The following is a 121,896-nucleotide window of genomic DNA, read 5'->3' on the forward strand; positions in this document are numbered from 1 at the left end:
GGAGGATGAGATGGCTGGATGGCATCACTGACTCGATGGACGTGAGTCTGGGTGAACTCCGGGAGTTGGTGATGGACAGGGAGGCCTGGCGTGCTGCGATTCATGGGGTCGCAGAGAGTCGGACACGACTGAGCGACTGAATTGAACTGAACTGACTTGAATGCAACATGTTGAAATATTAACATTCTTTTTGTTAATTTCACTACACTTTTTTTTTAAAACATAGACATTCAGGTTTTTAAACATATAAAACATTTTTCCTGTCTACCAAGCACACCAGGCTTCCCCGATAGCTCATTTGGTAAAAAACTTGCCTGCATTGCAGAAGACCTCAGTTTGATTCCTGGGTCGGGAAGATCTGCGGGAGAAGGGATAGGCTACCTACTCCAGTATTCTTGGGCTTCCCTTATAGCTCAGCTGGTAAACAATCCCCCCTGCAATGCGGGTAACCGAGTTTGATCCCTGGGTTGGGAGGATCCGCTAGAGAAGGGAAAGGCTACACACCTCAGTATTCTGGCCTGGAGAATTCCACGGACTGTATAGTCCATGGGGTCGCAAAGAGTCGGACACGACCGAGCGACTTTCACTTTCAAGCACATTGATCAATAAACCTCTAGAAATCGAACAAACTACTCCTTCCAGGACCGCATCATCGACAGGGCCAATGCCCTCAGTCAAGATGCCCGTAATTGCCTTTCCCCTTTCTTCCCTGCCCTAAGTAAAGATGGTTCTGGTGACTTCCTTTCAAACCTCGCTTTTCCCATAACAAACGTGGCGCAACCGCTTCCGGTTCCAGACTGCAGCTACTGCCCGGTGGTGAGTGCAACTGGGACCTGGCGACTTTTCTGGGCTAGTTTTCTCTGCGGACTCTTGAAGGCTTTCGATTGAGAGGAGGTAGGGAGGGAGGGGGCTCTCCGCGAGGCATCGCGGGGATTCTCTAGGCAATTAGGACACCGTTCTTTAATAATTGGGAAGTTATGGCCGCTTTCCCTGGCAAGTTCCCAAACCCCTCCTACCCCCACCTTGCACGGCCTCTGCAGCCAACCCTTTGCGGAAGCCCCAGAATTTGCGTGCAGTGTGTCTAGATGAGCTTCGGTTCTTTTTTAAAAATAACTTTTCCAAACTATAATTCACGTATTATAAAATTTATTTATTTAAACTGTAAAATCTCGTGGTTTTTCGTATACCCCCAGGATTGTGCATCCATCATCACAGTCTAATTTTAGAATATTTTCATCACCTCTAAGAAAAACCCTGTTATCAATTAGCAGTCACTTTCTATTCAGAAGGGCCTCCTTCTGAGGCCCTAGAGTCCTAGGCAATTACTAGTCTACTTTTTGTCTCTATAGGTTTGTTTGCATATTTGATATAAATGCCATCATACAACGTGTGGTCTTTCTTGAGTAGCTTCTTTCACCAAGTATAATGTTTTAAAAGTTTGTTCTTGTGCTAGCATGTATTGGAACTTAATTCCTTTACTGCAGAAAAATATTCCTTATATTCATATGTGTGTGTTCTTGCTAAATTGCTTCAGTGCCACCCTATGTCCCATAACCCTCTAGGCTTCTCTATCAATGGGATTCTGTAGGCAAGTATAGTGGAGTGGTTTGCCATGCCCTTCTCCAGGGGATCTTCCCCACCCAGGGATTGAGTCAGCATCTCTTACATCTCCTGCGTTGGTAGGCGGGTTCTTTACCACTAGTTGTTGTCCTTCAGTCGCTCAGTCGTGTCTGACTGTTTGCAGCCCCGTGAACCACAGGATGCGAGGCTTGCCTGTCCTTCACCATCTCCCAGAGTTTGCTCAAACTCAAATCCATTGAGTCAGTGGTACCTTCCAAACATCTCCTCCTCTGTCCTCCCCTTCTCCTGCCTTCAGTCTCTCCCAGCATCAGGGTCTTTTCTAATGAGTTAGCTGTTTGCATCAGGTGGCCAAAGTATTGGAGCTTCAGCTTCAGCGTCAATCCTTCCAATGAATATTCAGGGTTGATTTCCTTTAGGATTGACTGGTTTGATCTCTTTGCAGTCCAAAGAACTCTCAAGAGTCTTCTCCAACACCACAGTTCAAAAGCATCAATGCTTTGGTGCTCAGCCTTCTTTATGGTCCAACTCTCACATCCATACATGACTACCGGAAAAACCATAGCTTTGACTAGATGGACCTTTGCTGACAAAGTAATGTCTCTACTTTTTAATATGCTGTCTAGGTTTGTCATAGCTTTTCTTCCAAGGAAGAATGAAATTTTAATTTCATGGCTGCAGTCATCTTTCACAGTGATTTTGGAGCCCAAGAAAATAAAGTCTGTCACTGTTTCCATTGTTTCCCCATCTGTTTGTCATGAAGTGATGGGACCAGATGCCATGACCTTTTTTTGAATGTTGAGTTTTAAGCCAGCTTTTTCCCTCTCCTCTTTCACCTTCATCAAGAGGCTCTTTAATTCCTCTTTTTTTTTTTTTCCTGCCATAAGGTATTTTACCACTAGTGCCCCCCACATTTTATTCATCCGTTCATCAGTTGATGGATATTTGGATTATTTCCCTTTTTTAGCTCTTATAAATAAAGCTGCTATGAACATCTGTGGGGGCTTCTGAGGTGGCTCATTGGTAAAGAAATTGCCTGTCAATGCAGGCTACTTAAGAGACTCAGGTTTGTTCCCTGGGTAGGGAAGATCCCTGGAGGAGGAAGTAACAACTCATTCCAGTATTCTTGCTCGGAAAGTCCCATGAGTAGAGGAGCCTGGCGGACTATAGTCCGTGGGGTCTCAAGAGTCAAATATGACTAAGCAACTGAGCATGCATGCACACATGAACATCTGTGTACAGTTTGTGCAGACACATGTTTTTATTTCTCTTGAACATATATATTGATACCTAGGAATGGAATTGCCTGATCCAAGTGTAACTCTAACAACTGAGGAACTGCTAAACTGTTTTCCAAAGTACTTGAGCTATTTTACCTTTTTTTTGTATATGGGGATCCAGTTGTCTCAGTGTTGAAAAGACTGTTTTTGTCCTGTGGAATTGTCTTGGATGCTGGAGAAAATGAGTTGATCATAAATATAAAATTTTACATCAAAACTCTCAATTTTATTACATTGACCTTTATGACTGTCCTTATTTCAATACTACAGCCTTGATTACTGAAGCTTGTAATTGGTGGTTTCTTTGTTTGTAGTTGGTTTTGAAATCGAAAAGTATGGATACTATAACTTTGTGTTCTTTGTTTTTAAGATTGTTCGGCTTTATGGACCCCTTGCATTTCCATATGAAGTTTTAAAATAGTTTTGTCAGCATCTGCAAATTTAAAAAAAAGCCAACAGATTTTGTAAGAATTGTATTCATCCATACATCAATTTGGGCAATATTGTCATTTTAAAATAGTAAGTGTTCTATTCTGTGAACATAGAATGTCTTTCCATTCACTTAGATTTTTAGTTTCTTTCAATATTTTAAAATAGTTTTCAGTGTACATGCCTTACATATTTTTCATTAAATGTATGGTGGTTTAGTTGCTAAGTTGTGTCCAACTCTTGAGACCTCATGGACTCATGGAGCCCACCAGGCTCCTCTGTCCATGGGATTCTCCAGGCAAGAGTCCTGGAGTGGGTTGCCATTTCCTTCTCCAGGAGTTCTTCCCAACCCAGGAAGAGAACTCAGGTCTCCTGCATTGCAGGCAGAGTCTTTACTGACTGAGCTACAGTATTTTATTCTTTTTATGCTTTTATAAATGAAATTATATTATTATTTTATTTTTATCTTTTTTACAATTTATTTTTGTTTATTTTATTTATCTTTGGCTGCACTGGGTCTTTGTTGCTTTGCGTGGGCTTTCTCTAGTTGCGACGGGTTGGGGCTAGTCTCCAGTTGCAGTGCATGGGCTTCTCGTTGTGGTGACTTCTTTTGTTGTAGAACATGGGCTCTAGAGCACAGGCTAAGTAGTTGTGATGCAAAGGCTTAGTTGCCCCGAGGCATGTGGGATCTTCTTGGACCAGGGGTCAAAGCTGTATCGCTGCATTGGCAGACAAATTCTTAACCACTGGACCACCAGGGAAGTCCTAATTTCATTTTTAGATTGTTTACTGCTAGTGTATATACATACAAATGATTTTTCTGTATTGATCTTTGTATCCTGCAACCTTGATTAACTTGTTTAGTTATTCCACTAGTTTTTTTTTTTTTTCCACTAGTTTTTTTAAAGTGGATTCATTGGGACTTTCTATACAAACGATCATGCTGCTACTGCTAAGTCACTTCAGTCGTGTCCGACTCTGTGTGACGCCATAGACGGCAGCCCACCAGGCTCCGCCGTCCCTGGGATTCTCCAGGCAAGAACACTGGAGTGGGTTGCCATTTCCTTCTCCAATGCATGAAAGTGAAAAGTGAAAGGGAAGTCGCTCAGTCGTGTCCAACTCTTCGTGACCCCATGGACTGCAGCCTACCAGGCTTCTCTGTCCATGGGATTCTCCAGGCAAGAGTACTGGAGTGGGTTGCCGTTGTCTTCTCTGATACATAAGATCATGTCTTCTGCTAATAGAAATAGTTTTACTTTTCTTTGTCCAAGCTGGAAAATTTTTATTTCATTTTCTTGCCTAATTGTGCAGCTCAAACCTTCAGTAGAATGTTGTATAGAAATGACGAAAGCAGTTAATATTGTTGCCAATCTTAACACAAAAGCATTCAGTCTTTCACCATTAAGTTCCATGCTAGCTATAGGTTTTTCAAAAATTCCCGTTAGAAAAAAAAAAAAATGCCCTTTAGGACTTCCCTGGTGGTCCAGTGGCTAGGGGACATGGGTTTGGTCCTTGGTTAGGGGAAGTTGTGCATGCTGCAATGAGTGGCCAGAAAAAAAAATTACTCTTTATCAGATTGAGGACGTTCCCTTCTATTCCTAGCTTATTGAGTGTTTTGATAGCAAGTGGGTATTTGACTTTGTCAAATTATTGTGTGTGTGTGTGTGTGTCTGTTGTGGTTTTTGTCCCTTATTCTATTATAGTGTATTACATTGATTTGCAGATGTTAAAGTAACTTTGCATTTCTGGGGTAAGTTCTGCTTGATCACAGAGTATAATCCTTTTTATATGTTGCTAGTTTTGTCTGTATTCATAATATTTGTCTATAGTTTTCTTGTGATGTCTTTGTCTAGTTTTGGTGTTAGGATAATACTGGGCTCATAGAGTAAACTTGGAAGTATTCCCTCCTCTTCCATTTTTTAGAATAGTTATCTACAAGAAGGAAGGATAGGTTCAGTGGGAAGAAACAGGGCTTGTTGGAAAACCTGACAGAAAGAAAGGAGGTTGGGGAACTAGACTAGACATTTCTGAGTGGTAATTAATGTTTCAGAGGAGTAAAGAAGAGGAGAAAGCCTTGGACTGATCCTTGAAGAAGTCCAGTTGGAGATGGAAGATGAACCACAGAGCAGGCAGAGATGGGATGTCAGTCCGATGAGTGGCTTCCTGAAAAGTAAAGAAAGAATGTCAGAAGAAGGAGTTTCTAGAAGTTATGGTGGAGAGACTGAGTTGGTGGAGATGAGGAAATGAGCCAATTCTAGACTCCTGAGAAGTCTGTGGAAGTGAGAGGAGATTGGCTGTAAGGAAGGCAGTTGTCAAAGGTTTTCTTTTTCCTTTACTTTCTTGACAACTTTTCATATTGATATAATTATACCCTTTCAGAAAATTGCAAGACTAGTACAAGGAACTCTCAAATAACATTTTCCAGATTCACCAATTGTCTACACTTGCCCCATTTACTTTATCATTCTCTCTCTTATACATGTACATATATCTGGAAGTTCTCAGTTCATATATTGTTGAAGCCTAGCTTGAAGGATTTTAAGCATTACCTTGCTAGCATGCAAAATGAATGTAATTGTGGGTAGTTTGAACATTCTTTGGCATTGTTCTTCTTTGGGATTGGAATGAAAGCTGACTTTTCCAGTCCTGTGGCCACTGCTGAGTTTTCCAAATTTGCTGGCATATTGGGTACAACACTTTAACAACATAATCTTTTAGGATTTTAAACAGCTCAGCTTGAATTTCAACACTTCCACTAACTTTGTTCATATTAATGCTTCTTAAAGCCCACTTGCCTTCACACTCCAGGATATCTGACTCTAGGTGAGTGACCACACCATTGTGGTTATCCAGGCCATTAAGATCTTTTTTGTATAGTTCTGTGTATTCTTGCCACCTCTTCTAAATACCTCCTGCTTCTGTTAGGTCCTTGCCATTTCTGTCCTTTATTTTGCCCATCTTTGCATGAAATGTTCCCTTGGTATCTCTTATTTTCTTGAAGAGATCACTAGTGTTTTCCATTCTGTTGCTTTCCTCTGTTTCTTTGCATTGTTCACTTAAGAAGGCTTTCTTATCTCTCCTTGCTATTCTTTGGAACTCTGCATTCAGATGGGTATATCTTTTCTTTTATCCTTTGCCTTTTTACTTTCTCTTCTCTTCTTAGCTATTTGTAAGGCTGTTGAGAGTCCCTTGGATAGGGGAGATCAAGCAGTCAATCCTAAAGGAAAAGGAGATCAAGCAAGGAGATCAAGCAAAGAGATCAAGCAAAGAGATCAAGCTAGTCAATCCTAAAGGAAAAGGAACCCTGAATATTCATTGGAAGGACTGATGCTGAAGCTGAAGCTCCAATACTTTGGCCTCCTGATGCGAAGAGCTGATTCATTGGAAAAGACTCTGATTCTGGGAAAGATTGAGGGCAGAAGGAGAAGAGGGCAACAGAGGATGAGATGCTTGGATGGCATTACGGATTCAACGGACATGAGTTTGCAAACTTATGGAGCAAACTCCAGGAGTTGGTGATGGACAGGGAAGCCTGGCATGCTGCAGTCCATGGGGTCACAAAGAGTCAGACATGTCTGACTGACTGAACAACAACAAAAATATATATGAATATGTTGCAGACATCATGTTTCTCTAAAACTAAAATATTTGGGTACCATTCCAAAGAATAAGGACATTCTTTTATATACCAGTTTTTATTGAAAATGAGAGCGATTTAAAAAGTGTAAGTGAAGATCCAGTGAAACAGAAGCCAGAGAAGGGATTATCATCACTTAAGGCTTCTGGAAAGGTCCAGAGAGTTGAATCTAAAACCCAGGTATAGTTGTTGGCCTTTGCCACATAAGGGATAGCTTGGCTCAAATGGTAAAGAATCTGTCTGCAATTTAGGAGACCCAGGTTCCATCCCTAGGTCAGGAAGATTCCCTGGAGAAGGGAATGGCAACCTGCTCTAGTATTCTTGCCTGGAAAAATTCCATGGACAGAAGAGCCTTGCAAGTCCATGGGGTTGCAAAGAGTTGGACATGACTGAATGCAGATACGGGAGCCTTTATTATGTTTTGATGGAAATGAAGTTCCTCTGCTGGATTCTATTTCCTTGTCAGTTGGGTAGTAAGATGATCTATTGAAATGAAGAGGAAGTTGTTTGAGTGATGGGGACGGTCATTGAAGAAGAGTAGAGAAAACATAAGGACTTCCCTGGTGGCTCAGATGGTAAAGCATCTGTCTAAAATGAGGGAGATCCATGTTCGATCCCTGGGTCGGGAAGATACCCTGGAGGAGGATATGGCAACCCACTCCAGTACTATTGCCTGGAAAATCCCGTGGATGGAGGAGCCTGATAGACTACAGGCCATGGGGTCGCAAAGAGTCGGACATGACTGAGCGACTTCACTCACTCACTCAGAGAAAACCTGAAAGTGTTGAGGGACTTTCCTTTGGTCCAGTGGCTAAGGTTCTGTGCTAACAATGCACAGGGCCTGGGTTTGATCGCTGGTCAGGAAACTAGATTCCACATGCAGCAACTAAAACCTGGGGCATCCAAATAAGTAAATATTTTTAAAAAGCAGGGGACTGAGAGGAAGTTATGAGATAAACATCTCGGGATTTATTTGGCCAGACAGCCCATTATATGTGGGTACTCAGATAGTTAGAGTGAGTCAGTCTGCTCTCACCTGTTTGATGACTCTCATGTCCAGTAGGTAGATAGTTGAGGAAAAGACAGGATGGGCAGAGTGGGGAAGATCAGGGTATTAATAAGATTGTGGACCATAAAATATACTGGTAAAGAAGCAAGATGGCTGCAGAATGGGAAATAGAGGGGCAAATGGGCTGGTGATAGTCTGGGAAGAGAGGAGCTTATGATTTGTTTTTTAATTATTACTATTTTTACTTCTTGGAGCTAGCCATTATTGAGTGCAGAGACTATACTAAGTATTTTATGTGCATACATTTTGTATAATTCTTATGACAACCATTTTTATAGATGAGGAAACTGAGGTTAAGTGACTTGCCCAGGATGACAGCTAAAATATGAGGTCTGTCTCTCCAACTCCAGAGCTCCTGCATATCTTCGGGCATTTCTGAAATCTTCCTAGCTGTGTTCCCTGCTTCATGTTTACTCTCCTCTGACAGAGCGAGCCTTTGAAAATGCAAACTGATTATATCTTAAGCATCCCCTCAGAAGCTTTCATTATTATCAATTTTTAAATGGAAATATGTATAAAAATAAGGTGAATTGACAGAGTAATAGAGGGTTGGATAGCTGTATCTGAAAAAGAGAATCATAGTAAAATGTTAATTGTGAAATCTAGGCGAAGACCATGTGTGACAAGCCCACAGCTAAGATCAGGAACAAGACAATGATGGCTACACTTGCCACTTCTATTCAACATAGGATTGGAAGTTATAGCCAGAGCAATTAGGCAAGAAAAGAAGTGAAAGGCATCTCAATTGGAAAAGAAGTAAAACTGTCACTGTTTGCAAATGACATGATATTATGAATGGAAAACCTAAAACCTCTGTCAACAAACTATTGGAACTAATACATTCAGCAAAGTTGTGAGATATAAAATCAACACAAAAAAATCTGTTACATAGTGAACTATTGAAAAGAGAAATTAAGACTACAATCCCATTTACAGTTGCATCAAAAAGAATAAAATACCTTGGAATAAATTTTCTTCTTAAAATTTTTTTGTTTTTACCTAGGAATAAATTTAACCAAGAAAATGAAAGATCTGTATAGTGAAAACTACAAGATATTAATGAAAGAAATTAAAGAAGACACAAATACATGGAAAGATTCTGTGCTCATGGATTGAAAGAATTAATATTAAAATGTCCATGCTACCCCAAACCATATGCATATTCAGTGCAATATCTATCAAAATCCCAATGACATTTTTCTCAGTAATAAAACAACGACAACAAAATACTAAAATTTGTGGAACTGTGAAAGATGCTGAATAGCCATAGCAATGTTGAGAATGAAGCTTCAGGTATCATGCTCCCTGATTTATATTACAAAGCTATAATAATTAAAACAGTATGGTATTGGCATACACACATAAATCAGTAGAACAGAATAGAGAGTTCAGAAATAAGCCTATACATAGATGATCAGTTAGTTTATGATAAAGGAGACAAGCATATTCAATGGGGAAAGGATAGTCTTTTCAATATATAGTGCTGGGAGAATTGGCAGCCACATGCAAAAGAATGAAACTGGACCACTATACGCAAAAATTAACTCAAATGGATTAAAGACTTGAATTTAAGACCTAAAAAAGTAAAATTCCTACACCATATAGGTCTTGGCAGTGATTTTTTTAATCCAAAACCAAAACCAACTGAGCTATCAGGGAAGCCACATGGGAATACATTATATAATACATATAAAGCTTTTTTGGATTCTACATATAAGAGAGATCATAAAGTATTTGTCTTTCTCTGACTCATTTCATTTATTATGCCCTCTAGGTCCATTCACATTGCTGCAAATGGCAAGATTTACTCTTTTATATGGCAGAATATTACATTGTATATATGTGGCTTCCCTGATAGCTCAGTTGGTTAAGAATCTGCCTGCAATGCAGGAGACCCTTGGCTGATTCCAAGGCACCTTTGTAGGCAGGCAGGATACTTGGTTGTCATTCATTGACCTGCTTGTTCCCTTCCAGAAGCCTCTAGAGCAGTGTTTGGTAAGATGAGAGCAGAAGGAGGAGCCACAGATGCCTGCAGCAGATATGTTTGCTGAAATTTCAGGCTTAGTAGGCTAATTCAGCACCTATGCAAAGACAGGATGTTCTTACTTCTTTGGGAACCTTGATCACTCCTTTCAGAAACAATCGGCTGATGTCTTGGCTCACTATCTGCCTAAAGGAATGTCCACAATGGCATGTGACTGGGTGCCCTCAGACAAGAATGATCTCGCCATGTCTCTCTGTTTATTTGTTTTTATACCTCCCTATTTTTGCCTGATCAGGTGGTAGCTTGGGCTGCAGTCAGGAGGCTCTGAGGCACAGAAGGCTGGCAGGTCTTAGAGCTGGGTTCATCCTAGGTTGATGCTTTCTACACAGGTTTCCTTGGGTGAGTTACTCTGCTTCTGCTGTGTTTGGGAACTGACTATCTGACTGTAAATAAGGGTGATATGTAATAAAATTACCTGCCTCATAGGACTGTTGTGGAGGAAGCTCTTAGCACAGTGCCTGGCATCCAATAAGCACTCAATAAATGTTAACTTCTCATATTAGTATACTGTTCATGTTATTCTGAAATTGCTTCTGTCATTCAGACATACATCTTTCAAGTTCTGACTGTCATTTTAACAGCTGGATAGTATTCCATAGTTTGGAGTACTGCTCCTCCCAAGCCTGTGTTTCTCCTGTCTGCTCTAAGTCAATTGATAATATAGCCCCATCACTGAAGCTGTCACTCCTTGTTGACTCCTGGTTCCTCTTTAGCCCCTTTATCCATTTAGTTATTAAGTTTGACTCTCATCTCTGTTCCTAAATATGTTCTTAACCTGCCCTCTGCTCCTGGCTGCTAGTGTCCTGCCCTCATTCACATGCTCTTCTTCCCTGGGACCACAGCAGGTGACTGAATTCCTGTTGCTTCTGAAATTGCCTGCCACTGGGCTTACTTAGGCCCTGCAAGTCTGTTGCTGTTCAGCTGCCAAATCTGCAGATCTGACCACGTGTCTTCATGGTGCTTGATGGCCCATGGCAGTCACAAGGCATAATGTTGACCTTAGTAAGGTTTACTGATGACAGCTGATGAGGCAGAGAGTAGCAGAGGGTCCATGATCTTCCCAGGCCCATAATTACTTTACAGAGAGGTGGGCAGGGCTGACAAAGAGCCTTCCAGCCCTCAGGTAGACATCAACCAGGTGGGGTAAGGGACACCTAGTTTTTAACAAGAAATGTCCAAGTGGTGAACCAAAGTAAGCCGCCTTTGAGGTTTTCAGAGCTCAGCTAGAGGATGTGTGTATCTAAGTTGTTGACAAGTCCAGGCCTTGCTGTCCTTCCTAGAGGTGGTAAGGAAGAGCAGAGGTCTCATGGCCATCTATCTGCAACCACAGGTTTTTCCCTCCCCGGTTAACCAATATGTGACTGTCCTTGACTCTCACTTCACACTCCCGACACCCCTTGCTACTTGGAGTGGGCCAAGCTGGTTCTTCTGGGAGCCAGACATGGCCTGTCCCATGCCTGGGGACAGTCTCCTCCAGAAGGCCCACTGCCCCTCTCTGGGTGTCTCTCCACCTTATCATGGTGTTAGCATTGTCTGTCTCTGTGTTTGGATCATCCAAACGTAAGCAACTCAAAGGAAGTATCTATCATACTCACCTTTGTATCCTCGAGGCCTGGCATGTTAACAGTTGTCTGAAGGTTACAGAAGAAGATGCAAGTCATCTGTAATCTCACTACCCAGGAATTCAGTTCAGTTCAGTTCAGTCGCTCAGTCGTGTCCGACTCTTTGAGACCCCATGAATCGCAGCATACCAGGCCTCCCTGTCCATCACCAACTCCCAGAGTTCACCCAAGCTCACGTGCGTTGAGTTGATGATACCATCCAGCCATCTCATCCTCTGTCGTCCCCTTCTCCTCCTGCCCTCAATCCCTCCCAGCATCAGGGTCTTTCCCAATGAGTCAACTCTTCACATGAGGTGGCCAAAGTATTGGAGTTTCAGCCTCAGCATCAGTCCTTCCAAAGAACACCCAGGACTGATCTCCCTTAGAATGGACTGGTTGGATCTCCTTGCAGTCCAAGGGACTCTCAAGAGTCTTCTCCAACACCACAGTTCAAAAGCATCAATTCTTCGGTGCTCAGCCTTCTTCACAGTCCAAATCTCACATCCATACATGACCACAGGAAAAACCATAGCCTTGACTAGACAGACCTTTGTTGGCAAAGTAATGTCTCTGCTTTTGGATATGCTATCTAGGTTGGTCATAACTTTCCTTCCAAGGAGCAAGCGTCTTTTAATTTCATGGCTGCAGTCACCATCTGCAGTGATTTTGGAGCCCCCAAAAGTAAAGTCTGACACTGTTTCCTCTGTTCCCCATCTACTTCCCATGAAGTGATGGGACCAGATGCCATGCTCTTCGTTTTCTGAATGTTGAGCTTTAAGCCAACTTTTTCACTCTCCACTTTCACTTTCATCCAGGAATTAAACCACTGAAGTAATTATCACTGGAATTAAGATGGAGTATACTGGTGAATTCCATGGACTGAGGAACCTGGCAGGCAGTCCATGGGGTCACAAAGAGTTGGACATGACTGAGCTACTAACACTTTCACTTTTACTTTTCATACCCTTCCAGACTTGTTTTTTCTACCTATGTAGGTGTGTACATACATGCTAAGTTGCTTCAGTCGTGTCCCCTTCTTTCCAATTCTATCGACTGTAGCCCTGCAGGCTCTTCTGTTCATGAGATTCTCCAGGCAAGAATACTGGAGTGGGTTGCCATGCCCTCCTCCAGGGGATCTTCCCATCCCAGGGGTTGAACTAGAGTCTCTTACGTCTCCTGCTTTGAAAGCTGGGTTCTTTACCACTAGTGCCACCTGGGAAGCCCTTTCTAGCTATAGGTCTGTATATTTCATACACACGCATCTCACACATGATATTTTATAAAATCTGTAGTTTTTAAATCTTTTTCCATTTACTATATCATGGACAGTTTCCCGTATTGTTAAATATTTATTCAGACCTTGGATTGTACTGCTGCACAGTATTTCATCCTTATCAGACATGCAGTTCATTTTCCAGTTGATATTATTCATGGTTTCTTTCTGTACTGAGAATTATTTATTTCTCATAATGGAGAGACATAGTGAACAAATCGGAGAAGGCAATGGCACCCCACTCCAGTACTCTTGCCTGGAAAATCCCATGGATGGAGGAGCCTGGAAGGCTTCAGTCCATGGGGTCGCTAAGAGTCGGATATGATTGATCGACTTCACTTTCACTTTTCACTTTCATGCATTGGAGAAGGAAATGGCAACCCACTCCAGTGTTCTTGCCTGGAGAATCCCAGGGACGGGGGAGCCTGGTGGGCTGCCGTCTATGGGGTCACACAGAGTTGGACACGACTGAAGTGACTTAGCAGTAGCAGTAGCAGCAGTGAAAAAATACTGGGTCTAAAATGAAGACAAAACCATTAATAACAGGAAAGTAAATTATTCTGATTCTACTGTTGTTTGGCCTTTAAGGTGCTTTAAGCCATGGCTGTAATGGAGGCTTCTCTCATGCAATGCCTTCTATATTGAATTGTCTCATTTTTTTCATGCAGGACTATGGCAACCCAGGAGACCACTCCAGGTAGCCAGACAGAGGAGAGCAATGCTTTGGACCTGCCATCAGCTTATGACATAAGAGATTATGTGTTGCAGAGACCCAGCCAGCAGACCAACAGTGAGGCTTTTAGTTCTGAGGAAGCTTGTTCTATTCCTTGCTCTTCTGATGTGGATCCAGGTAAGAAGCAAAGTTTAAAGCAAACTAATATTAAACAAACAAAAACCTCCTGACATACCCGTATGTGACAGTTTGTTTCTCTGCCTTCCAGTGGTGGATCTCTGAGGAATCATTCCTTGTCTTGGAGAGAAAAACATCTAAGTGAAACTGTTGGGAGAGACTTCAAAGGACAGCCTCCCTGGTGAAACCAGGGCTAGGAGTGGTTTCCTGGAGGCCCTTTTGTCTGAGTCTCTTTCTGATCTCCATCCAAATACATTTAGAGGCAGGGAACACTTGGTTCAATAGGGAGAGTGGAATTGTTTTTTTTGTTTTGTTTTGTTCTTTTAAAATTTCAGAAAGAGGGCAGTGGGAGGGTGGTTCAAGATGGGGAACACGTGTACACCCATGGCTGATTCATGTCAATGTATGGCAAAAACAACGACAATATTGTAAAGTAATTGGCCTCCAATTAAAAGAAAAAAAAAACTTCAGAAAATAGCCATGTGGGCCTGTTGTGTGTCATGGAGACTTTGGTGTTTCTCTTACGAAGTATACTCTGAATTTAGGTAACAACCCTTTTGTAAGTTTCCCGGACTGAATTGCTTAAAAGTGTATTATTTAAGTTTAGTGACAGTTCTTTGACCTAGTTAGTGACTATTTCTGGTTGTAAGCCTGTCTCCTCCCTGTTTATTGCCTAATCCAGGCCCAGATGTTCGCAGATTCAGAGTTCTGCCACTTACTGGTTATGTGACTTGGGTCATATTTCTTAACCCCTCTGAGCTCTAGGATTGTCTACAGAATGGGAATCAGAATGCTTGCCTCGTGGAGTAGGTTTAACTCAGGGAACAGTATCAGGGACCCATCATAGTGTTTGCCATACATAGTCAGTTGCTGTTATTCTGGTGCTATTGTTACTGTTGTTGTTAATATTAAGAAACCCAAATAGTATTTTTTTCTAATGTGGAAAATTGTATTTATTTCAAAATATGTATTTTTAAAGAGCACTCAGGCACTGAGAAAATGTTGGCCGTAAAGATGATGAGTTCATCATCTGGCAACATCGTCCGAGTTGCCAGCAAGTAAGGTGTGTGCCTATCATTGTCTTTAAGAATTCTGTGGGAAAAAAATACTTTTAAACTCCTTTATGTTTCTGTTCTGATTTTTTTTAATTAATTAATTTTTTATTGAAGGATAATTACTTTACAGAATTTTGCAGTTTTCTGTCAAACCTCAACATGAATCAGCCATAGGTATACATATATCCCCTCCCTTTAGAAGCTCCCTCCCTGTCCCACCCATCTAGGTTGATACAGAGCCCCTGTTTGAATTTCCTGAGCCATACAGCAAATTCCCGTTGGCTATCTATTTTACATATGGTAATGTAACTTTCCATGTTACTCTTTCTATTCATCTCACCCTCTCCTCCCCTTTCCCCATGTCCATTTGTCTATTTTCTATGTCTGTTTCTCCATTGTCGCCCTGTAAATAAATTCTTCAGTACCATTTTTCTAGATTCCATATATATGTGTTAGAATATGGTATTTATCTTTATCTTTCTGACTCACTTCACTCTGTATAATAGGTTCTAGGTTTATCCACCTCATTAGAATTGACTCAAATGCATTCCTTTTTATGGCTGAGTAATATTCCATTGTGTATATGTACCACAACTTCTTTATCCATTCATTTGTTGATGGACATCTAGGTTGCTTCCATGTTCTAGCTATTGTAAATAGTGCTGCAATGAACAATGGGATATATGTGTCTCTTTCAATTTTGGTTTCCTCAGGGTATATGCCCAGGAGTGGGATTGCTGGGTCCTATGACTCCAGTACTTTGGCCACCTCATGCGAAGAGTTGACTCATTGGAAAAGACTGTGATGCTGGGAGGGATTGGGGGCAGGAGGAGAAGGGGACAACAGAGAATGAGATGGCTGGATGAGTCTGAGTGAACTCCGGGAGTTGGTGATGGACAGGGAGGCCTGGCGTGCTGCGATTCATGGGGTCGCAAAGAGTCGGACACGACTGAGTGACTGATCTGATCTGATCTGATCTAATGGTGGTTTTATTCCTAGTTTTTTAAGGAATCTCCATACGTCTTCCATAGCAGCTATATAAATTTACATTCCCATCAATAGTGCAAGAGCGTTCCCTTTTCTCCACACCCTCTCCTCCACATCCTCTCCAGCATTTGTTGTTTGTAGACTTTTTGATGAGGGCCGTTCTGACCAGTGTGAGGTGATATCTCTTTGTAATTTTGATTTACATTTCTCTAATAATGAGTGATGTTGACCATCTTTTCATGTGTTTGTTAGCCATCTGTATGTCTTCTTTGGAGAAATGTCTGTTTATCTATTTAGGTCTTTTCCCCACTTTTTGATTGGGTTGTTTGTTTTTCTGGTATTGAGTTGCATGAGCTGCTTGTATATTTTGGAATTAATCCTTTGTCAGTTGTTTCATTTGCTATTATTTTCTCCCACTCTGAGCCTTGTCTTTTCACCTTGTTTATAGTTTCTTTGGCTGTGCAAAAGTTTTTAAGTTTAATCAGGTCCCACTTGTTTACTTTTGTTTTTATTTCTGTTACTCTAGGATGCGGGTCATAGAGGATCTTACTTTGATTTATGTCATTGAGTGGTCTGCCTATGTTTTCCTCTAAGAGTTTTATAGTTTCTGCTCTTACATTTAGGTCTTTAATCCATTTTGAGTTTATCTTTGTGTATGGTGTTAGGAAGTGTTCTAATTTCATTCTTTTACATGTAACTGTCCAGTTTTCCCAACACCATTTATTGAATATCTATTCTGATTTTTAGGACATAGTAATCGGGATCAGTCAGCCTCCTTTAGTTCTAAGCAAGAACTAACTTATTTCTTATCCTTTTTCCTCTAGGCTCAGGATTGTAGTTTATTTAACCTTTGCTCTTTCCTTCCCAAGCTGGTGGCTCTGCATTACTTCTCATCCCAAAGAGAACAACTGTTAACTACTTTGAATTGAGGTGACCGTTGAAAGGTTTATATTGGATTTAAAATCTAGCCATTTCATGGAAAAAAGATTATTTTGGAAGCCGTTATAAAGGTCTGAAAGTGGAAAGGAGTACTCCAATCTGAGACAGCTGTTTTGCATAGCATGGGTGGTAGTGGTGCTGCATAGACTGCCTGGTTTGAGTTCTGGTTCTGCTTTTTTCTGTGGTTTGGGTACATCGTTTGGCCTCTCTGTGTAGGTTCCCTCATTTGTAAGATGGAGATAGTAATGCCTACCTTGTCATGGGGCAGCTGTAATAAGAGTCAAAGTGTATGAGGCATGATGCCTGGCACATGGTGGGCTTTGGAAACCCAGCTCTTCATGCGTTTAGCTCCTGGGCCTCTTAACACACCACCACGGTGACGAGACTCCTTTTTTTTTTTATAATTTGAAGTATAGTTGACATTCAATATTATATAAGTTACAAGTACACAACATAGTGATTCAAAATTTTTAAAGGTTATACTCCATTTACAGCTGTTATAAGATATTGGTGATATTCCCAATTATATGGTATATCCTTATAGTGTATTTATTTTGTGCATAATAACTTATACCACTTAATCCTCTTTGCATCTTACCCCTCCTGTTCTTCTTCTCCCCACTAGTAACCACTAGTTTGTTCTCTATATCTGTGTGTCTGTTTCTTTTTTGTTATACTTACTAGTTTGTTTTATTTTTTAAATGCTATGTATATAAGTGGTCTGACATTTAACTTAGGCTGATACTCCCCAAGTCCATTCATGTTGTTGCAAATGGCAAAATTTTGTCTTTGTTTATGGCTGAGTAGTATTCCACGATATATACATACTCCATCTTCTTTTTTCATTCACCTGTTGATGGACACTTAAGTTGCTTCCATATCTTAGCAATTATAAGTAGTGCTGCTGTGAATATTGGAGTACATATATCTTCTCGAATTACTGATTTTGTTTTTTTCAGATGTATACCCAGGAGTGGAATTTTTGGGTCATATGACAGTGCTTTAGGTTTTTGAGAAAACTCCATACTGTTTTAGTGTGGAGTGGCTAAACTCCACACATTAGTGGCTGCACCAATTTCCATTCTCATCAACAACATATAAGGGTTCCCTTTTCTCTACATCTTCATGACAAGTTCCATTTAAATTCATAACCTCCCACCTCAAGTGGAGCCTCCTTGTTGCCCATCCATCACACAAATTTTCCCCAACATGTTCACCCTCCTGGGTCACTGTGTAGTATCTTCTCCTCTCTTTGCAAATCCCCATTACTTCCTTCAACCTTTCTCTCAGCTGCTCTTGGTTTCCTATTTCATCAAGAAAACAGAAGCTCTCAGAAGAGCACACACTCACACCCCACACCCATCAGCTTCCTTCCCTCTTCCCTCTTGTTTCTGTGGGAGACCCATCCCTGCCTATTCCTCTCTTCCTGTCTACTTTCATCTGCTCAACGTCGGCACTTCTGGTAATCTCCTGCATCATGGGTTTCTTCTCTACTGGTCATTCTTATGATTGTACAGACATGTTTTAATAGCTCCCATCTTCACTAAATAACCACCCTAGACCCCAAATTCCCCTCTAGTTATAGTCTCATTCCTCTGTTCTCTGCTACAGAAAAACCCTCAAAAAAGTCATCTACACTTGCTGTTTCCAGTTTCTCTTTTCCTTGTTTCGCCTAAAACCCTCCAACCTGGCTTCTAGCTCCATCACTCCAAGGAAATAGCTCTTGTCAAGGTCACTGTTAGATCAAAAGCCTTCTTCTTCTTCTTCTTTTTAAATATTTATTTATTTGGTTGCGCCAGGTCTTAGTTGCTGACACGTGGGACCCTTAGTTGCAGCATGTGGGATCCAGTTCCCTGACCAGGGATCAAACCCATACCGCTTGCATTGGGAGTATGGATTCTTAGTCACTGGATCACCAGGGAAGTTCCTAAGCCTTCTCCTCCTTCATCTGTCAGCAGCATTGACTTTTTTCCTTCTTGAATTCTTTCTTCATTGGGCTTTCAGGGAAGCAGCATCTTCTTACTTGTCTATTTATTTTTGGTCTCTTTTGCCTGATTCCTTGTTCTCCAGCCCTTTAGTGTTGGAGAGCCTGGGGCTGAGTTGCCAGCTCTTTATTCTGTCATCACGTACTTCCTGAGTGATTTTATCCAGTGTCAGGGCCTTAAATGCCCTCAGTGCCCTGCTGAGTCCCAGATTTCTCTCTCCAGCTTGGATCTCTGGCTTGACATTTAGACTAACTATGTACTTGACCTCATCACTTAGATTTCTATTAGAGTTTCCAAATTTGACATGAAGTGAAGTGAAAGTTGCTCAGTCATGTCTAACTCTTTGCGACCCCTTGGACTATACAGTCCATGGAATTCTCCAGGCTTTCCCTTCTCCATGGGATCTTTCCAACCCTGGGATCAAACCCAGGTCTCCTGCATTGCAGGCGGATTCTTTACCTGCTGACCACAGTACATACCCTAAACCAAATTCCTGATTCCTCTACCCCTTCATGTATACATATATGTACCTGTTCTTTGAGATTCTCTCACCTCAAAAAAGTGCTTCCATCCTTCTGCTCACTTAGGCAGGATCCTAGGAGTCGTCCTCAACTTCTTTCTTTCTCTTTAATCTCATATCCAGTCCATCAGCAAATCCTGTCAATTCGCCTTCAGAGTAAATCTAGACTAAACATTTTTTGTCATTTCCAGGCTACACCTTGGTCCCTGCTTCTATCCTCTGTCTTCTGGGTTATTGTTAAATCTCCTAACTAGCTTTTCCCACATCTAATCTATCCTCCTACAGTTTCTTCTTAACACACCAGAGGATCCTTTTAAAATGTAAATCATATTATGTTAGTCCTTGGTAGCTTCTTATTTGACTCAGAACTTAATCCAAACTTAACAGGACTTGGGCTTCCCAGGTGACTAAGTGGTAGGCAATCCCTGTGAAATGCAGGAGACATGGGTTCTGTCCCTGGGTCAGGAAGATCCCCTGGAGAAGGAAACAGCAACCCACTCCAGTTTTCTTGCCTGGGAAATATCATGGACAGAGGAGCCTAAGTAAGTAAGTGTTAGTCGCTCAGTCGTGCCCGACTCTTTGCGACCCCATGGACTGCAGCCCACCAGGCTCCTCTGTCCATGAGATTTTCCAGGCAAGGATACTGGAGTGGGTTGCTATTTCCTTCTCCAGGGGATCTTCCTAACTCAGGGATTGAACCCAGGTCTTCTGCACTGCAGGCAGATTCTTTACTGACTGAGCTACAAGGGAAGCCCGCAAAAGTGGGTTGCCATTCCCTTCTCCAGGAGATCTTCCTGACCCAGGGATTTAACCCAGTCTCCTGCACTGTAGGCAGACACTTTACTGTCTGAGCCACCAGGGAGCCTGGTGGGCTACAATTAATGGGACAGTCCATGGGGTTGCAAAAGAGTTGGACACAACCTCCTTCCCTGGTAGGTCAGAGGGTAAAGCATCTGCCTGCAGTGCAGGAGTACCTGGGTTTGATCCCTGGGTCGGGAAGATCCCCTGGAGAAGGGAATGGCAACCCACTCCAGTATTCTTTCCATGGATGGGATTCTCCCATGGAGAGGAGTCTGGTAGGCTATAGTCCTGGTAGGGTCTAGTGACTAAAACCACTACAACAACAACAGCCAAGACTTACCTGGAGCCATGCCCCTGGGTCCCGGGCCTGGCCTCTCTGACCTTACCTTGTACCATCTCACTCATCCCCACACTGGCCTGGGCTGCCGCCCTCCAAGCTCACCCTTCAGAGAGGCCCATCCTTGCCTCTCTCCTGCCAGTGCTCCCTCATTACATCCTTCCCTTTATTCTTTATTCTTCCCTTTATGGCTTTATTCTTTCCCATAGCCCATAGTGCATTGGGCACCCTATGTATTTTATTGTTTATTTGTCTCCCCCAACTAGAACATAAATTTCGGGATGGCAGGTTTTGAAAATAAAAACCCTCAAAAAAACAAAACAAAACAAAACAGCACACACTAACAAGAAAACCCTCAAAAACAAAATTAAAAACAAAAGAATAAGTAAATGCTAACTGTTATTATTATGATTTCATTATGAGACAGGCCCTGTGGATTTGGTACTGAAGTTGATCATAACATAAAATGTCTCCACTCCCCTCCTCCCTCCCCCTACACACATTGCCTAAGGCTGGTTATGGATGACTTTGGAAGATTGACTGTGGATGACAGTGTGAGTGTTGGGAGTCATAGGCAACACTGAATTAGGTGAAGCTGATGCCAGTAGCTTAGCCTGTCTGTACACAAGTGCCGAATCAAACTTTAGAGACTGTTTTGGGTTAAGTAGAAAAGCGAAGTGTTATTGCTTTGCTAGGCAAAGAGGGACACAGCAGGCTCCTGCCTCAAAAACTATGTGTCCCAACCTGAGAGGATTTGATAAGGAGTTTTATAACAAAGCTTGGTGGCTCAGATGGTAAAGCGTTTGCCTACAATGTGGGAGACCCGGGTTCGATCCCTGAGTTGGGAAGATCCCCTGGAGAAGGAGATGGCAACCTACTCCAGTACCCTTGCCTGGAAGAGGAGCCTGGAGGGCTACGGTGCGTGGGGTCACAGAGAGTCGGACAGACTGAACTTCACTTTTTATAACAATATTTCAGTGTTTGGTTGCTGACAAGATTAGGGTGTGTGCAGTGTCTCAGGTCTCCTCATCTTGATGAGCTTCCCCGGTCCCTTTAATCTTGCCTCAGGTGGTTTCTTGGCTGCTCCTCCTTTGAGAAAGTTCACATCTGCTCTCTGGAAGTCAAGGAAAGTTATGGGAGCTGGAATCTTGCCTACAAGAAACGGGGGACAGTACGCTGGGGTCCAACAGGAGGCATCCATCTGTTTGTTTAACAGCCTGCATCTAATAGTTCATGCTAAAGGGAAATAATTGGGCTCAGGTTTATCCACCACAGAAGGACTTCATTCTAACATCACTGAGGGATGCTTACATGGAAAGCTGGTTATTTTGTTGTAAACATTCCAGAGCTGCCTATTGTGAGAAGATTTTCTACAAAGTAAACTTAGGTTGTCACTGGTAGTCTGGCTGTTACCAGGCCATGAACATGAGGTGGACAGCCCCAACCTCTGGGGGAGCCACTGCTTCAAGTGCCCAGCCCGGTGGGCTCTTCTCTGACCTGAGCTGTGCATTTGCTACTGACAAATTGAGTCCCTTTCCTCCCTTTGCTGCATGTTCTTGCTGGTTGTGGTTCCACAGCCCTCTGCAGACTCTGGTCCCTGTCTTGGCCCAGTACCTCTGGGCCCACAGTTTGTCAGAATCTTGGCCCGTCTGCATGCCAGTATCTGTGAGTGTCCTTATGGTGTTCATCCTATCACAACTCCTCACCACATCCTCTTCCCAAGCTGACTTCATTCTTGGTTTGCATTTTGTTTCTGTGTGTTGTTAGGAAACTGTTCTTCCAGGGACTGGTGAACGGGCAAAGGTTTCCAGTTACAGTCACCAGGGTCACCTGCGTTGGGCACCCTGAGACTCGCTCACTGGCCTTGTGAGCTGTGCTTGTGTGGCTCCGGCTTGGCTCCTTCTGTAGGGACCCTGTGTCCCTGTGCAGCTGCCTTTGCTGGGGGCCTGTCACTGACCCGGCCTTTGGAGGAGGCCCTGCTCTCCCTCCTCCCACCTCACCTCACACAAGACTCTTCCTCATTCCTGGGCGGTGACTTGTACCCCCACTGCTCCTGCTCACGTGCTGAAGCGAATCAGAAGGGATAGTCCTCTGCCCTTATCTTTTTTCGCCCAGCTGCCATCTCACTGCCTGTGCCCTGGGGCAGGAGGCTGGTGGCAAAGGACTGAGATTTCCAAGAAGTATTAGTCAGAAAAATTAGTATTAGAGTATTAGAAAAATCTCAAAGCCTTAGTTGTTTCCATCTGGGCATCTAAGGCAGGTGAGGCCAGGCTCTGTCTAAATAAACAGAGATTGTCTATCATGAAGTGACCAGTGAGCCACTTCCCATGAAGTGCTGGGGGCAAACAACAACTTGTCACCTCCACCAAAACGCCCTCCCTCTGCACTTCCTGGGGAGATCAGGCAGAAGACCCACATGTCAAGAAGGTCCTCCTGAAATACTGTTTCCTTCATGCCCTCTATTTAAGTCCCCTTGAGATGTCCTGGTCCACTTCCTGCCAGCTCCTCTCAAGGCTTCTGTACCTCCTTTTCAGAACTGTGTAATCTGATGTCTGTGATATTTGTTCAAAGTATTTAACAACCAATTCAGCACTATTACAGTATTTTAACAACTGGCAAGGCTGTGCGGGAACAAACCAGCTGACTACAGGCCCCTGCTAGTGCCTAACTACTCATTAACACAAGTCTGCCATTCCTGTCAGGCCTGTTTCTGTGCTAAGTCAGGCCTTAGTGCCTCGGCTACACTCTCCTCGCGTGTACTCTTGTGTCCCTAGTCAGCACCAGTCCACTCCAGAGATTAAAGAATTGAACCTGTCAGTTAGCTGATGGACTTGAGCTCCCTGCCTCATAGATACGTGTTGCCTTTGTCTTTTGTTACTGGGCTCAAAGAAGGCATACCGTAAACAGGATGGAAGCCCAAATCTAATGGCAAATGGTCTTGGAGAAACCTCAAACTCAAGGTCAACAAGGACTTCCTGGAGACAGTCTTGTGTGTATCACTCTAGCTTGATAAACTCTGGGTAGCTCATGTGGCCTGTTTCCTGGAGAGCATCCACAATGCGTTCTAATGCAAGGCGCTCTGCATTTGTTGCTTTGACGTTGCAGTGTGGATGTGGGAAACTTCAGTCCTTTCCTCAGCTTGAACTTCCAAGAGCAGTTGCTGGGGAAATTGTTTGAGTGTATACAGCAAGTTGAATATTAAACATAGTGTCTTTGAAGATTAAAGGCCCTGCTAACAAGTGACTATAAATTTAAAGTAAATAGTGGTTTGATGCTTCTTATTCTTCTTTTGGAATCTGTCAACATCCCAGTCTTCAAAGGCCACTTTATATCCTGTGTAGTTAGGCATTTCATCCAAGGAATTTATTAAGAGTAGATAAGTATATCTTTTTCCTGTGTACAAAATCCATTTATAATTCTTGCAAATTTTATTTCCGTAAGAAGTTATAAACTCTTAAATTTAAAATCTCAAAATAGAATTTACATAGTAATTATAGAATTCTGGATGTGGTATTATCATTTTAAACAGGAGTCGGTATATTTCAGTCATGAATATAATGTTAAAGACATTTTCTTTATAGCTGCATTAAATAGGACCCAACCTAGTGGCTAATGGCTCAGCATCCTCTAAATTGGATCTAAAATACAGTCAGGAAGGGAAGGAAGGAGACTGATGAACCAGTTCTCTGAGAAATCCTAGAGCAAAAACTGAAACTTCCTATCACATGTCAAGTTGATGGGTTTTATTTGGAAGGTTTGAGTATTCTTCATGGCAATGCATCTCTGCATTTGTTACCACTTCCTGGATTTAGTTATGCAAATTCAGCCATCTATGCTTAATTTTCAAGTTCTAAATGGGTTTTGAACTTCTTACCCCTTTTGGAAAGCAGCAGTGTGTCCTAATTGTGTGGCCCAGAGAGTGAAGAATAAACCATAAGTGTACATGATTAAGCCCTACAGAGTTAGAGAATGGTACAGCTTATGAGCCAGAGTACCCAAAATGTGCTCCAGGCAGCCCTTTGGGAGCTACAGGTCAGGACTGGAGACCGTAGTGAGCTTATAGGGGCCCTGGATTCTCCTCTCCTGCTCATCCATATCAGCTTCCACATAATCATTCATTGGAAGAAAGGATGTCAGGACCAACAAAAGGTTTGAAAATCACAAAGCTTGGGACTTCCCGGTGGTCCAGTGGCTAAGACTCCGAGCTCCCAATGTCGGGGGCCCAGTTTTGATCAGGGGATTAGATCCCACAGGCTGCATCTAAGAGTTTACATGCTACATCTAAAGACACTGCATGCCGCAGTGAAGACCGAAGGTCATCTAAAGACACTGCATGCCGCAGTGAAGTCCGAAGGTCATCTAAAGACACTGCATGCCGCAGTGAAGTCCGAAGGTCATCTAAAGACACTGCATGCCGCAGTGAAGTCCGAAGGTCATCTAAAGACACTGCATGCCGCAGTGAAGACCGAAGGTCATCTAAAGACGCTGCATGCCTCAGTGAAGACCGAAGGTCATCTAAAGACGCTGCATGCCGCAGTGAAGTCCGAAGGTCATCTAAAGACGCTGCATGCCGCAGTGAAGACCGAAGGTCATCTAAAGACGCTGCATGCCGCAGTGAAGACCGAAGGTCATCTAAAGACGCTGCATGCCACAGTGAAGACTGAAGGTCATCTAAAGACACTGCATGCCTCAGTGAAGACCGAAGGTCATCTAAAGACACTGCATGCCGCAGTGAAGACTGAAGGTCATCTGAAGACACTGCATGCCGCAGTGAAGACTGAAGGTCCTGCATGCCACTACGAAGACCCAGTGCAGCCAAAGAAATAAATAAAAAAACAAACAAACAGAAAAAAAACCCATCAAGCTCTCCTAGTTGTCTTGTTTTCTGTAAGGGGAACTTGAACCCCAGGATAATGAAGAAAGTCACCCAAAGTCACACAGTGACCGGGCAACTCCTATTTCCTTGGTGACCCTCATAGAAGCTACTTCTGACTTTTCTGTCCCTTTTTTTAAAAAATAAAAAGATATAGTTTTGTATTTTAACTTGCTAAATTGTAGATGCTAAACAGTCAGTAGAAATGATAATTGTTTGAGTATTAATAGAATTATTTTTAAGGCTCAAGAATGCTGTTTATGATCTGCGCCATCTCTCATCATCCTTACTTTTGAGTGTCAAGGACATTTGCAGAGGGAGAAGAGATTTGTTTACTTCTGTGCACTCTGCCTGCAGTTACAGTTTTAAAAAACAGGCCTTGATCCTGTTGAGACATGCATTTATATCTTCAGTTCAGCCATACATAAGTGGGCCTATGGTCTGACGCATAGCTCTTCAGGGGCTTTTCCGAGTGAATGTTCATTCATGACTTGTCACTCAGCTGTGTCTTCTTACAGTTTGAGGAAACAACTCAGTGGAAACGAACATACACTATTGCTAATTGCCTTCATCATCATGTATTTGTAGGACAGAGAAGACTGTATACAATTAAAAGGGGGCAGGAAGATCAGTAGTTTATCATTTATTTACACTTGCATTCTGGGCACTGTGCTATGCATTTTACATGCTTGGTCCCTTCTGATTCTCAGAGCTACCCCAAGAAATAGAAACTGTTATGATCTCTATGTTCCCCATTAGAAAACAGAGCCATAGAAAGGTCAGTATGTAACATATTAATATGTTACCCCCCAAAATATGGAAAGTTCAGTTCAGTTCAGTTCAGTTCAGTCGTTCAATTGTATCCAACTCTTTGCAACCCCATGGACTGCAGCACACCAGGCTTCCCTGTCCATCACCAACTCCCAGAGTTTACTCAAACTCATGTCCATTTCATCGGTGATGCCATTCAACCATCTTATCCTCTGTCATCCCCTTCTTCTCCTGCCTTCAGTCTTTCCCAGCATCAGGGTCTTTTCAAATGAGTCAGCTCTTTGCATCAGGTGGCCAAAGTATTTGAGTTTCAGCTTCAGCATCAATCTTTTCAGTGAACACTCAGAACTGATCTCCTTTAGGATGGACTGGTTGGATCTCCTTGCAGTCCAAGGGACTCTCAAGAGTCTTCTCTAACACAGTTCAAAAGCATCAATTCTTTGGCGCTCAGCTTTCTTTATAGTCCAACTCTCACATCCATACATGACTACTGGAAAAACCATAGCCTTGACTAGGCGGACCTTTGTTGGCAAAGTAGTGTCTCTGCTTTTTAATATGCTGTGTAGGCTGGTCATAACTTTCCTACCAAGGAGTAAGTGTCTTTTAATTTCATGGCTGCAATCACCATCTCCAGTGATTTTGGAGCCCCCCAAAAATAAAGTCAGCCACTCTTTCTACTGTTTCCTCATCTGTTTGCCATGAAGTGATGGGACCGGATGCTATGATCTTAGTGTTCTGAATGTTGAGCTTTAAACCAACTTTTTCACTCTCCTCTTTCTCTTTCATCAAGAGGTTCTTTAGTTCTTCCTCACTTTCTGCCGTAAGGGTGGTGTCATCTGCATATCTGAGGTTATTGATATTTCTCCTGGCAATCTTGATTCCAGCTTATGCTTCATCCAGCCCAGCATTTCTCATGATGTACTCTGCATATAAGTTAAATAAGCAGGGTGACAATATACAGCCTTGATGTACTCCTTTTCCTATTTGGAACCAGTCTGTTGTTCCATGTGCAGTTCTAACTGTTGCTTCCTGACCTGCATACAGATTTCTCAAGAGGCAGGTCAGGTGGTCTGGTATTCCCATCTCTTTCAGAATTTTCCACAGTTTATTGTGATCCACACAGTCAAAGGCTTTGGCATAGTCAATAAAGCAGAAGTAGATGTTTTTCTGGAACTCTCTTACTTTTTCGATGATCCAGCAGATGTTGGCAATTTGATCTCTGGTTCCTCTGCCTTTAAACTGAGACTCAAATTTGGGTCATGTTGACTTTAAGGCAGAACTTTAAAGAAATTCCAACATTAAGGTGTGAATAACTACTAAGTAACTTTGTCTTAAATATTTGCAGTTACGTCTTTTGCAGAGTCCGTGTGAGCCTCTTTCTGCTAACTTTAAGTATCTTCACAGCAGTCTCAGCACTCTCTCAGGCCACTGGGACTCTGGTTTTTTGACCAGCATTGTGTCCACTGCCCGCTGAGTTCCCCTGTCAGCCTCTCATCTCTCCATTGTTGAAGAAGCTCTAACTATCTGCAACTGGAAAGAAAGCATTGCCTTTTTGAATAAATTTCTTACACAAGGATAGATCCACATCCTTATGTTAAAACTGAAGGAAAACAAAGCCGGGATTTTTAACTTTGCTGGGATGGATGGAACTCTTGATAGCTCTGTCTGAATAGAAAAATTTTCTTATCTGGCCACGAAACACTTCGTATTCTTGGCTCTTTGCCCTTTGAAGCTGTAAATCATATATATATATATATATATTTGTTTTTTTTTTTGTTTTTTTTTGTTCTTGGCCGAGTGACTGCCCTTTCTTTCCTGACCCGTAAGCTCCTTGGAGATTTTGATAGAGCTTGGTTTTGCTAATATGCTTGAAGTTATAAGAACACAGCTTGTTGGAACATAACTCTTAAGGATAAGTGTGCTTTAATTCATTCCTGGGGCTCTGATGCTTGCCTCTCTGGGTTCCTGGTTTAGCTCTCTGCTTGGTCTAAAAGCACAGTGACTGGCACATAGTAAGTGGAGCCTCTTCAGTGGAGGCTGGCTGGATAAATGAACAACACATTAAGTGAAATTTGACAAGATTTTAAAATAGATATTAAGTATCACAGTACCTCGACCACCAGTTTATAACTTTACCGTCAAATTTAAGCTGCGACTGAGCTTATGGGTACTGTAGCACAATAAATAGTCTATGTTAAATAGCTTATATTCTCATGTAAGTCCTGCAGATTTGCCTAACTCTGATTTGAAAAGTGTTCAAGGAATTCCCTGGTGTCCGAGTGGTTAGGATTCTGGGCTTTCACTGCTGAGGGCTCGGGTTCAATCCCTAGTCAGAGAACTAAGACCCTGCAAGCCCCATGGGCATGGCAAAAAAAAAAGAAAGAAAGTGTTCAGATTAGCCCAAACTGGTCTCTTTCTAAAGCCCCTAGTTTTTTTTTCTTTTTTCCTTTTATTTTTTTTTTCTTCTTTCTTACTTTTTTTGGTAAGAAAACCACATGGAAATGAACATCTGTGAGGAGATATAATGCTATGAGAGTAGAGAATTATCACCACATTTTCCCATCATGAAGTATGTTTCAAGTAGAGTTGTTTCCTTCATATTTTTTCAGCAAAGAACTAGTTGTAGTACATGAGATTACAGTTTTAAGGATATTCCTAACGACTGCCTTTTAAAGCTCTTTTCTTAAGAAAACTGCATTCTTTTTTTTTTTTTTAAGAAAGTGTATATTATAGTATTGTGAGTTTTTTCCTACTTACAAAATAATACAACTAAGTGGAAAATTTAAATTCTAAAAACAAAAAAAGGAAATAAGTTTAGCTGTGTTTCTCTACAATATATTCAGTAAGTGTTATGTCTAGTTACAAAGAACTTTTTGGGAAACTTTAGGGCATGTTATGCACAATATAGATACAAAGATGAGGAAGTCCAGTTCAGTTCAGTTCAGTCGCTCAGTCATGTCCAACTCTTGCGATCTCTTTCGATCGCATGAATCGCAGCACGCCAGGCCTCCCTGTCCATCACCAACTCCCGGAGTTTACTCAAACTCACGTCCATCGAGTCGGTGATGCCATCCAGCCATCTCTTCCTCTGTCGTCCCCTTCTCCTCCTGCCCCCAATCCCTCCAGCATCAGAGTCTTTTCCAATGAGTCAACTCTTCGCATGAGGTGGCCAAAGTACTGGAGTTTCAGCTTTAGCATCATTCCTTCCAAAGAAATCCCAGGGCTGATCTCCTTCAGAATGGACTGGTTGGATCTCCTTGCAGTCCAAGGGACTCTCAAGAGTCTTCTCCAACACCACAGTTCAAAAGCATCAATTCTTCAGCGCTCAGCCTTCTTCACAGTCCAACTCTCACATCCATACATGACCACAGGAAAAACCATAGCCTTGACTAGACGGACCTTTGTTGACAAAGTAATATCTCTGCTTTTGAATATGTTATCTAGGTCGGTGCAATGCCATTTTAGTAGTAGAGTTTGGGGAAGAATGGGTTAAAATAGTATCCCATGGTTTTAGCCAGTAAGGTTTAAGCAGCTGCTCTAGTTCTGGAGCTTGGCAGTTTGCCCAGCAAGCTCTTGCTGTGGGGCAGAGTTTGGGTCTTCTGCCCTCTACTGGCTAATTTTTTTTTTTTTTTTTATGTTTCTGACCCTTGCAGAGAAAAAGAATTTAAATACACCATATATAAATAACCTACCTGTCAATGCAAGTAGACATAAAGTGACCAGGGTTTGATCCCTGGGTCGGGAAGATCCCCTGGAGGAGGGCATCCCACCCACTCCAGTATTCTTGCGTCAGAGAAGCCTGGCGGGCTACAGTCTGTGGCCTCACAAAGAGTTGGACACAACTGGAGCAACTTAGCATGCACGCACAGTACCGATATGTTAAGCCTTTGTAAACGTTTGTGATTCATTCTTTGCAGTTTTTTGCACCTTGAAACTTAAAGTTGATAGAGATTATTTTACTCATTTGAAGTCTGAGAAGAAGCTGACTTGTTAATTAGGCCTGGTTAGTGCATCTTTTCACATGTCTTGATTATTCACAGGGTAGAATACAAATACAAAGAATGCTATCTGATTTTTTGTTTTGTTTTGAACATTGGCCAAGTTAAAGTTGTGTCTTTTTCTGAAATGATAAAATCAAAGGATTTAAGTATGCCTTGTTGATGAGATTATAGGAGCAAAAAAAGGTTAGAAATTTAAAAAATTTGTACTCTGACAAAATGGTGTAGATCCATTTCTTCCTGCTTTTCTCTGCTAAGTAGAATTATAAACCCTGGAAATACAAGTGACAACCAAAGGAGAGCATTTGGAGTGGTAAGAAGAGGATGAATTGGTCTAGGGGGGTCCTAGGACTGAGGGAGCAGCATAGAGAAGGTGCCAGGACGGGTACACCCTGACCTACATCTAGCAACAGGAAGGGGTCACATAGGATCTTCTCTCCCCACAATTGACTCATTGTCCATCCAAAAGTATCAGGAAAACCCAGCTCCCAGCAAGGGGCCATCTATAGGGGACCCATACCAGTAAATAACCAAGATAAGCACTCTCCTCCACTGAGCACAAGATGTCCCTCCCCTACTAAGCCAGACCTAGGCATCCAGGAGGCATCAACAGGGGTTCTGCTAGCACTGTCAGTGACCCAGCCTGGGAAGTCTCCTTATCTTCATGGGCTTGAGACTCCCGTCCTTCACCCACATTCACTGGAGCAGCTGGGGAGCAGTAAAGAAGGCGGCACTGGAAAGGGGAACCCTACCTCCACAAGCAGCCTGCCTGGGAAGCCTGCCACAGGGCCTGAGGTCTCCCCCTGCCAAGGAACACCCGTAGGCCAGGCCAGGCCCTCAGACAATACTGGCAGGGACCTGTAGTGTCCTTAGCAGCACCAGACAAACCAAAATGAAATGCAGAATCTGGAAATAAGACCACAGCCCACAGAAAGCAGGCCAGAACCTGCATGCTGAACCTAAAGAAAAGGGTTTTCTGCTAAAATGAAGGATTTTGAAATAGGACCAAGATTCCCTAGGGCTTCCCTGGTGGCTCAGACAGTAAAGAATCTGCCTGCAATGCAGGAGACCAAGGTTCAATCCCTTGGTCAGGAAGATCCCCTGTAGAAGGAAATGGAGGCTTCTCTAAAAAATATTCTTTAAACATAACAGACAAAGTGTTCAGGATACAACCGCAAATCACCTGTCATACCAAGAGCTGAAAAGTCACAATGACACACCAACAGTGAGATGAATCACAGATTTGGTATTAAATGACAAGGGCTTTAAAGCAACCAACATAAAAATCCTTGACAATCAATTACAAGTTCTCTGGAAATAAATGAAAATTAGAAAATCTTAGCAAACAATTAGAAAAAGAAGCAAATGTAAATGGTAGAATGAAAATACAATAGCCAAAAAAATTGAACCTCATTGAAGTTAAAAGCTTTTGCTCTGTGAAAGCCCATATGAAGAGGATGAAAAGATAAGAAACACACAGGGAGAAAGTATTTGCAAGTCTGATACCTGTCAAAGGAGTATTATCTCTAGAGTACGTTAAAAAAACTCTCAAAACTCAACAGAAAAAACTAAACAATCCAATTAGAAAATGGACAAAAGAGACATTTCTCTGATGTGAAAAATATGTTCAACATCATTTGCCACAGGGAAATATAAATTAAAACCATAATGATACCTATCTGAATGCTAAGATAGAAAATAATGACAGTACCAAATGCTGGTGAGGAGGCAGAGAAACTGGGTCATTTGTGCAGTGCTGGTGGGGATGTAAAATGGTTCAGCCACTCTGGAAAATGTTTTAGCAGTTACCACATGTGCATTCTTGGACGTTTAAAAAATTCTGAAAGAAATGAAAACTTAGATTTGTGCAAAAACCCATCCCATACAGGAATGTTCATAGCAGGTTTATTCATAATAGCTAAAAACTTGAACCACTCAGATATCCTTCAACAGGAGAATTGTTAAAAGTGTGGTGCATTCACACCATGGAACACTGCTCTGCAGTAAAGAGGAATGAACTAGCCATACGCACAACAGCTTGGGTAAATCGCCAGGGAATTAGGCTGTGTGAGAAAAACGGCTAATTCCCATACTATATTCCATTTATATAATATTTTTTGAAATATTAGTTTTAGAAATTGGAGAACAGTTTAGTGGATGACATGGAGGTTGGGGTAGACAGAGGGATGTGGGCCTGGTTATAGAGGGCAACATAAGGGATCCTTGTGGTGAGGGAAGTATTCTATATCTTGACTGTGAATGGATATGTGAACTTATGCATGTGATAAAATTGTGTAGATACACATAAATGATTTTAAGGAAAACTGGGAACTATGAATAAGGTGGTTAGATTTATCCATGTCAATATACTTCATTTGAAATACGGTAGGTGAAGGAGGGTGCTACTGCTACTGCTAAGTCACTTCAGTCGTGTCCGACTCTGTGTGACCCCATAGACGGCAGCCCACCAGGCTCCCCGTCCCTGGGATTCTCCAGGCAAGAACACTGGAGTGGATTGCCATTTCCTTCTCCAATGCATGCAAGTGAAAAGTGAAAGTGAAGTCGCTTAGTCGTGTCCGACTCTAGCAACCCCATGGACTGCAGCCTACCAGGCTCCTCCGTCCATGGGATTTTCTAGGCAAAAGTACTGGAGTGGGTGCCATCGCCTTCTCCGTGAACGAGGGTAAATGTCCACAAAATCTGTCTATATATTTCTTAGCACTGCATTTGAATCTTTAATTATCTCAGTAAAACTTACAAAGGAAAAAACCTGTTGGACATCTCAAGAAACACTGATCCTTTTTCTTTTAAAATGCTTGTCAGATCACCTTTTCCTTGTGCCTTATGTTTCTCTGAAACAGAGTTTTTAAAAACATTATGCAAATAAACAGTTCCCTATCCTTGATTATTTTCACTGTTTCTAATGTTTTGCTATGATGAAGAGCTGTGTTCAATATCCTCCTGATTAAACCCTTGCATATTAAATTATTTAATTTAATTTTTAAATTTAATTATTAAACCCTTATATATTAAATTAAGTTACCCTTAAATTATTCTTCAAGCTACATTCCTATAAGAAGAATTGCTGTATCACAGTAAATTATATATATATATATATATGTATGTATTGCTTGTTTGTCCTCCAGAACAAAAGGGATAAAAATCTCTTAAAAAAAAAAGAAGAAGATGCAATTCACAGAAGAAAAAAACCCAAATGACCAGCAAACATATAAATCAGCCCCACTAGTAATCAAGAAATTGCAAAATAAAAGAATAACTAGATACCATTTTACATTCATTCGCTAAGCTGAAGTTAATGTCTGCTAATAGAGCTGGAGATGCAGAGGAATAAAATTCTTAGAGCTGTTGGTAGGGTCAATTTCTATGAACCCTTGGAGAGCAAAGTGAAGATGCTCATAGTCTTTGCCCCACCTGTTCAGTTTACTCTTCTCAGTAAACACTCAAGAGAGAAATCTCAGCACCTGCACTCCAAAATACATTTACAGCAACATTGCTTAAAACAGAAGAAAAAAAAAATGGACACAAAGTAGTATCTACCAGAAGAGAATGGATAAACAAATTAAGGTGAATGTATAACTGCATATGATATAGCAGTTAAGATGAATGAACAAGAGCTACCTGTGTAATTATTACACACACAATGTCAACTTACATAAATCATTGAAAGTGAAAGTGTTAATTGCTCTGTCGTGTAGCTCTCCAGGCTTGTGTGTTCATGGGGATTCTCCAAGCAAGAATACTGGAGTTGGGTAACCGTTCCCTTCTCCAGGGGGACTTCCCGACCCAGGGATCAAACCCAGGTCTCCTGCATCGAAGGCAGATTCTTAACTGTCTGGACTGCCAGAGAAGTCCAGGTCATTAATGGTGAGCAAAAAAAAAACAAATTGCAGAAGGATACAAACAGTTTGATACCACATATCTACAGTGCTTTTGGTGCCAAAAATATCATTTTTTCCCCCAGACTTATATCAACATTAATATTACAGTTTTAAAATACTTTGATAATTTTGTCACAGGCAAAAAATGATTTCTTGTTTTCCCATCCAAGTACTAATCATGCACAACCCTACTTAGCTTCCGAGATCAGATGAGATTGGCATGTTCAGGGTGGTATGGCCATAGAGGATTTCTTGTTTTAATTTGCATTTCTCTGCATTTTCTTGGACATGTTTTTTCTTCTATGAATTGTTTTCTATTAGAATTTTCATCTTTTCTTACTAATTTATGAAAGTTCTTTATACATCAGGATGGCAGTTATTTTTTCCAGTTTTGCCTTTTAATTTTAATGTTGTTGTTCAATAGCTAAGTCGTGTCTGACTCTTTGTGACCCCATGGACACCAGGTTCCTGTACCTCCACCATCTCCTGGAGTTTGCTCAAATTCATGTCCATTGAGTCAGTGATGCTATCAACCATCTCATCCTTTGTTGCCGTCTTCTCTTTTTGCTTTCAAACTTTCCCAGCATCAGGGTCTTTTTCAATGAGTTGGCTCTTCACAGCAGGTGGCCAAAGTATTGGAGTTTCGGCTTCAGCATCAGTCCTTCCAATGAATATTCAGGGTTGATTTCCTTTAGGATTGATTGGTTTGATCTCCTTGCAGTCCAAGAGACTCTCAAGAGTCTTCTCCAGCACCACAATTTGAAAGCACCACTTCTTCAGTGCTCAGTCTTCTATATTGGCAAACTCTGTACATGACTACTGGAAAAACCATAGCTTTGACTGGACAGATCTTTGTCTGCAAGGTGATGTCTCTGCTTTTTCTTTTAATTTATTTATTTTTAATTGAAGCATAAGTGCTTTGTCTCTGCTTTTTTAATATGCTGTCTAGATTTGTCTTAACTTTCCATCCAAGGAGCAAGTATCTTTTAATTTCATGACTGCAGTCACCATCTGCAGTGAGTTTGGAGCCCAGGAAAATAAAATCTGTCACTTCTTCCACTTTTTCCTTATCTATTTGCCATGAAGTGATGGGACTGAATGCCATGATCTTAGTTTTTTGAATGTTGAGTTTCAAGCCAGCTTTTCACTCTCCTCTTTCACCCTCATCAAGAGGCTCTTTAGTTCCTCTTTGCTTTCTGTCATTTGAGTGTTATCATCTGCATATCTTTGTTGATTATTAAATGTATGTATTGATTAAAGTTTGTTTTCTCTAAAGTGGCCAAAATTATATATATATATATTAAGTAAAATACTGCAGGCCAAAAGGAAGTAGAAATGGGACATTCTATAGTCTCACCTTGCGCTTTCTGTGTCCTAGTGGTAACTGGTAGTGTTGTGTGTATTCAGTTTTTGGTAGTGTACCCATAAACGTGTCTCAGTGTGGGTAAATCTATGCGTGTGAATGTATGTATTTTAGTGCAGTTGTTTATGTACAGTTTTTACCCAAAATATCTCTGACAAAAACATTGTTCTGCAACTTGTCTTTTAAAATACCACCTTCTATCACAGCCATTATTAAATGTTAATATCTCAGTCCTTTTAAGGTCTGCATCGTGTTTTGGATGCAAATATCCTATAATATATTAACTATCTCCCAGTTTTTAAAATTACTTATTTATTTATTTCTGGCTCTGCTGGGTGTTTGTTGCTGCACAAGGGCTTTGTCTAGTCGTGGCAAGTAGGGGCTGCATCATCGTGGTGCACAGGCTTCTCATTGCGGTGGCTTCTCTTGTCTGCATGGGCCCCAAGCGAGTGGGCTTCAATAGTTCTGGCATGCGGGCTTAGTTGCCCCACAGTTTGTGGAATATTCCCAGACCAGGGATTGAACTCACGTCCCCTGCATTGACAGGGGGATTCTAACCTCTGTACTGCCAGGGAAGTTCATTAACTATCTCCCTATTAATGGCCGTTTGTTCCTACAAATTCTGATAATTACAGATAAATACATTGTGTGTGTGTGTGGGTGTGGGTGTGTAGAGATTTTAGGTTATTATATAGTCAGGTTTATCAATCAATGCTTCTACTTTGGTAAAATATTTAGAAAATCATTCTCACTCCCAAGATTATATAATTATATACTTCTGGTATTATTATTATATTTATTGACTCTGCCGCATGGCATGCAGGGTCTTAGTTCCCCTATCAGGGATGGAACCCATGCCACCTGTAGTGAAATCCTGGAGTCTTTCTTAACCACTGGACTGCCAGGGAAGTCCCTCCTGGCATTTTTAAGGAATAGTTTGTTTGTTTACTTTGAAATCTTGACTTTGGTGAAAGGTATGGGGCGATTCTAAATGGGAGCCAGTTGTCTTATTGCTATTTATTTACTTTTATCCTTTCCCTCTGCTTTCAAATGTTGCCCTGACTTTTTAGAAGACTGTATTCTTCATTCTTTTATTTTGGGAGTTGAAGTAGTTTGTCTTTGACTTGCAGTTTATACCTACTTTCTGACCTTGGACAAGTTGCTCTGCTTTCGTCAATTTCCTCACTGGTAGAATGAGAATGGTTGCCTATTTTCTATTGTCCTGAGAATTGAGTGAGGCACCTGGAGCTTATCACACTGAATAAGGCTTGCTGCCATTACTGCTGCTGCTGTTAGAACCAGTACCGCCTCTTGGGGTGTTTCTGGACTCCCATATCTTTTTTACCGAATTCCTTTCAGGAGTAGACCAAGCCTTGTCCTTCATGTTGCTCAGTACTGAGCAAAAAGGTGATTTGTACTGGGACAGAGCCCTTACAGAGAAGTTATTAACCCTGACCCAAAGTATCTGTTTAATTACTTCCTAGCATTTGCTATTAATATATATGTTTTCTACTAACTTTGAACATATTGTTAGGCAAATCATCTAATCCTGTTCTCGTATAAACTCTTCATTTCTAATGTGATTGTCAGTGGATGCCTTCTCATTTGCAGAGTGCTTTGATTAGTATTACAGATGCTCCTAAGTAGCCTTGACAAATAATCATGATGAAGGTTCTCACTTAATTTGGGGTGGCTTTTAGCAGAGCTGAGTCTGTGAGAATATATTTTATGGCATGGTTTTTATAGGTCTAACCAGTCAAATGAAGCAGTTTTTCATATTGTATCTGTATCAAATTCTATGCTCTTAGATTGAGAGTGATATAAAATACCCAGAATAGATGAGTCCTATACACAAAGGGTTGATGGTCCAGTTGGGAAAATAAAATATGCAAAGTTCTAAATAAAACTTAAAATAAGAGGGAACAAAACCAGGCAGTATAACTTTCATGGTTGCATGGAACATGTAGAAATGAACAAATTCATTCAAGAAAAGAACAGATGTCCTCTTACTGTCCCTTGTCAGAATCTTCTATGAAAAGATTAGCTGTAGAATCGATTACATTCTGGAGATACTAAAAAATATTACTGAAAGATTAGAACTTAGCATGTTATTTTACATTTAAAAGAACAATAAATTAAACCAAATTAATCAGATCTTGGAGGAAAATTTTTTTATGACTTTACTAGTAGACCTGTTTTCTCAATGTGAGTACGCTTACCTGTGGAGTTTTAAATTATTTTTTAATTGCTCTGTTGGTAATAGTTATTTATAATAAGCAATTGGTAATTTCTCAGTTATGATTTAAAGTGATTCCAGCTGAGTTTTTCCTTTCATGGTACATCTCAGAAGCACCCTATAGTTTCCCACTGCTTTACCTCTGCCTATAAACTCTCAGCTGATTTCCTAAATTTGAATTTGAGTTATTTTGTAAATATGAGAAGATCATTAATCTTTGTGGCCAAGTCCATGGCTAATCGTGATTTCAACCTTCAAAGAATGAGTGATCGAAATGTGCCATTTATCAAACTTGGAACTGATAGATGTGGATTATGTGATAACTCCCTGCAATCATCCCAAGATAGTAGCAGCCTGAGCAAAAGTAGAAATTAGCAGGGTTCCAAAATTGGGGAAAAACAAATTTGGAATTGGCTATATAATGCTATAGATGAGAATTTTTAAAATATACTTAATTTTGTAGAGTCGGTATGACCTGTAATAATAGCAGCTGATCATACTTATTCTACACAGTGAACACAGTTGTCTTACATCATTTCCACACACTCATATTACTGTCTGTTTAATGGTTTTTATTCATCCAGGAAGCACTGAAGAAGTGCATGCTCTGACTGAATAATGTGTCTTGTGTTGAATATCCAGGAGCTTTATAGAATGGTCTTCCCTGGTGGCTCAGATGGCAAAGAATCTGCCTGAAATGTAGGAGATGTAGATTCGATCCCAGGGTTGGGAAGATCCCCTGGAGAAGAGAATGGTTACCCACTCCAGTATTCTTGCCTGGAGAATTCCATGGACAGAGGAGCCTGGGGGCTACAGTGCATGGGGTCACAAAGACTCAGACACAACTGAGTGACTATCACTTACAGAATGGTAGAAAGTAAATGTCTTTCCTTCTGCTAAATTGTAGCCACCACACTTGCCACTACCTGAGGCTGTTTAAATCCATCAGATAGAATCTTCCTGCTTATGATCTGTTTCCAGATTTAATCTAGTGAGGAGGCAACATGGTGTGTACCCACATCGTAGATACGCATTAAACATTTGCATGGTGAATTAGAACAGGGAGGTGAGTTGAAAGATACTTGGTCTCTCCCAGTATTAGACCACAAACTTACATATGACTGTTAAAATATTAACTCAACCTTCAACAGGCATGAGAAGTTGAAGTTGTTTACAACTAGCCAGGAAAAGGATTATTGAGTGTCTTTCAGCATATTAAGACCTACGAAGAAAAACAAAAACAGATTTCTGGATTGGGTTCTGGGTTTTTGCTGAAAGTAGTAGCAGGAAACTTTTTCATCTGACAATGTATGATGCGATTTAAAAATTTTTTAAACTACCCTCTTGATAAAAGAAGGAAACAGGAAGGAAGGTAGAGAGTGGAGGAAGAGAAAAGCATACTTATCTTCCAAGACTGTTTCAAGAATTAAGAATAATGTACATAAAGTACACAGTACAGTGTTCACATGTGCTAGACACACTATTGAGAGTATCTGCCATGATGACGATCATGTAAAATTGCACGTTCCAGGGAATAGTATCTGCAGACCTATCTACATTTGGTTAGCAAGTCACCTACTTTACGACTCATGTACATTCGATTACTTGATTTCACTGACATCTCTGAGATAGTTGGGAAATTTCATACTCCTAGCCTTGCAATCCTAGACTCTGCCATTGTCACAGGCTTTTCCACTCACTGTTTCCTGGGCCACTCCTTGGACTTTATGCCCTTCTCACATGTATATGTGACACTTCTGGTCTCTGTCACTAACAGTAGTTGGATCTGAGGTCATGTTTTGGTTATGTTGCTGCCCAGCTCCTCCCAAACTTAGTGGTTTGAAACCACCTTTTTATTATCTCTCATAGTTTTGTGGGTTGACTTGATTCAGATGGGTGGTTCTTATACTCCAAATAATGCTGGCTAGGATTGCAGTTACATGAGAGCTTGGATGGTCTGGTATATTCAAGATTGCTTACCCATATGACTGACAGCTGATGATGGCCATCCACCGGGAGCTCAGGTGGGCTGTCGGCTGGAGCACCTGCACGTGGCCTCTCCATGCCCAGGTTCCTCGGGCTTCTCACAGCATGGCAGCTGAGTTCCTACAGGGAGAATCCCAGCAATGAGTGTTTCAAGACAAAAAAATCAGAAACTTCCAGTCCTCTCAAAAACTTGACTCACCTGTGTTGTGTTATTGGTCAAAGCAGTCACAGGCCAGCTCGTACTCAAGGGGGTGAAGGAGTCAGCTCCACTCTCAATTTGGGAATGGTATACAGGGCAGGGAAGAAGCTGATGAGTGACCATGTTACAACAGGGTAAACATTACATTCCTTTAAATTTGCCTTCAGTGAGCCTGTCCTTTAAAAGGACCCTCACAGGCTCAAGGTTCATGTCCCGGAAGTAATTGTGGAAAAGGTGGTGAGACATCATTGGCCTAAACATCAGAACCTGTTCTGATTTGTTTTGGGTCCAGTTGTGTCAATATATAAACTTGATACTATGTAATCTCTTCTGAAAGAAAATTGTTATCCAGTCTGTTTGTTCAGTTGCTCAGTCGTGTCCACTCTTTTCGACCCCTTGGACTGTAGCACACCAGGCTTCCCTGTACTTTACCATCTCCCAGAGTTTGCTCAAACTCATGTCCATTCAGTCAGTGATGCCATCCAACTGTCTCATCCCCTATCATCCCCTTCTCCTCCTGCCTTTAATCTTTCCCAGCATCAGGGCTTTTCCACTGAGTTGGCTCTTCGCATCAGGTGGCCAAAGGACTGGAGCTTCAGCTTCAGCATCAGTCCTTCCAATGAATATTCAGGGTTGATTTCCTTTAGGATTGACTGGTTTGATCTCCTTACTGTCCAAGGGATCCAGTCTGTAGGGGAAGCTTTAGGCCTGTTTGTAACTATAACTACCACAGAAGTTCTCAACTGAAGGTGACATTGTCCCTCAGGGGATGTTTGGCAACACTTAGAGTCATCTTTCGTTGTAAGAATGGTTTGGGGCAGTGCTCCTATAACCTAGTGAGTAGAGGCCAGAGGTGATACTAAAGATCCTGCAATGCACTGGATAGCCCTTCCTCCACAGTAAAGAATTTTCCAGCCCCAAATGTCAGTAGTTCAGAGGTTGAGAAACCCTAAAGTAGAGCAAAGATTTTCTCCATGCTGTCTTGTAAGTTCATACAGAGCACATTGCTTTTTAAAAAAAAATTTTTTTTTGTTGTGTTGGGTCTTCCTGTGGTATGCAGGCTTTCTGTAGTTATGGCTCGAGGCTGGTATCTTGGGCTTTCCTGGTGGATTAAAAGTAAAGAATCTGCCTGCAACATAGGAGACCCAGGTTTGATCCCTGAGTTGGGAAGATCCCCTGGAGAAGGAAATGGCAACCCACTCCAGTATTCTTGCCTAGGAAATCCTGTGGTTGGAGGAGCCTAGTGGGCTCCAAGTCCACAGAGTCGCAGAGTTGAACACAACTGAGCAACTAACACACGTGTTATCTTGCATTGAAAGGTGGATTTTTAACCAGGAAAATCCCCAGAGTGCATTGCTTTTTGTTCTCCAAATCATCTATTGTGCCTTTCAATTTATAGATTAATAAAACCTTTTACCTGAATATTTACAGATTCAAATTGTAAGATTTCTTTAAGGGCTCTTAAAGCTGCAACTTCTATTTACTTTTGTATTTAAATAATTTATATACAGAGATTGGATCAAGGTGGCCAGTAGGGTTTCCACTCTCTTCCTTTTCTTTCCACCCTCTTTGCTTTTTCTTTTGAACTCTCTTCCTTCCACTTTGGAATCTAAGAAATAATAAGAAAAAATTATATCTGTGTATTTATCTATACATGACTGTATATCTCTGTCTCTTTCCTGGAGAAGACGAAGGAGTGATCACTATGGACCGGAAACTGAGCCTCACTGAAAGGCTGTTCACTCAGTCAGTTATGCTGTGATAGCAAACAACCCCTAAATCTAAGTTATTTTAAACTCTATAATTTGTTTCTCACTCATGTTGCATCTTCATTTTGAGCAGTCAGGCTGGTTTGTCACACTGGGAGACACCATCTCACATGCTGCTGTTGCTATGTAGAGGGAAAAAAGAACTCCAGAGAGCCTCTCATTGGCAGTTAAATGATCCTGTCTGGAAGTGACAAGCATCAAGAATTATACTCACAGTCCATGTTCCCAAACTAATGATGTGTCCCCATTTCCACAAAGGAGCCAGGAAGGGCAGTCCTGTCACTGGCCTGGAGAGAGGAGAACCGGATGTATTTGGCATATAGCCTTACTGATCCCTAAAAGGCCAAGGTAGAGCAGATCTGATGGAAAGAAGAAACCACAGCTCAGAGTGGGCACAGGGAGGAACTGTGGAGGTAGAATGGCTCCTAAAGACATGGAGGAGGAGGGGATCTTACCACAAATAGAGCAGTTTGTTAGAGTCTTGTAATAGGGATAGCCTGGGAGATTGTTAGCCACCTATGCCCTAGAGCTGGAAGAAGTAGGGGTGTTCTATTTTAAAATTTAGGGGAAAAAATTTTTTTTGGCAGTATTGTGTAGCATGTGGGATCTGAGTTCCCAGATGGGGGATTGAACTGGTGTCCTCTGTGTTGGAAGGGCAGAGTCTTAATCAGTGGACCGCCTGGGGACACAGTTCATGTGCTATGGAAATGACAAAAAGTCTCCTCTATAAAGTCCTGTGTTCAAAGTCACTGCACCTGATACAGTGCCTGATAGATAGTATGTGCTCAATAAATAATTGATTAAATGATGGCTCTAAGTTTACCACAGGAAAAAAGCAATCATTGCTGTTATTATTTATTGTCATCATCATCCTGTTATCCTATCTCAGAGATAAATTTGGTTTTAGAAACAAATCAGTGTCTTGACCCCTTGTGAAATCACTTAAAGGAATTTCTCCCACTCAGCAACTGGCAGGATCCAAATGAAGGGCATTGAAGCCTAGAGCTTTAGATTCTCAATTCAGTTCAGTTGCTCAGTCATGTCTGACTCTTTGTGACCCCATGAACTGCAGCACTCCAGGCTTCCCTGTCCATCACCAACTCCCAGAGCTTCTTCAAACTCATGTCCACCAAGTTGGTGATGCCATCCAACCATCTCATCCTCTGTCGTCCCCTTCTCCTCCTGCTTTCAGTCTTTCCCAGTATCAGGATCTTTTCCAATGAGTCAGTTCTTTGCATCATGTGGCCAAAGTATTGGAGCTTCAGCATCAGTCCTTCCAATGAATATTCAGGATTGATTTACTTTAGGATTGACTGGTTTGATCTCCTTATAGTTCAAGGTGTCATGGTCTGGGCATGAGTTGGAAAAGAATTTCCAGATGTGAGACAGAATGAGAGGGAAATAAAGTTTATTAGAGTGGGAGACGCTGTTAGAACAGCAGGCCAGCTCAAGAGAGAACTGACATTGAACAGGGGTCCTTAGTCAACTTTTATACCCAGGGTACAAGGAGTGGGATAGGGGTCTTGCGGATCATTTGCTGATGTGGCAAATACCTTCTCCTTATGGGATAGGAGGGGAGACAGGTTATACTGTTGCATTAATAGTTACAACATGGGAGAGGGAAGGACGATAAAGGTCTGGTTTTTCCATTCCTGCATTCCAAAACCCTCCTTGGTTTTATCTGCTCTTTTGTCCTTGGGTCACCACACAAGGGACTCTCAAGAGCCTTTTCCAACACCACAGTTCAAAAGCATCAATTCTTTGGCGCTCAGCTTTCTTTATGGTCCAACTCTCACATCCATACATGACTACTAGAAAAACTATAGCTTTGACTAGACAGACCTTTGTCGGCAAAGTAGTCTCTGCTTTTTAATATGCTGTCTAGGTTGGTCATAGCTTTTCTTCCAAGGAGCAAGCATCTTTTAATTTCATGGCTGCAGTCACCATCTGCAGTGATTTTGGAGCCCAAGAAAATAAAGTCTGTCACTGGTTTCATTGTTTACCTGTGTTTCAGAATTTTAAAAGAAACTTCCTTTTAAATTTGTATAGAAAAGGGAAAAAAATCTGACACTTGTAGTTTGTTTCCTCCTGCTCCTTAAGAGAGAAATTAAAAATGTCTGACACTTGCAGCCTATTTCCTCCATTTGGAGACCTCTAGCCTTCCTGCCTGTTACTCTCTCAGGACCAGATGCCATGATCTTAGTTTTTTGAATGTTGAATTTTAAGCAAGCTTTTTCACTCTCCTCTTTTACTTCCATCAAGAGCCTCTTTAGTTCCTCTTCACTTTTTGCCATAAGGGTGATGTCATCTGCATATCTGAGGTTATTGATGTTTCTCCCGGCAATCTTGATTCCAGTTTGTGCTTCCTCCAGCCTGGCATTTTGCATGATGTACTCTGCATTAATTTAAATAAGGGTGACAATATACAGCCTTGATGTACTCTTTTCCCATGTTTCCCATGTTCCATGTCTGGTTCTAACTGTTGCTTCTTGACCTGCATACAGATTTTTCAGGAGGCAAGTAAGGTGATCCAGTATTCCCATATCTTTAAGAATTTTCCACAGTTTTTTGTGATCCCCACAGTCAAAGGCTTTGGCATAGTTAATGAAGCAGAAGTAGATGTTTTGCTGGAACTCTCCTGCTTTTTCTGTGACCCAGTGGATGCTGGCCATTTGATCTCTGGTTCTCTGTTCATGTACTGTTGAAGCCTCGCTTGGCGAATTTTGAGCATTACTTTGCTACCATGTGAAATGAGTACAATTGTGCGGTATTTGAACATTGTTTGGCATTGTCTTTCTTTGGGATTGGAATGAAATGGACCTTTTCCAGTCCTGTGGCCACGGCTGAGTTTTCCAAATTTGCTGACATATTGAGTACAGCCTTTCAGAGCATCATCTTTTAGGATTTGAAATAGCTCAGTTGGAATTCCATCACCTCCACTAGCTTTGTTCATAGTTATGCTTCCTAAGGCCCACTTGACTTCACACTTCAGGATGTCTGGCTCTAGATGAGTGATCACAGCATCATGGTTATCTGTGTCATTGAGATCATTTTGTATAGTTTTTCTGTGTATTCTCGCCACCTCTTCTTAATATCTTCTGCTTCTGTTAGGTCCATACGTTTTTATCCTTTATTGTGCCCATCTTTCCATGAAATGTTCCCTTGGTATTGTTGCAGGAAGGGGACCCCTTCCAGGGCCTAAAAGTGGGCTCTTGTCTAACACTCGGAAATGAATTGTTCAAGGAGACACATGTGCTGACAAAGCAAGAGATTTTATTGGGAAAGGGTGCCCGGGCAGAGAACAGTAGGTTAAGGGAACCCAGGGGAACTGCTCTGCCGCGTGGCTCATAGTCTCAGGTTTTATGGTGATGGGATTAGTTTCCAGGTTGTCTTTAGCCAATCATTCTGACTCAGAGTCCTTCCTGGAGGTGCATGCCTTGTTCAACCAAGATGAATGCCAGCAAGAAGGCTTCAGGGAGGTGGTCAGACATGTGGTGTCTCCTTTTGACTTTTCCCGAACTCTTCTGGTTGGTGGTGGCTTATTAGTTCCGTGTCCCTTACCAGGACCTCCTGTCGTAAAACAACTCATGCAGATGGCTACTATGGTGCCTGGCCAGGGTGGGCAGTTTCAGTCAGTATGCTTCTCCTAACAGTATTTCTAATTTTCTTAAAGAGATCTCTAGTCTTTCCCATTCTGTTGTTTTCCTTTATTTCTTTGCTGAGGCAGGCTTTATTATCTCTCCTTGCTACTCTTTGGAACTCTTCATTCAGATGGGTATATCTTTCCTTTTCTCCTTTGCTTTTAGCTTCTCTTCTTTTCTCAGCTATTTAGATCCCAAGTTCCCCTTTTTACTAGCTGAGTCCTCATTTTCTATTAACTTTCTTGACCCACCCACTATGCCTACTCTTCTTGCCCTCTCAGCTTTGAGAAGGGATGTCCCTGTTCTCCAGGCCAAGCCTTCCTGTTGGTGGCCTCTGTCTGCATTGGGTCTGTGGAGGCAAAGGAGGTTGGGAGTGGGCCCTGGTCAGATTGTCTGTGTTTAAATCCGCCATGAACTCACTCACTCTGTGATGTTGGGCAAATTACTTCATCTTTCTGGCCCTCATTTTCCTCATTTACAAGATCTGATTAATACTAGTACATATGTTATAAGTCACTGTGAGTATTAAATGAGATGATGGTTAGAAAGGTCTTAGAATGGTGCCCAGCACTTTGTTATTACCGACTATCATCATGGCTGTCTACACTACCTCCCTTCCAAGCTCCATCCACATCTAACTCCCAGGACTCTCCCCAGAGTTTCACACACCTGGATGGTGGTCTCTGACATTAGTTTGTTTTGTTTTGAATTAATTTCCCAGTACTCCAGAGTCCGAGGTTATCATTTTTAGGACTGCTTTAGTGGCAGATATTTCTCGCTTTTAACCCCAAAAGTTTCAAATGTCTGGTTTCCTTTTCTGAGAAGCTGGAACAGTACCTTTTTCTTCCCAACTCCCAGGGATTATGGTCTTCTTTCTTCTTTGTTTTCTTTCTTGGCTCTGTCTTTATTTTATTCTATCTTGTGATTTTGTGAGTCCTTAAAGCCACCTTCAGAACTTGATGGGGAAAAGTAGGGGTATAAATAAGTAAAGAATCACATAAATTAAATAAAGAGTACTTATGAAAGCACTGAAAGAAGTTCAAAGCATCATACATATGAGACATTTTTAGCCAGTAAGTGTTATCAGTGGCAGAGGTTAGAAAATCACTTTGTCATTTTGTCTGTTGAACTTAGAAATATTCAAATCATCGTACACTTCATGTGATATCTACAGAAAATAAAATATTAGAAAAACATGGAAGAGATAAACTTGCTTTGGTTCTTTGAAGATAGAACTTCTGAAATAGTTAAGTAACAGAGTTAAGAATGTACTTTTGAGACATGTAGCTAGAAGTTCTTAAAGAATTAACATAGCCATTATAGTACATCTCTCACCCTCAGGAAGTGCTCACTGGAAAGGTCACACCAAAAAAAAAAAAAAAAAAAGATTACAAAGGGAGTATAAAGTCACCTACAAGTAGTCATCACAATAGCTGACATTTATTGTTTTCTTGGCCCTGTCTCAGGTAATCCTTCAGTAAGCAAGGGGAGAGATACTGTTTTCATCCCCATTTTAGAGATTTGTCTTTTTTGGCCAGCTGGCATGTGGGATCTTAGTTCCCCAAACAGGGATTGAACCTGTGCCCCTGCAGTAGAACCACAGAGTCCTAACCTCTGGACTGCCAGGGAAAACCTCATCTCCATTTTAAAGCTGAGAAAACTGAGGCCCAGCTAAGTTATTTAACCAACACTCCAGACCACCTTTGTGTGTGGTCGTCAATGACCACATACACAATACTGCCCAAGTGACTCCCTCAAGCAGCAGCGCTTCTCAGGGTTTCCTCCAGTGCTTACACCATCACGTTCTCTGTCACACTCCACAGCCAGGGCCAGGATAAGGGGAAATGGGTGACATTTTGCTTTGAATCCCATCTGGCTTGATCACCAGCCCTGGCCTTCTCTTCTCACTTTACTGGGCTTATTCTCATTCTCAGCATACACTCAAAAAGCCCATAAGTATCCTCAGCATGTGCTCAATAAGCCCACAACACTTGTTACTCAAGAGGGGCTGAATTTCAACACAACATTCTTTTTTAATTTTATTTTATTTTTAAACTTTACAATATTGTATTGGTTTTGCCAAATATTGAAATGAATCCGCCACAGGTATACATGTGTTCCCCATCATGAACCCTCCTCCCTTCTCCCTCCCCATACCCATCCCTCTGGGTCGTCCCAGTGCACCAGCCCCAAGCATCCAGTATCGAGCATCGAACCTGGACTGGCGACTCGTTCCATATATATTATATGTATTTCAATGCCATTCTCCCAAATCATCCCACCCTCTCCCTCTCCCACAGAGTCCAAAAGACTGTTCTATACATCAGTGTCTCTTTTGCTGTCTCGTATACAGGGTTATTGTTACCATCTTTCTAAATTCCATATATATGCGTTAGTATACTGTATTGGTGTTTTTCTTTCTGGCTTACTTCACTCTGTATAATAGGCTCCAGTTTCATCCACCTCATTAGAATTGATGCAAATGTATTCTTTTTAATGGCTGAGTAATACTCCATTGTGTATATGTACCACAGCTTTCTTATCCATTCATCTGCTGATGGGCATCTAGGTTGCTTCCATGTCCTGGCTATTATAAACAGTGCTGCGATGAACATTGGGGTACACGTGTCTCTTTCAATTCTGGTTTCCTCAGTGTGTATGCCCAGCAGTGGGATTGCTGGATCATAAGGCAGTTCTATTTCCAGTTTTTCAAGGAATCTCCACACTGTTCTCCATAGTGGCTGTACTAGTTTGCATTTCCACCAACAGTGTAAGAGGGTTCCCTTTTCTCCACACCCTCTCCAGCATTTATTGCTTGTAGACTTTTGGATCGCAGCCATTCTGACTGGCATGAAATGGTATCTCATAGTGGTTTTGATTTGCATTTCTCTGATAATGAGTGATGTTGAGCATCTTTTCATGTCAACACAACATTCTTAAAGACCAGAGAGGCTTGAAGACACTTATTCTTCACCTTGTTTGATTGAAGATGCCTTCAAGAATCTGAAAGATTTACAAAGATGTGGTGTGTGTACACACACACACACACACACACACACACACACACACAGGAATATTACTCAGCCATTAAAAAGAATGAAATAATGCCATTTGCAAATAGGTGGATGGACCTCGAGCTTATCTAGAGTTAAGTAAGTCAGATAAAGATAAATATTATATGATATCACTTAAATGTAGAATCTAAAAAATGATAACAAATGAACTCATTTACAAAGAAAGTAGACTCACAGACATGGAAAACAAACTTACGGTTACCAAAGGGAATAGCAAAGGTGAGGGGGGAGATAAATTAGGAATCTGGGGTTAACATATACAAACTGCTATGTATAAAATTGATAAACAACAAGAAGCTACTGTACAGCACAGGGAACTATATCAAATGTCTTGTAATAACCTACTATGGAAAAGAATCTGAAAAAGAATATATAGATGTACACACACACACACACACACACACACACACAGTAAGTGTACATATATATATACACATATAAAAACTTTCCTCCCAGTGGAGGAAGAGGGGGACCTCAAGTGTAATATGTGGTTCTGGGGGAATCCCCACTAGGAACCTAGGCCTTGAATGTAACATTTAAAGGAATAAAACAATGATGACAAGAAGAGGTGGTAGTGGGCTTGCTGTTTGAGGCGGATATGGGAGCCTATCTCCTGCCTCCTCAATCAAAAGCAAAAGCTACCTGTCCCTATGATTTGATCATTAAAATTGATGCAAAACATTAATATAGTTCCCAGAAAGAATAATCTATCTTCCACTCAGTTTCTCGTGTTTTTTTTTAACATGACTTTAAGGTCCCTGCTGGCTAGCTTTGTATGTTTAGGATCTGCCACGTCCTGTATAATCTTCTGCTATCTTGGAGCTGGTCTGGCAGAGACGGTACAGGACATTTTCATGATGGCCTTACAGGAGTTCCACCGCAGACATTGGCCTGGGTGAAGGTGCCTGTCCCCTAACCCTGTAGACCGGTGCACTTGACATTTTGCTACTGGCATGGATACATGAATACATGTGCTGGTGCATCTAACAGGAATTTATGTTTAGAAGCAGGATCTTGTTCAATTTTGTATGAGATGTTTCCTGTTGACTTGGGAAACTTGAAGTGTTTGAAGGCAGTTGGGGTAAAAGCACCAGACACCTGAAGAGATGCCATATATTGACTCTTTGGGAGTTTATTTACTAAAAAGAGTTATGTGTTGGTGGTGAATAAGGTCTTTGCTCAGCCCAGGAATTCTTGTGAAGTCCAGGCAGCAGGAACCTGGGCAGTGTTCCACAGTGATCAGCTGAGGGAAAAACAAAAATCTTATAACACTAACTCCAAATGCCCCCTTTCCCTTGCAGAAGATAGTATTGTTTTGCCAGACTTAGGAAAGCTATACCTTGTCCCCAGCTCTTGGCCTAACAGTCACAAAGCTGCAGTAACATGGGTGTGTTTCCCTCGCTCACTGTCCCTCAATCAATGCCCCATCCCCCTTTTAGTTTCTTGAAATAAAGAAATTTGACCCTTCTGCAAGTGGAACATTTTTCAATTTCTTAAGATAGTGAAAAAGGTAGTTTGGGGCAGACAACAAAGTAGGAATATAAATGCTTGAGCTCTCTGCTAAATTTGTGATCAGACAGAGATGAGCCTCCTATGGTAGGAGTGACAGCTGGGCCTGGCAACCTCCTTTTCTCTGTTGAATGGGAAGAAAGGACAGCTGTTGGGGTTTAAAGGGCTTTATCACTTTTTACTGGGTGTCCTTAGGCATGTTAAGAACTTCTGAGCCTCAGTTTTTCATCTGTTCTATGCAGATAATAATACCTAACCAGTGGGGTTGAGACTCAATAAGTGTCACAAATGGCAGCCCCACCCCACACTTAACTCTTGTTTAAGCATCAGGCTCAATGTATAGAGTTATGGATTACACATTCTTCCTCCATATTGAAATGATATTTGCTTGTCTTTTTTTCTTAACCATATATCCCATATCTTGTGATGGTTAAGAGCATTGATGATTTTCCTATATTACTGTAAGAAAATAGATTATCTGCCATAAATTCTGGTGTCCATTTCCACTCTTACCAGTCAGGACTGAGTTTTGATAAACTATTTCCCAAGTTCTGAAGGCATTGGGTTTAGGGCTAAAAGAAATCAAACGGTAATTTTGATGGAAATGGAACAGAGGCTTATGGTATTGTCCCTGGAGCTGTTGAGGTCACTGGTGTCTGCCTCTGGCCATGGATGGAGAGACTGAGCATCACCGTGTCTCTTCAGTGTGATGGTAGAATTGACTTTCCTAGCTAGCCATCCCAGAGAAGGCAATGGCAACCCACTCCAGTACTTTTGCCTGGAGAATCCCATGGATGGAGGAGCCTGGTAGGCTGCAGTCCATGGGGTCGCGAAGAGTCGGACACGACTGAGCGACTTCACTTTCACTTTTCACTTTCATACATTGGAGAAGGAAATGGCAACCCACTCCAGTGTTCTTGCCTGGAGAATCCCAGGGACGGGGGAGCCTGGTGGGCTGCCATCTATGGGGTCGCACAGAGTCGGACACGACTGAAGTGGCTTAGCAGCAGCAGCAGCTAGCCATCCTGTCTGCCTGTGCTGTGCTCATCAGTTAAGCCACCAGCATTCCTTATTGGTGTCCCTGTTTTTGTTTCTGTGCATCCAGGGAATCCAAACTGAGTAACCTGAGGGTGGGAGAGGGTGCAGAGTGGCAGTGATGGTTGCCAGCCCTCTGTCCTCTCCACTGGAATGCCACACATTGCATCCTTCACTGCAAGACTTGTTTTTAGTACCTGAGAGCAAGTGGGGGTTCTGTAACCATCACCTGTAATTTTCCACCTTGACTCCTCATTGTGTGCATGAGCACACTGGCTTAGAAATCAGCTGGCTAGCAGCCACGTGCCAGGCCAGCATGCCCTGCTCTCAGCTAGAGCGCCACAGGGCTGTGTTCTTTTTGGTCAGCCTTTGCTTTGTATTCCTTTCCTACTCTGGGTCAAGGGCAGGTCTTGGCCACATTTGATTGTGCTTGAATTGTGATTTAGAGTTGGAACAATGATATCACTTTGGTTTAGAAAAATTAAAATCCAGAAGTATAGTGTAACTTCCAACTTCTGAAAGTATTTCTGAAAATAATATATAGGATACTTCATTATTCAAAGCAGTTTCATAATTTAGAGTCCTACTTCTGTGGAATGTTCCCAATTTGGCAAGCCAGATATCCTAAAATTATTTGAACACTGTTGAAAAAGTGGTGCCCGGGAGACTTCCTTTTTTAGACATATGGCCTTCCTTTGTCAGGCTTCAGGATTTGTGCTCCCTCGAAGCCATTAGGGATTTCAGACAATGAGCTATAGAGAAAATCCAAAGTGTGTCTTTCTTGTAGACTTACTCCTTCATCTTTGGAGGAAGGTTCCCACTTTGGAATATGTATGATAGTTATGATACTAGTGATGGAGGTTTAGTCATCCTTTTTACAAAGTTATTAAAATAAATAGCACAGAAGGGTATGAAAGGAAAAGTCTTGTGTCTCTTCCATATTCCTCCCTAGAGATGATTGTAAATAACTTTTATGTCTCTTTTAGACATTTTCTCTGCAATTATAAACTTAAACATACATATAGTTATACATATGTATTCACAATACACATACACCACATGTATTACACATACACAAACAGCTCATAGATCTATTTTTTTAGAAATGCAAATAGAATTTTACTATATATACCAATTTGTATCTTAGTCTTTTCACTTAATGCTATATTAAAGCACTTCCCATGTTAATACATATAGATCTCATATATTTGGTGGCTGCATAGTGTTCCATTGTGGGGTTGGACCATAATTTACATAATGTGATGTCTGTTGTTGGGTGTTTAGGTTGTCTCCACTTTTTAACTCTCACAGTTTTGTTATGGGTTTCCTCATACATATCTTACCCAATGTATTTGATGGGTGAATAGTCCTATTAGTTGGATCATATCTTGAAAACTATAGCAGTTTATTTAATTAATTAATTTATTTAGATTTTTTTGATATGGACCATTTTTTAAAGTCTTTATTAAATTTTTTACAACACTGCTTGTAAAAAAATTGTTTGTTTTTTGGTCATGAGGTATGCTTAGCTCTCTAACCCAGGATCAAACTGCACCTTCTGCATTGGAAGGTAAAGTCCTAACCACTGGGCCATCAGGGAGGTCTCATGCTTTATTTTAGTATTTTTAAAAATTATTTATCTATTTTACTTTTTGGTTGCACTAGGTCTTCATTCGGAGAAGGCAATGGCACCCCACTCCAGTACTCTTGCCTGGAAAATCCCATGGATGGAGGAGCCTGGTGGGCTGCAGTCCATGGGGTCGCTAAGAGTCAGACACGACTGAGCGGCTTCACTTTCACTTTTCACTTTCCTGCATTGGAGAAGGAAATGGCAACCCACTCCAGTGTTCTTGCCTGGAGAATCCCAGGGACGGGGGAGCCTGGTGGGTTGCCGTGTATGGGGTCGCACAGAGTCGAACACGACTGAAGTGACTTAGTAGTAGTAGTAGTAGGTCTTCATTGCTGCAGGAGGGCTTTCTCTTCATTGAGGTCCACAGGCTTCTCACTGAGGTTGTTTCTCTTGAGGAGCACAGGCTCTAGGGCATGCAGGCTTCAGTAGTTACAGCACGTAGGCTCAGGATTTGCAGCTTGCAGGCTCTAGAGTGCAGACTCCGTGGTTGTGGTACATGGGTTCCATTGCTACTTGGCATGTGTAATCTTCTCAGATCACAGATCGAACCTGTGTCCCCTGCATTGGCCGGAGGGTTTCTGTCCACTGTACCAACAGGGAAGACTCCACTCTTTATTTTAAATATTAGTGATTTAGTAGATATTAGTGGAGAATATTTATAATGAAGCCAGGTTCCATCCTGGGTTGGGAAAGATCCCTCGAAAAGGAAATGGGAACCCACTCCAGTATTCTTGCCTGGAGAATTGCATGGATGGAGGATCCTGTCGGGCTACAGTCCATGGGGTCACAAAACGAGTCAGACATGACTGAGAGTCTAACACACATACAATGACCAAAAAATGATCCCTTTAAGAAAGTATAAGAAACACATTTACAGATGGTGGAAGGGCTAGAGAAGCCAGTTTAGTTAGATTGATCTTACTATTTTATGGGAGTTATTTCATGGTAAAATATTTGTTTTAAAACATCAAATTAATATGCCATGAAGGAATTTAAGGGAGTAACATTTTTTAGTGAGTTTCCATAGTGGCAGATACAGAGCTGTGGCACATACATCATTAGAATGTTCTTCCAGAGGTGGAACTATGAAAGAATTTCTCGTAAAAGGAAGTGAGAAATGTTGGGGTGGATTTTTCTTTCTAAGACTGTGTTCATAAGTGATTAAAGTGACAGCTTTTTAAAAACTCAGTAAAGAACTAGATGTATGAGTAAATAGGAGAAAGGAGCTGAATGAACATGTTTGTACAAAAATGGGCAACCCATTTTAATTCCATGAAATGAATACTAACTACTGTTTAAAGTAAATCTTGATATCATTAACAGATATGCTGTCCTTAAACAGATTCCTTAGAATTAGATTCATGCAGATAAACTCAGAACAATCTGAGTTCACACTTAAATCCCTTTTTCCTTTTGTGGGCAAAGCCCCACTGTCTGTCTGATTAGCAGTGCCCATGTTCAAAAAGCTGTGTACCTCGCATGAGGTGGGTCCCCAGTGCCACAGTCCAGCTTGCTCCTGAATGGACTGCCACTCGGCCACCAAGAGTGACCCTTGGCAGCTCCAGCTCCAGGCCAGGACAGATTTTCTTCTACTATGATTCTGTGTCTCATAACAATGCGCCCATCTTCTCTCTTTTGTTTAGATAACTCAAGTTTTCACTCCACACCAGTGATTCTCAACCAGAGGTGATTTTTGCCCCCAGTGGACATTTGGCAGTGTTTGGGTAGTTTGCTTTCTCTTCCTCTCTCCTCCTCCTCCTCCTTTTTTCTCCTTTTTTGAAGCCCAACAGAGATTGGGCCATCCCTTTATTTTGCCAAGGAAAGATCTTAAAAACAGCATATATCAGTCACGCCACAAACTTCCCATCATTTTGTGAAAAAAAGGATATTTTAATATCCCAAGTGAGAGAATAATCCCAAAATAAAGATCCATCTTCTCCAGTCACTATTTTTCTCACTTAGCCATGAACTGGTGAGAATTTCATCACGGCTCAGCATGAGTTTATAGGCAACTGCTCAGGACTGTTTGATGTATACAGTGCGTAAAGCACTGCCTACTGTCCCCTTATACATGATAGGCAACTGGAAAATGGTGATAAATACTATTACTAACTATATCTTAGAGGTTACAATGCATAAAATTTGAGTCCTTCCTACCATTTTAAAAAATTATAACATCTTTGAACAAGTGAATGGGTAGCTGGCTATTCTTTTCTGTCAATTAAATTTTCTCTGGTGGAGACATTTCTGTAAAGTTTGTGAATCATATTTGTAGTAGATTATACCAAGATTCAAGTTCAGTTAAACTGTTTGTCTCTCTGCTTTATAGAGCAAATCATTAGGTTAGTGAGAAGTAACTTTTCTAATGTGTATCTTTCTTACTAGGTGTTAATACCTCACCAACCTGCTGCATTCTTTTCTGTTTTCTCCATATTGTATTGGGTTGTTTACTCGCACCCCTGATGACCGGATTCTTTAAAATGCAGTAGGTGGTGTTCATTCATCCAGTCAAGGAATGTTTATTGAGTGTCTGCTATGTGTCAGGCCCCGCGCTTGGCACTGGGCATGCACAGGGAGCAAAATAAAAACCCAGCCTTCCAGGAGCTTTTATTCTGGCACTAGGGTCCTGGTTGGAGGGGGTACAGAAGGGATAGATACACAATAAAACAAAGAAATAAGTACTCTATCAATTGATGCTATGAAGAAAAGGCTTGCTGCGTTGGGGTGCATTTTAAACACCACAGCTAGAAAAGGCCTCTGATATGTGACGTGTGTAGTGGCTGGAAGAATTTTAGTATTAGTGAAGTAAGTTAATGCTTTATTTTTTTTTGCTTATAAAGTTAATTCTGTGATAAAGAGTCTATTTTATACTTTTCTTTGAAAGAGGAGAAAATGCAAATATCAGATAATAGCAATTAGAGAAATAGTCATATATTTATAGCACTATCTCCTCAAAGTACAAAGCAAAAAGAAGCAAATAAAAAGGACTGATGGTTGTTTTGGACTTTATACCAAGAATTGAACCAGCTTTTTTTAGAATACCTATTACTGCTTCTCATCCATGGCAGCTTGGGTATCAATCCAGGAAGCATCTTTAAAGGTGTTATTTATTAATATTGGGAAAAGTAAGTCTCATCTGTGGGACCCAAGAAGCTCAAAGAAAAGTACTGAGCACTCAAAGGTGGTTTATTTAGGAATACCTGTTTATTTCCTGGTAAATGTTCCTGAATTTTAAATGCTTCTGAACACAGCCCTATAGAATGAATTCCTTAACATAATTCCAAAGTCATGAAAGATTATTGAATTTTCTGCTTTTAGCTAAATGTTCAGCTTTTGAGGCTGCAATTGGTAACATCCTTTTAAATAAGTTCTGCGCTTCCAAGATTATTCTTTCCAATTACACACCACCAGAGGATTGGAGGAGACATCGAGTTTGATCTAAGGTTGTTTGTTACCATTCATGCCCCTTGGGAATTTCTGTAGTTCTGAAATACATTCATCTCTGACAGGGAGCAGGCCTAGTGGGGTATTGGGCTGCTTTGTCTGCTAGCAGATGAGCTTGGTGGTTGATTTGATTGTACTAAGTGAGCCTCTTCAGCCTTGATTCTCAGCATTGGCTGAGAATGATTAGTATCACCTGGGAAGGAGCTTTAATGATATTACTGATGCTCGGGACCCACTGCCAGAAGCTTTGATTTAATTGGTACAGAGGGCAGCCTGGGCAATCAGGAGTTTTTAAAACCTCCTCAGGTAATTCCAATATGCAGCTAAACTTAAAAACCACTGCCTTTAGCGCAGTTCTTCTCTAAATGTAATGTCCATATCAGTCATCAGTCTGTTTTAAAATGTAGATTCTAATTCAGTAAAGTCTGAGGTAGAGACCAATGATGTCTAAATAAGACTGTAGAGCCAGGGTTAGCAGACTATGGCCTATAGGCCAAATCTGACCCAAGGCCTCTTTTTGTACAGCCTTATGGCTTTTTACAGGAAAAATTTGCTAATCTCTGCTCTAGAAGACAGACCCTTGATAAACCTCCTTACAACCATTGAAAATTCCTTCTCAGCATTATCTTATTTTATGGCACGCCATAAGTGGCATTGCTCACTTTATGGCACTTCTTTCTCTGTACTTGGTAATTTGTTTTTATATAAAAGTAATGGCATAACAAATTCTTTAAGAAGATGGGAATATCAGACCATCTTACCTGTCTCCTGAGAAACTTGCATACAGATCAGGGAGCAACAGTTAGAATCCTGTATGGAACAACGGATTGAGAAAGGAGTACAACAGAGGTGTTTATTGTCACTCTGTTTATTTAACTTACATGCAGAACACATCATTCGAAATGCTGGGTTGGATGAGTTACAAGCTAGAATCAAGATTGCCGGGAGAGATACCAACAACTTCAGATATACAGATACTATTCTAATGGCACAAAGTGAAGAGGAAGTAAAGAACCCTTTGATGAGGGTGAAGGGGGAGAGTGAAAAAGCCCACTTAAAACTCAGTATTAAAACTAAGATCATGGCATCCAGTCCCATCACTTCATGGCAAACAGAAGGGGAAAAGGTGGAAGCAGTGACAGATTTCCTCTTCTTGGGCTCTGAAATCACTGTGGATGGTGACTGCAGCCATGAAATTAGAATACGATTGCTTCTTGGCAGGAAAACTATGACAAACCTAGACAGTGTGTTGAAAAGCAAAGACATCACTGCCAGCCAAGGTCCATATAGTCAAGACTATGAGCTAGCCGATAGTCATGTACGGATGTGAGAGGTGGATCATAAAGAAGGCTGAGTGCTGAAGAATTAATGCTTTAAAACTGTGGTGCTGGAGAAAACTCTTGAGAGTCCCTTGGAAAGCTAATAGATCAAAGCAGTTAATCTTAAGGGAAATCAACCCTGAATACTCTTTGGAAGGACTGATGCTGAAGCTGAAGCTCCAATACTTTGGCCACCTGATGCAAACAGCTGGCACATTAGAAAAGACCCTGATGCTGGGAAAGACTGAAGGCAGAAGGAGAACAGGGCAAGAGAGGATAAGATGGTTGGATGGCATCACCCATTCAATGGACATGAACTTGGGCAAACTCCAGGAGATGGTGAGGGACAGGGAAGCCTGGTGTGCTGCAGTCCATGTGGTCTTAAAGAGTCGGACATGACTTGGCAGCTGAACAACAACAACAAAATGGCACAACTAGTAGAATTTGAAGCTCATGGGTTTTGGGTCATGGAAAGAAAGAAAGAAAGTGAAGTCACTCTGTCGTGTCCGACTCTTTGCAACCCCATGGACTGTATAGCCTACTACGCTCCTCCATCCAAGGGATTTTCCAGGCAAGAGTACTGGAGTGGTTTGCCATTTCCTTCTCCAGAGGATCTTCCGGACCCAGTGATCAAACCTGGGTCTCTGGCATTGTAGGCAGACGCTTTACTGTCTGAACATGGAATTGGCTACAGATAGAAGTATTAGTATTTTAAAAGAAATTTCTGCCCTCTAATTACATTTAAAAAAAAATTCTTAAGTGACTTTATTATAGCACCAAAAAGATACATTTTCCTTGAATCACAATTTTTGGTTTTAAATAAGGATTTTCTGGGCAGAACCACTGAGGATTCCTCTTTAGAAACAGAAAAGTTCTCTGCCTAGATTTGTCACACACAACCTGACTGATAATGGTTGATATATATATTTTTGACTCATTGGAAAAATTCCTGATGCTGGGAAAGATTGAGAGCAGAAGGAGAAGATGGTGTCAGAGGATAAGATGGCTGGATAGCATCACCAGTTCAATGGACATGAACTTGGGCAAACTTCAGGAGATGGTGAGGGGCAGGGAGGCCTGGCGTATTGCAGTCCATGGGGTTGCAGAGTCAGACTGAACTGGGCTCTTGGACAACAACAACGCATATATTTTGGCTGAGCTATGCAGCTTATGGAGTCTCAGCCAGGGACTGAAGCTGCACCCTTGGCAGTGAAAGTATGGAGTCCTAACCACTGGTCTGCCTTGGAATTCCCTAAGTATTGGTTTCAAGCGAAGTGCTGGATGAATGAATTTTTGTGCTTCAGGGATCCATTCCCTATGGGTAAACAGGAGGCAGTGCGACTTTAAAATCAGAAAAATTGAGCAACTGATATTACTTAGGTCCACATCTTCAGTTCACAGATGAGGATCTCAGACTCCAGAAAATGCAAGTCAGGGCCTGAGTGCCATAGCAAGATAATGGTAGAAGTGGATCTGGAACTTATTCTTCTGATTTGGTTCCTGGTTCATACTTTTTCTATGATATCATATTCAAAATCCAATATTGTGACTGAAATGCTTGACAGTATATAAAACTATCACGGGGATTCCTTTGTGGCTCTGTGGTAAGGAATTCGCCTGCCAGTGCAGGAGACAGGTTCAATCCCTGATCTGGGAAGGATCTCACATGCTGCGGAGCAACTGAGTCTGTGTGCCACAACTACTGAGCCTGCACTTAGAACCTGGGAACCAAAACTACTGAAGCCCGCATGCCTTAGAGTCCATGCTCCACCAGAGAAGCTGCCACAGTGAGAAGCCCTCACCCCACAAGTAGAGAATAGTCGCCACTCATGCCAACTAAAGAAAAGCCCGTGCAGCAGTGAAGACCCAGTACAGCCAAAAATAAATAAAATTATATATATGAAGAAGCAAAACTATCACAGATCTTCCTATTTCTTTACTCACAGTGTTCATGTTTTCCTTTAAAACCTTGAGGATATTTATAATAGCTATTTCAAGTTCTTGTCTGCTCATTCCATCATCTCTGTCCTTTCAAGATCTAGTTCTACTGATTGATTTTTCTTCTGGATATAGGTTACATTTTTCTACTTCTCAAGTCTAGTTAAGTTCTACTAGCTGCTTGGACTTCATGATATTATGTAGTTGACATCATTTTTTTTTTTTTTTGCAGTCTTTAAAAAGTATTGAAGTTCATTTTGGCAGACAGTTAAGTTACTTGCTCATCAGCTTGCTGTTTTTCAGGCTTGTTTTTAGGTTCGTTAGGGAGATTCTGGTGTAGCCTTTACTCAGTCCTTAGTTTAGCTTATTACCAAGATGTGGCCTTACTGGATCACTACTGAAAGGTCAGCAAGTTTTCTTCCTTATGGCTGCCAGAACATGGCAGTCTTCCAGCCCTGTGCAAGGTTTTGGACTTGTTCAGCTCAACTTCCCTGGCTTTGCCTGGCTCTATGGAGTTTCACCATAAATGTGCACAACTTAGTGCTCAGTTATTGTTGTTCAGCTGCTCAGTCTTGTCTGACTCTTTGTGATGCCATGGACAGCAGCACACCAGGCTCCCGTGTTCTTCACTGTCTCCCGGAGTTTGCTCAAACTCCTGTCCATTGAGTTGGTGATGCCATCCAACAATCTCATCCTCTGATGCCCCTTCCCCTCCTGCCCTCAATCTTTCCCAGAATCAGGGTCTTTCCCAATGAGTCGGCTCTTCATATCAGGTGGGCAAACTATTGGAGCTTCAGCTTCAGTATCAATCTTTCCAATGAATATTCAGGGTTGATTTCCTTTAGGATTGACTGGATTGATCTTTTGCTGTCCAAAGGACTCTTGAGAGTCTTCTTGAGCACCACAATTCAAAAGTATCAATTCTTCGGTGCTCAGCTTTCATTATGGTCCAACTCTCACCTCTATACATGACTACTGAAAAAACTGTATCTTTGACTATATAGACCTTTGTCGGCAAAGTGTTGTCTCTGCTTTTTAATACAGTGTTTAGGATTATCATAAGGGCTTCCCTGGTGACTCAGACAGTAAAGCGTCTGCCTGCAATGCAGCAGACCCAGGTTCAATCCTTGGGTTGGGAAGATCCTCTGGAAAAGGAAATGTCAGCCCACTCCAGTATTCTTGCCTGAAAAATGCCATGGATGGAGGAGCCTGGTAGGCTACAATCCATGGCGTTGCAAAGAGTCAGATACAACTGAGCAACTTCATTTTCACTTTCATTTAGGATTGTCATACCTTTTCTCCCAAAGAGCAAATGTCTTTTAATTTCATGGCTGTAGTTACTGTCCACAGTAATTTTGAAGCCCAAGAAAATAAAATATGCCCTTGTTTCCACTTTTTCCCTATATATTTGTCATGAACAGATGGGACTGGATGCCGTGATCTTAGTTTTTTGAATGTTGAGTTTTAAGCCAACTTTTTCACTCTCCTCTTTCACCTTCATCAAGAGACTCTTTAGTTTCTCTTAACTTTCTGCCATTAGAGTGATATCATCTGAATATCTGAGACTGTTGATATTTCTCCCAGCAATCTTGATTCTAGCTAAAGATTCACCCCAGCCCAGAATTTCTCATGATGTACTCTGCATATAAGTTAAATAAACAGGGTGCAAAATACAGCCTTGACATACTCCTTTCCCAATTTTGAACCAGTCCAGTGTTCCATGTCCAGTTCTAACTGTTGCTTCTTGACCTGCATACAGATTTCTCAGGAGGCAGATAAGGTGATCTGGTATTCCCATCTCTAAGAATTTTCCACAGTTTGTTGTGATCCACACAGTCAAAGGCTTTAATGTAGTCATAAAGCAGAAGTAGATGTTTTTCTGGAATTCCCTTGCTTTTTCTATGAGCCAATGGATGTTGGCAATTTGATCTCTGGTTCCTCTGCCTTTTCTAAATCCAGCTTGTACATCTGGAAGGTCTTGGTTCACATACTTTTGAAGCCTAGCTTGAAGGATTTTGAGCGTTACTTTGCTAGCATGTGAAATGAATGCAATTGTATGGTAGTTTGAACATTCTTTGGCATTGCCCTTCTTTAGGATTGGAATGAAAACTGCCCTTTTCCAGTTCTGTGGCCACTGCTGAGTTTTCCAAATTTGCTGACATATTGAGTACAGCACTTACACAGCATCCTCTTTTAGGATTTGAAATAGCTCAACTGGAATTCCATCACCTCCTGATGTTTCCTAAGGCCCACTTGACTTCACACTCCAGGATGTCTGGCTCTAGGTGAGTGATCACACCATTCTGGTTATCCAGGTCATTAAGATCTTTTTTGCATAGTTCTTCTGTGCATTTTTGTCACCTCTTCTTAATATCTTCTGCTTCTGTTAGGTCCATACCATTTCTGTCCTTCATCATGCCCATCTTTGCATGAAATGTTCCCTTGGTATCTCTGATTTTCTTGAAGAGATCTCTAGTCTTTTCCATTCTATTGTTTTCCTCTATTTCTTTGCATTGTTCATTTAAAGAGGCCTTCTTATCTCTCCTTGCTATTCTCTGGAACTCTGCATTCAGTTGGGTATACCTTTCCCTTTCTCCTCCGCCTTTTGCTTCTCTTCTTTTCTCAGCTATTTTTAAGGCCTCCTCAGACAACCACTTGGCCTTTTTGCATTTCTTTTTCTTGGGATGGTTTTGGTCACTGCCTCCTGTACAGTGTTATAAACCTCTGTCCATCGTTCTTCAAGCACTCTTGTCTGCCAGATCTAATCCCTTGAATCTATTCATCAACTCCAATATATAAATATAAGGGATTCGAATTAGGTCTTACCTGAATAGCCTAGTGATTTTCCCTCCTTTTTTAACATAAGCCTGAATTTTTCAATAAGGAGTTCATGATCTGAGCCACAGTCAGCTCCCAGTCTTGTTTTTCTGACTGTATAGAACTTCTCCATCTTTGGGTACAAAGAATATAATCAATCGAATTTCAGTATTGACCCTGTGATGTCCATGTGTAGCATCGTCTCTTGTGTTGTTGGAAGTGGGTTTTTGCTATGACCAGTGTATTCTCTTGACAAAACTCTGTTATCCTTTGCCCTGCCTCATTTTGTACTCCAAGGCCAAACTTGCCTGTTACTCCAGGTATCTCTTGACTTCCTACTTTTGCATTCCAGTCCCCTATGATGAAAAGAACATCTTTTGTTTGTTTGTTAGTTCTACAAGGTCTTATAGGTCTTCATAGAACTATTTGACTCTTCAGCTTCTTCAGCATTAGTGGTTGGGACAAAAATTGTGAATTACTGTGATGTCAAATGGTTTGCCTTCAAAATGAATCAAGATCATGTGTTCAGTAAAAGATGCAAAAAGAATACCTGTTCCAGTCTCTGGAGCTCTTTCCCTGTGTAGCTCCCTCCTCTCTAGGACTTAGCTTCACAAATTCCAAGTACTTTATACTCGTATCTGTCTCCTTAGTGGGCTCTGCTTAGATCCCACTCCTGCACTGTGATCCAGAAAATGCCTCCAGGTAGGAAACTGAGGCAGTCCTAGCACATCTTGTTTTGTTTTCCTTTTCTCAGGGATCCTATACCACTTGTGTCCAGTATTTGAAAAGAGTTGTTCCATACATTTTGTCCTATTTTCTGGTTATTTACAGCAGAAGGGCAAGTCTGGTACCAGATAGTGTATCATTGCCAGAGGTTTTTTTGTTCAGTTGCTCAGTCTTGTCTGACTCTTTGCAACCCCATCCTTCACTATCTCCTAGAGTTGACTCAAACTCATGTCCATTGAGTCAATGATGCCATCCAACCATTGCATCCTCTGTTGTCCCCTTCTCCTCCTGCCCTCAATCATTCCCAGAATCAGGGTCTTTTCCAGTGAGTTGGCTCTTTGCATAAGGTGGCCAAAGTATTGAAGCTTCAGCTTCAGCATCTGTCCTTCCAGTGAATATTCAGGGATGATTTTCTTTTGGATTGACTGGTTTGATATCCTTGCAGTCCAAGGGACTCGCAGGAGTCTTCTCCAGCACCAATTTGAGAGCATCAGTTCTTTGGCGCTCAGCCGTTTTTATATCCAACTCTCACATCTGTACATGACTACTGGAAAAACCATAGCTTTGACTATACGGACCTTTGTCAGCAAAGTGATGTCTCTGCATTTTAGTATGCTGTCTAGGTTTGTCTAGCTTTTCTTCGAAGGAGCAAGAGTCTTTTAGTTTCATGGCTTCAGTTACTGCCTGCCGTGATTTCAGAGCCTAAGAAAATAAAGTCTGTCACTGTTTCCACTTTTTCCCCATCTATTTGCCATGAAGTTTTGTGAGAGGTTATTTAGATTTTTTTCTCTACTATTTTTCCATATTAAGTAAAGGCAGAGATCTTGTCCCCACTTTATAGGTTAGATGATACAGAGTTGCCAAGAGTGATTAAGAAGCTTGAGATCACATACTGAATTGGTAGGATGGCAGGGACCCTGGATCATATGACCTTGCCCTGACTTACTAGACTAGATCCCGCCTGTGGACCTAAGCATACCAGTGAGTGTTGGTAGTGGCACACCAGTGAGTATTACTGGTTCCAGTTGGCAGAGACAAAAGCAGTGGAGAGAAGAGAAAACAGAATAAAAAAAGAAAGTGGTAGAAGAATGGGGTAGGAAGAGCTCTATATCTGTGTATCAGAAGAGAAAGTTGGGGCTGCTATAGTAACCCCAAGAGTTGTGTAAGATGTCACTCACTGTCACCCGTAACAATATAGAAATAATAGCTGCTGACCTGAGATGCTTCAACATATTATCTCATTTAATCTTCATTCTCTACCTAAAGAAGACACTATTACTCCTATATTATAGATGAGGAAACTGAGGCTCAAAGGCAAAATTACCTGCCCATAACAATATTGCAGCAATGCTGAGATTTGAACAGGGCACAGCAGACTCTGAAGTTCGTGCTAGTCATCATTATGGTTCACCAGCAGAGGGTACCTTTCCCTGACTCATTTTTGTTGACTTTCCTAGTATTTTTTCCCCTTTCACCTGATTCTGCCCCTGCAGGAATACCATTTATTTTCTTCTTATTTTTAAAACCAACACATGCTAATTGTAGGAGACTTTGAAAATACAGAACATTAGAAGGACAAAAATCATCTGTATACTTACCGTTATCCATTATTTTCAATCTCAAACTTCGGTTTTTCACTGTAATGCTCACCTTTGTAACTGCTTTGTCTTCACCTTGCATCCCTTGGACTGCAAGGATATTTATTGATGAATGTTTATTGATTTTAGGCACCATCAGAACTCTATAGAATATTTAAAACAGCAGTTAATTTGCTAAGAAAGTCACACATTTGTTTTTATGCCTAAAGAGCTACTGGATTCCAGTGGACACACATGGGGGCCTGATAGTCTTTTTCAGTTTCAGGTCTAGGCCTTGTTAACTTTCGTGGCCCTCACGGCTAAGGAGCAATGCAAGGGCACCATGCTGTCCATAGGCACTCAGCTGATACCTTTTGACTATAGACCTTCAGAGATGGAAAGTAAATTCAGTATATTTATTCACCAACTATTCATTGAACAAGCTCTGTGCTAGCTCCTAGGGAGGAATTGTGAGCTAGAAACAGTCTTTCCTGTCTTGGAATTTACCCTTTAGTGATAGAAAACCCATGGAATCCATTTCTGAAACGTCCAGATTAGAAGACATTTTCCCACCATCATATTTTTACCAGTAAACTCAGAATTGTTTGTCACAGGTAGGTTTAAAAAGGAACAGTTGTGGAAGTGCAAGTAAAGTTCATAAAATAAAGATGGGAACATGTTACTTTAGGCTGATGTTAAATGATCTCTTAGCCTTCTGCTATGCTGTCTCACAGGGAAGGTTTTATGTATGTCTCCTTTGGTCTTGTCTTCTTTTCATCTCCGAGTTTGATGTATAAGCTTTAGCCAGGGCCTTTGATTTACAGTGTTCTGAAGAAAGAGACTGGGGATGACAAAGCCAGCCAGGCCATCCCTAAGAGCCTGATATATTGTCCCAAATCAAGCTGTCTGAGAGCCACACAGAAGATTTCTGCAGCCTGCTCAGGGAGAGCCTGCTGGGAGGCAGCACCCTGAAAGCCTCATAAAATAGTGTTTCCCCATCCTACTTTGAAAGGCACAGTTTGCTTGGGTATGGCAGCAATTTGTAATCCTTTGGATCATCTTTTACCATCAGAGTGTAGTCAACCGAGAAAATAAGAAATTATGGGTCCATCAGTTATAGATAAGTTAAATAAAGGGCTTTAAAATTATGTGGAAGTCTGTGACCAATATATTTTTTAAAATTTTAATTGCTTTACAATGTCATGTTAGTTTCTACTGTACAGCAACATGAATCAGCTATAAGTATGCATATATCCTTGCCCTCTTGTGGCTTGCTTTCATTTTTCCCGCATCCCATCCCTCTAGGCCATCACACAGCACTGACCTGAGCTCCCTGTGTAATATAGAAGATTCCCACTGGTTATCTACTTTACGTATGGTAGTGTATATGTCAGCGCTACTCTCTCAATTTATACCCCCAACTCTGTCCCCACCGTTCTGTCCCCAAGTCGTTTCTCTGTGTCTGCATGTGACCAACATTTTTTTAAACTCTAAAACATAGCTTGGTAAAAACTTCATTGTAGCATACTGAGTATTGAGGGAGAGTGAGTTCAGTTACCTCAGTTACCTGAGTTATCACTCAGTTTGGGAGTGATAAAAAATTACCCCCAATATTCCACAGCTTAAAACAACAAACATTCATTATCTCACAGTTTCTGGGGGTCAAAAATCTGGGAGTGGCTTAGCTAGGGGTTTCTGGCTTAAGGGGTCTCATGAGGTTGCAGTCAAGCCTTGACTGGCGCTAGAGGATCTGCTTCCAAGAAGATTCACTCATGTGACTCCTGGCTGGAGTTTTCTGTTCTCCAGGCCCTTCCACAGGGCTGCTGAGTGTCCTCAAGACATGGCAGGTGGCTTCTCCCCAAGTGAGTTGAGAGAGAGAGAGAGGTGGAGTGTGCTCAAAACAGAAGCCATAGTACCTTTCATAATCTAATCTTGTAAGCAACAGACTGTCACTTCTACCATATTCTATGTGTTGCACAAGCCTACCCTGCAACAGCGTGGCAGGAGGCTATTCCAGAATTTCATGAACTCCAGGAGATGGAGACCTTTAGGGGTCATCTTGGAGGCTTGGCTACCATGTCGGCTGTTGATCAGGCAAAATTTCATTTAAAAGTCCATCATGTTGGGCCAGGTGAGTTGATATATACTGCTTCTGTTGCTCATCTTCTTGAGAGACACAGAGTGAAAATCCAGATCTGAGAGGTTGTGAATGTGCATGTGTGTGTCCCTAAATCCCAGCCTTGAGGCCAATTCTGTAGTTTCCTATCATCCATCAGGCGAAAGAGCTGACACTTGAGAGGCACGGATTGATCACTCACAGACTTGGGATTGGATGAACAATCTCAACCTGGGCAAGACCAGGGACCCAGTACAAGGGAAAAACCCCCTCTTGTCTGTCCACTGAAGGGGACACTGATCAGGCTCCAGGTCTGGGGAATCTGAGGAGGGAACCTGTAGTCAGTGGAACATCCTGGGAACACATCAAAGCCATGGTGCCTTTTAGCCCTCATTTTCCACAAAGGGAAAGAAGGATCCAGTGTTAGGCTGCTGGTAAAGCCCTTCCTTTAGTCTCCTCCTTATGAGATCCAGGTCTGGTATTGACCAAGTCACATGCTTGCTCTAGAATTTAAATTCCTTAAATTACAAAGTGGTTGGGCTAGAAGAAAAATTTATCAGCACCTGCCTTCCTTTGAGTTCAGTCACGTTGCAACTGCTGCTTCAGCAGGTATTGACCACTGAAGAGTTACTGGGCATTCAAATGTGAAAGCTACTGGTTTCTAAGTGGCATTTTATTTCCACTCAGAGACTTATAAGTAGCCAGTCTTATGGCATGCAAGTGGAGGTACGTGACAGTACCCTGGTTTCTCCAGTAACAGATAGTCAGAGGGAATCACCAGAGTCCCCCAGACATTCTGAGAAGTGTGCAAATGATGTGCTTATTTGCTTTTCAAAAAAATTATACCCTCCATCCATATTTTCCCACTGAGAATATTCTTACCACATTTGCTTCATCATTCTCTCTGTTTCCATTCAATGCTGCTTTTCAGAAGGGTTGTTCTTGTTATAAGGGTAATAAGTTAACATTGTAAAATACAGACAAACTTAGAGAAGAATGCTTAGAACAAACTCTAGGATGAAAAGGGTGGGAAGAAGTTGGGATGGTCTTCAAGCACATCTAATGACTTACTTTCTTATAACTGTTCACATCACTTAACTCTGGTTCCTGGGTACATGAAGGTTTGCTATTTTTGTTTTTGTATGTTTCCTGCTTGCTTGAGTATTTCATGTATTTTTTAAAAAGCAATACTGAGAAGAAACCCCTCTTCTTTTTAAAACCTGGAGATAATCCTTAATCATTGTTACCATTTTTGTGATTTACTTATAGCTTTTTTTCTTTTTAACCAAATAAAAGTCACGCTCTATGTATAATTTTGCATGCAGCTTTTTTTCATTCTGTGCCTAGAAGGTAGAATTACTGCATCAAAAGGCACGCGCCTTTCCAAATTTGTTACATAAGTGCTGCTAACACTCCAAACAACGGTATCAGAAATGTCTGAGAGTGACTGTGTTCCCACATCCTTGCTGACATGGCTGAAAAACAAGAATTCATTGTTCTAATTTGCTTTTCTCTGATTACTAGTAAGGTTTGAGCATCACTCTATTTAATTCTCTTAGACATTTTATTCTCCTGTGGATTATCTGTCCTTATCATTGGATTTTTTTTTAACTGGGTTATTTGCTTTTTGAAAAAATTATACCTTCCATTCATATTCTCCCACTGAGAATATTCTTACCATATTTGCTTCATCATTCTCTCTGTATATTATTTTTTCTGTTAATCATAACAGAACGTTAACAGAGAGTAAGTGTAGACATGATGCTCCTTCACTCATAAATACAGTAGTACAGTGTATATTTCCTAAAAAAGGGACATTCTCATATATAACTACAGTACAGTTATCAGAATCAGAGAAATCAACATTTATACAGAGCTTCACTGTGGATTATTCCACAGACCCGATTCAATTTTTGCAGATGTCTATTTCCTTTAGACATGAGCCTTTTCTGATATCATTTAAATTCAAAAATAAATTTTTAATATCTGAAAAACTTTGAATTATAGAGATATGCTGTAATTTATTAGCTATCTTTGCCAGCTATCAGTAATATTTTTGCTCTTACAGATAATGCCATTGAGCATATCAGTGTCCCATGTGTTTTGTGTTACATCCTCTGACACACATCAGAGATGGCAGCTCTGAGAAGGAACATATTTATGGTGTGTGTCGGGGTAGAACTGGGTCAGCTGTTGTCATCATTGTTGTTGTTCAGTCACCAAGTCATGTCTGACTCTGTGACCCCATGGACTGCAGCACACCAGGCTCCTCTGTCCTGCACTATCTCCTGGAGTTTGCTCAAATTCATGTCATTGAGTCACTGATGCTATCTAACCATCTCATCCTCTGTCGCCCCCTTCTTTGCCTGCCCGCAATCTTCCTAGCATCAGTGTCTTTTCCAATGAGTCGGCTCTTTCCATCAGGTGGCCAAAGCATTGAAGCTTCAGCTTCAGCATCAGTCCTAATGAATATTCAGGATTGATTTCCTTTAGGTTTGGCTGGTTTAATCTTCTTGCTATCCATGTCTCAAGAGTCTTCTCTAGCACCACAATTTGAAAGCATCAATTCTTTGGCGCTCAGCCTTCTTTATGGTCCAACATTTACATACCATACATGACTACTGGAAAAACAATATCCTTGACCATAAGGACCTTTCCCAGCAAAATTATGTCTCTGCTTTTTAATATGCTGTCTAGGTTTGTCATAGCTTTTCTTCCAAGGAGCAAGTGTCTTAATTTCATGGCTGCAGTCACCATCCAGTGATTTTAGAGCCCAAGAAAATAAAATCTGTCACAATTTCCACTTTTTCCCCATCTGCTTGCCATGAAGTGATGGGACTGGATCCTAAAAGATGATGCTGTTAAAGTACTGCACTCAATATGCCAGCAAATTTGGAAAACTCAACAGTGGCCACAGGACTAGAAAAGGTCAGTTTGTATTCCAATCCTAAAGAAAGGCAATGTCAAAGGATGTTCAAACTACTGCAAAATTGCACTCATCTCACATGCTAGCAAAGTAATGCTCAAAACTCTCCAAGCCAGGCTTCAAAAGTTTGTGAACCGTGAACTTCCAGATGTTCAAGCTGGATTTAGAAAAAGCAGAGGAACCAGAGATCAAATTGCCAACATCCTTTGGATCACTGAAAAAGCAAGAGAGTTCCAGAAACACATCTTCTTCTGCTTTATTGACTACCAAAGCCTTTGACTGTGTGGATCACAAGAAGCTGTGCAAAATTCTTAAAGAGGTGGAAATACCAGACCGCCTGATTTGCCTCATAAGAAATCTATATGTAGGTCAAGAAGCAACAGAACTGAACATGGAACAACAGACTGGTTCCAAATCGGGAAAGGAGTACATCAAGGCTGCATATTGTCACCCTGCTTATTTAACTTACATGTGGAGTACAATCATGCAAAATGCCAGGCTGGATGAAGCACAAGCTGGAATCAAGATTGCCAGGAGAAATATCAATAATCTCAGATATGCAGATGACACCACCCTTATGGCAGAAAGTGAAGAACTAAAGAACCTCTTGATGAAAGTGAAAGAGAGAGTGGAAAAGTTGGCTTAAAACTCAACATTCAAAAAAGATCTTGGCATCTGGTCCAATCACTTCATGGGAAATAGATGGGGAAACAAGGAAAGGAAACAGTGACAGACTTTATTTTTTGGGGCTCCAAAATCACTGCAGATAGTGACTGCAGCCATGAAATTAAAAGATGCTTGCTCCTTAGAAGAAAAGCTATGATCAACCTTGACAGCATATTAAAAAGCTGAGATATTACTTTGCCAACAAAGGTCCGTCTAGTCAAAGCTGTGGTTTTTCCAGTAGTCATGTATGAATGTGAGTTGGACCATAAAGAAAGCTGAGCACCGAAGAGTTGATGCTTTTGAACTGTGGTTTTGGAGAAGACTCTTGAGAGTCCCTTGGACTGCAAGGAGATCCATCCAGTCTATTCTAAAGGAAATCAGTCCTGAACATTCATTGGAAGGACTGATGTTGAACCTGAAACTCTAATACTTTGGCCACCTGATGTGCAGAACTGACTCATTAGAAAAGACCCTGATGCTTGGAAAGATTGAAGGCAGGAGGAGAAGGGGACGACAGAGGATGAGATGGTTGATGGCATCACTGACTCGATGGACATGAGTGTGAGTAAGTTCCAGGAGTTGGTGATGGACAGGGAAGCCTGGTGTGCTGCAGTCCGTGGTGTTGCAGAGAGTTGGACACGACTGAGCAACTGAACTGAACTGAGTGAGACTGGATGCCATGGTCTTCATTTTTTTAATGTTGAATTTCAAGCTAACTGGTTCTGATTTGGAAAAGGAGCACAGGAATGTATATTGTCATCTTTATTGTTTAACTTATATACAGAGTATATCATGTGAAATGCCAGGCTGGATAAATCCCAAGCTGGAATCAAGATTGCTGGGAGAAGTATCTACAGCCTCAGATATGCAAGTGACACCACTGTAAGCACAGGAAGTGAAGAGGAACTAAAGAGCCTGTTGATGAGGGTGAAAGAGGAGCGTGAAAAAGCTGGGTCAACTGTCCTGATCCCTTTATAATATCCAGAGAGACCTCCTCCTTCTCCCTGCCCCACACTTTCTGCTTCCAGTTCCTCCTGCATCCGATTGCAGGATCATTTCCGATTTCTGCTCGAAAGCTCCTTTTTGCGTGCTATTTTCTTTCAGCTGGACGGGTATGGGTGCCTGGCACCCTTGAGTTCTATGCTGTCTTGCCCACTGTGCTTTCTGTCTTCCAGATACTCCCCCGGTTGTCATCCCTTGGTGACACCCTTCTGGCCTTCCAGCATACAGTGAGTGCATATGTATGCACTTGGTTTCATATTCTCAGTCTGGGTACTGATGCTTCCTTTAGAATAGGCTCTTGACAGGCATAGTGTCAAAGCATTTGAGTCTCATAGGCCTCTGGGAAGATGACATTGTTTTCCCTCCACCCAGCAAGCTGCGAGGAGGCTGGTCTCCCTGTGTCCTGGGTGACATCCACCTCTTCCACAGCCATCCGTGCCCACTGCGGCTAGAGTACGGGTACAAACTTCTGTCTCATTGTTTTAATTTGGATTTCTTTGCCAGTGAAATGCAGTATTTTTTCATGTGTGGTAAAATACACATAAAAAATTTTCCATATTAACCATTTTTTATTAATAAAATACACAGTTAAGTGGCAATATGTGTCATCACCACCATCCAAATCCAGAACTTTTTCTTCTTCCCAAACTGAAACTCTACCCATTAAACACTAACTCCCTATTTCCCTTACCCCGACCCCCGCCTCCCGCCCCCCGCCCTCTCTCCGCCACGGCAACCACCAGTCTACTTTCTACCTCTACTGGTGAAATGCAACATTTATTTTGGTCTGAATTGGCATTTCCCATTTTTCACCTATAAATTGTTTTGTAAATGTCCTTACCTACTTTCCTTATTGGAACATTGGTATTTCCCTCATTAAGTAAGAGGGGTTCACTAGTGAAACTGAGCGCAAATGGATCACAGACTTCTAAATTTTTAAAGTGTAGCTGAAGGATTAGGGGCTTTTCTCTGCCTGGTTTTGATTCCTCAGAGATTTGCATTCTTATGCCCTCTTCTGGCTGCTAAGTTAGGTTCTCCCAGCTGTTTCCTCTCCTTAAAAAAAGACGTAGCTTTTTTTTTTTTTTTTTACAACTTTATTGTGGAATAAATGACAGTAATATAATTATATATATTTAAAGTGCACAGTGTAATGATTTGATATACACTGTGAAATGATTACCAAGATGAAAATAACAGATTCACTACCTCACAGAGTTAATTTAAGTTTCGTGTGTGTAGTGAGAATGCTTAACATTAAAAAAAAAAATTCAGGCTTATTGTGCTTATACAAGTATGAAGCCAAAACAATAAACAACAAAATTAAAAAATTAACAGCATTAATTTAATGTTATACATTATATTGTTTTGCTGAAACTTATTGTAGCTCAGTTTACAAACTCTACAATGGGAGTCAATCACAAAAGCTAAAACAAAAAGACTGAGAGAAAGAAACAAAGAGAAAGCATTGGGTTCGGCAGTTCTCGCCTGGAGAGCTGGGCTGCCCTGTGGGCTTTGGTGCCCTCATTAGTCCATCCTGAGGCGCTTGTTTGCCTGGGTCTAAAGGAAGCAGGTTCGTTTAGGCCTCTATTAAGGATTACCCCCATGAGTCATAAGGCAGCCTTGCTTCTTACTTCTCATTTGACTGATAAAATTTAAAAAGAAAAAGAACTTTCTCATTGCCTACCACCTGCCTCTGTCCCCAGATGCCCCAGTCTGCTACAGTGACTAATTGTCTGTGTTTCTATTTAAGGCTATTCCTTCCACTCATGTGCAATTCCCATCTTCTCTCTCCTGCTCACGGGCATCACACCTCCAGTTATCTCTTCTCTCCTGCATTTTTGATTTCCCCCTCTTGACTGGTTCATTCTTCGCAGTATAAAATCTCTCATCTTTAATTTGACTCCTTATTGCCCTCAACTACTGCCCCCATTTCTCTGCTCGTCTTTGTAGCAAAGGGCTATGAAAGAGGAGTCTAGCTTGTCTGACCCACTCTCTTAATTCTTCCTAATTTCTCTTCAACCCATGCAGTTGGGCTTTTGCCTCACCTCCCCACCAGGCCTCCCCTCCCCTACCTCCACACACCATACCTCTGCTCTTCTTGTGGACTTGTGGTGTCTTTTAACTCTCAAATCCTGTGGTCCGTTCTCAGTCCTCATCGTGTTTAACCAAACAGCACGGTTGATGCAGCTGGTCATCCCTTTCCTGGACATCTGTTCTTCACTTGGCTTCTGGGACACCCCTTCCTCTTGCTTCTTCTCCCCTCTCATTGGCTGCTCTTTCTCAGCTTCTTTTGTTGGTTCTGGCTCTTCTTACTGCTTCTAACCCCTGGAGCATCCCAGGCTCAGACTTCAGGCCTCTCCCCTTCACCATTTGCCTCATCCCATGATGATGTCTTTTAACTCCTACGGTGCCAGCTTTCCCTGAGCCCCAGACACGTACACTCACCTACCTACTCCATAGCTCTAGATGGCCATCTAATAAGCACCTCAAACTTCAGTTCAAATAGAACTCTTGATTCCCTTCAAACAGATGAACAAACAGCTCAACCTCTCACCTAATTGTCTTCTCTTTACCCAGTTCCTCAGTCCTCAAACCTATCCTCTGTGTCCAATACAAGCTGTCCCACAGGCTCTATCTCCCAAATATGTTCCAAGTATGGCAGCGTCTCTCCACCTCCATCACTCCACCCATGCAAGCCGCCATCTTACACTGACTCTGCAGTAGCTTCCTAACTAATCTCCAGTCCCTTTCTTGCCCTCCTTAAGTCACTCTCCATTGGCACCCAGAGCAACCTTTTCCTAAACTGTCAGTTCTGCCACTTAACTCTCCTACTTAAACGCTTCCAGTGCACTTTGGACGTAATCCAAGTATCTTCCATTGGCCTCTGGGCCCCACGTGATCTGGCCTCTCCCTGCCTGGGTATATCCCCTCCTCCTTACCCACTTCTCACCATACACAAGCTCATCCCCACCTCTCAGATTTTGCACTTTTAAGTCCTTTAGCCTGCAATGTTCTTCCACTGGAACATGTTTTGTTCCCTCATTTCCTGCAGATCTCTGCTCAAATATGACTTTCCCAGGAGCCTTTTTGGCCCACCCCCTCCATCCTGGCCTTCCCATCCACATCGTTCTCTATCCCCTTCCTCTGCTTTATCTTTCTTCCTGGGGTTTTTCACGGTCTCCAGTTAAAGTCTCTGCTCACTTATTTTCTGTTTTACCAGGGGGTACATAAGCTCCATGAGAGTAAGCACTTTATTTCTCTTATTCACTGCTGAATTGTCAGTATCTAGAATTAATGCCTGACACAAAGCAGCTACTCAAGAAATTTGTGTTAAGTGATGATTGAATTAATATTCATCTTCTACCATAATTGAAGAACTATGTTTTAAACACTGCAGAAGAGACCTGGGATGAGTTATTAACCTGTGTGTCTACTTTTTTCCTTGATCTAAAGTGTCATTTCCTAAATGAAGCAGTAGCAATGTAGAATCTACAAGATTCAGCCCAAGTTACTACAAGAATCTAATGCCTACAGCTATCTACTGCCTAGTTTTGCCCTTTAGTCGAAAGAACTGGAGGTGCTGCTCTGCACAGTGGCTGTCAAATATAGTTTAAAGTGGACTGGAATTTTGACATGAATTTTACCCATGATCATGGCTTAAGTGAAATGAACCTCTTTGTGGAAAAGGAGAGGGCTTAGGGAATCAAGTGAGTTGAAAACAAGTGGTAACTGAAAGAGAAATATTACCAGTCATTGAAAAGAAATTAAAAGAGATCTGGATTCAATATTTTTAAATAGATCAGAAACATAAGAAACTGATTTAGTTAAAATTATATACATTGGTATATAAATTGACCAAGTGTGTAAGTCGCTCAGTTGTGCCCAGCTCTTTGTGACCCCGTGGACTGCAGCCCACCAGGCTCCTCTGTCCATGGGATTTTCCAGGCAAACATACTGGAGTGGGTTGCCATTTCCTTCTCCATAAATTGACCATGCTGCTGCTAAGTCTCTTCAGTCGTGTCTGATTCTGTGTGACCCCATAGACGGCAGCCCACCAGGCTCCCCCTCCCTGGGATTCTCAAGGCAAGAACACTGGAGTGGGTTGCCATTTCCTTCTCCAATGTGAGAAAGTGAAAAGAGAAAGTGAAGTCACTCAGTCGTGTCCGACTCTTAGCGACCCCATGGACTGCAGCCCACCAGGCTCCTCCGCCCATGGGATTTTCCAGGCAAGAGTACTGGAGTGGGTTGCCATTGCCTTCTCCAAAATTGACCATATCCAGCCTAAAAAAAAGATCTCTTTCCCAAACTGAGATTTTTAAGGGAATATGTACCTATAGAAGAATTTAATGATGAAATCTCCACTACAGTGTGGATTGAAGTGTGTGTTTTTGCAACTGCTGCAGTCATCAGAGGCCTTATCTTCCTTTTCAAAACCACCTGATTGCTAGCATGTTGTAAATGGGGAGTCAGTGCCCTTGTGGGGTCTTAAGAATGATGTCCACACAGCCACACTCTGAGATGCGTATGAAATGAGAGGGTTTATTATACTCACAGTGCTAGAGGAGAGAGGCCCTCAGGCTGGGCAGGAGGCCATGTGGGAGGAGCACTCAGGGAGCAGACTCAACAAGCAGGTCGGGGGCTGAGAACGAACGAGCACCAAGGGTCAGGTACGGTTCCCACACAAGTGAAAGGTGTGAAGGGATTTTATTGGTGTGTTTGAATGTCACTTGGTCACAGTCAAGGGAGGGCAAGAAGGGACCAGCCTTGTCACACTTGCATCTGGTTGCCTGGCAGGTGCTTGCAGTCTGTGCTCGGGGGTGTTGAGGCATCAGGAAAATAGGAAGGTTTAAAAGTTGGCAATACAGTCAACTAAAGCATATCCCTGTCAAAGTCCTTTATGGAATCTCCCGTTATACCCCAAAGAGAGGATGTCCTTCTTTAAAACAAATCAGCAGGTTGAACCTGAAAGGATAAATATTCACAGTAGTGTAGGTTTTCCTGGCTCCTGTTAATATGAATGTATGGAACATTCCTGATTAACCAGTGCCATGTGCCAGCTGCCTCCTCTTGCAAGTTGAGTGTACACACAGTCATGGCAACCTGCCTTAATGTAGAGGAAACAACCGCAGAAACGGATCGTTCTCTGCAGCCCCATCTTTCCTGTGCCTGGAACCCCACCTGAGGATGTTCAGGAAGAACAGAATAAAGGAGAGGCCCATCAGTGCAGTCAGCAGCTATAGTCTGACACCCACCGTGTGGCTGCAGGCCCCATCGTGTGGCTGCAGACTGCAACAAGTTTCTAAGAACTTGTTATTGCACTCATCCTTACTATGTCGCCACCCACTGGGCATATGAAAAGTCTGGTTAGGGAGTATTTTCTCTTCCTCTCTTTCTCCCTTAGGAAAGGAAAGTGGTTGCTGTGGAAGTTATTTGAGCAAGGATCGACTGAAGCGATGCAGCAGCAGCAGCAGCAGAGTTAAGATGGTGAGATGCCATTTAAAAGAAGTCATGGGATGTGCCCTGTTACACATCGCAGAGCACGGTTGATTTCATGACCTCATCTGCTGCAGGAGACTCGAAACAAACAAATTGTTGTTGTTTTAGGCGCTGAGTTGTGTCCGACTCTTGCGACTCCATAAACTGTAGCCCACCAGGCTCCACTGTCTATGGGATTTCCCAGGCAAGAATACTGAAGTGAGTTGCCATTCCCTTTTCCAGGGGATCTCCTGACTCAGGGATTGAACCCACATCTCCTGCATTGGTAGATGGATTCTTTACCACTGGGCAACCTGGGAAGCCCTAAACAAACATCATTGACTAATATTTTCCTTACTGTGTAAGTTTGTTCTGCAAACTGGTTATTATTCATCTGAGTGTGTTGAAATCATAGTTTTCATTTTCTGGACCAGTAGGGGTTGAGATGTGAGTGCTATTGGAAGCTCCCCTGGGCTGGAGGAAGGAAGCGGCTGCCCGCAGGGCACAAGGCACACAGCCACGCTGTGTGAGAGGCCCAAGGCCAGCTGGTGTGCAGGGCTTTTCTTTGCCTTCATTGGTTGTGAACTTGGCCACAGGTTATTTTTCAGATTTCTCTTTTGGTTCTCTGTTGGTGTTTGATCAAGTCATTTATTCTTTTCAGATGGTAACAAAATATAACTGAACTCTCAGTTGTTGAAGGTCCTACAGGAAAAAGTATCTAATCTTATCAACTCTTAACCATAATTCTCCTTTTTCCATATTGAAATAACTACGTGATATGTGTTTTGATAATGTGAGGTTTCTTAAGAACATAAAATTATTATGGTTTTATGAGAAAACTGTTTTTTTTTTTTTTTAATGGCCACATCACAAGGCTGGCACGATCTCAGTTCCCTAACCAGGGATTGAACCTAGGCCCTCGGCAGTGAAAGCCCAGGATCCTAACCACTAGGCAACCAGGGAATTTCCAACTGACTAATTTATTTGGACATGGTCATTTTTTATTTTTTTAGGATTTCTGCCCAGGATTCTACATTGTCACTGAGGCAGAGTTCGCATAGGGTTGCAAGATTTTCTTCAGTAGCCTTACTTCAGCAGTCTACCCAGATGGCTTTCCTCAGAGTTTTTACCACCATTGTCTTGCCTTCTCCAGGGTCTGGAATTCTGAAGTGTCCTTTTCTGCCAGGCAGAGCAGTCAGTCTAGCACAGCGGTTGAGAACATGACTCTGGCACTAGACTTGCCTGGATTTAAATTCGAGCTTCACCACTTACTAGTTTGGCATGCCTTATTAGGAAGTTCTAAGAGTTAAGTGAGCTTTGTTAGAGCCTGTGGAATCATGCCTGGCACGTGGCAGGGTTCACGTAAGTGCTGTGGTCTATGGCCAGTCTGGCATCCCACCTCCCTGACTCTTCTCCGTCATCATGACCTTCCATGGTCCTCTCCTTCTGCCACAAGCTTCTCCCTCTCTGCATTTGCCTGTGATGCCTTCCTCAGTCACCTTCCAGTTTCCTTGCTGCATGACTGCACTAGTTCAAGTCCTGGTGAGGAACAGATAATTCAACCCAACCAGATAATCTGAGGAAAGCTTACTAAAGCTGTGAGCAAGGGTGAGGAAACCACAGGGGAGGCACGGCCAGGGCCTGAGAGCTGTGGTAGGTGGGCTGAGTTGTGAGCTTAGAGGAGGGATGTGGTCAGCCCATGACAACCACCCAGGAAGGGAGCCAGGGAAGTGGTCCCATTTCACCTTTCTCCCTCCTTGCATCTCCTGCCAGGCCTCCCTTTGGTTCTCAACCCCAAGGCAGAGGGCAAGAGTGCCCATCTGTGCAGTCCGTGTGGTCAGCCTCCTGAGGCAGAGCAGGATGGAGCCAGCTAAAGAGTGCATCTAGACCAGAGGGTGGGTGGAAAATGTCCGCATAGCGCCCGTGGTCCCTCTGCTCTGCAGCTCCCACGTGGCCCTGAGTCATGGTGCCTTGTTGTCTGGCCCATCTCTCCACACATAAACCCTCCTGTCTCTGCCCTCATACCCAGCACTCTGGTCCCCTCCCCTGCCACTTGACCAGTCTGCTGGCTGCCCATAAAACATGCCATGACCTGTGTACCATTTTTAAACTTTTCATGCTCATTTGCTTTCTCAGGAGTGCTCTTCCCTCCTCCTAGGTCTGGAGAAGTGCTGCATCTTCACTGCATCTGGCCGGGATATCCTTGCTTGTTCTCTGCAGTCTTCCCCTGCCTCCAGTTAGATTCCCTTACAGCCTCATTACAAGGGCAGTTCATGTTGTGGTGTGCAGGGTTGTTTGTGGGACCGCGTGCTCTGTAGACTTGATTTTCCACTCTTCGAAGAGAGACCGCACCATGCTCAACTCTGCATTCCTTTGTGGGACCTCCAAGTAGTTGAAATAAAAACAAGTGCTCACAGGGAACTCTGCTCAATGTTATGTGGCAGCCTGGATGGGAGGGGAGTTTAGGGGAGAATGGATATATGTCTATGTGTGGCTGAGTCCCTTCGCTATTCACCTGAAACTATCCGAACATTGTTAACTGGCTATCAGTTCAGTTCAGTCGCTCAGTCGTGTCCGACTCTTTGAATCGACCCCATGAATCGCAGCACGCCAGGCCTCCCTGTCCATCACCAACTCCCGGAGTTCACTCAGACTCACGTCCATCAAGTCAGTGATGCCATCCAGCCATCTCATCCTCTGTTGTCCCCTTCTCCTCCTGCCCCCAATCCCTCCCAGCATCAGAGTCTTTTCCAGTGAGTCAACTCTTCACATGAGGCGGCCAAAGTACTGGAGTTTCAGCTTTAGCATCATTCCTTCCAAAGAAATCCCAGGGCTGATCTCCTTCAGAATGGACTGGTTGGATCTCCTTGCAGTCAAAGGGACTCTCAAGAGTCTTTTCCACACCACAGTTCAAAAGCATCAATTCTTCAGCACTCAGCTTTCTTCACAGTCCAACTCTCACATCCATACATGACCACTGGAAAAACCATAGCCTTGACTAGACGGACCTTTGTTGGCAAAGTAATGTCTCTGCTTTTTAATATGCTATCTAGGTTGGTCATAACTTTCCTTCCAAGGAGTAAGCGTCTTTTAATTTCGTGGCTGCAGTCACCATCTGCAGTGATTTTGGAGCCCCCAAAAATAAAAGTCTGACACTGTTTCCACTGTTTCCCCATCTATTTCCCATGAAATAATGGGACCAGATGCCATGATCTTCATTTTCTGAATGTTGAATTTTAAGCCAACTTTTTCACTCTCCTCTTTCACCTTCATCAAGAGGCTTTTGAGTTCCTCTTCACTTTCTGCCATAAGGGTGGTGTCATCTGCATATCTGAGATGTATAATTGGTATAATTGGCTATACCCCAAAACAAAATAAAAAGTTTTTTAAAAAGTGCTCAAAAAATTAGTTATATTGAAATGACTAAGGGAAAGATGCAATAAATATCACCTAGATACAGATGGCATTAGTTATGAATAATGGATTTAGTATATTTATCACCTGGTTAACTCTCCTATGTCATATATAACCAAGTCCATCTCCAACCCCATTTCCCTACAGTATCCAGATTTAGTTGCTGTAATATTCTCTGGGACACCCTATATGTCACTTGTTAGAATTTATCTGTGGAATTACTTATTCCTTGTTTGCCTGGTGGGCTGCAGTCCATGGGGTCACTAAGGGTTGGACATGACTGAGCAACTTCACTTTCACTTTTCACTTTCATGCATTGGAGAAGGAAACGGCAACCCACTCCAGTGTTCTTGCCTGGAGAATCCCAGGGATGGGGGAGCCTAGTGGGCTACTGTCTGTGGGGTCGCACAGAGTTGGACATGATTGAAGTGACTTAGCAGCAGCTATATCTTTAGCTCCATGAGGGCTTTATCTGTGTCGTTCATCACAGAATCTCCAGGCTGTAGGACAGAGTATGGTACATAATTGATCCTTCACAAATATTTGTTGAATGAATAAACATATTGGTCACAGTACTCTGTGGCATGTTGTAATCTCAGGAGGCCAGCAGAGTAGGGATTCTAGGTGCCATGGAAGGATCCATGAAGTTCCTTTCCATACTCTTCGAGTCATTCCTCACTGCTTTACGGGGTCATTTCCGTATGACCCCACTCTCCCATCAGTAGAGCAACCACCCTTTTTACTTGAATGGGAGCAGATCTTGTACCAAGAACAAATTATTTTTTCCTTCAATATTCATAGGGATTACTGGGGGAAATTTATTTCCCTGAAATTATTCTATTTCTCATTTCTCTTATTGTGTTTGTTTGTAGTTTCATTTGATGGTACCAAGCAAAATATATTTGATTGTTATTTGAACCATTTCAACCCTACTCAGTAATACTAAAAATATGTAGTAATCATTAGCAGGTCTTATAATTGAACATTGGCATCATTTTATATTATTCACTACTGTAATAGTCTAACCAGATTTTCTTACGAATGAATGACTTCAGGGAGTTCTTTTTAAAGGTCACAAGTGATGTTTGATAACCTGAAAAAGACTGATTTTTTGAAACAAGTAGCAACACAGCCTGGAAGCCTTAATTTGTTTAAGTCCTATCATTGCTCAATAATCTTGTCATCTGGTATTTTCCCAAGGTTTAATATAACAACAACAACAAAAAAATGTTCTGGAAAAGAAATTAAACTTGGAGTTTGAGATAATAGAGCTCATATGAAGCATATATACTGGAAATATTTTTTAAGACTCAAAAGCAAAATAAAAAGCAATTAGTTAGGAGGGACCATCTAAGTAGGACTGTCTAAGTGAAAACCTGTAAAAATTGCACAGATGGACTTCATAAATTTTGGAATTAATAACTCTGGGGCTCCACTGTAACAGGTTTTTAGTGGTACATCTGTTGCAAACTAATTGCCTCTTTTCTGCCTGATAACTGAAGTTTATATTTGGGGCTTTTGCAATAGAAGCAGTTAAAAGCTCAACATTGTCATGTTTTTCCATTAATTTACCAGTGAGTGGTTGGGTTTATACAGATAATTTGATTTATTTTGAAGATAATTGTAATTATAAGTTTGTTTTACTAGACAGCTTGTCCTTTATAATATAATTTGCCTTTAACAACAGTGCAATTTCGTCTGCCCTTCTTAGTTTTAACAGCCTTTTCTTTAGGAAAAAATAAATGTTGGCAATGTCTATGAAGATGATATTCTTAAGGTAGATGAAAATAGAGTGGTTTGAGGGCTCACCATCTTCAGAACAGGCCAAACCAGAGTCAGGCCCTTCACTCTCATATATGCTATGACACCTACTTTCAGGATTTCTAAAAACTGAACATTTGTATACTCTGTAACCCAGCAGTTCCACTCTCAGATACATGTGTGTCTCATTCATTCAGAGAAACCACTGAGCTACCAAGTTGAAACCACTTCAACTTAGCTGTGATCATTTGTGGAGAACCATGGGAATTTATCCAAATCCCCATTTCTTTTAGGAGCTGGGTCTGGAGTCCTGGTTCAGTGAATTCTTTATGGCACCTCTGACTCTGTTCTTACAAGCTCTGATTACAGCGGTCATCAGAAGAACGTGATTTAGCATTTTATAGTGCTCTCGGTGTTGGGGTTTTTTTTTTTTAATATCTTTCTTGACTACAAGTTTGTTGAGGACAACAGCTCCACCAGGGTCTTTTGTTTCTCTACGTAGGGTCAGGCATTTGGTGCACATTTAGTAAATATTTGAGGGAAATTCCCTGGCTGTTTAGTGGTTAAGACTATGCTTCCAATGCAGGGGGTCCAGGTTCCGTCCCTGATTGGGGAACTAAGATCCCACATGCCTCAGTGTACCGCCAAAAAAAAGAACACTTAGTAAATATTTGACAAATGACTGTTGTCATTGAAGAGATAGGAAGATGAACAGAGACCATGCCTGAGCCAGAGCAAGCATTTGCTTTTAAGTGATAGCAGTTGTGTTGCTTCCTTTGAGTTGTCTCAATTTGATTTCGTTAATCCCTTTGATCTCTCTGTTTAAACATTTTCTTGTTTACATGTTTACTGTAGAAGATGGAAAATATAAAAAACACAAAAAAGAAACTCTTGCTATTTTGCTATATTATCTTCTTTTGCTTTTCTTCTAATGCATTGCTTTCAAGTTTCCTGTCCTCCTCTCCCCCCCCTTTTTTTTTTAAATTTCCTAAGAGTAATGGAAATAAGTCTAGGAGAGACTACTCTACATTTCTAAAGAATTCTTGGATAGAGTAGAGGCTGCATGTGTTTCTGTTTTGGTTTTCTTTACTCTCCATGTGTGAAGGGGTAGCTTAGATGAAGTGCTGGGCCATAGAAGAGTATGTCATGATATTTAACTCAAGCTTCTTCTTATCCACTGCTTTATTTTTGAGGTCAGCATTGCTGGTGGGTGCATTATACTCCAAATTACTGAAAAGACATAGAGTTCTGCCAGGATAGCATTATTCTGCTTACTAAAATACTTAATAGTATTGTTCTCAGTCTCATCCTGAAAGCAGGATGAGATCTTTTAGATTTTTTAGATTTCAACATCTTTTAGCCCTTAACATCCCATTAATCCTAGTTCTCTGCTCAAGAATCTTAGAGAAGGTCTACTTCTCCAGGTTGAGGTTTCTAGGCACTTGTCTCAGTCTGTACTGTTCTTTGTTTCTGGAACCAGTTGGTCATTGCCTTCCCTTCCCTTGTGCTGTGTGGCTGACGGGTCTGTCCTCCTGCCATACCTGGAGCTCCCACTCCCCACCTGTCATTCCCCTGGGTGTACGCACCATACAGTGCTCTCAGTCATGTCTGACTCTTTGAAACCCCCTGGATTGCAGCATACCAGGCTTCCCTTTCCCTCACTCTCTCTCAGAGTTTGCTCAAACTTATGTCCATTGAGTCAATGGTGCCATCCAACCATCTCATTCTCTATCACCCCCTTCTCCTCCTGCCCTCAGTCTTTCCCAGCATCAGGGCTTTTCCAGTGAGTCAGTTCTTTGCATCAGGTGGCCAAAGTATTGGAGCTTCAGCTTCAGCATCAGTCCTTCCAATGAATATTCAGGGTTGATTGCCTTTAGGATGGACTGGTTTGATCTCCTTGCTGTCCAAGGGACTCTCAAGATACAGTGTTTTACACTTTCTTTTTTCTCTTAAAATTGTCCTAAAAATAGACTCTTCTGCTTCAGTTTTTTTCCTTCAGATTCCTCTGAGTTTTGTCCCAAGTTTCTTTTTAGATTCTTAAAGTATTTAAATTATACTCATTTAAATGAGATTGTTCATTGGTAAGAAAAATCACGCCTCTAACTCTGACAGACAGTTTCTTTTGACCTTTAAAATAACTTAATGGGAACACGGTTTGTTCAGCTCAGCTCTGCTTAGGGGGGTCTCATGACATTTGCATCATCTCTAAGCTTCTGCTTCACCCTGTTATTATAAATGGTTGTCCTGAACAGAGTCCATCTAATATGGGTCCTGTGGTGTGTGTGTGAGAGAGACAGAGAAATACACACACACACACACAACATTATAGAAAAGTTAGTTCTTGTGGAAATAGTTACAGAAAAGAGAAAAAGGTTAAAGATTGGATTTGCACCATTATCATTTCTGTTTTGTCTAACCCTTGACCTGAGTGGCCCTACTGTTCTTTGTCTGGAACCCCATTCACCTAAGATGTGCCTGCTATTCTTGGCACTGAGGAGACAAAACTTCACGTGTGTTTACATTTGATTCCCTTCATCTTTGTGACCCATGGAATGCAGATATCTGCTTAAGGGTGAATTCATACATGTGGTGTTTATGCCCTCATTGTCAGGAAGGTGGTGCTCAGTTTTGGGGAAAGCAGATTGGGAGCTACTATTCAAGCCCAAGCCCTCTGGAGGCCAGAACAGAACCACCTGCCAGGAGGAAGATTTATGGTGGTGTTTTCCCTCACCCAGGATGGGTGGTTCTCCTATCCTGTATACAACTTTACAAACTTAAGGGAAAAAAATTGACAGTGAAACTAATTGTGTGTAACTTTAGAAAAGGAATCATTATCCAATTAGGTTACATTCTAATTTGACTGATTCTTTTAATAAAATAGTTTTTTTTAACTAAAATAGTATACAGTCATTATAGAAAACAATCTACAGAATGTAGAAGATGAGGAGAGCAACAATAAAGAAAATGAGAATCATTGTTTATCAGGTGTCTGGCCTGCTCTGCTTCCTTCCATCCTCCAGGTCAGACACTGTTCCACAAAGGTCTACAGTAAAAAGACTTGCCTTAAAAAAAAAAAAAAAAAAAAAAAGACTTACCTTATGCTTTTAACACCGCCACCTTGAACTTCAAGCCCCTTTTTTATGAACACTTACTACCCTCTCTCTGGACACGGGTGGTATTTCTGCAGACACAGTTTGGAAAACAAGAGAGGTTCAACTAGTCACACAGCCGGCCAGGGCCTGAGCTGGAGCCAGACACAGTTGCCTCCCTCTACCCACCACCAGCTTACCAGATTCTTCCCAATACTTGTTTTGATGATGTTTTGAGATTGTTCTTTAGCATTAAAATCTAGAGCAGTATATGAATGCATTCTGTTTTATTCACTAAAACCATTTTCCCCAGGCTTGTGTGGGGCACATGTACCACAATATCTAGGACAGTGTCTCTGTCTCTAGGGAGCCACAGTCAGATAAGAAAAGAGCTACGCACAGGCCTTCAGCAGATGTGGAAGAACCACTGGGTGCTGTGTACTCGACCCTGGGGCTGTGGCGTGGGCAGGTCAGTTCTGCCTGGGAACCTGTGTGGGCTTCATAGAGGATGGAGCACAGGGACTCCAAGAAGCAACGGAGCCTCTGGATAGAGAAAGCCAGCAAGGGGAGAGTCAAGACTGAGTTTGGCAGCCTTGTGGACAGCAGGGCTTTTAGCAGGGTGTCTGGTGGAGAAGCACAGATGGTGTTTAATGTCAGCTCTGAGTCACCCTTTGAAATTGCACAAGTTCAAGGGGAAGGATCTGGAAATTCTCCAGCACATTATTTGACCTTCCAGTCTCTCAGTAACCATTTGGTGTCCAGCTCATAAGTGGAAGTTCTCTGCAAAATCGTGTCATACAGGAAAAGTCAAAGAATAATTTCAAGAAGGTAGTTCTTATGCCTTAGTCTGTTTACCAGAGGGTTTATTCCCCTCCCTTAAAATACTTTTTACTAGTGCATTGCCACCACCCAGCTTTGACAAAGACCCAGGTTCTGTGGATTCTCAATTCTTGCCCCATCTCCAGGAATGACTGAATGAAGGTTAAATAAAACTTCAAAAGCAGGGCCAGAAGATACTGAGCTTTTGAATGTGATAGTGCTTAAGATGGAAAATATATTTTCTGTCTAGTTTTTTTTTGTTGTTGCCTTGGCAACTGGTTGGGGTTTTTTTTTTTAAGCTTTTGATTTTTCTCAAAAACGTGAGCTGCTTCCTTTGATTTAGCTCAGATGTGTGAACAGATTTATATCTCATTCAGTGTTGCTAGTGTGTTTATGAGGTATAGAGTCTCATTTTTCATAATCTTCACAAGGTTGAACAGAGATAAATAATTTCACATATCTGTTAGCTTACCTGATAAACCAAACAAAGGCAAGTCACCATGATCTTTTTTTGTCTGATGTCAAGTACTGTAAAAATGATTCAGATTCATTTTTATAAACTATAACTAAATATTTTGATATTAGGCTTTTTAATGTCTCTGACAAAGTCTATGTGAAAATTGTTTCCACAAGCTATAAATGCACCTCGTTCTTTCTGTCTTCCCATTACTTCCCCTGCTGTAGCCACAGGGGCCTCCTGTCTGGTCCTCATCCTGGCTAATTAAACCTGCCTCTGTTTCAGGGACTCTGCACTTGCCGTTTCTTCTGTCTGAAGCCCATCTGCCCCAGATATTCGCATTACTTCCTCTCTCATTGCATGTAGGGCTCCCCAGTTAAATGCCATCTCCTCAGAGAGGACTGTCTGGGCCTTTCCGTCTAAAACAGCATCCTCCTGGCCATTTTGGAGATGAGTGGATCCATCTCTGGAAAACCTAAATGAATATCAGTCACGCTTCATGAAGTCCACCAGTCTATAAGCCCTACCCATGGCAAGAGCTTCCAATTAGTATTTTAATGCCTCACCCTTAAATTATGAACTCACAGCCAAAGATTAGCAGATATTTGTGGAAATCCTCCATCATAAAATGTAGAAACCAAGATAAGTAAGAAACAAAGAACTCAGAAGACAGCGATAATGATGGAGCAGAAGTAATCTGCAAAAAAATAAAACAGGAAGTGGGGTAGAGGAAATCATCATAGAAATAATACAAAAAATTTAGGAAAGCAACAAGGGGGAGACCTGGGTCAGCAGCCATGGAGCAGGCCTGGAGCCTGAGGGTAGAGAGCTGCTCAGGCAAGTGCTCAGCAGGCTGGGGACCTGAGGCTGTTCTGCCAGGTGGACATGTGGAAGTTACGCTGAGAGGCTCTTGGGGAATGTGGGTAGCAAAGCAAGCAAATGTAAAAGAGGAATAACAAGCACAGAAATAGTAATATTGTACAATAAAGCAGTGACAACTTTATATAGTTATCATAACTTAAAACTCTAAATGTTGATTTAATTTTAAAACTGGGCATAATTGTATTTAGAGAACAAGGAAAGGTAAGTCTCTGCACAGGGGCATGTGTGTGATGGGGCCTGATGTCAACATATAGTGTCTTAAGACTGACAAGTTATCATATAGGATCATGTTCATTAGACATAAAAAGATTTTAAAAACCAGAAGGAACATCAAATAGGAATGTAGACTCTGAGCAATGGGGAGGATGCTGGAGGAGACAGGAAGTATTGTTGCTCATTATCAGACTTTTAGCCTCATCTGACTTTTAAAAGCTCTGAGCCTATATTACTTTTAAAAACATAAAAATCAGGAATTAAAATATAAGTTTTAAGCAGCCTTGCTTCTGTGCATATGTCACTGATTCAGTCTGATGTACGCTTGATTAATGTGAATTCAGTCCAGTATCTCGCTGATGTCCTTGGCGGGTAGTCTCATTAGTTTAACCAAATCCATTTGCACTTGCACACAGAATAATTAATTCAGGCTCACTTTATTGGAAGTCATGCTGAAGACATTTATTATTTCTTTCTTTACCATGGAGATGGATAAGACTGTGGCTCATGGTTGTTGAGGTTGTGTGCTCATTAAAGATGGAGTGGACATATATGATACCAAACTGAACTTTTCAATTACTTCAGATTTAATGATGTACCTTTGCCATGCACTTAATCTTCAGCAAATATTTACCCTTCCCAAACTGACTTGTAATTTATAACTTGTCATGTCAAATGAAGCATTTTCTGAATTACAGTCTTTAAAAAATAGCTGACACACTCTCCTTTGTGGGGAACTTTCAGCATGTCCACCCTGTGATTTGGAAATGACCCTTCTCACTCCTCTCAGCCTTAGTCCATACTTATTGATGTATTTATATTGGATACAGTTTAATGTTTTTATTCTGCCATCTGGGTCATTCTCTTAGAGAGAAATGGATGGGTGGGTGACTAGATGGAGAGAGAGAGAGACAGAGAGGCAGATTGACAACCTGAATTGTGCTAAGAATGTGTGGAAATAAAGTATCAGATAACAGAGAATATACCACCAGCTTTAGTCTCAGGTTTTTAGTCTCAGGCTTCCCCGGTGGCTCAGTGGTAAAGAATGCCTGCAATGCAGGACCCTGAGTCAGGAAGAACCCCTGAAGAAAGGAATGGCTACCCACTCCAGTATTCTTGCCTGGAGAAACCTATGGACAGAGGATCCAGGTGGGCTACAGTCCATGGGGCCGCAAAGAGTCAGACACAGCTGAGCAACATTTCTTCCTCCTCCTCCCATGCCTTATTGGTCTTTGGTTCCACTTCCTGTGTTTGAATCCTGGCCCTGCCACTTACTAGCTGTGTGTCTTTGACCAAGTTTCTTAATCTCTGTGCTTCAGTTTCATTATCTATTAATTAGCCCACTTAATGCCTATTCCAGCCTCCTCCTAGCATTATCTCTTGCTTTACACAGGGTTGGAAGTTTCCATTTCTATATCTTTCAGCTAGTATTCTGGAGTTAGATCTGCTAATCAAATACATTCCCATAAACCTCTGAATTCAGACCTAGATTATGTGGGAAGAGAGATGGGGTCTGGACCTTCATTTCATTTCTAGCTGGTATGGATAATGGCAGAGGCAGCATGGTTCTGAAACCAGCTGCTTTAGTAATAGCTTCCTGCTTCGACAGGCAGCTTCCTGATTGAGAACTTCCAAACTGTAGCAAAAACTGAGTTTGGAGCAGCATCTGTAGCAGCAGCTTCCTGGTGTTTTAGGTTTCAGCAGCACCTTTGTCCAGTTCTGCTGAGTGATTTGAGGAGTAATTCCTAAAAGTTCATCTTAGAGTCTGTCTCTGCAGTTGTCCCAACAATATCATGAGCTGTGTTATACCTCTCTTTCTGTTTAAGGTAGCCAAAATGACTTACGTTGGCTGCAACTAAAGATCAGGAACAGTCACCTTCCATTATAGAGTTGTAATGAGGAGCAATAAGGCATTTAACGGGCCTAAAACGTAGCGTGCTTAGTTGCTCAGTTATATCTGACTCTTTGTGACCCCACGGATTGTAGCCCACCAGGCTCCTTTGTCCGTGGAATTTTCCTGGCAAGAATACTGGAGCAGGTTGCCGTTTCCTCCTTCAGGAAATCTTCCCTACCAAGGGATCGAACCTGCATCTCCTGCATTGCAGGTGAATTCTTTACCACTGAGCCGCCAGGGAAACCCAAAACATGTGGCATGCCCCCCTCCCCTTTTTGACATTCTTAGAGCTTTTTCTGACCTCAATAAATGGTATACCTACAACCATGAATAACATAGATATTTATTAGTTTGTTGGTTCATTCATTCATATGTTTATTGAAACAGTTATTTGCTGGGTGGCTATTTTAATTAACACATGTTCTAGGTGTCTTGGGGCAGCAGAACCCAACCAAACATCAAATGTTAAACATTAGAATCATCTGTGAATCTTTTTTAAAAAACTTAATGTCTGTGCCACATTCAAGACTTATTGAAGACAGGAAGTGTGTGTGTGTGTGTGTGTAAATATTTTTCAAATTGAGATACAATTTCTTTACAGTGAAATGCATGAGTCTTTTGTGTTTCAGCTTGGTAGATTTTACATATGTAAAAAGGAAAAAAAAAAATATATACCCAATTAGCTACTACCTAGGTCAAGGTATAGGAAAACAGATATGTGCATGAAAAATATATTGTGTGCATGGGATTTGTGGGGCTCCTTTTAAAAGGAGATAAAGTTTCAAATACATTTGAGATTTTGCCACTCAGAGGTCAAAAAAGTGATTGTCTGGAATGACCAGTATAACGAGGTCATTTTCCTCTTTTTCCTTCTTCATTGTCGCTTACAAATTGGTACCCCATCCTAGGTTTATGAAGAAAATTATTTCATTTAATGTGAAATGGAATAAATTTAAGAAGGACCTTAGGTAACAAAAAAATAAAGCTGTAAATGTTACGACTAATAACTTGTGAGTCATAACCTTTGACTCTGTTTATCTTCTTATGGTTGGCATAATTCATTGGCTAGCTAAAAGTGAGTTTACTTTCATTTAAAAAAATTATTTATGTATTTATTTTTGGGTGCTCTGGGTCATGATCACTGTGCTCAGGGCTTCTCTAGTTAGGTTGAACAGAGGCTACTCTCCAGTTGCAGCGTGTGCTTGGGCTTCTCATTGCAGTGGCTTCTGTTGTTGCAGAGCATAGGCTGTGGGGTGCACAGGCCTCAGTAGTTGCTGCTGGCAGGCTCAGTAGTTGTGGCACCTGGGCTTACTTGCCCCTCAGTGTGCCAGATGTTGGTTCCCTGACCAGGGATCAGACTCACGTCCCCTGCATTGGCAAGCGAATTCGTTCACTAGACCACCAGGGAAGTACTGAAAATTTACTTTCTTAAAATTAAGCTATATTCCTGCTTTTATATGATCTCTTCAAAGAGAGTGAATATCATGAAACAGTAAAAATAATTATTTTCCTTTTTTTCTAAAAGGGTGCTTGGTCTGTAGGTCAGTGTACAATTAGTATTATAATGCTGAGGGCACTAGAGTAGCAGCATGAGCTGACTTAGGAAGATCAAGGTAGTAATTTTTGAAAAACATATGAAAACAGTTGATTAAAGAGAGAGAAAATAACATCTGCGAAACATTGTTAATAAAAGCATCCACATTTTTTAATGAAACCAACTAGAACAACTTTGAAGTGGAATGACTTTGCATAATTAACTCATTACAGAATGAAAATTTCAGGAAACAAAATGTAGAGCCTAATAAATACAAGATTATATATTATCAAAGGCAAAAATAAAAATCCTAAAACCAGCCATAAAGAAAAGACAGATTGCTTATAAATGAATGATAATTAAGCTGACTGTTGATGTCTCAATAGCAGCAATGCAAGCAAGAAAGCAGTGGAATAATATCTTTTCTATTTAGCCTGCTTACAAAATATTGTGATTGTTAAATTTGAGAATTCATGTTTTTATCAGTTCTAAGACATTCTCACCCATTAACTCATTGTGCCTTGCCTTTCCTATGTTCTCTCTATTGTCTTTTTCTGAAATTCCAATTAGAACATCTCACTTTGACTTACACATCTCTTAATTTTCTTTTGTTTTGTTTTCTCCATTTCTTTGTCTCTCTGTGCTAAATTTTTTTTTAATTTAAATTTATTTATTTTAATTAGAGGCTAATTACTTTACAATATTGTATTGGTTTTGCCATATATCAACATGAATCTGCCATGGGTGTACACATGTTCCCAATCCTGAACCCCCTCCCACCTCCCTCCCCATACATCCCTCTGGGTCATCCCAGTGCACCAGCCCCAAGTATCCTGTATCCTGCTTCAAACCTGGACTGGCGATTCATTTCTTATATGATATTATACATGTTCAATGCCATTCTCCCAAATCATCACCCCCCTTCCCTCTTCCAGAGTCCAAAAGACTGTTCTATACATCTGTGTCTCTTTTGCTGTCTCACATACAGGGTTATTGTTACCATCTTTCTAAATTCCATATATATGCATTAGTATACTGTATTGGTGTTTTTCTTTCTGGCTTACTTCACTCTGTATAATCGGCTCCAGTTTCATCCACTTCATTGAACTGATTCAAATGTATTCTTTTTAATGGCTGAGTAATACTCCATTGTGTATATGTACCACAGCTTTCTTATCCATTCATCTGCTGATGGACATCTAGGTTGCTTCCATGTCCTGGCTATTATAAACAGTGCTGCAATGAACATTGGGGTACACAGAGAAATTGTCTCTTTCAATTCTGGTTTCCTCAGTGTATATGCCCAGCAGTGGGATTGCTGGGTTGTATGGCAGTTCTATTTCCAGTTTTTTAAGGCATCTCCACACTGTTCTCCATAGTGGCTGTGCTAGTTTGCATTCCCACCAACAGTGTAAGAGGGTTCCCTTTTCTCCACATCCTCTCCAGCATTTATTGCTTGTAGACTTTTGGATCGCAGCCATTCTGACTGGTGTGAGATGATACCTCATTGTGGTTTTGATTTGCATTTCTCTGATAATGAGTGATGTTGAGCATCTTTTCATGTGTTTGTTAGCCATCTGTATGTCTTCTTTGGAGAAATTTAATTCTTTGGCCCATGTTTTGATTGGGTTGTTTATTTTTCTGAAATTGAGCTGCAGGAGTTGCTTGTATATTTTTGAGATTAGTTGTTTGTCAGTTGCTTCATTTGCTATTATTTTCTCCCATTCTGAAGGCTGTCTTTTCACCTTGCCTATAGTTTCTTTTGTTGTGCAGAAGCTTTTAATTTTAATTAGGTCCCATTTGTTTATTTTTGCTTTTATTTCCAATATTCTGGGAAGTGGGTCATAGAGGATCCTGCTGTGATTTATGTCGGAGAGTGTTTTGCCTATGTTCTCCTCTAAGAGTTTTATAGCTTCTGGTCTTATGTTTAGATCTTTTATCCATTTTGAGTTTATTTTTGTGTATGGTGCTAGAAAGTGTTCCAGTTTCGTTCTTTTACAAGTGGTTGACCAGTTTTCCTAGCACCACTTGTTAAAGAGATTGTTTTTTCTCCACTGTATATTCTTGCCTCCTTTGTCAAAGATAAGGTGTCGAGAGGCACGTGGATTTATCTCTGGGCTTTCTGTTTTGTTCCATTGATCTATATTTCTGTCTTTATGCCAGTACCATACTGTCTTGATGACTGTGGCTTTGTAGTAGAGCCTGAAGTCAGGCAGGTTGATTCCTCCAGTTCCATTCTTTCTCAAGATTGCTTTGGCTATTCAAGGTTTTTTGTATTTCCATACAAATTGTGAAATTATTTGTTCTAGCTCTGTGAAAAATACTGTTGGTAGCTTGATAGGGATTGCATTGAATCTATAGATTGCTTTGGGTAGTATACTCATTTTCACTATATTGATTCTTCTGATCCATGAACATGGTATATTTCTCCATCTATTAGTGTCCTCTTTGATTTCTTTCACCAGTGTTTTATAGTTTTCTATATATAGGTCTTTAGTTTCTTTAGGTAGATATATTCCTAAGTATTTTATTCTTTTCGTTGCAATGGTGAATGGGATTGTTTCCTTAAATTCTGACTAATATCTTCAAATCTGATTTCCATTTTGTAATTCTCTGTTCAGCAGTGTCTAATCTTCTATTTTTACCCAGCTACTGAAGTATAAATAAATATTATTATAATTTTACATTTTTCTAAGCTTTTAAACTTCTAATTTACCTGTTTATTTTTCACAGTCTCTTGTTCTTTAGTCAAATTGCCTATTCCCTATTTTATTTCTTTAAATTACTGTGCTAATTTCAGTAGTCTGTTTCCATGAATTTCATTCCAGTGCTGTTTCTTTTGTTTATTCCTTGTCAATAAAGGTGCCTTGTTTCAATATGTATTTTTTGAGTGTTGTTTTTGTTGTAAAGTCATATTCCATGGAACTTTATATACGTTTCTTTTGGAGTTGAGAGTACAGTCTTCTAAAAGGATTTGCATTTGCTTTCTCCAAACATGTGAGTGTACTTCAGTCTGGAACCATATTAAAATATATACCTGGCTTAGAGGATTTTCACTACAAAATAGTCTCAACTCAGGCCATATATTTGTGAGATTTGGCTCACAGTTATATCTCTGGAGAGATGGTTCTTTTTTTCTCTCCACTTAGAACAAAGCCAAGACAGACAAGTTTTTTTTAAGTGTAATCCTTTTCTTTATTTTTATTTTTTATTTAAAAAATTATTTTGGCCTCACTGCATGTCATGTGGGATCCTAGTTTCCTGACCAGGGACTGAACCCATGTCCCCTGCAGTGGAAGCTCAGAGTCTTAACTACTGGACCACCAGGGAAGTTTCTACAACCCTTTTCAAGGCATATTTTTTTCCTAGTTCATCTTTTCTCTGAGGGTGGAGCTACAGTACTCTCAGCCTTGTGCAGTGAGCTTCCTCTCAGGCCCCCATCTTGCTATGATCTAGGCTTTGTGTTCTGAATGCTGTGTGGACATTAAAACTGATGTACTAGGTTCTAGGCACCAGCTCAGGACTCACTTTCCTCTTGGAATACCCACTCTTATTTTCCTCTTGGTCTCTAAGGACTTTATTTTATCCCAACTCAGTCATGTGTTATAAGAGATTTTTTTTTAAAGTTTTACCCAGCATTTTTAGATGTTTGGTCACAGGGACTATTTGCCATGTCCTTGTAAAGGTGGAAATTCAGTTCCATATTTGTACCTCCTAGTCCTTGTTGTGGAGAAGGCAATGGCACCCCACTCCAGTACTCTTGCCTGGAAAATCCCATGAATGGAGGAGCCTGGTAGGCTGCAGTCCATGGGGTCGCTAAGAGTCGGACACAACTGAGTGACTTCACTTTCATGTATTGGAGAAGGAAATGGCAACCCACTCCAGTGTTCTTGCCTGGAGAATCCGAGGGACGGTGGAGCCTGTTGGGCTGCCGTCTATGGGGTCGCACAGAGTCGGATACGACTGAAGCGACTTAGCAGCAGCAACAGCAGCAGTCCTTGTCGAGCTCATGTTTCCATGTTAGAAACATTTTCTACACAAATACATCCTAAACCCCCACATCCCATATTTTCTGTCATTCAGTCAGCCTCAGCTTTCTGGGGGTTTCACTTCTGTTTATAAGCATATTCTGCATAGGTTGTATATTATACTATATAAAAATTTTTGTTTATGGCTTTTTTCCTACTTCTGCTGCGTTTTCTGTGTTCTCTGAAATTATTTGTTTCAGAGAAGGCTCAAAGCTTTGCCCTTCTTAGATTTAGCTGTTAGTGGGGGAAGGAAGGAGAGAGAAGCAAATTAAGAAATATCTCTTATAATTGTTCTCACTGTATTTCCCAGTTTCATCTTCCTTTTTAAAATTTAAGTCACACTACATTTCTGAGTCAGCCGGGGGTCATTCTGTGAACTCAGATCATTTCTTCCCTAGTTTCTCAATCTTTTCTTTTTTTTTTTAAAGTAGCCTGTTTCTTTCTTCAATGTGTTTATTAATATAAAATTTTCCCTGAAATTCTTCACTTGATCTCCATCTAGTTCCAAAACCACCCCCCCATGAGGCTCCCTGGAGGTTGAGTCATTTTAGTCCCACCCACACTCTGGGGCTGGTGCACCTTGGGGGACAGATGAGGGCTCCAGCAGCCTGAGCTTCTATGTGTGACATGCCCACACACTAAGGCACCTGCTGTTCCCACCCACGATGGGATTGTGTTTGCTTTGCATAGCATGCACTTGGGACCTCTCTGTAGTCATAGTCCTACTGCTGTGAGATGGGCAATGTACACTCTGATTCATCCCACTAATCCTGATGCCAGGATAAGGCAGTAGATAAAAGTGATATTCCTTCTAGTCCAAAATGAATGCTTGTTCATCTGGACTTTGCTTATGATATTCATTTATCACTGCAGAGAAGACCTATAGCAGCCTTTACAATTCACTTTTTAAAATCCTAGATGCTGGGACTTCGCTGGTGGTCTAGTGATTAAGACTTTGTGTGTCCAATGCAGGGAGCATGGGTTCGATCTGTGGTCAGGAAAATAAGATTCTACATACAGAGTGGCCAAAAAATAAAACATAACCCTAGATGCTAAATGACAAATAGCATAATACTTACATGTAACAACTCTGCTGCTGGTATTACTCTTGTCACTGTGATAATTATAAAGTAGTCTACATTTGTTGGACACTTACGGCACACTAGGTTTTTTAAAAATTTGCTTATTTATGGCTGTGCTGAGTCTTTGTTGCTATGCATGGACTTTCTCTATTTCCAGCAAATGGGGTCTACTCTTTTTCAGCATGTAGATTTCTCATTGTGATGGCTTCTCTTGTTGCAGAGCACAGGCTCTAGGGCTCTTGGGCTCAGTAATTGTGGCACACAAGATTAGTAGCCCCACAGCGTGTGGAATCTCCCCAGACCAAGGATTGAATTCATATCCCGTTCTTCGGCAAGTGAATTCTTAACTACTGGACCACCAGGGAAGTCCCACACTAGGTTTTATACTGAAAGATTATTTAGTTCTTACAATGGTCCTATGAGGCAGGAGCTGTTAATTTCCATTTTACAGATGAGGACATGGAGATTCAGAGATGTTAAGTAACTTTCCCATGGTCACATACCCAGTAAGTGACCACGATAAGATTCAAATTCAAGTCTTCTAAATACAAAGTCCACCAGTGTCTTGTCTGTCAGGACAAAAGCATTCAAATTTCTGATTTATGATTATGAGCTTTTTTTTTTTTACGATAACCAGAAATTAAAACCACATTAGTCTCTCCTTTAAGGTAGCAGATGTGAAAATATATGTACACTGAAACCATGCTGCCTTCCATTGCATAGAACTAACTTTGAAGTTCCCTTGTGGGAACTGCTTTTAGAACCAGCATGTGAAACAGAAGAAAAGTAGTTTCCTTTTGGAGATAAACTTGTTTTTTAACCCAAGCCCTGTTACCCTGCATGATCACATACACAATTTATCAGTTTTTGTTCCTAATGCCTCTTGACATTTCCCAAAAAGCTAATTCTGTCCTCTGAGGATGGAGATTTGCCACTAATAAGGACATACAGAAGTTTCCAGAGTAAATAAAGACATTTTCTAAAGAAACTCCAAAATGGTCTCAGCAGCATCAACATTTTTAAATTAAGAGCTTACCCCTGCCCCCTAAGGTGGTCACTTGCTTCCAATTCAGTCTGTCACTTTGTAGATATACTTGACTTTGATTTGATGTAGAGTGAAATATGTTTACACAAGTATTTGTTGTTGTTTAGTCATGTCCAACTCTTTGTGACCCCATCAACTATAGCTTATCAGGTTCCTCTGTCCATGGAATTCTCCTGGCAAAAATACTGGAGTGGGTTGCCATTTCCTTCTCCAGAGGATCTTCCTAACCTAGGAATAGAACTCGTGTCTCCTTTATTGCAGGTGGATTCTTGACTGCTGAGCCACCAGGGAAGCACTTTACATAAATATGCGTCTAACACAAATACTGCTGTGTGTAGAGAAACATCAGACTTTCCTTGTCAGTCTCAGAAAGTCTTACTGGTGGTGTCAACAGTGGAACTGGCTTGGTTTTGATAGGAATTCTGTTCCCCTTTAAATCTTACAATTAGGAAATGACTTGCGGATTTGGACAGATTGTGAGTAGGCCTGCCTTCTTCAAAGAAAACAGATCCGGTTTCTGCTTCTCCAGCAGAGGAGCATGATCTTCTTACTAAGTATGTCTCCAGCAACACTTTCAAGTATCATTTTTAAAGTGCTTACTTTTTCTTACAGTGAAGGTTTAGGTTAAAGTTTCAAGCATCATCTTAATTAGCCACTCACGTTTAAATTAACTCTGCTGAAATAAACAGCTATATTCAAAATAGTAATGTTGCTGTAGCAACCTAAATCCAAATCATTTGCTTTTCCTTTCTGTTCACAATTGTTCCTTACTAGCTAGGCCTGGATAGGAAACAAATTTCCTGAAAATTCCCATGTAAATTAGGTTTTTCAAATAGTTTGGGAGGGGAAAAATACTTTAAAATGATTGCTTTAAATGATACCTTGAAGCTCGTAATTCCCAAAGGTTCCTGAAAAAGTATAAGTCCCTTGTGTGATGGCCTCACCTGGTTATCTCATCTCAGGGTTCCTGGTGCTCAGAATGTGGATGAGGTCTAGGGGTCATAGTTCTTTTTTCTTTGTGACAATACTCCTTGGAAGGAAAGTTATGACCAACATAGACAGCATTTTAAAAAGCTCATAGTAGAGAAAGCCTTGAAAATTTTGTTATTTGTATTTCTAAACAATAGGAGAAGAAAATTATCCTGAATAGTAAATTGAAATGCTGAACTTTATGCTTGTGTTAAAAATTATCCTAAAATGATTAAAAATATGCAAAGAGATAAAATAAATAAATAAATAAAAAGCTCATATATGGATGTGAGAGTTGGACTATAAAGAAAGCCGAGCACCGAAGAATTGATGCTTTTGAACTGTGGTGTTGGAGAAGACTCTTGAGAGTCCCTTCGACTGCAAGGAGATCCAACCAGTCCATCCTAAAGGAGATCAGTCCTGGGTGTTCATTGGTAGGACTGATTTTGAAGCTGAAACTCTAATCCTTTGGCCACCTGATGCGAAGAGCTGACTCATTTGAAAAGACTCTGATGCTGGGAAAGATTGAGGGCAGGAGGAGAAGGGGATGACAGAGGATGAGATGGTTGGATGGCATCACCGACTCAATGGACATGGGTTTGGGTGGACTCTGGGAGTTGGTGATGGACAGGGAGACCTGGCATGCTGTGGTTCATGGGGTCACAAAGAGTCGGACACAACTGAGCAACTGAACTGAACTGAACTGAAAATTAAAGAATAGTTGGCTTACAATATTGTGTTAATTTCTATTGTACAGCAAAATGTTTCAGTTACACACACACACAAATATATATATATTTCAAAATATTCTTTTCCATAATGGTTTATCTCCTGATATTGAGTACAGGGACTTCCCTGGTGGTCCAGCGGATAAGAATCTGCCTTCCAATGAAGGGGACGAGGGTTCAATCACGGGTTGGGGAACTAAGATCCCACATGTCACGGGACAGCTAAGGCTGTGCACCACAACAAGAGAAGCCTGCATGCTGCAATGAAGACCCAATACAGTCAAAAAAAAAAAAAAAGATATTGAATATAGTTCTCTGGGGACGACAGAGGATGAGATGGCTGGATGGCATCACTGACTCGATGGACGTGAGTCTGAGTGAACTCCGGGAGTTGGTGATGGACAGGGAAGCCTGGCGTGCTGCGATTCATGGGGTCGCAAAGAGTCAGACATGACTGAGCGACTGATCTGATCTGATCTGATCTGATAGTTCCCTGTGCCTTGTTGTTATCCATCCAGTATGTAATAGTTTGCATCTGCTAACTGCAGACTTCCAGTCCATCCCTCACCCACCAGCCCTTCCTTTGGCAACCACAAGTCTGTTCTCTGTGTTTGTGGGGGCCTCAGTTCTTATTCCAGCTGTAGCTAAAATGTTCTGATCCAGAAAGTGAGGAGAGTTGAACGAGGTGACTCCTCATGGCTTTTCTAACAGTGAAGGGGTCAGGTTCTCTGTTCCAGTAACTTAATTGCTACTTAACAAAATATGATCCATTGGATCAGAGAAAAAGCAAGAGAATTCCAGAAAAACATACTCCTGCACCATTGACTTTGTTAAAGCCTTTGACCGTGTGGATCACAACAAACTGTGGAAAATTTTTAAAGAGATGGGAATACTAGACCATCTCACTTGGCTCCTGAGAAACTTGTATGCTGGTCAAGAAGCAACAGTTAGAACCAGACATGGAACAGACTGATTCCAAATTGGGAAAGGAGTATATCAAGGCTGTATATTGTCACCCTGCTTATTTAACTTATATGCAGAATACATCATTGAAATGCTGGGCTGGAAGCACAAGCTGGAATCAAGATTGCTGGGAGAAATATCAATAACCTCAGATATGCAGATGACACCATCCTTATGGCAGAAAGTGAAGAGGAACTAAAGAGCCTCCTGATGAAGGTGAAAGAGGAGAATGAAAAAGCTGGCTTAAAACTCAACATTCAAAAACTAAAGATCATAGCATCTAGTCCTATCACTTCATGGCAAATAGATGGGGAAACAATGGAAACAGTGACAGACTTTATTTTCTTGGGCTCCAAAATCATTGCAGATGGTGACTGCAGCCATGAAATTAAAAGAGGCTTCCTCCTTGGAAGAAAAGCTATGACCATCCTAGACACCATATTAAAAAGCAGAGACATTACTTTGCCGGCAGAGGTCTGTAGAGTCAAAGCTATGGTTTTTCCAGTAGTCATGTATGGATGTAAGAGTTGGACCATATAGAAGGCTAAGTGCTGAAGAATTGATGCTTTTGAACTGTGGTGTTGGAGAAGATTCTTGAGAGTCTCTTGGACTGTGAGGAGATCAAACCAGTCAATCCTAAAGGAAATCAATCCTGAATATTCATTGGAAGGACTGATTCTGAAGCTCCAATACTTTGGCCACCTGATGTGAAGAACTGACTCATTGGAAAAGACCCTGATGCTGGGAAAGATTGAAGGCAGGGGAAGGAACGATAGAGAGGAAGATGATTGGTGGCATCACTGACTCAATGGACATGAGTTTGAGCAAGCTCCAGGACATGGTGAAGGACAGGTAAGCCTTCACCTGGTGTTTGTTGGGGTCTCCAAAGGGTCAGACACAACTGAGCAACTGAAAGAAAAGAAGAAAAGGCAATTCAAGCTGTTTTAAAATCAAGCTTCAGGCTAAGCCTCAGTCTCATAGTAAAGAAGAGAATTGTTAAGCATTTCTAGTATCTAAGCTTATGGTTTCTAAATGTTGATTATGAATCATCTAGGGAGACTCTTGAACACCCTACCTGGCTCATCATCACCATCAGTGGTCCTCATTGTGGCAAATAGTAGTTATATGAAAATGATTTTAATTAAGAAAAATAATGAGTCTGTTAGCCTTTTTTGTGTGTTCTATTTGCCAATACCTTCATCAAGTGACTCTGGAGACTTGGTCCTGTCTTAATTTTTTTGTCTGGAAAATGAGATTCAATAAGCTGGTTGTGTCCCCAGCCCCTGGATCGTGACTTTTTATTAAATGGAGTAGAAACACAGTATCACTTTTTGGTAGTGATAAACTAACACAGAGAATTGTTTTGTTTGGGAAGCAGGTTTGCGGTTAAAACAAAAACAGGACTTGAGGCTTTTCATGTCGTCTTTTTTTCATCCTCACATTTTTTAAAAAATCTCCAGTCTGGAAAAATCTGGTCTTGAGATTAATTGGAGAAAAGTCAGAAAAGATATTGTTTTCTTTATAATTTTATAAGCCATTAAAAATAAGATAGAAAAGAGACAAAAACTCGAAAGAAAAATGGTAAAGAACATTAACAGACAGTTTACAGCAAGGAAACCCATATGAAAAGCAGCTCAGCATAGGAGTAATCAGGAAAATGTGAACCCAATAAGGAGATAGAGCTTGAAGCATCTGACAGTATCAGGGTTTGGCAAAGCTGTGGAGAAACAGGAAAAGCTGGACAGCGCCGGTGGGACTGTAAATGCTGCAACCACTTGGGAAAGTGATTTGGCAGGATCTAGTGAAATTGAAAACACATGTTTCCTTCAACTCAGCAGTTCCACTCCTGGATGTATTTCCAGAGAAAGTCTCACAAGTACACAAGGGCTCACTAAGGCCATGTTTGTAAAAGTGAAAAATTAGACACAACCTACATGGCCTTGAAAATAAAATTGAAAAGACCATTACACATAAAGCAACACTCTATCTTGCTTATGGATACTTATATATGTAAAGTATAAAAATGGGCTGGAAGAAATCAGTTTCTATGTGGGAATTTCTACTTACATGTCAACTTTAATTGAATTGTTTAATTCTTCTTTAATAGGGAAAAAAGATTTGAAGCAAATATGTCATTAGGTAATTGTCAATCTGGAGTGGTGTGAACTTGGATATTATTGTTCTCTGTAATTTTCAGAATTTAATCTCTTTAGAAAATTTTGAATTTTAATCTCTTCAGAAAAAATTTAAAATGCCAAGATAAAAGTAAGATAGTTTATAAATCAGACAGTAGAGATTGACCTTTATTAATTGCTCTGGGCACCTACTGTTAGGGCTGTTCACCTATGACACATATTTTTTTTAATTTTTTCAGCATTCATTTTATTTCTCAGCAGTTGCCATTTAGAGGACTCTGTTCTCTGCCCTTGGCACCTGTTGGGTGATTCATCCATGCTTTTACTTTTGAAAAGATGTAAATACAGACCTAGACTGTGGTTTCAAAAGCACCTGACCACACCATCCATCCTTTGAAGTGTTAATTTGGATTAAATATCCTAATATGAGTTTTCTCCTTGCCTTTCCTTATGAGTATGTGGTTTATGTCCCTTAAAGAAACGGTTTGCAGATTCTAAAATGTATAAGCCATCAGGCAAAAGGAGGCTTAAGCTTATGTTTTTCTGGTCATTGATTTTATGTTACTAATGAGATGGGGAATAACTATGCTGATGCTATTCCTTGAGGGGTGGGGGATAGCCAGATGAAACTAGAAAGAGGAATCTAAGCAAGTTGCTGATAGAGTAGAGTAAACTGAAGCCCTTCACTTGCAGGGCAGTAATCAAAATTTCTTGGACAGCAAGTGGGTAGGAAAAATACCAGGTCTGAAAAAGCAAGGGTAGAAAAAGAGGATTTTCTTAGAATACAGTAGAACAAATCCACAGAAGGTTTAGTAAAAACAAAGAAACAAAAATCTGTAGGTACATTATGTATACCACAGACTGGGGTTATTTCCGGCATCAAAACTCAACCCTCCCCTACCTTGCCCCCAGGTGTGTGTGGTGGAATGTCTCACTGTTGACCCAAGATATATCTGCCCCTTCCTCCAGCATCAGCTTATAAGTGTAATATATCATGATTCATATGTTCATATAGTGGATTATGTAACCCAGGGCCCTTTTGAGAGTGAAAAAGGATACTCTTAATAAATAATTGAGACAACAGGCACAAACTGAGGTTTTCCAGGCAAACATCCCAGTCACCCTAGTGAATACTGGTTACCATAGTAATACACACATTTACATGTACATTTGAAAGTAAAACTTATCAAATAAAACAAAACATCAAAACTTTTAAAATGTATCTACCATCTGCTTGGCCATGATGATACAACAGATAATGAGAGTGACAAAAAACTTTGAGTAGGAGAAGATCGACAGTAAACAACGAATCATGTATTATTAAAGGCTGTTAGGTTTATATGGAAACTATAAGACAGACAAGGGCAATAGGGACAGCTAGGATCTCGGAGAAGGCGATGGCATCCCACTCCAGTACTCTTGCCTGGAAAATCCCATGGACAGAGGAGCCTCTTGGGCTGCAGTCCATGGGGTCGAGAAGAGTCGGACACGACTGAGTGACTTCACTTTCCCTTTTCACTTCCATGCATTGGAGAAGGAAATGGCAACCCACTCCAGTGTTCTTGCCTGCAGAATCCCAGGGATGGGGGAGCCTGGTGGCCTGCCGTCTATGGGGTCACACAGAGTCAGACACGACTGAAGCGACTTAGCAGCAGCTGCAGCAGGATCTAGGAAGTAAAAGAAATACAGTTTTAAATAGTGTGCTCCAGAAAAGTGTGGCAGACTGAATTATTGTTCACCAGTAATCTCTTCTTCCTATGGGAGAATTTTTCTTCCTCATTCTTTTGAAATCAGGTTTGGCCATACAACTTAACATTGGCATTGATGTGTGAACAGAAATGGCAGTGCTCTCCCAGGGACTGCCCTACCATGCTCTGTTCCATAGTCACTTAGCGATGTTGAGGTAGTGGCCTGGGTTCTAGGGTAAGGACAAGGATGATACAGATCTGCTAGTAGCATGACAGAGTGCAAGGAGTAAGAAATAATCATTTGTTGTTTTATGAGATTTGGGATTTGCTTGTTACGTAGCATAACCTAGGCCACTCATACAGAAGGCCTCACTGAGAAGGTAACAAACATCTGAGCGGAGAACTCATGGTGATGTGGAAACCGATTATGCAGACATGTGGAGCAAGCATGTTCCATGGGGAGGAATAGCCAGTGCAAAGGTTTTGAAGAGGGAACCGTCTTTTATTTTTTTTTTTAATATTTATTTACTTATCTGGCTGCACCAGTCTTAGTTGCAGCATGCAGGATCTTTATTGCTGCCTGTGGACTCTAGTTGCAGCACATGGGATCTAGTTCCCTGGTCAGGGGTTGAACCTGGATCCCCTGCATTGGGAGCATGGAGTCTTAGCCTCTGGGCCACCAGGGAAGTCCTGGTTTTGAGGCGGGAGCATTCTTGATATGCTCAAGGATCAGAAAGAAGTCAGGATGCAGAGGTGTCAGCACCGGTTTGATTTCCCTGAGGTCTATAGGGCTGGACGTAGGACTTGTTCTTGTTCATCCAGTGATGCTGCTCACTTCTCTGTTCCTCCACAGAGTATGGAGTGAGGCAGCAAGAATGAGAGGAAAGAAGAGGATATAAAGGAAGGAAAAGCAAATGAGGTTTGGAGCAGGAAGATGCAGCCTCACAGGGGGTGCCCCAGATCTTTGGGCCACAGCCCCTGATATACTAAAATTGGTAGGTTACCCATATAGGGATGTTGGGAGGCCTCTGACTGCTGTCATGAAGGAGATGAGTCAGCACATCCAAAGTGTGCTGGTGAGTGACCACCCCTCACCAGGACGTGTTGCCCTTCTCCCATTCTCCTTGTTCTCATGCCCGTAAATTTTTCTTAGAGCCACACGGAACCCAGGGAGCCTCCAACAGACAAACTGAGGCAACAGAGCTACCCTTGGGAGTGCCATGCAGCACCCTGAGAAAGGGGCAGCTCCCTCCACCCTTGCCCAAGCAACATAGGAGATTATACAAACCACATATTCCTTCTTTCTTTAAATCCTGATCATTCTCCATATTTTTATTAAGTGTTGGGTTAGATTTCTGTCAGCTCTGTACAGCCTTGAAGCCACAGATCCTCCTAATTAGCAGTTGCTGGTGAAAGAAACTCTGGACAAATAAGGCAGCTGCTGCTGCTGCTGCTAAGTCGCTTCAGTCATGTCCGACTCTGTGCGACCCCATAGACGGCAGCCCACCAGGCTCCCCTGTCCCTGGGATTTTCCAGGCAAGAGTACTGGAGTGGGTTGCCATTGCCTTCTCCCCAAGTAAGGCAGAGTAGGCGGCTATTGATGCTTCTACATGGAGGAGGCAGAGTTCTAAATATCAAATCCATCTAAAAGAAACTTAAAAGTTGAAGGCTAAAATGTTTCACAGAGATAAAAATACCACTGTGCATTTATCAACCACAGAAGTAGTAGCCTTGGAAGATTTACTGGGAGAAACTCTCATTAAATATCTGACTTTCTGAAGGCTAATGGCATTAATTTCAGAATACAACCATTAGTCTCAAATGCTCCATGCTAATTGATTGTCTTGGATTACTAAACTCAAATAGCATCTATAACTCCTAAAGATAAAAAAGTAGTTTTTAGGTCTATAAGAATCTTAAATATCTATATATTATCACTACTCTCTTTGGTCAAAGAAAATTTAACAATTTACCTCTGGTAGATAGTTGCCCTGGAAGCAATGCATGCAAAAGCACTGTGATCTCAAGCCCCATCCTTCCTGCTTTCTTCTTTCAAATCCTAAAGAAATCTATTCACCATGGAAAGCATATTGAAATAGAAAGGGAAATTTCACCCAATTTACATAATGCCAGAATTATTAGGATTGGGGCCCTCACTGAGAAAATAAAAAGCCATCTCAAAGCCTTGGAGGGAAGGAATGCATGGTGCAAACAGGTGACCCCCTAGAAGGGCATTCACTATGCAGGTATCAATAGCAAAAATGCCTTGGAGAGCTCAAGGCAAATCGATCTGTTACAACTCTGTAGGATTCAGCATTCAGTTCCGGCTCCTTCCAGAATCCTTTGAGCCATTGTCAGAGTGCCCTGGGAGTGTAGGGCATTACTGGGATTTGGGGAAAGGATGATTCTCTGATATATGGGATTCTTCCATGCGTTGTAGGACATTTACATCCTTGATCCCACTCACTAAATACAAGTAACGCTTTCCAGTTACTGACACAAAAGCATCCCCAGACTGTCCCTGGAGTAGACATTTCTATCCTCAGTTGAGAGCCCTACAAGTCTAAGCTCTAGCAACAGGTAGAATAAGGTGGGGTTTGAATATAGCTGTGAGGATGCTCCACTGAGCAGGAACTGACCAAGTTATCAGATGTCCATCTTCTGTCTGTGTGTAGGTACATCAGGAAAAGAAGTGGCTGGCTTTGTATACTGGTGAAGAAACAATAATATATCCAAAAGTTCACCACAGCCACATAATTAAAGAGACGACTTTGTAGTCAGTGGTAAAGCAAATTTTTAAAGGAAATTAAAGTTGAAATGAACTAGAAGCAGTGTTCAAAAGAACTGACGTAGTAAATAACTCAATCCATATTGTCATTACTCTTCTGGAAAGGGGAAGGAGGGTCTTTTTGAAGATGAATTGCCAGCTGCTTGACGTATCCCTGAAAATAGAGATGACAGGCTAGGTTTTTAGGTTCTTCCATGGACACTGAATTTCAAAAATTAAATGAAACATAAAAATGGAACACAGATGAGAAGTTTTAAATCTGCATATCCAAGTTATTGACCAGCTGCTTAATAAGTACACACCCTACTGCTTGGAGTGTCTCTGCGTAGCTCTCCTTCTCTCTCCACTTCTTCCCATTGACCCTCCCCAGCCCCTGGCTTCCTGCCTTTACCCCCAGGACCAGATCATCTGTGGGAAAGAAGGTGGAAAGGGACACCTTGCCCTGCCATGGTGGGATCCTTCCCTTTTCCCTTTCCCCTCACCTCTCTAATGGCAGTACATTTGTTAGGCAACTATATTTGCCAATCCCTGAACTAAGGCTTTTATGATTGTTTTAATTTTATAGTAGGCTACCCAAAGAAATTTTAACAATTATTCCTTCAGAGGTTTGTTTTAATTTTTTTTCTTGAAACAATCTCAAACTCATAGAAATTTGCAAGTATGATATAAAGGTTTTTTTTCTTTTTTCATGATTTGAGAGTAAGTTGCCAACTTGTTGCCCACCACCTCTGATTTTCCTACAAATAAGGACATTCTCCTACAAAGTCCAATGAAACTATGAAAATCAGAAAAGTAACAGTAACATGTTACTACCATCTAATCCCCAGACTCCATTCAAGGGGCCCAAGAATGTTCTGCAAAAGGAGCCAGAGGAAATCCCATGCTACATTTAGTTATCCTGTCTCTGTAGTCTCCTTCAGTCTGGAACAGTTGCTCAGCCTTTCTTTGGTTTTCATGAACTTGGCACTTCGGAAGAGTACGGGCCATTCATTTTGTAGAACTTCTCTTGATTTGGTTTTGTCTGCCGCTTCATCATAATTGGTTCAGGTGCTGCATCTTTGGCAAGAGTATCCAAGAAGTGATGCTGGGCCTTCCTGTTCACTGGATCAGGTCACACATGATTTTGATTTGTCCTGTTACTGATGTTGCTCTTAGATCCCTTGTGTATGGTGATACTTGCCATGCTTCTCCACTATATATAAAGTTATTCTTTTTCCTTTCATAACTAATAAGTATCTTATGGGGAGATACTATGAGCTGTAAATAGCCTGTTTCTCATCAAACTTTCAATTATTTTATGGATTCATGTTCCGGGCTTATACTTCCCTATCACCAGCCTGGAATCAGCCATTCTTCAAGGTGGGTTAAGTGCTTTACATGTATTATCTTAGTCAGTTCTCACAACATGAGACTCATGAGCTGATAACTGGTAGTATTTCCATTTTTCACATGAAGAAGCTGAGTCTCAGAGATGTTAAGTAATTTACTCAGTGTTTGCACAACTTGAATGTGGCAGAGCAGGGATTTGAATTTGGGTCTACTTGACTTTGGAAACTGTGTTATGAATCACTCTGCTTTAGATGATCCCAAAATTTCCACTCTGTCTATTCACATCACCTTCCACATTACAGAACCTATTGACCTGTGTGGATAAGAAAGTTGCTACTGGAAAGTGGGTTTAGCATTCCAAGTCGGGTGGCTAGGAAGTCCTCTCCTGCTGTTTCTCTGACACCAGGACCAGAAAGAAGCCAGCTTCTGCCTCCCTCACCCTCCACCCATCCAGGAGGCTGCAGTTCAGTAAGGGGCTAATTGGGGGGAATTTAGGCAGAAGTTCTGGGCATATCAACAATAAAGGAGATTTCTTTTTCTTTTTAAAAAATTGTATTTTGTTTTTTATGACTGAGGAGCCTGGGACATAGTTTTAGACTTGCTGAAATCCAGTGTAATGGATATACCATCTCTGCCACTAAATTCTTTAGAAAGCCATGGTCTCTGTTGTCTGTCCCAGGAATCTGTCTGGCCACTCTATGAATTCTTTCTCCTTCTGCCTCCATGCTGGGTCTCAGGCTGCTGAAGATATAGCCAACTAGTAGAGGAGGATGTTGACGCCAGCCATGGAATTATTTAGTTTCTGCTTCTTCTTGCCACATGGCCTTGTTCACTAACCCTCCTTCTGTTTCCATGGTCTCTGATTGCTGGTCGCTTCGTAATAAGACTGCATGTAACCTTCTCCAAAGAGGCACCCCTCACTATTTCTGCTACATGCTGATCCTTCCCTAACACTGCATTTATCCTTTGTATCCACACTGTCCCCAGTCAATATCATCCCATCTTTGTGTATTGACAACACACACACACACACACACACATCCTGTGAGTATTTTCCAGTTGTTTGATATCTAGAAGTATGTCTTCTCTTTTTAACTGAGGTCCAGTTGAAGTGTGAGTCTCAGGTGAAGGCCATGGTCTTCAGCATCCTCTGTGTATTTTGTAGCAACTTGTAATGAGTTACACTGATATCATTAGATTGCTCTTAAATGTGTGTTGAATTAGTGGATGCTTGTCCACTTTGGCCCTGCATGTGTCTCACAGAACTTATGTCCACGTTCTTTTTGTATACTCTAATGCTTTGGATTATACTTTTCCATTCCCTGTATTACCATGGAAGTTCTGGGAAAGAGATCATTTAGCAAAACTCTTGTTTTATAGACGAGAAAGCCAAAGCTTAGAAAGATGTCATGTCTACCTGGTAGGAAAACTAGAGTCAAAACATCAAATCCTGCCTCCTTTTTTAAACTTCACCCAGTGCGCCATTCAAATTTCTTCATCTTTAGCAAGTACAAATATTTTTATTATAGCTATTAATTGAGTTAGCAAGGGTAGGGTGTGTGTGAAATTAAAGCTAGTAATTTAATAAAGCTTATGTCATAGTGAAAAAAGGAAAATACATTTTGATTTAAAGTATGAAATTTTAAAGAATAAAACTGCTAGCTGTATAAGGAATTCTGCAACTTGAAAATTAATTTTTTGTATAAAGTCTTTTGTAGAACACATCAATAGGAACATTGTTTCGAATGACCTAAAGGATTTCTATGTTAAGAATTAGGGTGTCCAGAGAGGAACAGGTTAGATCAAGAACTAAGATTTGTCTTTAGATCTGCTTTCTTCTTTATTATTAAATCACTTACTTTATTTGTTACCCCTCCTTTAAAAAGCACAAAAAATGGTAACTTTAATTTAGAGGTAAAGAGTCTAAAGGATTCTTATAGGGAGTAGAAAAGAAAATGTCTGAACTGTATAAAGGCCCAGAACTGTATGTTAGGGGTCATTGCTGTGTTTGTGCCATGAATTCCTTTGCCTCCTTTGGCCTCTGGTGCAGCCTCTCAACTTCTCAGAATAGTGTTTTTAAATACATGAGTCAAAATATATAGGATTACTAAGGAAAAAATATTGAAAAATAGTTATTAAAATATTTAAAGAACAAAGATATGATATAATCAATATATAATGCTTTTTATTAACACTTATATAATAAGATCTAGTATCAGAAGTAATAACTATGGTGATTTCAGAGCAGTGTGTCTTCAACTACTCAGGCTGCCATAACAAAGTACCATCAACTGCGAGGCTCACACCAAAGAAAGGCATGTATCTCCTCACAGTTCTGGAGGCCGGAAGCCTGAGATCAGGGTGTCAGCATGGGCTTTCCTTGCTTACAGAAGATCACCTTTTCATTGTGTGCTTACATGCTCACATGTCCTTTCCTTGGTTCTTGCACATGGGGGTGGGGAGGGGGTGGGAAGGGGAGAGAGAGGGATCTTTTCCTCTTCTTACAAGGCCTTCAAGTCCTGTCTGATTAGGGCCTCACCCTTATGACTTAATTTAACCTTAATAACCTTAAAGTCCCATCTCCAATTACAGTCACATTAGGGATTAGGCCTTCAAGATATGAATTCTGGAAGGACAGTTTGGTCCATACATAGTGATAAGCATAAGTGATATTTTAAAACATCTTCAATAAACTTTAATATGAAATAAAAATAGCTGTGATCTGTTGGTAACAGAGTCACAGACGCTGCTGCTAATAAGTTTGTTGCCTACATTCTTTATGGAAGGAAATTCTTAATTTCAGGTAGAGGTTAATGAAAATAAGGTTTTTCCCCCATTCTAGTTCATAAACATCCTGAATTTCTATATAAGGACTCCCAGGTTAAGAACACCTGCCTGATACATGCAAGTAAGATATTCTTATTTTGAGGAAATGAGTGGCATAATCCCTAGATAGTGGGAACAGATTCTGAAATCAGGTTATTCTACTCATTGCCAGTTACTAAGGAACAGTTCAGTTCAGTTGCTGAGTCGTCTCCGACTCTTGGCAACCCCATGGATTGCAGCAAGCCAGACCTCCCTGTCCATCACCGTCTCCCGGAGCTTGCCCAAACTCATGTCCATTGAGTTGGTGATGCCATCCAACCATCTCATCCACTGACGTCCCCATCTCCCGCTGCCTTCAATCTTTCCCAGCATCAGGGTCTTTTCCAGTGAGTCAGTTCTTCACATCAGGTGGCAAAAGTATTGGAGCTTCAGCATCAGTCCAATGAATATTCATGACTGATTTCCTTTAGGATTGGCTGGTTCGATCTCCTTGGAGTCCAAGGGACTCTCAAGAGTCTTCTCCAACACCACAGTTCAAAAGCATCAATTTTTTGGCACTCAGCTTTCTTTATGGTCCAACTCTCACATCCATACATGACTACTGGAAAAACCATAGCTTTCTACAGACCTTTGTCAGCAAAGTAATGTCTCTGCTTTTTAATATGCTGTCTAAGTTGGTCGTATCTTTTCTTCCAAGGAGCAAGCATCTTTTAATTTCATGGCTGCAGTCACCATCTGCAGTGATTTTGGAGCCCAAGAAAATAAAGTCTGTCACTGTTTCCATTGTTTCCCCATCTATTTGCCATGAAGTGATGGGACTGGATGCCATGATTCTTCATTTTTTGAATGCTGAGTTTTAAGCCTGCTTTTTCACTGTCCTTTTTCACTTTCATCAAGAAGCTCTTTAGTTCCTCTTTGCTTTCTGCCATAAGGGTGGTGTCATTTGCGTATCTGAGGTTATTGATATTTCTCCCAGCAGTGTTGATTCCAGCTTGTGCTTCATCCAGGATCAAGGAACAGTGAGTATGTTAACTGAAAAGAAATATCATTTGCTCTTGCCTTGCTTTCTGATATTTTAAAATATGTGTTTGAAGATTGGAATGTATTTTGTCTTGCAGATAGCAGTAATCTAAATACTGAGCAAAATGATTCCTGGACCTCTGAGAACTTCTGGTTTTACCCTTCTGTGAAGGGCCAACCAGAAACCAAGGAAGAGGATGATGGACTTCGGAAATCTCTGGATAAATTCTATGAAGTATTTGGCAATCCACAGCCAGCCTCTGGAAATTCACTCTCCACATCTGTTTGCCAGTGCCTGTCTCAGAAAATCAATGAACTAAAGGACCAGGAGAACCAAACATACACCCTCCGCAGTTTTCAAATGGCCCGGGTCATCTTCAACCAGAATGGCTGCTCCATCTTACAGAAACATTCCAGGGATGCCCACTTCTACCCAGTCAGAGAAGGAAGTATGTCTCTACAGGATGAAAAGCTGACCCCAGGACTTTCAAAAGATATTATTCATTTCCTCTTGCAGCAGAACTTGATGAAAGACCAGTAACTGGTGCCTGGTGGTGAGAGCAGGTGTATGGGGGCAGGAGGAGAGTATCCCTGTGGCCAATACCATTGGTGCATCACCCAGAACCCATCAGGTCTCTTGCCAGCTTGGTGTGCCCAGCCCCCAGCTAAGTGCTTTGCAGGCCAAGGTGGCATCTGTGATCTGGTCCTGGAGCCAGTCCAGTCCAAATGGAGAGCTGGCAGTGTCTGGTGGTTTTATTGCCTTTAGGCCATCCCTTTGACCTAAGGCCAGTGACCAAGTGGTTTGGGAGTCCAAAGTCCACCTTCCTTCTTTCCAGGAAGGACATGCTCTGAGGCATGATTCAAGTACAAGAGCTCCCCTCCTGGTCAGGTCAAAGCTGGGGTTTCACTATCTCACCCTTTCCTGGCTCCTTCCTTTCCCCGCCCTCCTTCTCTCATTCAATTACTGGTGTCTCCTGGGAGTATTTCCATAATAAATCTCCTATACCTGAACCCTTGACTCAGAGTCTACTTCTGGAAGAACCTGACCTAAGAGGACAGGCTTCCATTTGATGAGTTTTTGGTTTTTTTTTTTTTGGGGGGGGTGCCCCACTGACTAGGGATAGAACCTGGGCCCCCTGCAGTGGAAGTATGGAGTCCTAACCATTGGAGTGCCAAACAAGTCCCTTGATGAGTTAGTTTTTTTGAAGGGTACAAAGCCTTATGCTGAATCAAATATAAGAATTCAATCAAGTTGTAAAACTGTGACCATGTGACTGAGAACGTGTGTCCCCAAATAATTTAAATATGTTTCCAAAAGGTGCATCACATCTTAATCATACCTTTGCTTCTCCAATGCCAGAGTTTCCTGCTTTATACTCACTGGGTATGGAAGGAACATTTGAACCATCTAAAATAAGAGCTAAGATTTGCAAATTAAAAGAAAAAAGTCTGTTCATCTCCACCAGATTGTAAATGTGAGAGGTGAGAAAAAAACAAATGTGCACCACTCACCAAAGTATGTGTAAACTCATTTATCATATGCTTAATTGACGGATGCAGCCTTGTCAACTTGTGGTGGAAGAAGAAAAGGAATCGTTTGCCCAAGTGGACTCTTTCCTCTCATTTTTGGTTCCACCTGCCTGTTGCCCACACCCTCTGTCACCCTCTGAACAACGGATGTCTCACCCCTGTCCTGCCCTTGCTTGGTCAGGAGCAGCTTCATTTTTTAAAAAATTTTTAATTAAAAAAATTTTACTGATGTATAGTTGATTTACAGTGTTGCATTAGTTTCAAGTGTACACCAAAGTGAAGCAGTTACACATATACATGTACCCACTCCTTTTTAAATTTTCCATATAAGCCATTATAGAATATTGAGTAGAGTTCTCTGTGCTCTACAGTAGGTCCTTATTAGTTGTTTATTTTATATATAGTAGTGTATACATGTCAGTCTCAATCTTCTAATTTATCCCTCCTCCCCTACCCTTCTCTATGTCTATGCTCTATTTCTGTTTTGTAGATGAGTTCATTTGTACCCTTTTTTTAGATTCCACATGTAAGTGATATCATATGACATTTGTCTTTCTCTCTCTGACTTATTTCACTCAGTATGACAATCTTTAGGTCCATGTTGCTGCAAATGGCATTATTTTGTTCCTTTTTAAGGGGAATGGCTTTTAAATAGCCCAAGCAAGCCTGTGCTGTTAGGTCCTCTGCTCTTCAGCTGCATCCTTAAGGTTTATTTGAGATTCCTTTGGTAGAAGGACATCTCTCAGCACCGAGCTCCCTGAAATTGTAATCGGAAGCCTCGTGCTAACCCCTCCCTCAAAGGTCCTTGGAACAAATTGCACTAAAGTGTTCTATCACTTGACAGGGGAACTATGAGAAAAGCCGGCAACACTGAGTAATTAGATTTTGAGAAACTCTAGGGGAAATTTAATTAGCATGAGACTCCATAGGTTTCCAGAAAGCAGAGTATGCACAAAGATCAGCTTACATGTGTATATTAACAGTGAATGAGGGTGCCCTCTCAAACCAGAGGTCTTGCAGATTCTTGACTGGAGAGAGAAGCCTTTTAAAAGTTTGGAATTACACATTATGGCTTCCAGTTCTAGGAGAAACAAATGTGGGAACAGTATCCACCTCAAAATACAGCACCACTGGAAGGAGACCTAACAGGAAAGAAATAGGAAATGAACAGTCCTTTGAGAAAACAACTCCAGGTCTTCCTCTGACAACCAGTTATCTGCATTTTCTCCATGGGCTTCTCCTATTCAACTGGCCCCCCAATAATTGTCAAACCATGAGGACTTAAATTGAAAAACTACAGGTTGAATTTTGAAGTAGCTAGTTTTATTGTTTTTTAATATGAAGTTAACCTGTAGATGCCCTTGACTGCTGTTGTTTTATTCAGCTACTAAGTCGTGTCTGATTCTTTGCGAGCCCATGGACTGCAGCACACCAGGCTCCTCTGTCCTTCACTATCTCCCAGAGTGTGTTCAAATTCATGTCCATTGAGTTGGTGATGCTATCTAACCATCTCAACTTCTGTCACCCTCTTCTCCTTTTGCCGTCAATCTTTCCCAGCATCAGGGTCTTTTCCAGTGAGTTGGCTCTTCCCATCAGGTGGCCAAAGTATTGGAGATTCAGCTTCAGCATCAGTCTTTCCTATGAATATTCGCAGTTGGCTTCCTGTAGGATTGACTGGTTTGATCTCCTTGGAGTCCAGGAGTCTTCTCCAACACCACAATTCAAAAACATCTGTTTTTCATTGCTCAGCCTTCTTCAGAGCTTCCCTTATAGCTCAGTTGGTAAAGAATCCACTTGCAATGTAGGAGACCGTAGTTCGATTCCTGGGTTGGGAAGATCCCCTGGAGAAGGGAAAGGCTACCCACTCCAGTATTCTGGCCTGGAGAATTCCATGGATTGCATAGTCCATGGTGTTGCAAAGAGTCAGACACGACTGAGCAACTTCCACTTTTTAGCCTTCTTCATGGTTCAACTTTTACATCCGTACATGACTACTAGAAAAACCATAGCTTTGGCTATATGGCCCTTTGTCAGCAAAGTGATGTCTCTACTTTTTAATATGCTGTAGTTTTTAGCATATTCGGTCACTGATGGAGAAGGCAATGGCACCCCACTCCGGTACTCTTGCCTGGAAAATCCCATGGATGGAGGAGCCTGGTAGGCTGCGGTCCATGGGGTTGCTAGGAGTTGGACACAACTGAGCGACTTCACTTTCACTTTTCACTTTCCTGTGTCGGAGAAGGAAATGGCAACCCACTCCAGTGTTCTTGCCTGGAGAATCCCAGGGATGGGGGAGCCTGGTGGGCTGCCGTCTCTGGGGTCACAAAGAGTCAGACATGACTGAAGCGACTTAGCAGCAGCAGCAGCAACAGTCACTGAAGTATTGGAGATTACTTTCCATGGCTATCAACAGAAGAAAACTAGAGTATTTAATACTGTTTTTAAAAGACAAAAGATATAAGGTATTTGAATTTCCATACTAAGAAGTAGCAGCTTCTATTTGGTGGTAAGATTTTAGTATCAGTGACTTTGTAACCTTGATTAACATCAGTGCTGCGGGTGTTCAGAAAAAAGGTAAACTCTGAAAATAGAGAATTTAGAAATCTAAAAGCCAGAATCATTTCAGGGTTAAAAAAAAAAAAGTGTGGTGTGTGCTTTCTTGTATCTGAGTAAGTGTTTGTGACAGGTCAGTACAAAATATTTGTTTCCCTGCAATCTCACTCCTTAATTTGATCTTCATGCTGTTAGGATGGCATTTTCCACTCATCTCTGTTTTCCTTTAATAAAGACTAAGAGATAAGGATATTAAGACTCTGATCTCTGGTATCATTGTCTAATACTGCCCTACAGATCTCTTCATTGACATCTTAGCCTATGAACATTCTATCTAGGATATCATCTTTGGTCCATTTCAGAAGTCTATGGGAGGGTGGATTTGCTTGCAGAAACCTCTGAACTCTAAGGAGGAGAAACATATTTTAATATATTTGTGTAACTGCTTTTCACTTTACTAGTCTGTTTCTTTGCATGATGTTTGTATGTAATAGATCATATTACTGGTAATTAACAAAAAACAGTACAGTGATACTTTTTAAAGTTTTCAAAGTTTATTTTTTAAACTTTTTATTGGTTTTAATCATACAGAAGAGTGTTTATAAGTGAACATCTTGAAGATTTTTACAAACTGAACCTACCGGTCAACCAGCATCCCACTCAAGCAACAGATTTTACCAGCTAGCCCTGAGTGCAGATTTTCAAAGAACTAATTAGAATGGTTTGCTCAGATCAGTGTTTCTCAAACTACTGGTAGTATACAAAAGAGCTTTAGGTGCTGCTAGGTGGACAATGTTTATTTTCATTGTTATCTTTTCAATTTATGTTAGAAAAATAAATCAGATCTATACTTTCACAGATATTACATGTTGTTGTTCAGTCACTAAGTCGTATCTGACTCTTTGCGAGCCCTTGGACTATAGCACGCCAGGCTCCTCTGTCCTCCACTATCTCCTGGAGTTTGCTCAAATTCACCCCCATTGAGTTGGTGATGCTATCTAACCATCTCACCCTCTGTCACCCTCTTCTTTTGCCTTCAATCTTTCCCAGCCCCAGAGTCTTTTCCAGTGAGTCAACTCTTCACATCAGGTGGCCAAAGTATTGGAGCTTCAGCTTCAGCATCACTCCTTCCAATGAATATTCAGGGTTGGTTTCCTTTAGGATTGACTGATTTGATCTACCTGTAGTCCAAAACTACATGTTTTTTGTTTGTTTTTCAGCAGAAACTCCTGTATATCCAGGCTCCTCCCTTACCTTTTGGCACAGTTCCCCAGAGCTATCTGAGAGGCTGCCTTCCCAGGCTGTAGTCCTCAGTAAGGTCCCTGAATAAAACACAACTCACAACTGTGAGTTGTGTGTGTGTGTGTGTGTGTTTCCAGTGCTCAGTATGAATAGCTGCTTGATGTGAGTCATCACAGAAACACAGTTTTTAAAGTGTTGCTGTTTTAGAGTCTATATGATTGGTAAGAAACTGAAAAGATCAATCCTGTCTGGTGATAACAAAGATGTGCAGACATGGCAGTCCAGAATGAAAACACATATCACAATTTGCAATTGAGTAAGTAATGAAAAATTAGAAATATAGACCCAGACTTGCCACATGCCCCTTCCATGCTTCTCATTGCCCTTGGACTAGCAGCTGGTCCTGCCCATCTCATCGCTTTACCTTTGCTACAGCCACAGTGACTTCTCAGTTGCTAAACCTGGCCACCACCTTAACCAACAGTGTTTGGATAAGACCGTGAATTCCTTAATAAGGCTAGCCATCATTTCAAACACCCCTCTTACTGGCCCCATTTTACAGATGGGGAAACAGGCACAGAAAGCTAATAGATAGTGGAAGAAGTACCAGAGCCCACACCTAACCCCGAGCTATCCTTCTCAGCTCCCTGCTCCGAAATGCTAACGTTCCTCCCACCCCAGGGCCGCCCACAGTGTGCCTTCCTCAGAGAAGCCTTCACACTCCCTCCAGCTCCCCCCACTGCTGGGAGGGGCTGCTGCCTTCCACATAGTCCTGCAGCACTGAGCATCACCTTCACAGCTTGACTTCACCAAATGAACGTAACAATGAGCAATGCAGTACACGGCTTAAGTCTCCCCCACCTCCCCATCTCCCACCCCCACCAAAGGAATGAGAGCTCTATCTTGTTCACCCATGCCTAGCATGTCCAGGCTGGCAAACAGTGATACTCATTTATATTTATAAAATAAAATGTAGAAAAACATCTCTAGTGCTTAGAGATGTGTACTGAAGAATTCAGCAATAAAATGTCGTAATGGTTGTAATTTACTTTTAAATACTTAAATGGAAGCAAGATGAAGCAGATATGATCAATTTCATTTGTATGCTGCTTTGTATACTTCCAAATAAATGACAAGCCAATTTGCTTTTGTCTGCATTTTGACTTAAAACATTTTTTTTTTCCCATTTTCTCTCTCTGTTCCCTTTCCCCCAGGTCACTTTGCAGTGGTTGACTCTCTCAGACTGTACTTTCTTTCACAGAGGAAAACCACTTTCCCTAACTGTCAGAGAACACAATCTCCATGAGCAAGTTTACATTCAGAGAAAGCCCCCCCCTTTTTTTTACTTTAATTTTTTGTTTTTTCTTGGAGTACAGTTGATTTACAATCCACAGTATATATATTTTTAAAACATTATACAGCTTAATAGGAAAGCAAACATACAACCCAATTAAAAAATGGGGAGAGGATATGAGTAGACATTTTTCCAAAGAAGACATGCAAATGGCCAAGAAGTATAGGAAAAGATGCTTAACATCACTAGTTATCAGTGACATCCACAGCTGTCACTCATCATTACAATTTGCATTTTTAAAATGCAAGTCAAATCTACAACAAATATCACCTCACATCTAAAAGAATTGTGATTACCAATTCTGTGTGGAAAGGACGTGGAAAAAAGGGAACCCTTATGTACTACTAGCAGAAATACAAATTAGTGTAGCCACCATGGAAAACGGGTGTTTCCTCAAAAAATTAAAACTAGAACTACCATGTAACCCAGCAGTTCCACTTCTGTATCCATCCAAAGGAAACAATAACACTATCTTGAAATATATCTGCACCCCAGTGTTCAAAGCAGCACCACCCACAATAGCCAAGACATGGAATCAACAAGAGTTCATAAAGAAATGAATGGATTTTTTAAAATGTGGCATATATACAATCAAATATTACTCAGTCATAAAAAGAAGGAAATCCTGTCATTTGTGACAACATAGATGGATCTTAAGGGCATCACACTAAGTGAAATCAGAGAAAGCAAATACCAGTACTGTATAATCTCACTTATATGTGAAATCCCCCTCCAAAAAAAGTGAAACTGAAGCCATAGAAAGAACAGACTGATGGTTGCCGGAGGCAGTGGGTGAAATGCGTGAAGGTGGTCAAAAGCTACAAATGTCCAATTCTAAAATAAGTCATGGGGATGTAATGTACAGCATAGTGAGTATAGTTAATAATACTGTATTACATACTCAAAAGTTTCTGAGATTCTGTTTTTTCAATATTTTACTGTTAATTCTCCATTAGGATATGAAAGGTGCCAGGGAAAGGTCATGGTCAGGAATGCAGAGTGTACCTTCTTCAGTGGTACTAGCTTAGCTGCTCATGTTTATGGAAGATTTCCCTCTCTTTTTTTCATCTTTAATTTTTTTTTCCTATTTTTTTTTTAATAACCAGCTTTTGGGATCTTGGTTCCCCACTCAGGGATCAAACCTGGGCCACTGGCAGTGAAACTGTGGAGTCCTAACCACTGGGCCACTAGGGAATTCACATGTTTAAGTTCCTTGTAAGAACAGCAGTAGCTGAAAAGCACTTAAGCTGCCAGCACCATAGAAAGCCCAGCGACAATCCCTTTCTTCATATTGAAATACTAGTAATACCAGTAATAACCTCTTCAAAATGGTCCAGTAATGTGTTTAGGGATGAAATCCTGAATTAGTATCCAGTGTGGCAGCTCCCCTAATTTGACATCCAGGAGCTCCTTCTCCTTCAGGGGATGACTGATGCCATCTTGGAGCCCTGGCTGTTTGCTCCAATATGAACTCTTCCATGTTAAGCAAGGTTTGAGGAGTAACTAAAGGTCTTCCTACATTCTTCCATCTTCAAAGAGTTTCTCACACTATGAATTCTCTGATGCAGAAAAAAGAGATGAATGTTTTCTATATATAAACGTTTTTCTATCTCTGATTATTTTATAACTTGAATCCAAATCTGTACACCAGCTTCTTGTTTCTTCCCTCAGAACAATCCAGGATTCTTTCCCTAGCTCCAATATCACAATTATGTCTGGCTTAGAAATGCAGTGGGCCCACTGAGACCAAGTTACCACATTTCTCCATCATCACATCGCAGTACCGTTTCTTCTGAACAGGGTCAAGAAGTTTCCGCTCATGCTGACAGAACTCTAAGGCCACATCTCTGAATGTTATTGGTCCAAGGCCATGGTTTTAGACCTGCAGGAGCTATTCAGTCCTTGGGCCTTTCCAGAAAAACACAGAGTCCAGAAAACCCAAACTGTCCCTTGTGGGCTTGGGCTACCACTGCACAGTTGTTTCCATGGCAACCTATCCCAGTTTCTTGCTTGGATCCAGTATATTAAGGAGACTCAAATGACAGCCCCTTTGGGATAAATGATTGTCCCAGCAAATAGGCTTGTGGACCAAAGTCAGGTCTGTTTACTTGCTTGCAACCCACCAGCCTTATTCTCTCATTGCTTTTTTCTTAAATAGCTGAAAGCTGTGCATTGGAGAAAGTAATTTTACCAGCAGCTGAAGTAAGAATTCTCCAAATCCACCCAAGAGAATCCTTCCCAACTGCTATCTCACTGCATGGTGCATTCACAGAAGACTCAAGAATTAGGATCCTGCCATGGCTGTTATTTTCCCTTGGCCTCCTTCAGCATCTGCAGCTTAATGTCAGATGCCTTAAGCATACTTTATTATTTCATGAGAATGTAATTCATGTGTATTCAAGCCATGAAAGCGTTCTGGTTACTTTGCAATGGGATGCCCCTGGGATCCTGATTAATGCTTGCCATGCTGACTCTCTAGAAGGTGTGTGGTCCATTTGGAATAAGGTGTGGAGTTCTCAGATGTTCTGGTTCAGGAACACCTGGGAGCTAGGTTGCAGTGCCTAACCCTCCCCTGATTTTTCACATTCTCTCTCCACTGTCTTGTATCCTCAGCTCTCTTCTATGTCCTCTCCATTTTCCATCACATATTTATAAGTTTCCTTTACCTTAAAAAAAAAATCACACACACACATATCCATGCACAAACAACAACAACAAAACAAACAAAAAAAAACCCTTTATTTAATCATTTTATCTCTGTTCAGCTCCTCTCTTCCTTTTGGGACCCAGGAAATAGCCAAGATACAAGATGATGGAATTTGGAAACAGAGAAGACCCTGAGATGGCTCTACTGCTGTTCACCTCCAAGCATATCACTCAGCCCTGCTGGGCCTGAATGTACTTCTATGCCAATTATAGATAATAGGTGATTGTTATGTCTCGGAGTCTTTATGAGACTCTCATAAGTTAATGAATATTCAATATTAATATGAAATGTCCCTGAAAACCCTTTATAAATTATAGAGCACAGTGAAATTGTGAGACGGCCTCTTTTGCTCTGTGCTCACTGGTTCATTATCCCTTTCTAATCTGACCTCTATCCTACTGATGCTCAGCTGAAGCTCCTCTCAGCCAGGACTGTGAATAGCACCTACCTCCCTTAAAAATAAGGCCATTGTCAGTCACCCCCTCAAATCCCAGCAGGGCCTCTAATGTCCCATTGTAAGGGACCATTAGATGGATTATGGCCTATCCACATTAGGGACCAATATGCAGCTGTAAAAAGAATGAGTAAGTTCTTTTCACTATAATGTAGAAATACCTCCAAACTCTATTATTAATTGGGGAAAAGAGTATATGTAGTCAATTTCTATGGGGGAAACAAAGGCAAAAGAGAAATGTTTGTGAATGCCTGAAATATCTTTGGAGACATGCAGAAGAAGAAACACCCGCTGTTTCTGTGAAGAAGAGCTGGGAGGCTGGGACATCTGTAGCCAAAAGTACATGCATTAGCTTTGTAACAAACAAAGGACTGTCAGAGGAGGGGAGGTGATGATGGAAGCAGAAGTCAGAGTGATGCCATTCCTGGAAGGAGACCACAGATAGCATTCTTTGAAAAGGCAAAGAATAAATTCTCCCCCAGAGCCTCTGGAAAGAAGGCAACCCTGCTAACACCTTGATTTTCTCTATAGATTTATTATTGGACTTCTGACCTCCAGAACAAAAGGTAACATATTTGTCTTGGTTTAAGCCACTAAGGTTGTGGTAATTTATTACAGCAGCAGTCAGCAGCCAATACAGTGGCTTAATCTAAAAACATTTGCCCCAAATCCTGAAGCAACTTCCAGTTCCAGGAGAAGATGATACAGATTCATTTTTCCTGGCTCCTCCCCTCTGAAAGCAAGTAAAGGTCACAGAAAGAATTCAAAAGACAATCATACTCTTAAAGACTTTTAAAGATGGAAAGAAGAAAGTGGACTGGCTGGGGACCTCATGACTTGAGGAACAACACCACGGAGAACTCCCTGGGTGTTCTTTTATCTTCCGTAGATCCTGGGTACCAGCCAGCCTGCACTTGAAACCAACAAGAGATAATAGGTAAAAAAGAGAAAAGCAATAGAGAGAAGAAGAAAGAGCAAAAGAAAGCAATCAAGCAAGAAAGAAAGAGATGGAAAGAAG

At 41.3% G+C, this 121,896-nt stretch overlaps 1 protein-coding gene across 6 annotated transcripts; it reads left to right on the forward strand.

Moving 5' to 3' along the window:
* Window positions 1-749: 749 nt before the first annotated feature.
* Window positions 750-117,520, forward strand: SHLD1 (shieldin complex subunit 1). Of its 6 annotated transcripts, XM_061436607.1 has the most exons (5): window positions 750-816; window positions 13,580-13,761; window positions 76,301-76,383; window positions 76,504-76,593; window positions 111,137-111,215. In XM_061436607.1, the coding sequence occupies exons 2-4, from the start codon at window positions 13,584-13,586 to the stop codon at window positions 76,543-76,545; spliced, it is 303 nt and encodes a 100-aa protein (XP_061292591.1). In that variant the 5' UTR covers window positions 750-816; window positions 13,580-13,583; the 3' UTR covers window positions 76,546-76,593; window positions 111,137-111,215. The 6 variants fall into 6 exon arrangements, with proteins under 6 accessions (XP_061292591.1, XP_061292592.1, XP_061292593.1 ...); XM_061436608.1 differs by lacking the exon at window positions 76,504-76,593 and having other exon boundaries at window positions 751-816; window positions 111,137-111,246; XM_061436609.1 differs by lacking the exons at window positions 76,301-76,383; window positions 76,504-76,593 and adding an exon at window positions 54,012-54,092 and having other exon boundaries at window positions 752-816; window positions 111,137-111,218.
* The last annotated feature ends 4,376 nt before the right edge of the window (window positions 117,521-121,896 follow it).

This window comes from Bos javanicus, chromosome 13 (assembly GCF_032452875.1).
Source record: "Bos javanicus breed banteng chromosome 13, ARS-OSU_banteng_1.0, whole genome shotgun sequence".
NCBI classification, from domain to species: domain Eukaryota; kingdom Metazoa; phylum Chordata; class Mammalia; order Artiodactyla; family Bovidae; genus Bos; species Bos javanicus.

Excerpts from the sequence above, each read along its gene's own strand:
- SHLD1 (XM_061436605.1), top strand. The coding sequence starts at position 13,584 with ATGGCAACCCAGGAGACCACTCCAGGTAGCCAGACAGAGGAGAGCAAT. Across the intron at positions 13,762-111,136 it reads CTCTTCTGATGTGGATCCAG|ATAGCAGTAATCTAAATACT; the intron begins GTAAGAAGCAAA and ends TTTGTCTTGCAG.